Raw genomic sequence first — 144,179 nt, forward strand, 5'->3', positions numbered from 1 at the left:
GGATCAGATAAGCTGATGAAACAAATAAGATTTTCAGTAATTACTAATTATATGCCACCCCGAAGATCAGAGGCTTTATGACATTAATACTTGCTCTTGGGGAATATTAGCAGGAGTATGAGACAGGTTTGGCTGAGAGAGAATGGCTGTTCCAACGAATCATCCAATTGCCTATTTCAATCAGATGGCAATTGTAAGCATGATGTATGTAAAAACACAGGAAGGAGAATGACACATGGCTGCTGCTACCATTGGGTGGTAAGTCATTTTTCATACCTTCTTATATTATTCTTTTTATTTTTGTGCTTAACACAGACTATTTTTCAACGAAGACATACTCAAATAAAGAGTAGAATTTGTTGAAAACATCAATGTCAGGACATTTTTGATACACATACATATATCTATATATATATCTATATAAAATCATATATACAATATAAATATAATCATATATTTTAAAAATGTATTTTAGCTCTAAATATGAATACTTCATTTCTCCAGCCTGAGCATACATTGGACAATGGCGGTCATTTAACCAAATTTCCAGTTTTAAATGGACTCTTTAGCAGTTGCCATGATTCTTGAAGGACTTAACACAAGATAAAGATCTGTGGTGGTGGGGAAACTGCTGGGGAAAATGCAATCTGTAACTTAGCTGCACTGCAGGCAAGGAGAACTTAAATTGGCGGTGGGCGATCGTGTCTCAGCATTAAGTTGAAGGAGTGTGCAAAGTTGTTGGTGAGCTTGCAACTCTGTGTCTCCTCTGCTAGGGGGAGCAGAAAGGCAAGGAGTAGCAGAAGCAACAGCAGCAACTGGAGGGGTAAAGCAGCACAGCACACACGACGTAGGAAGGAACATGCACTTACTGGTCGACCCTGAAAGACAGAAGCCAAGGGCATTAATGGAAGCTAATACATGAATCTGAACTGAATCAGGCATTTCCTAGGCAATGGAAGCATAAAATGATAAGGGAGTTCTCTTCTTAGAGCAAGCTCAGCCTTGTGGCTGGTTTTCCTGAGCATGCTCTCCTTTGTAGGGTATTGAGAGAGGTGAAATAAATACCGTACCCATCTTTCAAAATGCGACAACACCCACAGTCCACTAAACATAATCATCGTTATTACTAGTATTACTATTTAAAGATTAAAATCTGAAATAATCCCAAATATGTTCTACGACAGAGGTGTCAAACTCAAGGTTTGACAGATGCGGCCTGTGGGGTATTTAGATCTGGCCCATGGGGCTGCCCTGGAAAAAGAGAAGGACTGGCCATCAGTGCCTATGACAGAAAAAAACGGCCCTCCCTGGTTCCAATTTTGGCCACGACAGGCTCTAAACCCATCTCTGCAAAATAGCACAAATTCTAAGATTGTTGCATATACTCCAAGTAAACATCTGAGTCCAATTCAAAGTGCTAGTTATCACCTTTAAAACTCACTGTGATGTAGTTCTGGGTTATATCAGGCACAGACTTACCAGAATTGAAGCTGCCACTCTGGCCTGAACATCAAGAGGAGGCCTGCAAACAATTCTTTACCCGTGCGAAGTGCATTGGGGGTTGGGCTAGGTGGCCAACCTTCTCCAACATATGTGCACTCCCTAGAACATGCTTTCTCAAGAGGTATGTTTGACCCGTCCCTCCTCACATTCCACAAGACTGTTACAACCATACTATTCCATTGGGTGTTCATCTCAAATTGTGAGCATTTCTTTTGGACACATCTGGCTGTTTCTATTTGGCTATTACTATTTCTATTTTGATTTCTCTGCTGCCCAGAATCTTAATTGATTGGGGTTGGCCTTATAAATACCGTAAAGAACAAAATAAACAAATACCATTTATTCTCTGACCTAATTTGATTAACTTCTATCTCTTCAGCAGATGCAGTTTCCTTTTAAAAACCCTGCACATGAGATGCCTTGTAAGTTTATAGAGCATTTGATTTTGAACCAACTTTCAACAATTGCTGAATAATCAAGCCATTTTTAAAAATTATGTTGGATAGTAACTTCTGTGTGAATACTCTAAGCAAACCTTCTGTAGTGGCCTACTCCATAGCCTTTTCTAAAGTAATGAACATAAAAGGCAAACATTTCTGGGGTGCCCAAAACCCCTTTCCAGCAATCAAAAACCTGGATCAACTCAGTATTAACTTGCCAGCCCTTCAGTCTCTAAGAAAACATTCTATATTATGAAATAACTTTTGCAGACAATTTTTCTGCCTTGAGGGAAAACACTGGATTTTTTAAAAAAATATTCATTTAGTGATTGCCAAGTGTTGGCTAGGTTTTCCAAAAGGTTTTCATGCCAAGCAGGAACTTAATTATATGGAAGTGTAAGTTTCACACTCTTTCCTTCTGGCAGAAACATTTCTTACTTATGTGCATTTCCTGCAATTGAGGCATCTACCATGTTGGCTTGTTCAACATTTAACACTTGATTGTCTTTCTCATCTTAATCACTGGAGGGCAGCAGAAAGTTCCCCCATTATAATGTTTTTAAATTATGATTATTCTTGTACAATTTTATATTTTTCAAGCTGCCAGGGAATGAAAAAGGAAGTAGAACAGATGGTGAAATATGAATTCAATTCAGTAGCCTTGGTTATTTCTGCTGCTTAGCAATGGCTCATTATAGTAAAGGTACGTGAAAAGAAATGTGGACCAAAATCAAACCTTGTCCTGTACCACAAAACATGGCTGGTATCTGATTTCACCTAGGAACAGCAGAGATGCAAAATATAAATCATCATAATGTCATGTAGTAACACCTTCAACACATTGAATGCAATGGTATCACAAAAGGTTACCTTGCAGGCTACATTTCCTGTTTTATTTATTTTATTTTTCATTTTATTTATTTGTGTCCCATCTTTATTATTTTTATAAAAAAAACTCAAGGCAGTGAGGATATCAACATTCCATGTTTTCCTGAAAATAAGACAGGGTCTTATTTTCTTTTGACTCCTGAAATAAGTGCTTGGCCTTATTTTAGGAGAGGTCTTATTATTTTTGAGGTGCAGGAGGTGGCGAGCGTGGTCACCTCATGGCTGCTGCTGTTTTGCAATATTTTGGGGGAGGGCTTATTTTTAGTGCATGCGCTCAAAAGTCCAATTGGGCTTATTATCCAAGGAGGTCTTATTTTCAGGGAAACAGGGTACCTTCCTTCTCCTATTTTCAACGCAACGCCTCTGTGAAGTCGGTTGGGCTGAGAGAGAGTAATTGGTCCAAAATTATTCAGTTTTGTCTTTCCTGGCTAAGTTGGGACTCGGGGTCTCTCGCTTTCCAGCCTGGCGCCTAATCACTTGATCAAACTTGCTCTGAGGAGCTAATCTCTGAGGAACTAAGATTGAATTTAATCTGCTCTGCCTCTCACTTGGTTGCTTTACCAACCCCTTTCCTGGATGGAGGGAAATTCTGCAGCTCGCTTGTCACAGAATAGAAGCAAGGGAACAGCAGGGGAAACAATGGCCATATTTGCACAATCGTATCTTAAATTGAATGAGGTTATATGAATCATTTTGGCTAGTGCATGCATCACTTTGGCAAACCCACCTGAGGAGGTTTCTATGATTTTCTATGACTTTCTCATTTTGCTTGGAAACTTTACTGAACTGTTTTGGAATAAATCAGGTCTTTCTACTTGTGCAACTCAAAGCACGCCACACTAATTCTATAAATGGATCGACAAGTTTCAGGAGTTGGCCTACCAATCTCTAGGGCCATACTATAAATAACATTTTCCAGATTCACTGCTTCTATGGGATGGCTATGCTCTAAGGCAAGGAATATTTCCAAAGCATATACTGTAGCAGCTTCTCATGACCTAGAGCCCTCCTTACGTGTTGAGAGCACATTTACATGGCTTTTGGGATTCTGGAAGCTGTGGTCCCAAGCATCTGACAGGGATTAGGATAAAGAACGTTTGACTCATAAGATGTTGAAGAAATAGAAATGAAAATATCCATTTTAATTTGGCAGTGCTGTTTAGACAATATAGGGAAAAGATTGCCACAAGGGGGGCAAATTCCAAGTTATAATGCCTTCTCTCAGGTAAAGTTCTCAGCAGAGAAATGAAATATTCCCATGCTTTAAAGGTTATGCTATTTTGGGTCCATTGCCCTTCCTGTGTTTCCTTTATTCTTGATGGAATTTCAGAGTGAGTTGAGTCTTAACTTCAAACAGAGCCTGGGAAACTTCAATAAACATGCAAAGCATCTGAATCAAAGTTGCCTTAATCTTGAGGAATAAGAGGCAGATGCTCATAGAATGACCTATCTCTTGAACACTGAATTCTTGATGTGCTGGTAATAATCTTTTGTATTTTCTTTGTAATACCAATCCTGAACCACACTGAGATTTTAAAAATGTAATGAACTTTATGTCCTTGACAACTGGACATGAATTTTCCTAGCCTTAAAAGTAAATAAATTAGGCAGTTAGCTTCTTAACTGATTTGCTCTTGGGACCCAAGAAGAAAACATCAAAGGGTTAAGCTGTCAATGGTAGAATTTTATCAAACAACCTTGATCTATCAGTTTTTTTGGAGTGGAGGTGGCTATACTAAATGTAAATGGAGGAGGAGGTGGTGGTGGTGATGGAAGCAAAAGGCAAAATCAGAAAACAAAGCATATGAATTAACAATCTGAGTTCGTATCATCACTATATTCACATTTATAGCTTTGCCAGACAAATTCGATCAGCAGATAGAGGGAAGTTATGGAAGATGAAATCCAGCAAATTGGGGAGTGGAACAGAAGAGAGCACTTCTGAAAATTAGTAATTCCTAATCAAAGGAATTTCTTCCTTTAGTAATACGACACTTGATTACTGGTTAAGTGGCAAAAGCTACCTATAGAAATTTCACCGCTGTCAGCTGTCCTCTCAGGCTGGCACATACCAGTAGTCCTCAACTTACGACCATAATTAGCCACAAAACTTTTGTGGCTAAGTGTGAAAGTTGTTAAGTGAGCTTTGATCCATTCTATGATCTTTCTTGCACAGTTATTAAATAGTCACTGCAGTTGTTAATCACTTCTGTTGTTAGTAACATGATTGTTAAGTGAATCTAGCTTCACCATTGACTTTGCTTGTTGGAAGGCTGCAAAAGATTACCATCATAAATATGTGTTGCCAATGTCTGAATTTTGAACATGTGACCATGGGGATGCTATAATGGTCGTAAGTGTGAAAAATGGTCATAAGTCGCTTTTTTCAGTGCTGTTGTAACTTCAGTCACTAAATGAACTGTTGTAAATCAAGGACTACCTGTAACAGCCAAGTTGTCAGTTCATGCTCTCCTTTTGAGTGGCTCTAAATACAGAAACTTCCTTTTTTTTAGCACGGTGATGAGGAAAGCTATACCTGGCCCCACTTTGAACATAGAGCCAAGGTGGCGCAGTGGTTAAATGCAGCACTGCAGGCTACTGCTAGATCAGCAGGTCAGCGGTTCAAATCTCACCGGCTCAGGGTTGACTCAGCCTTCCATCCTTCCGAGGTGGGTAAAATGAGGACCCAGATTGTTGGGGGCAATATGCTGACTCTCTGTAAACCGCTTAGAGAGGCCTGAAAGGCCTATGAAGCGGTATATAAGTCTACTGCTATTGCTGCTATTAAACTTAATTTAAAGATTCTGACTTTAGTGGATTTTACAGTGGTGTTTTATATTCTTTAAAACTTTGCCATATGTTTTGTACTTTGATTTATTGTTGTAATTTGCTTTGAGTCCTCAGATAAGCTCAAAGGTAAGCTTTACTTTTATTGTTTCCATTGCTTTGCTGTTATTTGTTTACATTTTTTATTATTTCGTTCTCCATTTTATTGTTGTAACCTGCCCAGGGTAGTTCCATGGTGAGATAGGCGGTAAATAAATTAATAATAAATATATTTAATAATCAGTAAACATAATTAACTGTGGTTATTTATTTTTATTTAGTTGAAAAAAAATATTGCTGCGGTGGCCCAGTGGTTAGAATGCAGTACAGCAGGCTAATTTTGTTGATTGCTGGCTGCCTGCAATTTGGCAGATCGAATCTCACCGGGCTCAAGGTTGACTCAGCCTTCCATCCTTCCAAGGTGGGTAAAACGAGGGCCCAGATTATTGAGGGCAATATGCTGACTCTGTAAACTGCTTAGAAAGGGCTGTAAGCACTGTAAAGCAGTATATAAGTCTAAGTGCTATTGCTATTGTTACTCGCTCACAGCAACTCAAGGTGGTTTACAAGAAATATTACAAGTTATCTTTCCACTGGAGATTAATGTGAGCACAAAAGAAACAAGTAAAATAAAAGGAATACCCTCCAATCACCAGGGAGCATATTATCATCAAAAAGGGCGAGTTAGTATTATTCAAGGTATTCCTCTATTAGTGCTTCCCATTACAAATTATCCTGAATCTCAGCAAGAAGGACAGCTCATCTTACTGAAGTTTCAAGGTGGTTAAAAATTGGGACTTTTCAGGGAAAGCTTTGACTTTGGGCCAGATCAGACATAAATAATGGAAACATTAGTTCAATTTATATCCCTCCCTTTTTTTCCAAACTGGGTGGAAAAATTAAAAAAACCAGACTGTCTATGTCTACAATCTTTTTTCATGATCAAACTACCCAGAATTAAATGTAGTATGAGTCTAATCTATGACTGATTTTTAATACACAGTTTGTGAGCCTTGATTAATTTTCAGTCTTATTCCAAAACATGCCAATTGTGAGATCTATATATCTCCATACATCTACCTATTTGCACAGAAAGGTGGAATGTAAACAGAAATGTTCTTTCTACTTGCATCTTGCCCTCAGGATGTAATTTTCTAACTCATCTCTGCTATCCTGAAGTTAGACCCACAGGAAAAAAAAAGTCTTTACAAATTTAGCATTCCTGCAATACTTTGCCTCCCACCCTCTCCCTTGGTTTTTGCCAGATCATCATCAGAGCCTGTTATCTTGTGTTAATAACTCAGCCAGTTACCATGGAAATGCCCAGGCTGTCACAACTTCAGCATTGTGATGCCTCTGCAGGATCTAGGAGTAGGAAGCACACATGCTTATTACAAATTGAGACTCAGTCAAAATGTTACTTTCTTAGTTTAGCGATGTGAGCAGAGAACTGCACTAGCTGAAGCCAAGACCTTCTTTTGAAGGCCTGTGAAGATAGCAAGTTTAAATGGAAAAAGGGGAATGACCAGAGGAATGATAGATGCAATACAGCTAGTCCTTAACTTATGACATTTCATTCAGTGACTGTTCAAAATTGTGATGGCACTGAACAAAGGAATTTACAATCCCTGCCCAAAGTTACAGCTGCTGTAGGCCCTTTGCAGCAATATGAACAAAATTTGGGTCCTTGGCAATATAGCAGTAGACTTATATACCGCTTCATAGGCCTTTCAGGCCTCTCTAAGCGGTTTACAGAGAGTCAGCATATTGCCCCCAACAATCTGGGTCCTCATTTTACCCACCTCGGAAGGATGGAAGGCTGAGTCAACCCTGAGCCAGTGAGATTTGAACCGCTGACCTGCTGATCTAGCAGTAGCCTGCAGTGCTGCTTTTAACCACTGCGCCACCTTGGCTCTTGCATGCATACTTTAATGACCAACAATGGGGCGGCTGCAGTGGTCCCCCCTAACATCCCCCTCATCCCATTCCACTGGGTCCCCCAGGCCTTGAGCCTGCTTCCGAGCCCACTGGGTCCCACACCATCTTCCCCAAAACCCTCATTATGGCCCAGTCACTTACCTTTTCCATAGATCTCTTTTTGGAAGTAGCCAACTCACTGTGTGGTCTTCCTAGACTGAGGCCACGTGGCACTGTCCCAAAAGTGGCACCATTTTGGGATTGGCTGCAATGAATTCTGGCTATTCCAAAATGGCACCTGCTTCTGGGAACAGCGCCAGGTTTCCTCCATCCTGTACAATCAATCTAGAGTTCACAAACTCCCTAAACAAGAACTGGGGTCATTAGGTGAGGCAATCACATGGATGCCTTGCTTAACAACTGTCGCAATTTGCATGCTGCATTACAGTTGTAAATTGAGGACTACCTGTATAACAAGGACTTTCAGGTTTACAACAAGCTGCTTGATACCAAGTCATTCCCTTAATCTGACTAGATTAGAGTTGTCTACATCAGCCTTTTCCACCTAGCATTCTTCAGAATCACTGGGAATGCCCACTCCCAGAATTTTCAGCCACCATCTTTTGGCTATTCTAGCTATGTATTCTAAAAGTCACAGATTAAACACTTCCAGAGGACAATGGCTGGGGAAGACTGGTCTTCATTAACCTTCCTTATTTCTTCTCTCTAGGTACATCAGACCACAATTCTTGTGGTTAAAGAACATATTTCAAAACTGGCATAAATCTCACTGAAATGTCAAGAAAATGAGCCTCTCAATTTATTGCTCTCAGATGGTTACTAAGTATGCAGTAAGATATAATACAAGAAGACATACTGTATAGCAAAGTGGTACCTATGCTGACTGATTCCCCTACAAAATTAATACAAAAGATAGTAAAATAATGTTAACGTTACAATTGTAGTTCTACAAGTAACTTCTGCTAACCTTCTGCTAACCTACACCCCTCAGAGAGGCTTCGCAATTTGGGAGTCCTCCTGGACCCACAGCTGACTTTAGATCACCATTTGTCCGCCTGGTGCACCAATTGCGACCCTACCTGGACCGGGAGGCACTTCAGATAGTCACTCACGCCCTCGTCAGTTCAAGACTGGATTACTGTAATGCGCTCTACATGGGGCTGCCCTTGAAAAGTGTTTGAAGACTTCAGCTAGTCCAGAATGCAGCCGCGCGAGCGATTGTGGGTGCACCTAGGTACACCCACATTACACCTATCCTCCGCGAGCTGCACTGGCTGCCCATTGGTCTCCGGACACGCTTCAAGGTGCTAGTTGTTACTTATAAAGCCCTGCATGGCATCGGACCTGGGTACCTGAGAGACCGCCTCCTGCCAATTACCTCCCAAAGACCGATTTGATCGCACAGGCTTGGCCTTCTCCAGGTCCCATCTGCCAGCCAATGTCGGCTGGCGATCCCCCGGGGGAGAGCTTTCTCTGTTGCTGCTCTGGCCCTCTGGAACGAGCTCCCCGTGGAGATCCGGACCCTCACTACCCTCCCGGCCTTCCGTAAAGCTACTAAGTCCTGGCTGTTCCGACAGGCTGGGGGCTGTTGAAGTATCCAGCCCCGCTTCAATTGTGAATGTTGTGTATTTTTAAATCGTTGTATCATCTTATTTATCCCCTTTCCCTGTTTTATTGTGAGCCGCCCGGAGTCCTTCGGGAGTGGGCGGCATACAAAACTAATAAAACAAACATAAAACAAACAAACTTTCTAAGCTACAATTCCTGCAATCCCAGCCAACATGGCTAATGATACAGGGTGAAGAGAATTTTATTCAGACATATTTGAGACATAATCATAGATTTCCTATCCTTGCTTAATTTCTTATTTTCAAGAAGAGGAAAAACAACGCACAGCTAAGTGACAGTGTTTTCAACGCAGCAGGTGCTGGGAACTGTTCTCAATGTATGACAATGCCTACTATATATTTCTTGCCATTTTGCGTATAAACTCCTGATTATTTTTTTTTAACATGGATGCCTGAACGCAATGCCTGTCAGATAAAAAGGGCTGTACTATTATTATTCCTGGGCAGCTGGACTAATTTCAGTAATAACATCTAAATAAGATTAAATTGCAGATCCTTCCTTTCAATTTACACTGTGAGATGACATCCTGTATCTCAGAGAAAGCCAGTCAAGCAATATGAATTTAATAAATCTTAATTATTTGCATAGCAAAGAACTTTAATAAAATTGTGCACTATGCAAAGAAAAGCAAATCACACTTCTGAACCCCAATAAACCCCAATCTTTCATTTTTTTTATTGATGCTAAGTACACTTGGGCAATATTTTGCACAACAGGGAAGTAGACATTTGTGTTCATTATTTTTATATTTGTTTTTACAATGCTCTGAGGTATGCAAGGAGCCAAAGAACTGTTGCTCATTGTCAAATTAGAGAAAAGCCACAGGATACAGGATCTTTAATTTCTCATTTTGATATTTTGATCTCTTGTTTATGATAAAATTGCATTAGTGCATATTTTTAACGTAAACCATGTATCCTGCTTCCAATTGCTGAACTGCCACAACCCACTGATTTACAAACTATCCAACTGAATTTTACATGGGTAGATTGTACAAACCCTTTCTTAAGATTTCAATCTATATACAATACAAATAATTTCAGTGGAAATTATTTTTAACTAAACATGAATAGGACTGCATTGCATGTGGCCACCTCTATTTTTAATTTAAAAAATGTTATTATAGGCAGCCAATTCTTCTATTGCTACTACAACTATTGCTTCTCAGCCAGAACCACACAGCCAAATAATATATATATTTTACAATAAATAATGAAAAATGGTCTTGGTATGTTCCTTGAACTTTTATTTTGGTACCCTTTTCATAAGATTTTTTTTTGTCTCAATATCTGGCAATCTTCCAACCAGAATTAAATAAAGCAAGTTTTTATCCACCTTAGGAATGTAAGGCCTGACATTATCTGTGGCTTGTTTAAAATGTTGAAATAAATAACTCCCTCTTGAGTCCCTGTATGTTGATTAAGAATGAAATCTGATGCCTCTTTACTTAGGAATAAGCCCTGCAGAATTCCAGGATTTACTTCTGAAAATGAGCAATAATATATACAAAACTGCAGATTTTGCAACCCGTGTTTTCCATTTCTCAGATGTCATCTCACTTTTGGGTCTCTTTCAATCCCAGGAAGATCCTTCACCCCCAAACAAATGAACAAAGTAACTGAAATATTAGGATTAAATAATTCACCTTAATATGAGTAAAATTAGTATCTATCTATCTATCTATCTATCTATCTATCTATCTATCTATCATCTATCTATCTATCTATCTATCTATCTATCTATCTATCTATCTATCTATCTATCTATCTATCTCCTGGTTCCTTTGTGTTCCTTTGAGGTTTTGCAGCAGATACTCAATGATATCTCAGTAGATGGCAAGTCAATATGTAAAAGGTTATTTCAAGGCAAGACATCCAAAATCCCTTGGCTTACATGTATCTGTTTATGATTCTAGACACAAATGTGAAAGAAATTATCCTAGACTTCAGCTTCCCCATTGGGAATGTTGCCAGCAATCCTGCAAAAACAATGATTTCTGGGAATGTATAATCTCTAATCATTTTATGTCTTACTAGATTTATTGCATTTCTTTCTTGTATTTTCTTCAGAACACTTAGAGATTCATATTCCATTCTTGGATTTGATTTCTTGTATTTTCCAAGTTGGACTCAAGAGGGAATCTAAAATCACTTTCTAGGCTTCTATGGCTGAAGGTGCATTAGAATCTTGGGCTCCTTAATCACAGTCTCACATCTTAACCACACATTGGAAAAGCCATTGGAAAGTAATTGGGGGTAGAGTGAAAAACTTTCTCTTTAGCATTTTAATGAATCTCTTGCATTTTCTTATATCCTGGAATAAAACAAGGCTGTTAACCACTCTCATAACTGCCTTGGTTGCTCCCATAAATTATTTGAAGCTAAGGAGAAGTTTCCTGAAAAAGGCTTTGAAATTTTATTATCCAGAATTATTCCAGGAAGCCCCTTGAACTCCAAATATCCAAAGCAAGTAGGCTAATAGACAGAAAGAGAAAAAAACTAACTTGTCTGAATTTAAAGGTCAATAAGAGATGTGATAAACAGAAGAGGAAGAATTCCACATGGATATTTTGGAATGCTTAACAATGTAGGTTTAGATGACCTGAAGCTACTTGGTTTTGCCATATAGAAAATTCATTATGTAATGCATATAATTGGATTTTGAGATATTTGACCAGAGCTTGTGACTGGATAGTTAAGATCAATGCTACTGTTCCTATGTGCACTCTTAGTGGTAGAAGTATAAAAGAACAACACACTGTGAAAGACAGGAATCCCTGTCTGAATCAACACAGATAGGCAGCATAGTGCAAAAGGGCACCAATGCGCCCTTGGATATCTTACTTCAGCACTGTTAGTTATTCACATCCACTTTAGCAACATTTCAGTTAATGTTTCCCATGTAATAGCTAAATTGTGAGAGACCCACGAAATGCTTTCAAATATGAATACCAGCCCCCAAATTTGACTGCTTCTGACTTAACTAATCAGAGATTGCAACAGCCTGAATAATTTTCTCAGTGTGATGTTTTCCAGATCTATTCAATTTCACAACTACGGCACCATCTTGGGGATGACTAGTTTGAAAAGTCCCATGGACTGGCTATCCCATCAGTCAATTCCCTACTTAACCCTGATAAGATTGTAAAATCTTCAAATGATTAGGTACTGTTAAATAGCATGATTTACCACAAAGCAACACATGGCCACAGAAGTATAGAGGATGAAACAGGACATAAATTTATTGAGATAATGAATCCAAGCCAACATGGAGATTATGAAGGTTAAAGTATTAGGATTACGTGGCTGGTCTACGGAGAACTAATAGCTATTGACTGCTTATCTGAAAATTCTTCAGACAAGCTGTCTGTTGAAGTCTAATTTAGTTCCTCTTCTATTCACAGCATAAACTTTGGGGAACAAAGAGATAAAGGCCTATTTGTCTAAGAAAAGCCAAACTTGAACTACAGTTTATATGTACTTAAACATCCAAAGGAACAAACACTTTCCATAGCTCTATGCAAACTATTATTCTGTCTTTATCAAGAATATCTTTCTTTTCCAACTCCGGAAACAGTGACCAAGAAATATACCTATTACCTGTAATTACCTAAACCAAAAGACATTGGCCATCTAACTGATGGTTTAAAGAAATAATTCAACAATTATATTCTCCATAACATAATAATTTTACTTCAATAATCTCTAAGATGTGCATATGTAATACAATAGTATGTATGTATGTATGTATGTATGTATGTATGTATGTATGTATGTATGTATGTATGTATGTATGTATAGGTGATATTCAGCAGGTTCTGACCAGTTCTGGATAACCGGTAGCAGAAAATATGAGTAGTTTGGAGAACCGGTAAATACCACTTCTGACTGGCCCAGCCCCCATCTATTCACTGCCTCTCGAGTCTGAGTTGATCGGGAGGAAATGGAGATTGTGCAGTAACTTTCCCCTGGAGTGGGGTGGGAATGGAGAGTTTACATTATCCTTCCCCTGGAGTGGGGTGGGAATGGAGATTTTGCAGTATCCTTCCCCTGGAGTGGGATGGGAATGGAGATTTTGCAGTATCCTTCCCCTGGAGTGGGGTGGGAATGGAGATTTTGCAGTATCCTTCCCCTGGGGTGGAGTGGGAATGGAGAGTTTACATTATCCTTCCCCTGGAGTGGGGTGGGAATGGAGAGTTTACATTATCCTTCCCCTGGAGTGGGGTGGGAATGGAGAGTTTACTTTATCCTTCCCCTGGAGTGGGGTGGGAATGGAGAGTTTACATTATCCTTCCCCTGGAGTGGGGTGGGAATGGAGATTTTGCAGTATCCTTCCCCTGGAGTGGAGTGGGAATGGAGATTTTGCAGTATCCTTCCCCTGGAGTGGGGTGGGAATGGAGATTTTGCAGTATCCTTCCCCTGGAGTGGAGTGGGAATGGAGAGTTTACATTATCCTTTCCCTGGAGTGGGGTAGGAATGGAGAGTTTACATTATCCTTCCCCTGGAGTGGGGTGGGAATGGAGATTTTGCAGTATCCTTCCCCTGGAGTGGAGTGGGAATGGAGATTTTGCAGTATCCTTCCCCTGGAGTGGGGTGGGAATGGAGATTTTGCAGTATCCTTCCCCTGGAGTGGGGTGGGAATGGAGAGTTTACATTATCCTTCCCCTGGAGTGGGGTGGGAATGGAGAGTTTACATTATCCTTCCCTGCCAGGCCCACCAAGCCACACCCACCAAGCCATGCCATGCCCACCAAGCCACGCCCACAGAATTTTTGAATCCCACCACTGGTATGTATGTACATACGGTATGTACACATACACATCCCTCCTACCTTTTTCTTGTGGACAAAACAGCCTTACCTTTCTGAATAGGTTTGGTTCTTTGAAATGGCTTGTCATCTGTTTAAAAAGATACAGTTTTAAAGCATTAATCAATGCTAGTACAATTTAAAGTTCAACACTTTATTCACAGGGTGGGATACTGTTTTAAAAACTGCCTTCATTTGGACGGCTTAGAAGAGCAGACAGTTTATCTAATGAGTTTTATAGTACCATACCATTTAAATTCTAAATGGTTTGATTTCTTAACAATTTAAATCAGGCATCCACTTAAGGCAGAAATGACTTAGGTATTACTGACCCCTACTGATATGATATTACTTTGCAGGAAGTAAGATGGATAAAAAATATAGACCCATAAAAAATTAAACACATTGACTTTTCCTGGTATTATGTTTAATTCAAACATGTGGGTATTGAGAAAAACAAAATACTCTGCACCTAGTAAAAAAAACTTTTGCTTTCTAAATATCAGAAAGCAAAGATTAGAACCAGAGCAGCCAAAAGAAAAAGTGGCTGAGACATCCAAATTTATAATTCCAAACAAGCTGAGTGGTGCTGGGTCTGAGGACACTCAACAAAAGTCCCATAGAATATATATTTGGCCTACCATTTTTCTCTCTTCCCGAATGATATGTATCAAATAACAAAGCATACTAATAAGCTATAATTTCTCTAGGACGAGGAGCCAATGGAATAAATGTATTAGACTAAGATAGAAATGTTATACAAATCATATTCAATCATGGAAAGAAGGCTGGGCCCCTTTAGGTGTTGGAAATTAATATCTTTCACTGTAAAATCCCCATTTCCACCCACTCCAGGGCAAGGATACTGTAAAATCTCCATTCCCTCCCCATCCCACTAACCCGCTTTCCAGCTCCGTTCTCCTGTGCAGGGCAACAGAAGAAGATTCAGCCAATCAGCTGGGAAGCCAATCAGCTGGGACTCGGGAGGCAGCAAATAGATGGAGGCGGAGCCAGCCAGAGGTGGTATTTGCCAGTTCTCTGAACTACTCATAATTTCTGCTACCGGTTCACTAGAACCAGTGAGAACTGGCTGAATACCACCTCTGCTTTCACAACTGCCCATGCTGGGTGGGACTGCTGAGTGCTAAAGTATTAACAACTTCTGGGATACATGTGTTTTCCAGCCTTCTCCTGGAAAGTATAGGTACCACCATCTTTAATGGCCACTATCTAATGTGTATTCATACACTAAACAATCAAAATAAGGGTAATTTTTTTTGGGGGGGGGAGAAACAGGGTAGATTTTTTTCATAAAGAAGCTATTTGCTGTTCCATGATTAGTTTAAAGCTGTCAAGGAATTTGCATAACCACTACGAGATGAATTGTTTTGTATTTTCTGTAATATTTAATCCTAGACAATTTCTGAGTGGACTGACCAGATTTATATTAAACATAATTGTATTGTTGGGCAAGAGGCCAGTGCGTAGAATAATTTTAAAATAAAATTTAGGAATGTACAGAATAATTTGAAGAAATTCATAGTCACACTGCTTCTAACTGTTCTCAGATCATAAAACCTACCAATGCATTATTGGAGTCCTTCAGTTTGGACTTGTAGAGCATCCATTGGTAACGCAATTCCTCTAGTTCATCCCAGTTCTTGCCAGCTGGTTGAAGATGGAGAAGTTCTTCAAAATGATATTGACCTTCAGGGACCCTTAGCTGAAGCTCCTGTAGGGAAAAGAGGTATCAATGTTGAAGGTTTGATAGAGGGAATGAATAGAGCTCTGCCAACTTTGAAAATGATATAGGAATTTATACTTATGGACAGTGTCAGACCTGGCACAAACTTAAACCTCTAATTAGAAAACAATCCTTGGCTCCATTTGCTGAGAAAGGTATATTTTATTAGAGATAAAGTGTATTGCAGTAATGCATAGCCAGAACTGAGCCAAAATCCCTACGTTATACTTTTCCCTTCTTAACTTTCATTTTCCACCCCAAGGTTACCAATTAAACTCTTGTGAGCTGTTTTCTTAATGGTCAGCTCAATTGTGCTCTGGTATGCCACTACTTCCTTCTTTCAGCTGAGTGACCTTGAAGCAGCTTCTTGAGATGGCACAGAATTTACTTTCGTTTTCCCAAGCATGCCCCCCATTCGTCACCCTTCTCCATAGTTCATGGCAGATTCTTACTGCATATCAGCGAAACATAAGCAAGGTCCAGCTGTAGTACATATTGGAGGGATTTCAGAAGTATTTTCAAGCAGAAATTTTTTTAACAGGATTATCAATTCCACAAATATGCTAAAGCATAAACATATAATACAATGTCATTCCTTAGCTTGGTACTTCATGTTTAGTATTTATCAGACTTTCAATTACCTTAAAATATAGATTTGAGGTACTCTTGGATCTGTATTGATCAGGGGATCAGTTCTAAGAATGAGGCTGGTCACAAGCTATGCCATTTTGGGGAAGGAAAAATTGGATCAGATTCATGGATCTATTTGGATTATAATAAAGTGCTTGCATATAGCCACAATTTGTTTTTCTCCCCAACAGTGCATTTCATAGCTATCAATCCAGCCATCAATAGATACATATAAACAACGTTTACTACTTTTCAAAGGACACAATAAAAGCTAAGAATAAAACAAAAAGACCAGAACACACCCTCACCATCAGCCAACACCCAGATAAACAAGGATTAATTCCAGACAAACAATCAAGCAGAAAATAATTCTAATCAAGCAACTACCAAGGAGAAAATCACATCCCCACCAACAGAAGCAGAACAAGCTACTGTATATAAACAGGGGGCAAGCCCAACACTCACTCACACTAATGATGATAACCAGTTGATAAAGAAACATCTGAAAACAAACAACCAAGCTCAGACAGCAACAAAGACTCCAGCAAATAGACCATTTCACATAATTCTTGGAATCATCATACTGGCCTCCAAATTGTTTCTAGGAAATTTGAACGTTGTTTTGATCTTTAAAGTCTTAAATCAGAGATGGGGAACTTATTCTTCTGATTGTCCCTACAGCAACTCTATCTGCACGACTGGAAGTTAAACCTCAGGAGCAACTAGAAAGTCATGGCTTCAAGATCTCCTCCCCCCACCCCACCCCACATTGGGTTTTGGAGATTTCACGAATGAGTGTTTCTAATGATGCTACTGAAATTTGTTTGCAGAAGAGCCCAAGTTCTGTTTTGGCATCTTTAAGGATAGATAGAAAAGACCCCATTTAGAACTCTGAAAATGTACTTCTAATAGTCAAAACTGAATTCAGAAACACATTTAGCAACATGGTACCAAAATGCAAGGTTAATGTGGAAATTCTGGGGTTGAACTAACCTTTAGTTTGGTGTATCTTGCTTCAACCTCTTCATTGCTTGATAGATCCAAGGCAAGAATTTTAGATAGTTTGTTGTTTTCTCTTTGCAACCATTGTTCAAAGTTCTTAATAAGTTGGAGCTCATTGGTATCTTCCCCCTCAGCCACTTCCCTCTGAATTATAGAAAATGAAGAAAAAGACATAATGCGGAGAAAAGAAGAAAATAAAACATCTCTTTCATCTATACACAAAGTTTCTGAAAGTAGATGGCTTTTTTAGTGTACAGAAGAGAAAAGGATTATTTCGCACTGATTGATAGATTGAACTAGGGAAGAAATGACAGATATACTGAAAAGAGTTTAAGTGTCATCCCAAGATATATACACACTTGCACTGGTAAATAACTATTATTAAATAATTTGCTATAGTTACTTTTGAGATTGCAAAGTTTAAATTGGAATAAGCAACCTGTGGCACACCAAATGTGATAATAATAGCAGGGCACTACCTTGAGGTGGTTGTGGGGCTACTTTGACTTGATTGTGGGGCTTTTGTGCTCTGAGGAAGATGAGAGCTATGTCAGAGGCTCAACTTATACTGGATAGGTGTCATCAGAGGAGCTGGATGAAGGCTGTCTCTCCATAAACAATATAGGTAAAAGTAAAGGTTACCCTTGCATCTATGTGCTAGTTGTTCCCGACTCTAGGGGGCGGTGCTCATCTCCGTTTCAAAGCTGAAGCACTGTTATGTGGCCAGCATGACTAAATGCCAAAGGCGCATGTAACACTGTTACCGTCCCACCAAAGGTGGTCCCTATTTTTCTACTTGCATTTTTACATGCTTTTGAACTGCTAGGTTGGAAGAAGCTGGGACAAGTAAAAGGAGCTCACTCCATTACGCGGCACTAGGGATTTGAACCACTGAACTGCTGACCTTCTGGTCGACAAGCTCAGCATCTGGCCACTGAGCCACTGCGTCCCTTCATAAACAATATGGTGAGAGGTAATTTACAAAAACCAGTGACGTGTGGTGAGGTTTATGGCTGGTGAGGCAGTCTTCTCCCCTGACATCCCACTGTCTAAAGCGCTTTCTTTCTTTTGCCCGCCTGAGCTGCCCGCCTCTGGGCAAAAGAAAGAAAGTGGCAGCCTGCCGCTGGCTTTCTTTTGCCCGCCTCTATGTCAGACATAGCGTCGGGCAAAAGAAAGCTAGCGGCGGGCTTTCGCTTTCTTTCTTTTGCCCAGAGGCGGGTAGCTCAGGCGGGCTGCTGCTCTGGGCAAAAGAAAGAAAGCGGCAGCCTGCCAGCAGAAGCGAGCAAAAGACCCACCTCTCCTGGCGGGCTGCCATGGACACAGAGAAAGAAAGCTGGTGGGCTGCCCTTCCTGCCTCTCCCCCCTCTCCCCCCTTCCCTCTCCCTTCAAATTGAGAATTTGTTTGAGTGAAGAAACAAACAAACACACACAAATTACTTACAATTACTTACAAATTACATTAATTTTGAATTCCTCCTTCTCCCTCTGACCCACATACCTTTTCCAGCTGTTTCACAGAGGATTTCAACTCTGCTCTTGCCTGCCATCATGAAAATGTAAAAATGTAAAAGGAAAAAGGCAAGAGCTGCTGAGGTCAGGCTGGGCTAGGTGCTGCCAGAGTCCCCAATGGATGAATCTGCTTAACTGTTTAAAAAAAGCCTCTACAAAAATGCCCTCTATAGGAGGAGGCAAGAGAACCACATGCTTCATCTACATAAGGAATTTTTCGGCTTTTAACCCTTGCTTAACTCTGCTCGAGTGATCATAAAGTCAGACTAAATGAGGCATGTGGTTCTCCCACCTCCTCCTGTAGAGGGCACTTTTTAGAGGCTTTTTAAACAGTTAAGCACTAAGCAGAGTCATCCACTGTGACTCTGGCAGCAACTACCTCAGCCTTTTTCCTTTTACATTTTTCTTTTCATGATGACAGTGATGAGGTCCTGCCTCCCCTGACTGCACGTCACTGACAAAAACCCATATGGGATCAGTTGTCACCTGGGTCAACAAGAACCATGTTAGGTGTTGGAAGTTCCTGCAGGTCTGACAAATGAGTTATAGGACTCAGGATTGTTGGCTGAGCAACCAAACCCAGCAGTTACAAACTGCTGGAAGAAAAGCTTGTCTGTACTACATTTAGAATCCTCCCCTCTTTGATTGCTATGTTGCTACCATATTTTTCGGAGTATAACATGCACCTTTTTCCCTCAAAAAAGACTGAAAATCTGGGTGCATCTTATACACTGAATACAGCATTTTTTGCCCCCTGAAGCCCCGCCCCCTTCACCAAAATGGCCGTGCATAGCTTGTAGGAAGCTTTTAGAGAGCTCCTGGGGGCCGGAGAGGACAGAAATGAGAAAAAAGCGACCCATTTTTTGCTCAATTTTACCCCCCCCCCCCTGCTCCTAGGAGCACTCTATAAGCTTCCTAAAGGCTACCCATGCCCTTTTTTTGACAAAAATTGGGGCCGTTTTTGCAAAAAAGGGGCGGTTTTTTTGCTTGTTTTTTGCCCCCCTCCAGGAGCACTCTGCAAGCCCCCTAAAAGCTATTCTTGCCTTTTTGGTGGGGGAAACGGGCCCTTTTTTGCGAAAAATGGATGGTTTTGGGGAGGTTTGCAGAGGTTTGTTTGCCTCTTCAAAACCTTGGTACATTTTATACTCCGGTGCGTCTTATACTCTGAAAAATATGGTAATTTTAGTCTCTTCTAATCCTGAATAGAAACAAAGATTGAAAACAAAGAAATATTAATGTGTCCAATGAGAAGAGGCTATCTGAAAAGAAAGCACCAGTTTTGGAGCCAGTATTGATAAAACAGCTTATATTTTTGATAAGTAAAGTCCCAAAGGATGACCTTCCCAGAATATCTTGACAAAGAAGGCACAGGATTCATCCAATCCTGTTTTACTTGGGAACTTGGCAAAATGTATTTCATCTGACCTTTGGAAATACTACCAGTTAAAAAACTGCTGCAGTTTTGTAACTTTTCTGTGATGGTTAGAAATAATTGTGTTAGTAGCACAAACATAAAAAGCCACATGCTTTTTACTATAGAATGTGTTGTCGAAATGTGGACAAAGGAAAGAAATTGTTCTATTCAAACAAGACATTAACCAATCCAACTAGGATACACTAATGTCATAAATAGTTCTCATTACCAATATGGGAAGGTCATTCCAATTAAACCTTTATACAGTAAAAGTACAGGTAGTTCTCAGCTTACGACCACAATTGAGCCCAAAATTTCTGTTGCTAAGCAAGACATTTGTAAAATGAATTTTGCCCCATTTTATGACTTTTCTTGTCACAATTGTTAAGTGAATCACTGCAGTTGTTAAGTTAGTAAAACAGTTGTTAAGTGAAACTGGTTTCCCTATTGAGTTTGCTTATCAGAAGGAGGCAAAAGGTGATCACATGACCCTGGGATACTGCAACCATCATAAATATGAGTCAGTTGCCAAGCATCTGAATTTTGATTAGGTGATCATGGGGATGCTGCAGTGGTCGTAAGTGTGAAAAACAGCCACAAGTCACTTTTTTCAGGGCTGTTGTAACTTTGAACAGTCCCTAAACAAACTTTTGTAAGTGGAGGACTACCAGTATTTCATTTAGCTTATATGGTTTCCTTACTTGTAAGTGCTCAGATACATCCACTTTTTCCACGGGCATGTTGTCTAAACAGGTTATCTTCTTATTCACATCAACTGCTGTCCTATTTGGATTAAAAGAAACTAAAATTAGCAGTATAGCAACCCAAGAGGGGAGGAGTCTTAGTGTAGTACAGACAACATTTATAAATATGCTTACTTTGTATTTTAATTCACATATATCACTAAACCAGGATTTTTAACTATGGTTTACTGAACAATTCAGAGAGATCTCATATAACATTAAGGTATAAAAGAAGGGATTGTTTAAGTCATAAGTGTCCAACCTTTTGGCTTGCCTGGGCCACATTGAGTGAAGAGGAATTGTTTTGGGCCACATATGAAATATATAATTTAGTTAATATATATAAATAACAAACTATTTTTAGTATGCTTTATTATCTTGTGGGGCTTCAGTACAAGCTGTCCAGAAACTCATGCGACCCATGGGCTGTGGATTGGACACATCTGATTTAGGCTAAGCCCACAAAGAAATAAACTATTAACAAAAGGTTATGATTAGATTGTTTTTCAACTACATGAGCACATAAATCAAAAGTAGATTTCACAACGTAAGTTATAGCATAATATATTTAGATGTATCTGCCTTTGAGATAAGTCACTCATGGCTTGATTATTACAATACATTCCACATAGGAATGCCCTCAAAAATCACCTGAAGTTTCAGCTGATTCAGAAAGCAGCAGTGCAGGCAATGATGGGCATGCTTTGGTATGTTCATATAACACTCTGCTCTGTGAGTTGCACTATTTCTGGCCTGCTTCCAGATGCTGGTTATTACTTATACTAGGGCACAGAATGGAGACATGCTAAGAGACGACCCCCTAGTCTAGTGGGATCTGAATGGGGATAAGGCACCTCCCTTAGCCTGTCAGATCATTCTACAGCTTTCTGTACCATCAATCATGGTATCCTTCTGGAGCACCATCAAGGGTTGGGGGACACTTTTTTTTACAGTGGTTCTGCTCCTTTCTCAGTGGGCATTTCTAGTCAATGGCAATGAAAGAGGAGAAATTGACTGGGTGGCTCTTCCCTTGTAGGGAGCCACAGGGATCTCTCCACACTATTGTTCAGTATCTACAAGAGTTCACTTGGTTGAATTTACCAGTTCAAGTGATGACATTCATGTCTACCCTGACTGTACTGCCTTGTGGTCTGAAGATTTTGAAGTTCTGGATGGGACAGAACAAGCTTAATACCGAATCCTAGCAAGACAGAGTTTGTTCATCAGGGTGCTCAGATGGCTCCACTCTTGATGGGAAAGTACTGAAGGAGCAGGCCCATGACTTTGGGTAACCTTCTCAGTAATATTAGATCAGCAGTGGGTGCTTTCCTTAGCTTCACCTGGTATGCTGGTTATGACCATACCAAAGGGAAAATCTGACTGCAGTGACTCCTATCCTCATCCCCAGTTAAGACAAATGCAATAGCTCTTTACACCCTTATTTAATTGCCATTTGGAATTTTCACTTAGTCACAACTGCAGTGGCCTGTGCATTATCTGATATTCATTGGACAAAGCATATTATACCCAGGCATGGGCTTGCCCTAACTCCCTATAGATGTCCAAGTGCAATTTAACATGCTGGTGTTCTAACTTATACAGTTGTTTATGGCTTGGAACCAAGTTATTTTCAGGATGGCATTGCCCCCACTAAAACTGGCTGGTGTAGGGTTTTTACAGTGAATCATCTGGATGGTCCTTAGAACTGAGGTTACACGTGAAAGTAGAAACTGCAGCAATCTGCAGAAAATATTTGCCTGTCAGCTATTCTTTGCTTGCAGTGTTCCCAGGGATGTTCGAGGACACGGGATGATACAAAGTATAACCTGCAACATTTTATTCACTTATTTGATAACACTTGATTTACTTAGCTATTACAACGTGAACATTCTCACAAACACCAATGATGTAAGGACTAACCAATTATTGTGCCTTGGAGACTTGTTAGCCAATAGTGATATAATACATAAAGCTCAAAGAAGCTGAAAACACTATAAGAATGATGTTTCATGATTAATAATTTTTCTGTTGATTCTCATGTTAATTCTGGATGCTCAATAAACTTTGGTTGATTCAGCTATCCGTGAGTGGACAATCCTTTCATCTTCAGCCTTGGGAACCCTAAAAGCTACATTTTGGCGCCCGAATAGGGACCCATACTTCGTCCAGAGAAGGACAGACGCGTCGTCAGTATAAGGGCTTCTCAACCTATCAAGTTTTCTGTAAGTATGGGATCTTCGCTTTCTCAAGAGCAAAGGAAGCATGTTAATGAGTTGGGGTATCTTCTTAAGAAGTCTGAGTTATGTGTGTCACAAAAGACTCTTTTTTGGCTGGTCCGTGAAATTGCTTTAAGTTGTCCTTTCTATCCTGTACAAGGCTCTCTGAAGTTGTCAGATTGGGAAAAAGTTGGCAAGGTTTTGCATTCTGAGCCTAGGAAAGATATAGATGTTTTGCATGCTTGGCATTTGTGTCGGCATGCTGTAGAAATGTTTGGTCAGAAAGAAGATTCTGTTTCTTTCTTATCATCCCCTCCCTCTCAACATTCTACTATTGTGATTTTTCCTCCATTGTCTGAAAAAGAAATTTCGTCTTTTGATCTTAAATCTAAGTCTGAAATAACACCTTCTTCTGCTTCTTCTGACATTGTGATAAAGCCTCCTCCACCTCCTCCTCCTATTCCCCCTCCTCTTTCTCTTCCTCCTATTCCTCATCCTTCTGCTAATATTCTTCCAAGGTCTGCTTTTCAGAAAATGGTAGAAAATTGTAAATTGGATGTTAATATTTCGGGAGAAGAGTTAGCTGAATTGTTGTCTGTGTGTCCGGTTCAATATCAACCAGGGCCACAACCAGGTCAGCCGATTGCTGAATTGGAAGGTTTGCCATTTCAGATTTTAAGGGAGTTAAAAAAGGCTATTTCTGATTATGGTATTACTGGAAATTTTATTAGAGGTCTTTTGGAAGGAATTAAGAATGGCTATACCATGATTCCGCAGGATTGGAAACAATTGTTTAGAATGATTTTGACTTCTATGCAGTATGTTGTTTGGGAAAGTGAGTATTTGCATCATTCTCAGGCAGCTGCTATACGTAGTGGTGGAGTCTACACAGCAGAACAGTTGTTTGGATCAGGTCAGTTTGCAGATATTCCTAATCAGGTTTTACTTCCTCCTGCAACTTTGGCGGTAGTTTCTGAATGTGCATTCAGGGCTTTTCTCAAGGTTCCTCAAGCTGGAAAACCTAAAGTTAGCTTTTCTAACATACGCCAGGGAGTGAAGGAACCTTATGCTGATTTTGTGGAGAGACTTTCAAAAGCTTTGCATCAACAGTTGGATAACCAGGAAGCAGCTGCAGAGTTGCTTCGTCAGTTGGCTATTGAAAATGCTAATGTGGACTGTAAACGTGCTTTGCAGCCTTTAAAAGCTACAAATCAATATACATTAGCAGACATGTTACGTGTTTGTCAGGATGTAGGTTCTCAATCATACAAAATGAATTTGTTGGCTGCAGCGATTCAAAAAGGGAGAAAGCCTCCAGGAAACTGTTTTAAATGTGGAAAATTAGGTCATTTTCAGAAAGATTGTCGTTCAACGCCAACTGGTGGTGAGCGTCCTGTGAAGAAGTGTCCTATTTGCAAGAAGGGTTTTCATTGGGCAAATCAGTGTAGATTTCGTTTGGGTTCGGGAAATGGCCAGGTGGGTGTGGCACCCACCCAGAAAACAAAGAGTGCCTTTCCCGTTGTGAGTCTCCCTCCCCCCTCTCTTGTTCCTCCTCCCTCTCTGGGGCCTCCTCGGTCACAGCAGGTAGTGCTGGGATCGATTTAATTACTCAAGCTGATTTGGATTTTAAATTTCCTTTAGAAGTGAAATTGGTTGCTTCTCAATACTCTGGTCCTCTTTCTTCTGGTTTGGTTGGCATAATCTTACCACGTTCTTCTGCTCATAAATTGGGATGTTTTGTGGTTCCAGGAGTTATTGATTCTGATTACACTGGAGTGATTCTTATGCAAATTTGGGTTAACATTCCATAATTTCTTCCTAAAGGATCTTCTGTAGTACAACTTCTTTTGCTTCCCTATAAGGTACCTAACCCAGGTACTGGAAATCGTGGTGATTCTGGATTTGGTTCAACTCTTACTTCTATAGGACTCCTGCAGTCTATTAATTCTCATAGGCCACTTCTTACTTTGTATCTTAATGAGCAACCATTTCAAGGTTTGTTGGACACAGGAGCCAACGTTACTGTCATCTCCCTTTTACAGTGGCCTGTCCAATGGCCTAAACGTGATGCTAATTCCTTGTGGGGCATTGGTGGGTCTACAAATGCTTGGCAAAGCATTCATTCCATAGTTATCACAACCTCTGCTGGTAAGTCTGTATCCTTACATCCTTACATTTTAGATATTCATACTAATATTTGGGGTAGGGACCTTCTTTCTCTTCTTAATGCTCATTTGATTTTGGATGATGGTGCTTCCTCTTAAATGGCTTTGTTCTACACCTGTTTGGATTGAGCAATGGCCTCTATCTTCTGAAAAATTGATTGCTTTGCATTCCTTGGTACAGGAGCAATTGGCTGCTGGCCATATTGAACCTTCTACTAGTCCATGGAACACTCCTGTCTTTGTTATTAAAAAGAAAAGTGGAAAATGGAGATTTTTATCTGATCTTAGAAAAATAAATGAATGTATTCAACCAATGGGGCCTTTACAATGTGGTCTTCCTAATCCTAATTTAATCCCACAATTTTATAAACTATTAGTTGTGGATTTGAAGGATTGTTTTTTCGCTATTCCTTTGCAGTCACAGGATAAAGAAAAAATTGCTTTCACTGTGCCTGTTTTAAATAATAGTCAACCTACACAAAGATTTCATTGGTGTGTCTTACCACAAGGTATGCTCAATTCTCCTACAATTTGTCAATATTTTGTGGATCAAGCTTTACAACCTTTTCGTGATCAATTTCCTTCTTATCTTGTTTATCAGTATATGGATGATATTTAAATTGCAGGTGAAGATCTTGATGAAGAACAAGTGCTACAAACATTGACTACCATTGTAGCAAGCAGAGGGCTTTTTATAGCTCCTGAAAAAATACAACGTTCTGAACCATATTCATACTTAGGTTTTAAAGTTTTACAATCTTCTTCCATTCCTATCTTACCTGAACTTAAGGTGCAATCTTCATACACTTTGGTTCAGTGGCAAAAACTTTTAGGTACAATCAATTGGGCTTGTCCATATTTTAAAATTTCTACAGGAGAAATGTTACCTCTTTTCTCTCTATTAAAAGGTTCCAAAAAACCTGGAGATTTGGTTTCACTTACTGTTTTGCAAAAGAAATGTCTCCAAGACATTCTAAATAAACTTAAATTGGGATACGTTGATAGAATTGTTTCTATAGCTAAGAAATTATGGTTAGCAATTCTTCCTACCTCACCTTTACCTACTGGATGTCTTTATTCTATTTTGGATGAAAAAGTGATTCATATTCATGAATGGTTGAATTTGTCTGCTTCTCCTCCTAGAAACATTTTTCCTTATCAACAGGCTTTAGAAGAATTGATTATGAAAGCACGATGAAGATCTTTGCAATTAATAGGTCATGACCTGGATGGAATAGCTTTCACTCGTACTAAACTTGAACATGAACATTTGATGACCATTTCTGATTGATATCAAATTGCATTTTCACATTACCTTGGTGATATTCAATATTCTTTACCTAAAGTTCCTAGAATAGTTATTACATATACATTGAATCTTTCATTTTCTTCTATTTTTACTCGTTCTCCTCTTCCTGAAGCATTAACAATTTTCACAGATGGATCACCCACTCGTGGAGTTGTGGTTTGGACGGATGGTCAACAATGGTTTTCTAAATTCACTTCTGTTCAGACATCTGCCCAACATTCTGAGTTGGCAGCTGTTATTTTGGCTCTGAGATTATTTTTTGATCAACCTATTAACTTGATTGTTGTTACCAAATATGTTTTTCTTGCAATGCAATCTCTTCCTTATGCTTATTGTGCTGTTTCTCTTGATATTAATCTTTTGTCTTTATTTTTATCTTTAAAACATGTTTTGGAAGCACGTGTCTTTCCTTTATATGTTGAGCACATTAGGAGCCATTCTCCTTTTCAAAATCCTTTGACGGAAGGAAATAGACGAGCTGATGAGACTCTCAAAGAAGTTACAACTCTTTTTTCAGATCCTGTTGCTAGTCATTCATATTTTCATCAAAATGCTAAATCTTTGGCTAAACAATTTTCTGTTCCTATGTCTCAGGCTCGTGACATTGTTTGAGGATGTACTTCTTGTCAACAATTTGCTGTTCCTTTTCCTATGGGAGTAAATCCTCGAGGAACAAAGGCTAATCAAATTTGGCAAATGGATGTCACACAATTTGCCACCTTTAAACCATACACTTATTTACATGCATCCATTGATACATATTCTCATTTTTTATGGGTCACTGCTGCTAGACATGAGCGCACTTTTGATGCAATGTCTCATTGTCTTTCTGCTTTTTCCATAATGGGACGACCAATTCAATTAAAAACTGATAATGGTCCTGCGTATACTAACAAGGACTTTAATTCTTTTTGTCAACAATGGAACATTCAATTGATACATGGAATTCCTTACAATTCTCAAGGGCAAGCTATAATTGAGCGAGCTCATTGTACATTCAAAGCTACATTAACTAAATTAGTAAAATCTGAATCTGGTCCATTCAATTTGAGAAAAATTCAAAATTTGATCTCTATTGCTCTTTATGCATGGAATTACTTAATTTTTCTAGATTCCTTTTCAGACATTCAAGTCAAGTTTCATTTTCAGACGTCCCCAGGTTATAAGTTGGTTGTGGTTATAAATTGGACGTGGTTATGCTGCAGTTGAAGATTTGCAAACAAAGCAAGCTGTGTGGATTCCAGGCCGGTGTGTTCGTCCTTATCATGGAAAAACAAATGAAACATCCAAGGATGCAACGTCCTCCAATATTGCCTTGGAATCACCTTGAAGATCAACATCAATTGAAAAAATTCTTTTTTCTCATGTGTTGTTTTCTCTTTTTCTTTTTCTTTCCAGTTTCTACTAACTCGGAAACAACTCTTGCTCTTCCGCTTAGTCCTAATCTTTGGATTCGTCACGCTCAATATATGTTTTTGATTTATGGTCGTAATATAACTTTATATTATGAACCTCCTATGGCTCTTTTATAAAAGCAATAAAAGTTGCTTTTATTCCTAATCTAATTAATTCTTCTGTTTTCATTGTTTTGCAACTTCAACATATTTCTTATTCTTGGCTATTTTCTACTCCTCCAAATGAATTAAATTTAGTTACATGGAAGTATATTCACATTAACCAATTTACTAGAGGCTTATGTTTTTGTTGTTATGCTCGTCATAATTGACTTAATCAATGGTCTGATTACCCAAAAGCTAAACGTATTTTAGATAAAGTAGGGAATTATAGCTATTGTACTCAGAAATATTGGTTATGGGGTACTATTAAAACATCACAAGGTCATAACACCATACCTGAAATGTAACCTGAAAATTTTCCTATTTTTCAAACTGTCTCTTCTAATACTGGAACAGGTGGATCAATCTGTGCTGGATAGCAATTAAAAGATCCTGCAATGTGGTTTTTCTTTGACAAATATGCAACTAACGTACACCCTCAGAACTATCAATGTGCTGCCATTGGATATTTGTCGTTACCTGTCCAAGTGGGTGTTTATGGAAGTTTACCAACTAGAAAAAGACGTGCAGCCTTGGGATCAAAATGTTCTGATGAAGTTATTATTGATACTCAATTTTCTTCATTGCCTACTTTTGGACGTGCATTAGTTGGAGCAATAACTGGAACTATTTCTTTGGGATCATACCCAGGAATATTAGCTCAAGAAAATAGACATTCTATTTTAGGTTTCACATGCCGATTGGAGAAATCTATTAATGCTACTGCTGCAATTATTAGAGATTTGCAAAATGAAATTGAAGAACTTAATCAAGATTTAATTCAACAACGCTTTGCTATAGACTATTTGCTAGCTCGTCAAGGTGGATTTTGCAGCTTAGTTGGTCAACGTGCTTGCGCTGTGCATTTTCATTCACTTAATAGAACTATTGAAGATGAATTAGCTAATTTACAAGCTTCTATAAAAAATAATGTACATGATGAATTTTCTCCTTATGCTTGGTTAACTAAATGGTTACCTGATATTTCTTGGTTAAAACAACTGTTTTTCTATGGTGTGAACATAATCGTATTACTTATGCTTTGCTGTTGCTGTATGCAATGTGTTCCTTCATTTTTTGCCATGTTTTGCAAGTCTCCTGCACCTACTTTGAATGTGATTCAAATGCATGCTCTTGAAAAATCTATTTTTTTTGTCATTAAAAACAAAAAGCGAGGAAATGTAGGGTTTTTACAGTGAATCATCTGGATGGTCCTTAGAACTGAGGTTACACGTGTAAGTAGAAACTGCAGCAATCTGCAGAAAATATTTGCCTGTCAGCTATTCTTTGCTTGCAGTGTTCCCAGGGATGTTCGAGGACACGGGATGATACAAAGTATAACCTGCAACATTTTATTCACTTATTTGATAACACTTGATTTACTTAGCTATTACAACGTGAACGTTCTCACAAACACCAATGATGTAAGTACTAACCAATTATTGTGCCTTGGAGACTTGTTAGCCAATAATGATATAATACATAAAGCTCAAAGAAGCTGAAAACACTATAAGAATGATGTTTCATGATTAATAATTTTGCTGTTGATTCTCATGTTAATTCTGGATGCTCAATAAACTTTGGTTGATTCAGCTATCTGTGAGTGGACATTCCTTTCATCTTCAGCCTCGGGAACCCTAAATGCTACAGGCTGGGAAAAGCAACTGATGGTTCCCCATTTTGGGAGGCGGGGGAGAATGAAGCACAAAGGGTCTGTTTACTGGTAACAATGCCACCCACCTGGAATGTGCTCCCTCATCTTATTAGATTAGCCCGGACTTTAGCTCTCTTCCCTAAACAGTTGCAAAAAAAACAAAGCTCTTTGGGAATATTTAGGGCTTGGTGCCTCTTCATTTATACTGTTTGGATGTTTTGAATTTATTTTATTTTTGATGGATGTGTTTTCTGTTCCTGGATTTTATTAATTCTGATGTTTTAATGTTTGTACCCTGATCATGGTCCAGTGGGAGTGCAGGAGGATAGAAATGTAATAAATAAACTGTTCTAAACTGCAGTCAATATTTAGTACAGCCTACAATCTGGAAAACAGCTGCACACCCCTTTTAAATATTAAGCAAGAAGAAAATGGCAATACAGTCATTGCATATTCCTCATCCTTTTGTTTTCTCTTTTCACCAGCCAGCTACAGGTCTAGCCTCAAAAAAAGTCCTGACGCGGAACTACAAGAACCTTTTACCTTGACATTAGGTTTTCAAGAAACTTGAATGAGTCTTTCAACTTTTTCATTTCAGCCTGGATATTCACAGCTCCCTCTGGAGAAGTGTCTTTTATAACCAAATGCCCATGGGCTTCAATGAGATGTAACTGGATCTCTCTACCTGGAAACTCAGTTTGCAATCTCTAAAGGGCACAAGATACAAATACATCAATGTACTGATAGAAGAGAAGATTTGCAGCTCATAGATGAACTGTGGGGTCCTTGGTGCTCCCTGGTAGTTTTCAGATGCAGATGTTTCATTACCAAACTAGGCAATGATCAGTGCACTGATGATGTTACCTAACTTGGTAATGATATGCCTGCAAGAAAACCACCAAGCTCAGAGAGCACTGAGGACTCCATATCAATGTACATGATACATGATACATGTACATGAATGTTTAGGATCATTATTCTATTTGCATATTTAGCTCTGATTCAATTTAAATTTTGTTAACATTTATAAGATTTATTTCATTAATATAAATGTAAGACAAAGTGCATATCCAGAACAGGATCTTTATCATTTACTATGAAAAGCTGCAAAATATTAATGGAATCCTATATCCTGATAACATTATTATAAATGAATACCTAAAAACTCAATGTCTAAGAACAGCAGAAGTACCATTCTGAATCAGACCAAAGTCCCCTTTAAACCAGCAATAGGGAATGGACAATTTTAAGACCACAGGTGGCTTTTGGCCTAAGTTCCAAAAATCTTGGAAACAATCACTTCAAGCTTCTAGTAAGAGTAATCTGTTTGTACCTTGGCAGACTGCTAGAATATACAATTGTGACAGAACATTGTAGCCTTCATAGATAAATATTTTAATAATTTGTTTCCCTTGGTGATATCAGATGTTATGTCAAAAAGTCAACCAGCAAGAAATGGAAAGTAATGTGCTTCAAATAATAATATGGCTTCTGAGCAATGATATTTAGAAGCGTATTGTCTCTAAATCTGGAGATGCTATTTTTACACTGTTGTATGAACTACGTACAGTATTAATTCAAGTTCCATAATGAAGACCAGGGATGGGTTCCGGCAGTCACTACTGCCAGTTTGCTTGTGGCCGCACCACACATGCACTTGATGAGCGCACATGCACAATGCAATAAGAATTGTTCTGCGCATGTGCAGAAGCAAAAAACAAGATGGCGGCACCTCCGGCACCTTCCAAAGAGAGGGAGGGGGCATGGCAGGTCTGGGTTGCTGCCTGTTCCAGTGATCAAGCCTGCCAAATCACTACCGGTTCGACTGAACCATCCGAACTGGTAGGAACCCACCACTGTTGCAGACATATATAAATTTCTTTTGTTTTCAGTGTTCATATGGCATTTAAAAACAGTGTAATTCAAAATAAATAGTACTTTCGAAAAACAGTAACATGGCACCTTGCATATATTTTGCTGATTCCTAGACTGTAGTTGAAATGTAAACCTCAGCTGAATCCTCATATCTTTACCCATTAGAAAGCTTGCTAATAACCTCACAAGAAAAGAAAGGTTCTTTACCTCCAAGTCCAATATTGCATTGTGAGTTGTAGCATCACAGTAATATTCCAGTTTCTGTTTGGTCACGGTAAGCCACTGTTGGAGATCTGATAATTTGTCATTAAAAGCCCAGTGTTTCTGAATATGTTGCTTGCTTTGTGCAATCATGATCTGCAAGGAACCACAGGAAGACCCCGTCATTATTAATAAGGGAACTCATTAGATTTCTTTCTTTGGATCAAAAAAAATATGTAGAACCTTTCCTCTCAATACACATTATCATCTCCAAAATGAGCATACCAAGATGAAGACAAGATCTTACCAGTGCCTTACAGCATCTTCTGATTGAGAAACACTGTTCTAGAATCATTCAACCAGAGTTGTGTTGATATTAATGAGGACTGTTTTTTTTATTATCTCAACAACTCTAAAGGATGCTCTAAGTCGTCAAAAGCAAAAGACAGGTAGCCCTTTCTTACTGACCACTCATTCAGTGATAGTTGTGATAGCACTGAAAAAAGACTTGTAGTATGTTTGGTGGTTGAAGCTGTAGCCATTGCAGCATCCCTGCAGTCATGTGAGTATTATTTGGGCCCTTGGTAATCAGTGTGCATTTACAATGGTTGCAGTGTCCCTGGGTCACCTGGTCATTGGGCTAAATTTCAATCACCTGGTTATTACTTATTACCCTCACAGCTGGCTTCTGATCAGCAATGGGAATGAGGAAGCCAGCAGGAAGTTGCAAGTCGTAGCCATGTGATATCACATTTAACAACTGTGGGTGATTTGCTAATGATCACAGCTGGAATTACTGTCATAAGTCAAGCTCTGATGTGTAATTTTTCACTTTATGTCCGCATCACTTAGCAAGAGTGCTAGTTTCATTTGCGGGCAATAAGTGAAGGCAATCTCTAATTGAAGGCTACAACGTTTCCTTCTGAGCAAATTCTATTGAACCTAATACAACTTCCATTCCCAAAGAAGGCATGCATAAGACAGTACTGCACATTTTATGAGTTCCAGATTCATACTCTATCTTCATTTTATAAATTGTTCTTATTAAGAAAAAGAATTTCACTAAATTAAAAAAAACCTGAAGTAGTTTGTTAAAGTGAATGAATATTTACCATAATTTTACCTTCACTAGCAAAAAAATCTAGAGCTGCAGATCTGAATTTGGCCACAGAGTGGGGCTCCACAGATAAAAATGCCTTATGCATCTCTTTCTAATATACATAGTAATGTAAAGGAAATGCAGCTAAGGAAATACTGCATTTCTAATGATATATTAATACTTAATTTTTATTGTGCTTCTACATTCGTTTTAATTACTCAGAACCAAATAACTCCACATGTCATCTTTGCTTTATAAGTGGATGTAGATTCCTTTACACTTTTATCAATAGGCAGCTTGCCTTGTAAAAGCAGCTTGATTTGCTCATCATTTGCAAATGAAACTCTTAGATCACATAGCAACAACTTCAATCATTAAACTTCCATCACTAAATAGCTTCTTGGAAGTGGACTGATGATGTTGATAAAATTACTTATGTAATTAATTTTAATTAAAATTACTTATGTAATTTTATTCAAGGTTTGCTCTATCATTATCTAGAGCAGCTATTTCACACAGCAAATGTTACATAAGATGTAACACACATAAATTTACTACATAGGCTCCCATTTCTTCCCAATACTGCATTACCTTCTGATTAAAATGGAAAATGCCAATACAAGATTCATCACTAACTGCTTAGAGGGGGCTGTAAAGACTGTGGAGCAATATACAAGTCAAAGTGCTATTGCTATTATAAGAATTAGTATAAATCCAGCTGCCCAGATTCACTTTATTGTGATATGGGTAGCATAAAATTTAATAACTAAAATCAATAAAATCAATGTTATTCCCCCCCAATTATTTACCTGAACAACCTGATCCCCTGAATAATGAGGTCCTGGACTTTGCCCCATTATTATTCATCTCTATTTGGAGAATGTCTGACAAATCATTAAAAGAAGACCAGGAGGAAACATCTCCATAACGGTAACATCTACATAATGATAGGTGGGTCCGTAGAAATGGACCATTTTACTTACTTGTGTTTTACCAAATAACAGAACTGTCATTATTATCATGAAAATTGGGGTGTTACCCCCCATTTTCTTCTGCTTGTTTGGAATCCTAAGAGGAGTAGAAACCCTGTCATAAGGGTATGTTATGAGCCACAAGAAAAGATGCAGGTTGTATGGGCTGATGAACACATTTTTCTGCTTGGCTCTCATCTAAGAAGCATGAGAAGCAGTTGCTGCACCAGTGCAACAATTGCTGCACTGGATGAGAAACGACACATCTTCAAGGAAAGACAAAGAAAGTCCAGTTGCCTTTTGAAAGAGTGACTGAGAATCTCCATAGACATGCACAAGGGCAAAATCATTGAGTTTAGGAAAAAAATTAGGGGAAAAAAACCCCTCCTTTCAAGTTGAGTTCAGTTCTTGGTGGCTTCTTGGACCCATTTATGTAGACATCTTAACAACAGTAAGTGATTTATCATTCTCTTCTTTGGGATTTCCCTGAATGGCTCCCATTTAAGTACTAACAAGGCCTGACTCTGCTTAGCTTCTGAGCCCAGAAAAGATTAGCTGAGTGCTGCCATCTTTTGAGAATCCTTCACCAAAATGAGTTACCTCCAATGATCTCTTAAGTATTTGATAGTCAGAAGAACACTGTTTTGTTTTATGGATCTGTGCTGGGTCTGACTGAATAAGTTTCTCTATTTCTTCCATTTGGATTGCACATTCATCCAGGTTTCCTTGAATGCTCTGTAGAATAAAATTGCATTTTGAATAAGTTGCCATGCAGGATGCTGTTCAAGGAATCATTGCATACTTGAAAACATCTTAAAAGAACAGAAGAACCTGTTTGAAAAGGCAAACTGTTCTATTTCAAAAGGATAGAATCAGAGTATAATCTACAAGTAAAAGTTAGTCCTAATCCTGCTAACCTATATCCCACACTGGAGCAGCAGAAAAATGAATAAACTACCACCTAGACTCAAAGCATATACTTTGCAGCATAACCCACTGGAATAAATTTGCAATGGTGGGGGTGTTCCATCTTAACTATATCATGCTTTTCCTGACTTGGTTTGTGTGTTTTGTGCTGTTTGGTTTGATTAAACACACTTATTTTAAGATTCCATATTTTCACCTGTCAAGAGAGGATCAAAAACATGAACTGTAATGTCCAGATAGTTGGCAACACAGGTGAAGACTAGCAAATGAAACTTATTTTGGAGGAGATGTTTATTCCTTTAATGTTTTTCATGCCACGATTGCCAATTACACTGTTTCTCTCTTCCTTAAACTTCACAACAAACGCATACTTATAAGGTAGATTAAAAGAATGGCTGATTGCTTCAAGAATATCCAAGTAAGCTTTATCACTGGGAATTTAGGGATGTACACCTATTTTGTTCCAAAATAGAAAAAGTGCTGTGGCAGAGAAATGGACATGCTTCCTGTACCAGATGATGCCTCCTTACAGGAAACACACCTTTTCCTGCCTCACACGGCAGCCATACAATTTCAAGAATTTCATACGTGTTCTTGAAACTGAATGGCTGTCGTGAGAGCCAAGAAAAGACATTAAGGAGCTACAAGTTTTACTGCATTAAGTCTATTGCTCCAAAAAAACCGACAGCTTGGGGGGCTTTTGTTAGTGTGAAACACATCACATTCATAGGTGGCTGTGACTACTGATAACACATTTTGGAAAGGAATCCTTTTGGATGGTTTTTGATGCCACTTACCTCTAGCCTTTGCAACCGGGCCTCTTTACCCACAAGATCTGGCAGCAGTTCTTTTTCTGCATTTAGCTTGACTCTGAGAGCAGACAGCTGCGTTTGCAGAAGCTGGAAGGATGCATCAAAGTCTTTGTGTTGTGATACCAAAGCCTAGCCAGAGAAAAAAAGCTGATTTCATGCCAGTCCTGAGAGCATGAATGCTTTCTGCCAACTCAGAACACAGACCTGTGAGTACATCATAATGAAAATAACAATCTGACTGAAGTAAAAACTGAATGATGTATTAATCATTGTAGTTGGTGGTGTATTTCTCACTGCACTATTAAATCACAATTATACTTTCTATGAATTATAGTTTCTACAAATTATACTTTCTACAAATTATATTTTCTACAAATTATACTTTCTAAGAATTATACTTTCTTCTAAGAAGCTGACTTCTTAGAAGCAGCTTACCTGTAACTTGCTTTTCCTCTGGAGTAGCCCTTTGTGCAGGTTTTCTAATTCCTTTGTAGCATCACTAACGTCCTCCAAGAGTAACTTTGCTCTCTCCTGTTCGAAAATATTGCCCAGGAAATCTTTTTTCATCTGGACTTTCAAGAGTTGTTCCTTAAGATGGGAGCTTTCAACCAGAAAAATCTACAAAAGAGAATAATTGATTGCTATGCATTTCTGTCAATCATTTTTATTTTTCTATTTTGAAAATATTTTCCCCAAACAGGAATAATTTGAATAATATTTTTAAAAAAAACCAACTACAACTCAGAAATACTATTAAATAAGTTTATCAGTATGTAATTCATAACAACATATAAATGTATCAGCATGATTTATCTTTACCTACAAATATTAGAATTTAATATGAATAAGCAATGATATCCCCTGTGACACTAGATGGAAACTTAAATTTGGACTATGAAGAAGTAAGTCAGAAAGATCGTTGATGCTTTTCAACATTGCTTTGGGAGGATACTACGGACATTCAAGGAAACAAATAAATGGCTAACTGGATCAACCCAGAATTTTCACTTGAACACAAATGACCAGACTCAATATTATTCCCCTTTGAATGTATTATGCAAAGACTATTTCTCTGGAAAAGCCTCTCATGCTGGGGAAAGTTACAAAAGTTACAACGTTTACAGTCTCCGTTACAATGACAGAGGGTGTCTCATTTGAAGATCTGAAGAAGAGGTTAAGAAAAGATCATTGTGGAAAAAAATATGTTTAGAAAGTAATGTCTATATTAACCACATTGATTAGAGACAATGAATTAGACAAGTTTATAAGAGATTGCAAGTCTTTTGTGGACTTTCAGAATATTAAGTACAATAACAGACTGTTAATAAAGAGATTTGAAGACAACTTTTGTTTCTGGGGTTATCTATTAAGTTTCTCTTTTAAATGAAGAGATAGTGGGTCTAATTGATAGATGGACAACAGATCAGTGACATCTTTTTATGTAACATAGTATTTTTAGTAAGAAACTATAGATGGGGAAATAGTTGCAGATCTGTTATGCAAGGGGGGAGGGAAATGTATCAGATATTTGAGATATACGGTATGTTCCAGCTTTCAATCAGGATGGATTATTTTATGTTAATGGTATATTTGTTATTTGTTCTACACACATTTTACTATTATTTTTTGCTTGGTTGGTTCATATGCAGATGACATGTTTTTTTTCCCCTGTATTTTAATTTTGGAGATGAATAAAAAATTATTTAAAAAAATAAAAGTAGAAAAAAGAAGAAAAAAACAAAAGTAAAGTCTATGGGGTCACTAAGGGCTGGCACCAGTGGTGCAATTCAGCTGGTTCTATCCGGTTCAGGCGAACCGGTAGTGGTGGCAGCAGAGGCTCTGCCCACCTGTCCGGCTGTCATCACATCCTGTTTTTGATGCTCTGCGCATGCGCAGAGGTGGCACATGCAAGCAAAGCACATGCATGCTCATGCTCACATTTATGAATTGGTAGCAAAGGTAAATAGATTTCACCCCAGGCTAGTACCAATTAAATGTCAATCCATCTCAACATAAGTTAAAGAAAGATACCAGCATATAAAATGGCACAAATTTATACAGATGGCAATGGGGAAAGTTCCTAAAGCTCCTAAAAAATGGAAAAAGGAAAATGTAACTGGATAGAGCATTTTACAACTATAGTTCTGCTATTAGAGAAGCCTTGTCTTTTTTAGTTGAACCAGAGACCACAGCCTTGGACTCAGAATTCAGAGTTTAATATTTGAGAGAATGGTCTTAGCTATGTAAGGCTTCAAATAATCTCCTACAACTGTTTTCCAACCATATTCTAAGGAAATCCTAGTTTCCTGGTGAGCTTGTTGGGATCTGCAGAGTTCCAGGAGATTCCAGGACATTGACATTTCAATTTAGGAAGACATAAAAAAGAAATTCCAAAGTGGGCAGGAGAATAAAGTAGAGGAATTGACTTGCTCCAACTGTTAACAGGCGAGGGTTAACTTTTTAAGCATTTAGCAGCAAAGAGGGATTTAGGGTGAATGCATGTTGACCTTTTCTCACTATGCACTATTATAATATGTTCTGATCCAGGCTACAGATACACTATGATGTTTTTGCAGAGTACACACACACACACACACACACACACACACACACACACGCTTTGTGTCTGTTTGTATAATTTCTACATATACTGTATCTCTATCCATATATTTATACTGACACTGACATACACTCATATTTCCAACATGCCATCATTCAGTCTCTAGTAAAACTAATAAATAAACAATATAACAGAGACAAAGTTTACCAATAGGGGTTGTTTTGATTTCTAGAACCTTGCATTACTACTATGCCTTTATCTTTTTCTTCAATTGTTTATTCCAATGTACAATGCTAAATTGTTAAACTTGCCGAAGATTATTATGATGAAGGTTAATTTAGCTCGATATTCAAATATTTACTGATATTTACTTACGGATCACTATTTGACCAGGATGAGGAAAAATGATGCACATGAATGTTCACAATTTACAAGTTTTCCTAACATTGTGATGGTTGCTGTACAGGCTAAAAATCTTTCCAATAGTAATACAGAATGGTCTGAAATTCTTACAAGATTACTGTGTTCTTTTATGGGTTGGTTTCTGAAGACATTGATTTTAAGATTCCAAATGTTATAAAGTCATCACCTCAATCTGACGCAGGAATGCATCTGACAATGCAGGATCAGAAACCTGGACTGTGGTGTCCAGGAGTCGCTGAGCTGATGGTTTCCACAGCTGATACTCCCTCAGGGGGTTTTGGAAGCGCTGCCTCAATTCTGTCTCAATCTCCATGCTCAATTTAAACATTTTCCCCTTCAGACTGCAAAAGTAAATTAACAAAATTATGAAGTTTTATTAATGAATTATGAAGGATTTCATTTCTTCCTTTGCAGAAAGGTGAAGTGAACACCAAGTTGGACTGAAAGGGACGAAAAGTCGGCCCATTTAATCTGTTTTCTTAAACACAAAGCAGCTGTGTTTCTGCTTCCCATATTCTCCTGGCTTCTTCTTTCCACAGCTGCCTTTGCCAATCAGATAAGCCACAAAACCGTTTTTAGATGCCCAGATGCATGTTATTTGCACCTGCTGCAGGGAATTACAAGAAGCTAGCTGTGCAGCTTGGATTCCCCAATAGCCTCTTAAGGATCAACTTTAAGATCCACACAGCCACCATCTATTACAGGCCTAGAGCAGAAAGACAAGAGACACTAAAGGGGGAAATTAACTACCAAAAGGAGGATTTCCCCCTTAACACTGAAGAACATAGTGCTTATGGTGATATTTATTCATATGACTTTGTCTTACAGAGATGTCCTAAGGTATTTACAATTCAAGACATACATCACTGAAATCTAGTTTTAAATTAAGCCACATAGTTATAATATTAAAATTATCTAATTTATTTACAAATAACAATTAACAAGAAATATGCACACTAAGTATTGAGGGAGCCCAATTTAGCAATATTCTCCATTCTAGGATCCCTCATTAGCTAGGCTGGCAGAGTGCATCATCTTGTCTGTATTTGAACTAACTTATTTAGTAGGATACTGAAATAATATTGAATCTTATCCTCACTAATGAGATGCGTTTACACCAGGGGAAGTCAACCTTTTTATACCTATCGCCCACTTTTGTCTCTCTTTTAGTAGTAAAATTTTCTAACCGCCCATTGTTCCACAGTAATGGTGATTTATAAAGTAGGGAAGTAACTTTACTTTATAAAATTTATAAAGCAGAGTTACAGCAAACCCCTACCGCCCACAATGAAAGCTGGAACGCCCACTAGTGGGAGGTAGGGACCAGGTTGACTATCACTAGTTTACACAATAAGGCATGTGATCAAGGTTAAAACTTAGCAGCTGGAGCAAGAAGTGCAGACACAAGGTTAAGTGTGTTTATTGTGTTTCTATATATTATATTGTCTGCATGTACAAAATATTGGACTTAAAGTATGAGGCTGGGATGATAGTTCTTTTTCTTTCCCCATTCTACTCTTTAAAAAAGTAGAAAGGTCACTTTGATTTGTCAGAGTCAACAGGTGTGTTTTGTGGCTCCTTCTGCTAATTTTAGCACTAACAAACTGAAAATGTTCTCTTTAGAATGAACTAGCCGTACCTGAATCTACATGGTGCAAAATACCTAGAAAATGTAGTTATGTATACGGTTCAACTCCAAAAAGCACAGTTTTGGCTACTGTTTAAAAAAATTATTTAGTTATTTTGTATTAAGAAGTTATTGACGGTTTGCCTCTGACCTGTTAACAGTGTTTTGTGTGAACTCTGAGGGCATGTTGAATTCTGTTTGTGTATTAGTTGAAAAAAATACTGGTTTTCTGTTTAAATGTGAACAAAATTAAGGTGTCTGCAGGTGTCTGGCTCCTTCTATCCACTGACTGAACAAGAAAAACTTGCTTTTACTTGCAGAAAATTCCAACTGCTTGTGTCTCTGGCTCACAACCTGAGGCACAGCTTATTTCTAATTTCATTCTCCAGCTTGAAGGGACCTGGCAGGCAGTAATGGCCAATACACAGGTTTTTAGAAAACAAACATGAAGCTTTCCTTAGGAAACATATTTTGTTTTCAGTTAAACAAAACAAAAGAAAAGGGATTATCCCACTCGGCATGCCATAATGCTCTTGTGATAGTAGTTATCCTGTAAGGACAGTTTATGTTTAACGTAATTTTGGAAAGGCACAAGTCCTTTGATCACTACCTTCACTGTTGTTTCTTCTGTCTCTTCATAATCATTAGTGAGATTATCATTTCGTAAAAAGGAAACAATGCCTCTTTGGAAGATGATACCAACTATCTGTCATCTCTACTGTGGCAAATGTTCAAACTTTCCATTCTTACTTTTCTTCATTGGCAAGAATCCCAGACTTGCTTCCTTAACTTGGAATTAATGTTTCTCCTGCAGTAACTAATTTCATTAACAGAAAGCCTTTTTAGCTTGCCAAAACAGTCCATGCTTGTCACAAGAAAGCCAGTTTTTAGATACAAACATTTGTCTGTGCCTTAACCAGCTGTTGACAACCCTTTTTCCAGACCTGAAAAAAAGATTATGCAGATAATTTCCTGACTGCACTTAGCATGGAAGCAAAAATGTTTTAGTAAAGCTAGAAGTGGGAGGGGGGAATATGTCTATCCAAAAAAATATGCATGGGAAAAAAATCAGCAAATAACACATGGAGAAAAAGTTTTCTTATCATTAGTGTTGCTACCTGCATAATATTTGGCTAACACTTCTAATAATATTAACACATATACACAAGTACAAGACAACACACAATAAGGTAATGACTTATACAGTATGAGCCAGTGATTCAATTATTTTGCTCCCTTTTCAAAGAATCCTCCCATGTCCAAACTTCCAAAAAGCAGGAGGGAAAGTGGGATACAGAGTTAACAAGAATGATTTTTCCTTCCCTTTTCCTTTCCTCTCTCTTCATTGTCCCTTGTATCATCCATAACAAGACAGCAGTCCAAAAAGCAGATATAATATTTCTTACATTTCTCAGAAGATCATTCAAGATGACTCAGTATTCTCAATATTAACTAGTTTTCTAGTTTTCTGACCACTTTTCTAGTTGGGCAGAGTTTCATTTTGGAAACTGGCAGTTGTACAACTATAGCTTTTCCTAATCAAAAGTTACTGGTAAGGAAAAGTTACAAAGTCAACCCATGATTAAGATCTCAAAGCTGAAATAAATCAACATTCTATAACAAGCCATGGATGGGACCCACCATCATTTCAGGAAAAAGTCATAATGCTACAATACAGCTTCCGATGCAGGTAGAAGTGAAAAAAAAATAGTCTGAAATTCTGCTGAGTTACTGTCAGTCAGTAGAAGATAGAGAATTAGATGACCAAAGAATTGATTCCATAAAAGGCATTTTTGTATGTTCACAGATCATCCTGAATCACCAATGTCATTGTCTGCCAAGAAAAGTCAGAAAGCACATCCTAGGAATGTGGATAGCAAATGTCTCTGACATGAGAGCATAAACCACATTATATGCCTCTTTGCAAAAAGTTGGAATATTTTCAGTCTTTAGGATTGTTTTTAAAAAGCTGCAAAGTAATGATAAAGGAACAGATTTAATTTTTAGGAGGATGTGAAAAAGATATTTATTTGAACAGCCAGATGAGAGGGTATTTTGAAAGCAGATGCAGGTTTCCTTATATTATTATATCTGCCCAAATTCCCTTCCTGACAGGATTACTATGCAGTGATTACACTGAAAAATATCCCATTATTTTCCAATCATACATATACGTTGGTGCCTACATTCTACCCATTACATGGGTGTTATTGAATTGAATTGAATTTGAATTTATTATATTTCTATGCCACCCTATTCCCAGAAGGGACTCAGGGCGGCTCACAACCAAGTCAAGGGGGGGGGGAGGGGATACAAATAGGGAAAAAAGGGACATGGACAAAACAATACCACAATTTAAAAACAATCAACAGCCACACCATTCGAGCAGGGACAAGAACTCATCAGCCCCAGGCCTGTTGGAACAGCCAGGTTTTAAGGGCTTTGTGGAAAGCCTGGAGGGTGGTGAGGGTCCGAATCCCCATGGGGAGCTCGTTCCAAAGGGCCGGAGCAGCCACAGAGAAGGCCCTCCTCCGGGTGGTTGCCAGTCGGCATTGGCCAGTGGATGGAATTTGGAGGAGGCCTAATCTGTGGGATCTAATCGGTCTGTTGGGGGTAATTGGCAGCAGGCGGTTTCTCAAGTACCCAGGTCCAATACCATGAAGGGCTTTATAAATGACGACTAACGCCTTGAAGCGTATCCGAAGACCAATAGGCAGCCAGTGCAGCTCGCGGAGGATAGGTGTAACGTGGGTGTACCGAGGTGCACCCACAATCGCTCGCGCGGCTGCATTCTGGACAAACTGAAGTCTCCGAATGCTCTTCAAGGGCTGCCCCATGTAGAGCACGTTGCAGTATTATTTCATAATGTTCCATCTAGAAATTGAGAGCCAGTTTAAAATGATCAACTTATCACCAGGGCTGGGAGATGTTTGACAGGCCTCTACAAATCTCTCTTTCTTGTGATGGGGGTGGGGGAGGGAATCCAATCTGGATGGCAACCAACTACATTTGAGCCAGTGTTCTTCAATGTAATGTCCATATTGGGACTGAAGAATCCAGGTTTAATCCCAAGTGAACTTGAGCCAGTTATTATCTTTCAGCCTGTCTCCACAGCATTATTATGAGACTAACTATTGCAAGAATTAAAAGGCACCTAGAACTTTGAGAAGGGGGGAAAAAAGGCAAATCTCATTTCAAATACACCTTAAGACCAGTGGAAGTCAAGAGATGTAATTTGCCACTGCCTTCTTTCAGATTTTTATTTCTTAATTTTGAAACAATATATTGTCTATATCAGTCCTTTCATTGAAATGTATTTTTGGAACTACCTGATCCCCTGCTGTCATTTATTCTGAATTATGCCACTTCCTTCAGCAAAATACCTTTGATATTCTTGTATGGCATGGATCACACTGTCAGAGAGAGGCTGCAAGTCTTGTGAAAATTTGAACAACTCCTTCAGTTGAATCTTCAGTTTCTCAGCCTTTGGTTCTTCTGCTGTAAGGTTTGCCTTCGTTGCCTTAAAAACAAAATTATTGTCAAAAAATATTGACATACATAGCTGTGTTTGTTTTTTAAAATCTGCAATTAAATTCAAACTCCAAACATATAAATAAAAACATAGTCACAATATAGCATAAATATATGTCTCATAATAAAAGCAAACTTACAGTGGCAACTTCTCCCATCCTAATGCTTCATAAAAATCATAGATTAAAAACACCTCGAAACCTCAACTGAAGAAAACTCATCAGCTTGTGATGAAAGTTTAAGAGGAAACAAACAATGGCGTCTTTCATTATTTCATAAAGTAAAGATAAGGTTTCCCACACATGCATGCTAGTCATTCCAGTCTCTAGGGGGCGGTGCTCATCTCCGTTTCTAAGCTAAAGAGCCAGCGCTGTCCAAAGACGTCTCCATGGTCATGTGGCCGGTATGACTAAATGCTGATGATACACAGAACGCTGTTACCTTCCCACCAAAGGTGGTTCCTATTTTTTCTACTTGCATTTTTACATGCTTTCAAACTGCTAGGCTGGCAGAAGCTGGGACAAGTAACGGGAGCTCACTCCATTACGCAATACTAGGGATTCAAATCACCGAACTGCCGACCTTCTGATTGACAAGCTCAGCGTCTTAGCCACTGAGCCACTGGATCCCTTCATTTCATAAATTAGCTACAGGTAAAAGTGACTTACATATTTCCACCAACATTTATACAAAATTTGCAAAACAAGAAAAAAGACCTAGGATTGCCTCATGTTAATATCAGTTTCTTAGTAGGAATAGAACAAAGGATGCCTGTTCCAATGAAATGGAACATCCTGGAGAAGGGCACAATTCAATGGGACCCATTAAAATGTTGCCCTGAAGATGTCTCAACCATTTATTTTAATGTAATTGCATCTGCATAGACGAGCAAGCTTTAATTTCACTGTCATTTCATTATGTGCCTTTGTTCCTAGTTGTTTACTATTCAATAAATACTCACCATGTATCCTCTCCATAGAGAAATTAAATCCTCATCACTTCTCACAATATCATCCTTTTCAAAGTGGTTTCCTAGTCTTTTTAGCCTTTTACGGAATTCTTGAACATCAGTTTCAAGCACTCTGGCCTGGGTGTGGTAGGTGTTTTCGGACTGAAGGCTCTTCAGCAGTTTCTCCTCTTCCTCCACACTCACTAGCTTTATATTCTCCAGGAGTTTTTTCAGTTCCTCAAGCTCAGCCTTCATCTTTTCTGCCCCCAGGGGAGAGGTGTTTTGCATTACATCTATAGACTGTGCTTCTAAATGTTTCCATTTCTTTTCTCCACTCCTTACATCTTTTGTAATATCCTGCAGGAGAAAAAGAGTTGCGAAGTAAGTTATTTCCAATCTGACATGTAGAAAATACGAGTACTGAGACAGCATTGCTGTCTATGGACACAAAAAAAGGCCAGCGTGCCTTGTGCCTGGTTACCCAAATTTTTTTGAATGGCCATCATGCTGGGAATGTCATAACTATGAATCCACCAGACCCAGGCTGGATCAGGCAACAGTGGTTCTTGGATTTATGTCATATCTCTGTTGGGGAACAATGTGTGCATCTTCTGCCCTTACCAGCGTGCCTGACCACTTCTGATATTATTACACATTGTATGATACTAATATCTTCTGAAATGGAGCACTTCTAAATGCTTGGTCCATTCATCAAAACAAGATATATAACTTAAATAAAAATATCTAGAGGTCACATAAAATCCCTGACTACTAGCAATTCATAAGAATTTTATATCTTATGGTAACAGAGTTTTAGTCCCTGAAGGCAGGGAAAAACTTCCAAATTCTAATAAACTGGATCTCATGGCTGTAGTAAATCCAGACAATTTAAAAGCACAAATGAAAAATCAATTCAAATTTGATTTTATATTTCATGTTACAGATTTATTATTCTTTAATATGGGCGTAAAGGTACTTTTAGATGCATTTCCAGTAATAATCAACGTGGATATTACCATTCTTTGAATTTTGCTGGAGCAGAAAGAAGTTCCAGGAGCTTTAAACCTCTGCTCGGTAAACTGTGCAAAACACAGCACAATCCTTTAAAAATAAAAATAACTCTGGAGGAATCTACATTCGATGGGGGTGGGGGAACTGGTATTTTTTGACCGATGCCCTGTTAATACAAGTAGTGCAGGGAGCAGGATTGGGTAAGTCATAGATCCCTGCTTGTGGGGAAATGATGGGCATGTTTCAAGGAAATTAAATAAGTCAAGATGTTGGTTACAACTGCATAAATTAAGTCATCTTGATATTTTTTTTAAAGGTTCCTTCACAGAGCCTCCTGGCAGCTTAAAAAAACAGAACTCCAACATCTTAGCAAAACAACACCTTCACAGAAATAACTTCAGCAATCAAATACCTGTAATGCTTTGATTTTATTTTCTGCTGGCAGTTTTGATTCTTGATTGAGACAGCAGTTTAATCTTTCTGTTAGCTGAGTCAGCCATAGCCGAAACTGGTCAACATTGGTCTTATATAGCTTGTGCTCTGTTGTTATCTTTTCAAGTAACATCACTCTTCTCTGAAACAAGAGAAATATCCCAAAGGGAAAGACTGTTGTTTTTTTAAAAAATAAACTCAATGCCAGGATTGGAAGCCATCGTGGGATAGGGCCTCAAGCCTGACACAGATTCAAACATAGTTACTATGGGAAACTGGGAGCGGGGATGGTGTGAAGCTTGGGAGATGTGTAGCCATAATAACATTCCTTCTCAGAAAGTCAAGGTCGCCTTATCCCTGCACCTGGATGGAGGTGGACGGGAGGAATCTTCATCCACAGCAGTAACTGATTGGACCATTTTACGGGTTTGTGGATGTTGGGGTAAGGTCTTGAACTTTCAACTGGGTGGGGAAAACCTGGAAGCTTTCAGATTTGGGTTTTCCCAGATGTGCCAACATGGCTCTTCTAATAGATTGGTGTTTTGAGGAACATCTTGCCTCGAGCTATTATTTCATAGAGGATGCTATTTGGAACCCTGACAACTTCTCATTAATGACAGCATTTCAAGTACTGAATTGAAAATAAAAACACTTGCAGGAAATAACAGAAAACATTTAAGAAAAAAATACACAGTTCAATATGCATTATCTCTGCAGGTTTTTCAATGTAATGTTCCACTAGGGGGCCCTTGTGAGTTATTCAAAAATTTAAATTCCTAATTCCCCGCCCCCCCCTCTTTTCTGGGACAATATAAAGGGAACTATACAGCCAGTTCCCTCAGGGCAAATATGCAAACATGCAAACCAGTATTAGTGTAGCTCCAGGGTTAGCTAACACTCCTCATCAATTGGATAATTTTCTGCTAAAGGCAAGAGAGAAGGTTTCTGGATGAGACCAAGGACCCACCTATCAAACATCCAGCAGCCAGTTTTCTACAGTGGCAACTTATTAACAAGCCAGTAAGGCAATTTATTTATTTATTTATTTATTTATTTATTTATTTATTTATTTATTTATTTATTTATCTATCTATCTATCTATCTATCTATCTATCTATCTATCTATTTATTTATTTATTTATTTATTTATTTATTTATTTATTTATTTATTTATTTATTTATTTATTTATTTATTTGTCTTGTATGCCGCCCACTCCCGGAGGACTCCGGGCGGCTCACAAAAGACAAGGGAAAGAGGGAAAACGAGACAAAGACAACATATTAAAAACAAAACCAACATTCACAATTTCCATGGATGTAAATGCTTCTCAGCCCCCCCCCCCCCCCCGCCGCCCAGCCTGCTGGAACAGCCAGGACTTGGTGGCTTTGCGGAAGGCCGGGAGGGTAGTAAGGGTCCGGATCTCAACAGGGAGCTCGTTCCAGAGGGCCGGAGCTGCAACAGAGAAGGCTCTCCCCCGGGGAGTCGCCAGCCGACATAACTCTCCTCCAATGTTTTCCATTTATACTGCCTTGGAATATAGAAGTTTCATTCAGACCTCAATATTAGCAAGACTACAAGCAGAGGTAGATTGAATTTTGTCTGAGTTACTCTCTTTATAATAGCATTGCAATCGGAAGACAACTGCAGATAGGGGTGTTCTTGGTGAGTGTAAAAAAAAGTCAAGGTGGTAGCCATGAGTAAAGCAAGCATTTTGACCTTTTTTTTGACACCCTCTTGTGAATGCCCTAATTGCTTGTGACTGCAATTGGAATAAAAGAGGAATAAAATTTGTTCTGCCATGTATTAGATTAAAAATGCTCTTTCCAAAATCTGCCATTAAGTTCTGTGGAGAGAGCCTTCCACAGGTAGGAATGGCTCTCCCCTTCTGACCTCAAACTCATTTGGGCGGAGGTGGGGGGGGGGACATTTTCATTGCAACTGACAGGAGAAAAAAAAATAGTTGAGAACTTTTCCATCTCACAATAAGGGTCCTAATCCCGGAGAAGGGATTTCACAGAATCCTCTGGAGTTTGGGATGGCTCATAAATTCAAAACAAACAAACAAACAAACAAACAAACAAACAAACAAACAGAAAGGGCTGTTTAGAATTTTGCACTGCTAACATGAGAAGGGAGCAATGCAGGATCCCTGCAAGTGACAGACTATTAGCAGAGTTGAAAAACAAAAAGGGGATAGATTTGCCAAAGGAAGAAGGGTATATGATTACTTACAATACTATGAAGGTTTTCTTTATGCTAAAACATATTTTAGAGTTGTGATGGCAAACCTAGGGTGCTTGTGCCACAGGTGGCATGTGGAGCCATTTCTGAGGGCACGTGAGGCATTGCCCTATCAGCTCCACCACACATGCGTGCTGGCCAGCTGATTTCAGCCTTCATATTTGGTCATTTTTCATCCTCCATAGGCTTCCCTGAAGCCTCCGGAGGGGGAAAAATAGGCCATTTCCAGCTTCTGAGGGGAGCAGGAGAGCCATATTTGTCCTCCCCAGGCTCCTAGAAAGCCTCTGGATCCTGGAAAGGGCAAAAATGGGGTTGTGCCCGCATGTGCGGAGGGGGGGGAGATCCCGCACATATGTAGGAGATTGCACCCATGCATGCGGGGGGAACACACATAGAATTATCTTATTTTTCAGAATATAAGACGCACCAGAGTATAAGACGCACCCAGGCTTTGAAGAGGCAATTTTTTTAAAAAAAGTAGGTAGGTAGATAAAGGGATAGAGAGGGAGAGAAAGAGAGAGAAATAGAGTAGATAGGTAGGTAGATAAAGGGAGAGAGAGAGAGAGAGAGAGAGAGAGAGAGAGAGAGAGAGAGAGAGAGAGAGAGAGAGAGAGATATATACAGTAGATAGGTAGGGAGAGAGAGAGAAAGTATGTAGGTTGATAAGTAGAGGGATATATAGAGAGAAATAGAAATACAGTAGATAGGTGGGGGGGAGAGAGTAGGTAGGTAAGTATATAGGTAGATAGAGGGAGATAGGGAGAGGGAGAGGGAGGGGTAGAAGGAGAGAGAGAGAGAGAGAGAAATACAGTAGGTAAGTAAGGAAAGAGAGAGAGAGAGAGTAGGTAGGTAGGTAGATGTTTCCAGGAGTATTTATCCATGTGCTGGAGAAGGAAATAGCTGACAACCTGTAGCACCTAAAACTTTGTTTCTGCTGGGACAGCACTTGATCAATGTAATTCTCATCAACCGCTCTAACTAAACAGGGGAAAGGGGGAAAAAAGTTTTGGCACTCTGCAAACCTCCCCAAAATGTCCCGTTTTTCGTGAAAATGCCCCCCCTTTAAAGGCATGAATAGCCTTCAGGGGGCTTGAAGAGTGCTGGGGGGGGTCAAAAACAAGCAAAAAAGGGCCCGTTTTTCATGAAAATGGGCCTTTTTTGTCAAAACAATTGCATGCATATCCTTATGGAGGCTTATAGAGTGCTGCTGGGGGCTGGGGGGGCATACAACAGCCCATTTTTTGCTCATTTCTGCCTTCTTTAGCCCCCAGGAACTGTCTGAAAGCCTCCATAAGGCTATGCACGGCCATTCTGGTGAAGGGGTGGGCTTCAGAAGGCAAAAAATGGTATATTCAGTGTATAAGACACACACAGATTTTCAGCCTTTTTTTAGTCTTATACTCCAAAAAATACAGTATGTGTGTGGACACACGCACGCAGGAACCCACCTCCCGGTGTTCCCCCTGCTTTTGGCACATGATGGCAAAAAGATTGGCCATCACTGTTTTAGGGTATCCCTAAATTGTAATTCGGTGTAAATCTGTTTCCTTTCTGAGGGATGAGGCTCCAGTGAATTGGTACAAATAGATAGGAAGGGTTTCTTTGGTTAAAAAAAAAACGTATGAATTTTAACAGGAAAAAAAACCTGCTTATGATTTTTATTTGTTTCAAACATTTTCCTCCTGACCCCCCTTTCTTTCTGGTGTATCTCTTTGTTTATAAGGATAATTTACTTACCTTTCTAAAATCAGAATAAAAATAAAGTACAAAAATAAAATGTTACCAAGGTTAATTTAAAGCCAAGAAACTACATTTTGTAGTCAATTATCATGATTGAAAACGGAGTGTTTTGGAAATACAATGAATCACTAGTCAGAAGAATAGAGTCTGTGATATTTTTCACAGGAGCCATCTCAAAGAGTGCTCTACAGAAAAGGTTATTATGAACCACAAATTTGAACTGATGTATCACAAAGAATGATTTAAGCTTTGCGCATCAGGAACACCACTTTCTTTGGAACACAATGTACAATAAAAGCCTTGGAAAACCGAAGGGTGAAGTTCTGAAACTGTTCTTCAAGTGTAACCAATGCAACAATTAGGCAAAAAATAAATTGGTTAGCAAATGGATATTTTCTTTTCAGTCACGGTTGCCTCTTCTTAACTGCATACATTTAAAAACATGCAGGTCGTAATGGTCCTTCTTGTTTTTTGCTTTCATATTTGGGCCAGAGTTGTAGCGGTAACGTTTGTTATATCCATTACATAAAATATGAAAGTCATTTCATATAAATGTATTTATGACGCAAAGATTTAGAGGATTATGTGATTGGGAGGAAGGTTTAACATTAAACCCAAGACAGATGTGGTATCCTAATTTGATTTGGAAGCTTTAGAAGTTATTTGGAAGGATGAGCAAGAGGCTGAGCAGTATATAAATTATTCCTTTGTCTAGGTTCACTCTGAAGTGTGAAAATAAACAGATGAGGGAAACCAATAATGAGATTCAAAATAGTATGACATCATGTATCCAGATACTGCAGAATGTTTAGACTGTTCCTGATTTTCTACTCAACATGTCTATCCATTCATTAAGTGGTCAATAAAAAAGGGGGGGTTTTCCACCCTACTAATAAAGAGTGTTTTTACTTTTATACCTCCATTCTTCTCAGTTTTGTCAACTATAGTATGAAATACTTCTAAAGTAGTAGACAACTTTTGCCCTAAGCCTTTCCTTTGGATCTGGTTCCAAATACTATTGAAATTCCAACTAACGGTAGAATGAGAGGCCATCTCTAGTAATTATTTATAATGAGAGGAGGAACAAAGATATTGTGTGTGTGTATGTGTGTGTGTGTGTATATATATATATATATATATATATATATATATATATATATATATATACATACATATATATGTATATATATATATACATATATATGTATATATATATATACATATATATGTATATATATATATATATATATATATGTATATATATATATATATATATATGTATGTATATATATATATATATATATATATATATATATATATATATATATATATATATATGTATATATATATATATATGTGTGTATATATATATATATATATATATATATATATATATATATATATATATATATATATATATATATATATATATATATATATATATATATATATATATAAGTTGTACAATTGACAAAACTGGGAAGAATGGAGGTAGAACAGTAAAAAATACTCTTTATTAGTAGGATGGAAGAATGCATGTTACTCCTAGCTGGTATTCAATTGAAGTATTAAAACTGCTCAGCTTAAGAGGGGAAAGGCCATATTTACAAGAGGCCTAAAATACTTCATAAGCACGAGAAAATAACACATAGAAAAGAGACCACATTTATCCTGATCAAATTTGCCTGCCTGAGCCCTCAACCCACTGATGATTTATGTGGCTCAGTTTAATGTGTAAATATGAAAGAGCCAAGGTGGTGCAGTGGTTAGAGTGCAGTACTGCAGCTGACTGCTAGCTGCAGTTCAGCAGTTCAAATGTCACCAAGGTTGACTCAGCCTACTATCCTTTCGAAGTGGGTAAAATGAGGAGCCAGATTGTTGGGGGCAATATGCTGACTCTGTAAACCACTTAGAGAAGGCTGTAAAAGCACTATGAAGTGGTATATAAGTCTAAGTGCTATTGCTATAATCTTTAAAGTCTATAAAGTATGTGTGAACTTGGGCACTGAGGTTTACTCAACCATCAGGACCAAGGAGAAGCATGGTAAATCATACAATCTCTGCCAACATCTGCAACTCCCGATCAAAACAAAAGGGAATTTGCTGATCTGTCAGCTAGGGGGCAAATTAAATATAGGGGAAAGGAGCAGAGGACACCTACTGCAACATCTACTTTGCTCTTCTATTTGGCCTTCACTCTGAATTTTTCTCACCTCTGCTTCATTCTTGATTTCTTCATATTCTTCCTTCATCTTTTCTCTGGCATCTTCATCGACACTTGTATCTCCAATCCGGTTATAGAGAGATATGGCTTCCTCTAGTAGCCGATCCAGCAAAGATGACCGATTCTGAACATCTTTCAGTAGGATCTGAGCATGGCTAAACTGCCACTGCTTCTCCTTTAAGCCAAGCTGCAACTCTATGTCAGGTTCCAAGGTCACCTTCATGTTGTGAAGCCAGGTGTAAAATTCATCCTGGGCCTTCAAGTATTCACTCCAATGCAACCACACCCACTCAATGCGGCTGTTGAAACAGAAAAGACAGCTAAGTACATTAATTCTGCCTTATCCAACATTAAAGAGAATCATCTCTGGATAGTATGACCAGTAGCAGGTAATAGTTGTATCCAGAGGGCACTAAACTAGTTATTGTTAGTTGTGAAGTGTCCAACTCATCACAGCCCCATGGACAACATTCCTCCAGGTCTTCCTGTCCTCTACCATCCTCTGGAGTCCATTTAAGCTCAACTAAACTAGATAGTCTACAATTATAAATAGTACTTGCCAATAAATTCCAACATCAAAATATGGCATTTGTTTAAGAATAGCGTAGCGTAGGGTAGGGTAGGGTAGGGTAGAGTAGAGTAGAGTAGAATAGAATAGAATGGAATGGAATAGAATAGCATTTTTTATTGGCCAAATGTGATTGGACCCACAAGGAATTTGTCTTTGGTGCATAGGCTCTCAGTGTACATAAGGAGAATAAAATACATTCATCAGGAATAAAAAGATACAACATTTAGTGATAGTCAAGGTTAATAATAAGCTATCAAATCGTACTAGTAAACAAATAAAACAATATAAATTGAAAGATACAAGCAGCATCGTTATATAAATGAGAAGAGATACATACTAGGAAGGAAGAGAAGAATAATAGTAATACAGTCTTAAATTATTTGACAGTGTTGTGGCAATTAATTGTTAAGTAGAGCGTTGGCATTCAGGAAAAACCTAAAAGGTTGTGGGCCATTTTCTGTCTGGCTTAAGAGGTTTCTGCTCAGAAAACTCTTAAAAGCCATTGGTGGGCGACCTAATGGGAGGCACTTGGGAATCTTACCTGTGACAATGAGTAATGTATATGGCTGTTTCTTCCCACATGGCTTTAACATCTTTTAGCCTGGATAATATTTCATGCTTTTGCTCTTCACTGATACACTGAAGCAGAGCATCAGCCTTCATTAGGACCAGGTCCATTTTCAACCGGCCTTCAGGTTCCAATACACAAATTTTCTATTAGGAAGAATCATACATGGAAATTAAAATTAAATTAAAACATGAATATATTCTTTAACGAGGTTTTTTTTTTTAGAAACATACTTAAAAAGAAAAAAACTAGATCCATACTCTTTTAACACTGGAAAATTATGGACTATAGACTATCGGTAGCTTCATTCAGAGTAAACAGAAGGAAATGCATTGAGTGAGTGAATGGAAAGGAAGAAAACGGATAAAGGAGGCCTTCTCATAATAGGGTTAATTCAATCTTCCCATCCTGTGCTTTAAAATAATTCCTGCACAGGGGAATTTTAACTGACATAATTTAATATAAATTGTGTGTGTCTGTATTATATGATTATATGTCATCATTTTCCAGTAAATAAAGCCGGGTTAGGATTATACTATTAGGGGCACATTTTAACTGAATGTCACATCAATTGATTTAATTAAGTTAATGAACTACAAATTAATCTTCTAGCAAGGTGGACATTTAACAGAATTAGACCTCCACATTTATTGTGCAATTTTGTGCATTTTGCTCTGAGAAATACTGGACAGGAGACAAAGAGCTAATAGGATAGATGCATGTATGCATGTCAAAAGTGTGTGTGTGTGTATGTATGTGTGTGTATTAGATGATACTGCTGAGATTATTTTAAAATTGTGACTTTTTTCTTTCCTCTCCATCTCCCCGCCCCTTTTGGGGGAACTGCTTTTGTGATCTTGAAAGCAGATACAATCTTATTTTCAGCATTTCTGTAATACCAAGCCTCTACTCCTAACAATCATTATTCTAAAGCTATTCAGCAGATTTCCATTGGATTTTGGTGGTTGACAGGTGAACACTGTGTTTGCCTTTAGATGTTTTATCTGCTAAAGATCTTTTTCTCTTTAATGATTATTTTGTTGACACTGGGAATTCCCTTGCAAGGGTTGATTGACTATGTAGTAAGATTAGGAGATGTATGCTGGATAGCTTCAGGGTTCCAAGCAACACCCCCAACGAAAGAAGACTCCGAGGCTTGAGTTTCCTCAAAGTTCCACTTTATTAGAGATGTCATATTGGCACATCTGGGAAAACTTGAATCTGAAAAGTTTCCAGGTTTTCCCCACCCAAAAGAAAGTTCAAGTTCCTGCCCAGCACCCACATGTCCTTCACATGGTCCAATCAGGCACCATCCAAAACTGGAGATGCCTCCCAGTCACCTCATCGCAGCTGCAGGGCAAGGTGGCCTTGACTTTCTGAGAAAGAATGTTATTTTGACTATATATCACCCACACTCTGTATAATCCCCCCTTCCATTTTCCCACAGTAGAAAATGTGGCAAGCCTGAAGTTCCAAAGGTAAAAGATAGATAGTGTTGCTGTAAACTAATTTTAGTAGAGTTTTCTTTTTCTTATCTCCTGCCTTAGGTTTTTGACTTTTACTTTCGTACTCTTTTCCCATACCCTTTTCTGTACTTTTCTGTCGCTAATTGCAAGGTACAATAGCACAATGGATATGCATGCATGAGGTTTCCCCGAGTTTATGCCCACTTTCCTCTTGTGTATGGATGAATGCTACATTAGTCCCAGGATAATCCACCACTTGGAGAATGAATTGTATAGTATATAGGAGACATTTGCCAAAATCCTATTTATCTCCAATATGTCTTATTCTTATTTATATATTATGGGCTATTTGAAAGGGGGATTATATAACCAAAGAAACACTATACTCAACTATTTGGATGCAAACAAAAATGAATAACAGTGGATTAAATTAAGGTCCATTAATAAAAATAATATCTCACCCAGCCTTTAGGCACAACAGTTTTACTCACTTTTCTGCAATGGCTCTGGAGTGTATGGCACCGGAGACATCCAGAGGGGTAATTCAAAAGGATGGTGGACACAACCATGTGATCAAAACATGTCCATTTTTAAACATATCACACACACAACACAGGACTTGATTGCATGGTCATCCCTGCCATCTTGTTTCCTACACAACCTCCCGTGGAGCACAGCTCCTTAGCTGAAAGGTGAGGTGGAACATGTGGCTCTTCACTTATTAATAGATTATAATTCCTAGTAGTTCAAATAGATATGATTACAGATGACAAACACTAGAAAAGTGTAGTTAGCAAGATTTGGAGAAATACTACTGACTTACTTAGTGGCCATTAATAAATGCAATAAATTTTAAAACTTTTCTTCTTTCAATTATATCTCTGAAAAGAGTGCTGAATATAGTTCTACTCTCATAATTCCTCATCTAGATGACCAGAGGGAACAATTTTAGGAAAGGTGATTATTTGAGGGATTTAAAATAGCCTGACTCCCCAACTCCACATAATAAGCATCACTGAGCCAAGGTGGCGCAGTGGTTAAATGTAGCACTGCAGGCTACTGCTAGATCAGCAGGTCAGCGGTTCAAATCTCACCGGCTCAGGGTTGACTCAGCCTTCCATCCTTCCGAGGTGGGTAAAATGAGGACCCAGATTGTTGGGGGCAATATGCTGACTCTCTGTAAACCGCTTAGAGAGGCCTGAAAGGCCTATGAAGCGGTATATAAGTCTACTGCTATTGCTATTGCTATTTATGATTGCCTAAAGTATATCAAATTATAATTGATTGCTCTGTAGATATATCATGTTTCTGCATTCTGATTCACAAATCCTGATGCATGTGGGAAAAAATCCACACCCGTTAATGTCTACAGGGCAGTATAACTTGTGAGCTTAATTTTTGTCCAACATTGCAGTGAAGGAAGAGGCTTTGGAAATAGTTGTTATGTCAAGAAATCATGTTACAAATGCACAATTATATAATGACAATGTGTGGTTCGGTGGCTTAGAGGTGGAATTCTCACCTCATAATCAGGAGGCTGAGAGTTCGATCCTAGGTAGAGGCAGATATTTCTCTCTCTGGGCACAATGAGAATATATCTGCTGAACAAAGCACTGCATTGGTGACAGGAAGGGCATCCAGCCAGGAAGACCTGGCAGCCGATCTCTGGACTTTGGAAGCTGGAGAGCCATGCTGGGAGGGTGGCAGCGGTGGCAGCGATGCCCTGGCCCTACAGGCAGAGCTGGGCCAGGGCATGGTAAGACTGGGAGGCAAGCGAGCTGGAGGCAGAACAGGCGTTTATGTAACCCCCCTCTCCAGCTGGGCAGAGCACTGTTCACTGACTTTGGAGTATCCCAAATGTACCAAGCCACGGGAGCTGGCGGGTGGGCAGAGCACCATGTGGCTTGGGGCCTTTGGGATACCCCTAGGTCAGTGAATGGTGCTCTGTCCGGCTGGAAAGAGGGGTTGCCAGGTGGCTCCTCGTGAGCATGGTCACCTCATGGCTGATGTGTTGCACTGTTGCAACAGTGCAACATAGCCATTCGCCCCTGAGGCTGTGCCCCACTCTTTGGGAGCCTGCTTGCAAGAAAGCAGCCGTCCAGCAACCCCCCTCTCCAGCTGGGCACAGCGCTACTCACCAACCTAGCGGAAGGCAGCAAGCAATGCAAGCGCCTTTGCCTTCCCCCGGGCTCCCATGGCTTGGCGCCTTCGGGATACTGCCAGGTTGATGAGTGGTGCTCTGCCTGGCTGGAGGGGAGGGTTGTCCAAGGGTCTTATTTTCAGGGGTGGGCTTATATTTTTGCCCACCTGAAAAATACGGCATGGCCTTATTTTCAGGACATGTCATATTTTGGGGGAAACACGTTACGTAAGCAATAACATTTGCACAAAGTTATAAGTATAGGCATGACTTTATTTGCCCCTCTCTTGTATCTCCCCTGTCAATATTCATGATAATATTGTTAGTCAAGAAGTTTCCTCACTACCTCTAAGACTAAAGGTAAGGAGAACAATTATGGGGAGAGACTAGTTTGAATATATTTTATTTATTCATCATATTTATATACCTGCTTATCTCACAAGCAACTCTATAAAATATCCAGCTTAATTTGTTTTTAATAGGAAACAGTAAAAAAGGGTAACATTAACCAGAATAATTTAATTATAGCAATAGATAAAAATTAGTATTACATGTTTAATAATTTTAAGTTAATCACAGGAAAGTATAGAGCCTGATCCAAGGTGGCACAGTGGTTAAATGCAGCACTGCAGGCTACTGCTAGATCAGCAGGTCAGCGGTTCAAATCTCACCGGCTCAGGGTTGACTCAGCCTTCCATCCTTCCGAGGTGGGTAAAATGAGGACCCAGATTGTTGGGGGCAATATGCTGACTCTCTGTAAACCGCTTAGAGAGGCCTGAAAGGCCTATGAAGCGGTATATAAGTCTACTGCTATTGCTATTGCTATCCTCATGTCCTTATAGTCCTGTATTCTGGCCCCCCTCTGTCCGGTAATGAACGCAGACACAGGCTTAGCTGTTTGCCACTCTTTATTCACAGCAATTATAATCCTGTTGAAAGCCCAAACACGACTCACTGGCAAGATGTTGGCAGCAACCCAGACTCCAACAGACACGGGAACACAAGGGAGACCAGACAAGGAGTTCTCCAGATTACTACGAATGGTTGTGTCCTGCAAAAGTACTCCTCCCCAAGTCTCTTCTTATATACTCTTTTGGGAGGGGCCAAGCCACAACCACCTGGGCTTGATTATCTCTTATGAGTCTGTCTCCGTAACTGCTGCCTCCATTTGTCCGCCCTCCGTTGCCTGGCATCAAGGACAAACTCCCTTTGATCTTCCCCACTGCTCCATGCCTCAGGCGCCTCCTGGTGGTCAACCAGCCTCTCTGGTCCCTGCTCTGAGTCTGAACCCTGCCCAAGGTCCTCCACATCTTCCATAGCAGGCTCATAGGGTTCTTTGCTATCGGAGTCCATCGGCAGCTCCAATGGCTCCTGCTGGGCCACAACAGTCCTGGGCTGTACTAGAAGTTCTCACGGCAGGGGCTTTGTGAATGCTATAATGGCAATTTATCTGACTAAGAGATTCATGCCTGTCAATGAATTATGATAGCTAAATGGAATTTCCATAGACATAAATAGCATAAGATTGTTGTTGACTAAAGTTCATTTAGTGACCATTCAAAATTACAATGGCACGGAAAAAAATGACTTATGATTATGTTTCACACTTACAACTATTGTAGAATCCCAATGGTCGCGTGATCAAAATCTGGGTGCTTGGCAACTGACTCATATTTGTGATGGTTGCAGTGTCCCAGGATCATGGGATCACTTTTTGCGACCTTCTGACAAGCAAATTCAATGGGGAAGCCAGCTTCCCTTCACAAGTATGGCAAGAAAGGTTGTAAAATGGGCAACATTCATTTAACAAATGTCTCACTTAACAACAAAAAGTTGGGGCTCAGTTGTGGTTGTAAGTCAAGGACTACCTGTACTTTTGAATAGAAGAAACTAAAGAAAAAATTGCATGGGAAGGACATTGGTTTGTTTTCACACGTGCATCACACTTAGCGTCATTGTTTTGGTATCTCCATTGTGCATCTGAGCCAGGAGGGCAACTGAAGCAAGATATCAGAATACGCCTTTATATAATAATCACAACTATAAAAATATTGTTTCTGCGAACATGGATCTTTTACCTCTGTGTCCCTGAGTCTGGCCTCCAAGGCAGAGCGAGGCCCTTTAGTATTGTCATTGATCCTCAGCCTCTCCTGGATGGTCTTCATCCAATCTTCTGCTTTCTCCACACTGCTGTCAAATTCATTCTGCAACTGCTGGATCATTGCATTAGAAGAGGCTGGGCAGAGAGAAATGAACATAAAAGCATTTGAAACAGGAGTAGAGGTAGGGTGCAATGTTTTTTTAATTCAGAGCACGTTTGGTATGTTAGGTGGAGATATTAAAGCCAGGGACAAAGTACAAAGGACAAAGTGTGAATAATTTAAGTATAATAGTATTGATCAATAAACAAGTCCCACTAAACTCCGTTAAATTGATAGAGATTTCAAACTTTAGATCTGATTTTCAAAATGGGGTGATGACAGTGGTGGGTTCTGGATTCTGTTCCAACCAGGATGGTTGGAATGGCCCCAGCATCACCCACATGCACGTGCCCAGTGCGCGCATGTGTTGTAGCTGGAAACAATGCTTCCGCAAGCCTCCGCAACGCTCCAGCTGCTTTTAAAGTGTCAGCAGCTTTAAAACATGGTAAGGAGCGTGGGTGGGCCCTCCGGAGCACCGTACTGGAATGGTATCCAATGCTCTGGGCTGGCTCCGGTACGCCCATAGTGCCTGCAACCCACCACTGGATCACAATCAAATACATGACCAAATATATCTTCTAAATACCAACCAATCATTACAACAAATCAATTATGAGCTTCTTTGTAAGTTCTAGTAGGGGAATGCAACTATCTTATCAAGGGTGGGCTGGTTTGGAGAACTTCTAAATCCCACTCCTGGCTGGCCCCGCCCCTGCCCTGCCCCCTGCCTCTCTCCTCTCAGGAGTCTCCACATGGCCCATTTTGGATGCGAAGTAAGTGCAGCACCTGCACGGAGGCTCATAGAGAGGGGAAATGGGCCTCCCAGAAGTTTTGGAGGTTGGAAAATGGGCTGGTTTCCGGCCTCTGGAGGGTCTCTGGAGCCTGGGGAAACAGTTTTTGCCCTCCCAGAGACTGGAGGAAAGCCTCCAGAGCCTGGCGGAGGCAAAAATGCCCCACTTCCTGCCGTGGTGCAGGAGGCTGACTAGGCCATGCCCACCATGACCACGCCCACCCAGCAACTGGGCAGAGAACCCATTGCTGAAATTTTTGAAGCCCACCCCTGTATCTTATACCTTGACCCAAGATCAGTGCATTCCTATCTGAGACAGTCATCCTCTTCCACCAAGAACGCAGCTTCGGGAAGGACACACAAGGAATGGTAAGGGAGGAAGGAGATGCCCCATGTAGGCAGCCAGATCAACTGAGTCAACCCTGGTGATCAATGGGGTGACAGATGCCACAGCCAAATCTCCTTCCCATCCTAATCAGCATTGATTTGTGAAATTAGCATGTCAGAAAGCAAGCTTTCTCACCCTGCTAATATATAATTTCTATATATTATAGGTACCATCATCAGCACAACCACCATTTTCGCCACCATATTAAAAAGAATCTAATTATATTAGCTCATGCCTACAATTTGAAGAACTGAACCTGTGCTTCAAACTTCTATTCACAGATTGAATGCATATACCCTTTGTCAGTTACCTAACTCACTAGTTCTTAAAAAAAAAGATTTTCTATTAAATACATTTCTTAGTGCTTAATAAACATCGTGTTGTCTGGGTATTTAATTTGCTTAACAATACAGATTACTTTCTTAATCTCCACACCTTTTTTTCAACCATTGGTAGAATCAATGTTAATCTATCCATTTCTGCACAATCTAATATTTTCTTGACTATTTCTTCCTCTCGCGCTATATCTTCATTTTTCCAGTATTGTGCAAAAATAATCCCTGCTGTTGATAAGACATGTAATATTAAATACATATTTTTCTTATCACGTTTTTCTGATATCATGCCTAATAAAAACAATTCAGGTTTGAAATCTATGTTTCCTTATTACCATGAGGAACCTATGGTGAACCTATGGCACGCATGCCACAGGTGGCACGTAGAGCCCTCTCTGTGAGCATGTGAGCCGTTGCCCCAGCTCAGCTCCACTGTGCATGCCCGTGCACCTCCTGATTTTTGGGTCTCTGCTGTGCTTGGGCAGGGTGCATGCGGGAGATGCGTGTGCATGTGTGGGGGGTTGCACATGGCGGGGTCACACGTGCATGTGTGTGCGGAGGGGCACATGCAGGGGGGTTATGTCTGAATGCACAGAGCGGCGGGGGATGCAGGGGGGCATGCACATGCACAGGTGGGGCAGGGCACACAGGGGAGGGGTCTCACACACAGATTGCATTATGGGGGTGTGCATGCACAGACACACTTTCAGCACTCGGCAACAAAAAGCTTAGCCATCACTGACCTATACCTATGTGACTAATTTTAAAATGGCTCCACTGTATGAATGGATTTACCTGAATGGCATGCATGTTTATGTGATACTAATACACTTTAGAAAAACTAAGGAGGATCCTTTCTGAGCTGTTTGCCATGTCCACGTTCCTTTTGCAGACTAAGCTGCCTCTTATCTGACTCTTCCCCTGCCTACAGTCTCTCAAGGTTATTCCCACTGTACAATTGCAGATACTGTACAATTACAGTATCTAATAATACTTCCTTGGTTCTATTGGTTCTTGTTCAAGAGATGCAGTTCTTCCCTAGTTCCTGTCAGGCCTGGAAGCCATCTTTTGCATTGGGCTTCAGGCCAGCCACATTTAATGCTGCGGGAAATTGGGAAGGGGGAATTATATAGAGTGGGGTAGATATAATCAAAATAACATTCTTTTCTCAGAGACTCCGGGACATCTTGCCCTGCGCCTGGAGTGGCGTGACAGGGAGGCATCTCCAGTTGGGATAGTGCCTGATTGGACCATGTGAGGGACATATGGGTGCTGGGCAGGGACTTGAACTTTCATTTGGGTGAGGAAAACCTAGCAGCTTTCAGATTTGGATTTTCCCAGATGTGCCAATATGACATCTCTAATAAATGGAACTTTGAAGAACCTCAAGCCTGAGAATTTTCTTTAATTGGGGGTGTTGCTTGGAACCCTGACCATAATAGATTAGGTTTTTCTGCTAGTATAAAGTCCTTCTATCTATGGCAGGTAAGAAATCTCAGATTCTCACCTGCCACTTACATAAAAATCATCGTTACATTATTCTGGGACTCCCATAAACCTCAGTGGGTGAAGAGCAAGAGGAAAGAAGAATCAGTGATAATTGCGCACATTGTTTTGGGAGATTACACATGATTCATGCCAAGATAAAATGTGCTTGTGTCATTTCAATCAAGGTTATCATAACTAACTTACACCTGAAGTTTGAAAGTCATTATTTTGTTTTTATTGCCACTCCTCATTCTTGTTTAACAAGCTTACAGCACAAATGTCCTCAGGCATGTAATAAATTGGAAAATGAAGCCTCCTTTGCAGAAGGCAGAGTTCAGTTAGGGACTGGGTGTGTTTCTTCACAATGATGAAAAAAGTTAATTTAGTATGCATGGAAGAATACTCTTCAACCCCCCCCCCCCAAAAGCAGCATGGATGGAAGCTGTCAGTTCATGTAGACTTTGAAATGCTTCAAACTTCATTGTGAAAACATGCTTCAAAGTACAGAAGAGTCTGAATGCATCATCATTTTTCTCAAGACTCTTTCTGGCAGGTGCTTTGGAATCACAGGGAACGATGCAACTACTTTAAAGAGTTGTAAATTAAGGACATTTTTGGAGTTAAATAAAAAATGAAAACTATTGTAAACTCTTGGACGAAAATGGTAGAATATGTTGTGCATATTTAAAGTACTGTGTTCAACCTCCCCCTCCCCACCCTCAATTTGCTTCCATCATTGTAAACTGGCTAGCGGTGATGGGCTTCGTCTGGAGAGAGGGAAAACGCTGCACCATTGAAAGAAGTAGGGCTTCTCTTATTAAAACGTTTCTAACTGTCTAGGTCAGGGATGGTGAACCTTTTAGACACTGAGGACCCAAACTGCATGGGCGCGCATGCCCAAACTGAAAGGTGTGCAATGCCACAGGCATGGTCATGCACAAATGTGTGCATAAGAGGTGGGTTCCGGCAGGCACTACTGCTGCTTCGCTCGTGGGGGCACTGTGCACGCATGCACAATGCAATAAAAAATGTTCTGCGCATGCACAGAAGCAAAAAACAAGGTGGTGGCATCTACAGTGCTGCCCGGAGAGCCAGTTTAGGGGTGTGGCAGGTTCCAGAGACCCAGGCCACTAAACCACTACCGGTTTGGCCAAACTGGTCCAAACCGGTAGGAACCCACCACTGGCGTGCATGTGCAGATGTGTACATGCCCAGACATGCATGTGTGCATGCACGGACACCCAAAGACTAGTTGGCTGGCGGGAGGCAGCGCATACCAACAACGGCAGCACAGCAAGAGGTAAGATCTTTTTCTTTGGTGAGCTTCAGTTTCGTCGTTTGCAAGGAAACCAAGTTCATGAAAGAAACACCACGGAGATCTGACCTGGGGCTACACATGCCAGCAGAGAAGGCTCTGCATGCCACCTCTGACACGTGTGCCATAAGTTCGCCATCATGGGTGTAGGTCTTTATCTTGTGATACTATTTTAAAATGTAATACAATATTCAATTTTGAAGGTTGTGGGGAACAGGGATGGAAACAGTGGAAATAGTTGAAAATTCAGAATGCTGCAAGCTATAATTATCCTGGTTACAATTTCTTGTAAATTCTTCATTCATATTGCTCTCATCAGTGTTTTGGTTCAAATTATTTTCAAATAAAATCGCAAGTGATTTTTTATGTATTTCTGATTTTAAAAATCAGGTTGCATAATAGTATATTGTTTGGTTACTTAAAAGTTACAAAGTAGATTCTCTAGATAAACTCTAAAGGTCCATCTAGACACATTTATCGTAATAACTGGATTAGAACAGGGCTCAGGTAGAGAGTTAGATAAAGATGCGGAATTAAATCTCACTGAGAAAATGTTGCTAATGTTGTTGAAGTTTTCCATTTATAGCCACATTTTAAGATATGCTACTGGCAGCAGTACAGTTGTGAACAGTGTAGTTTTAGCATATATATTTTTTTAGCATTTTATTTGACATTTATAGGCCGCCCTTTTCCCTGAGGGGACTCAGGGCGGCTTACAATTTGTAGGAAGGGAGTGCAAGACAAAACACAAAAAGAAAATGTGGAGTATAATAAAATAAAACAATAAAACACAACATTCATTCAGCATTCGGGTGGGGAGAGAGTAAAGTCCTATCCCCAGGCCTGACGGGATAGCCAGATCTTGAGGGCTGTGCGGAAGGTCTGGACGGTGGTGAGGGTACGAATCTCCACAGGGAGATCGTTCCAAAGCGTCGGAGCTGCTACTGAGAAGGCTCTCCTCCGCGTAGTCGCCAGTTGGCACTGACTGGCGGATGGAATTCGGAGGAAGCCTACTCTATGCGATCTGATGGGACGAAGGGAGGTAATCGGCAGAAGGCGGTCTCTCAAATAGTCAGATCCACTACCATGGAGGGCTTTATGAATGGTAAGTAGCACCTTGAAGCGCACCCGGAGATCAACAGGTAGCCAGCGCAGCTCACGGAGGATCGGTGTTATGTGGGCGAACCGTGGTGCGCCCACGATCACTCGCGCGGCCGCATTCTGGACTAGCTGAAGTCGCCGGATGCTCTTCAAGGGCAGCTCCATGTAGAGCACATTGCAGTATTCCAGCCTAGAGATCACAAGGGCTCGAGTGACTGTTGTGAGGGCCTCCCGATTCAGGTAGGGCCGCAACTGGCGTACCAGGCGAACCTGGGCAAATGCCCCCCTGGTCACAGCTGACAAATGATGGTCAAAAGTCAGCTGTGGGTCCAGGAGGACTCCCAAGTTGTGGACCCTATCTGAGGGGTGTAAATTTTGACCCCCCAGCCTGAGTGATGGAACGCTGGCCAAATTGTTGGGAGGGAAGTAATAGTTTATTGTGAAGAATGAATATTTCTGAAGCATGCAAAAACGTATCCAATTTCCTCAAATACCAGGATTTTCCCCAAGTTTTTTAATTAAAGGATATAATCCAAGGAAGAATAATCCAAACTATTATTAATTTTGGAGAGATATATTACAATTTGCTTTAAAATTACCCATTTATCCCTACAAGAAAACTTATTCTATGGCTATGTTCATTCTTCACTCATTTCCTGCAGCCTATCCCATGATTTAATTTTCCTAAATGTAGATAGTGTTGTTTAGGTACTTATTTTACAAATCTTAAATTACCATAAACCTCATTTAGATTAAAAGTAAAAAATTCTAGAGTAAAGCTCAACTGTGTTTAGACATGGATATTAATCATCAGCCCTCTAAAATGGATGTTTGCCATGACAAATGAAATTCACATGCAAAAGTATCGTATTAAAGTTGGAAGCACCAAGAATTGACTCAAAGAAAACAATCCTTGCTATTTTGTTGTGGGACAAAGTTCACTAATTAAGATTCTCTGACCAGAATTGTTCTGAACTTTATTTTGCAATAGTTCCAAAGCTACATACTTCTAGACTATCCGGCCATTCCATGCCTTTTCATGGCAATTTGGGCCCCAAGTGAGTTAGGCTGTAAAATAGTACTGACAAAAACAAATACCAGTAGTGCAAAAACTTGCCTGACCAAGTAGATAAGGCAGCTACTGACAACTTCATCTCTGTGTGGCTTCTTCAGAAACAAAATCAACACCCTTCATATTGCAGATATATTTAGAGCTAAGGCATATTATGGGATATTTGGGAACAAAGTAAAATAGGCTATTTCCTTATGACTCACTTTTGCCTGCACTTCTATTTTCCATAAAGTCCTCTTACTATGTCTGTGCATATGTACAGAATGTGCTGGGTTGCAAACATATGTTTTCAATTCCAGAAGCAGTTCCTTTGCCATCTAGTGGGTACGTTCAGTTCTGCTTAGAGAGCAACTCCCCATTCTGTCCTTCGGCAGTCTGATTATATTAACCCAGGCCATGGTAAGACCAAACCTGGAGTACCACATCTAGTTTTGGTCGCCACAATGCAAAAAAGGTGTTGAGACTCTGGAAAGAGTACAGAGAAGAGCAACAAAGTTGATTAGGGCTAAAATATATAAACGGTTGCAGGAACTGGGTATGTCTAGTTTATTGAAAAGAAGGACCAGGGGTGACATGATAGCAGTGTTCCAATATCTCACAGGTTGCTACAAGGAAGAGGGAGTCAAGCTATTCTCCAAAGCGCCTGAGAGCAGGACAAGAAGCAATGGGTGGAAACTAATCAAGGAGAGAAGCAACCTAGGCATTTCCTGACAGTTAGAACAATTACTAAGTGGAGCAACTTGCCTCTAGAAGTTGTGAATGCTGCAATACTAGAAATTTTTAACAAGATATCGGGGCAACCATTTGTCTGAAATGGTATAGGGCCATGATGGCGAACCTATGGCATGTGTGCCAGGGGTGGCATGCAGAGCCCTCTCTGTGAGCCAGCTGTTCTTCGGGTTCCAGCGCACACATGTGCACCAGCCAGCTGGTCTTCACACATGCTGGAATGCTGGAAACTGAAGTCCAGCTGGCCGGTACACATGCATGTCCAGAAACACAAAGACCAGCTGGCCAGCACACACATGCGCATTATGGTCTTCGTGTTTCTGGCACTCTGGCATGTGCGTGTTCCAGTTTGGTTCACCATCCCTGGTATAGGGTTTCCTGCCTGAGTAGGGGGTTGGCTAGAACACCTCCAAGGTCCCTTCCAACTCTCTTATTCTATATTCCATTGTTGATTCACGATTCTAAGTCTTTTGCCACGGCACTCATAGGTAGCTTACAGTTGGAAGCCAATAGCCAGCACTAACAGAAGAATCACCCATTTAAAAGCAACTGAACAGAAACCCAGAAATCTCTGTTGCAAATATAAGCATTTATGTCATTCTGAAAGTTCCCTTTAGATGGAGTCTCACACATCTTTTTAAACTTTAAGACGTTTGCCCAGAATCTCAAAACTTTGGGCTTTGTTCCTGGCTTAGCCTGGCTAAACCAGCGGCAGACTTGCCCAAGCGAAGCAGAAGCAAAACTTAGCTCCTTGCATTGCCTGGGCAAGCCTATGACAGACACTGGCAGTTCCATCAAGTCTGACAAACCTTGTCATATTGGTATTAAAATAGGATAAATAAAAGTGACATGTTTACATTTTGCCTTGCCTAAATGCCATTGAAATCAGAGTTGTATTCATGGGTGAATGTTCATTCTTCATTTTAGCAAGTCATGCTAAGTTTCAGAAGTCCAACTTAAGCCACATGGAAAATATATAAAGACCTTCTCTACTTGTTGTAGAGCAAGTGGCATTTATTGGAAGCCTACTGCTTCTGAGCCTGGAAACAGGTGGATCCTATCCTTGAGAGGAGTCCTCAGAGCAGAGCTAAATGCTGATTCAGCTGTTATTGGATGGAAAAGCACATGGAGTTGTGAGTAGGGTGTGTGTGACATAAAGGAAACAGCAGCCTGCAGCCTTATATTGCCCCCCAATACAAGACCTTGTACTGATATCAAACCAGGTGGATGATGATGATACAGTAACCACTCTTCCTCCAAGAGGAAATTAATAATTTGGAAAATCTGATGCAGATAGTCCACATAAGGTAGAAATGGGGATATTGGCATGTGACTGCAAAAATCTGGATGACTGTTAGATCAAAGAAAGTAGGCACAGAAAATTTAAACGTTGCTATTGTCACCTGGATTTTTGTAAAACAGATTTTGTAGCCCTAATGTAAGTAAAAGCTGACCCAACTCTCACTCAGATGTGTCACTGACTATAAGGGTGATTTTCACATCTGTCCAATTATGCTAATCTTCAGTAGTAAGTCAGAGAAGAGATCCTAAGAAGTTTAGTTGTCCTGCTATGGTTGTGTTCTCCCCACACATTTCTGCAATTTATTTAAAGAACCAATAGATATATTTGCATAATATTCTTAGCTGGTTTTCTAATCACACTGATATTGTTTTTGTTATAGTGACCCATTTGATTAATATTTGATTGAACATATTGTACAAATAGGTAATTCAGGTAATTAAAATAGCCAAGTTAAATGTGATGAATTTTATCCAATTCCTTTTTATGGATATTAATTGTAGGACACATTATTTTCTTCTTCTTTTCTTCTCCTTTTTAATATAGTCCACTGGTTCATAACCCTAAGCCTAACCAAGAACTATAATTCCTTCTAGCACTGATGATGTTACCATGTTGGGTAATAAAATGTCTGCAAGAAATTAACCAAGGACCCTACTGTATAAAAACTAAATGGTCACTTCTTAAGCTTTACAGCAGATAACAAAGAATCTTATAACAAAGAAAAACAAAGAAAAACTTGCAGATCACATTATAATATCCCCATGGAGATTCGGACCCTCACCACCCTTTTGGCTTTCCGCAAAGCTGTCAAGACCTGGCTATTCCGGCAGGCCTGGGGCTGATGAGTTCCCAGCCCCACTTGAATTGCTGTGACTGTTGTGTTGTTTTTAATCTGTTTTGTGTATTTTGTTTCTGTCTTTTTTGTTTTTTGTATTTCCCCCCTTCCCCACTTGTTTGTTAGCCGCCCTCAGTCCCTCGGGAATAGGGTGGCATACAAGTATAATAAACATCCAACATCCAACATATAAATATCTGCTTTCATTAACTTGTCACCATTTCTTCCATGCTGACTTTATTTGGCTCCATTCATCCAGAGGTCACGAATCCTTTATTAAAATTCCATGGAACAGTTTACTTCAATGTTATGGGGACTACCGGTATATTTCTAAAATATTACTAATTGTCTTTTTGAACTTTATTCATTAATTCAGTAGGTAGAATGAATGATAGTACAGAAGATGTAGCTTTAAATTAATTTAATCAGTAAATTACCATATACTAAGCTTTAGCTGATTAATGGGGATAATTGAATCAGTGCATAAAATATATATCTTGCTTTGTCTGACTTTGCTTGCATCAGTAATTTTTATGCTGTTAAAAACTGAGGATACTAAAACAGAAAAACAATAAAATAGCTTTAGTCAGTTTTGATCAGTTATTATACACGCATGCAAGACACAAAGATGAAATTAAATCTACACATATGTTCAAGGTTTTCCAAATAAATATCCTCAAATACTTCCAAAATTGCAGGTCTTATAAAAATAGCAGGTTTAACTTCTCCCCAAGATCTATAAAAAAGTGTTCCTTGCAGTTACTTTGATCTAATTTTTTAAAAAAATCCTGACAAACCTGTTCACTGCTTGTCAATTCTCCCAGGCAAACTAGACTAAAAACTCAGCCAGATGAGCTATTTTTACTTCATTGTAAGGCAACATTAACAAAATCTTGAAAAGCTGAAGGCACAAATCTCCTGCTACCACTTTTAATTGCTCAATCAATTAGGATGCCGCCTATCTAAATTTCTTCATCTGGCAGCCAACTCCCCCTTCTCTTGTCTGATCGTTTCCTAGGCAGCATCTCTTCCCCTTGTTCCTCAAGGTCACTTCCACATACCACTATATTACTTTAGCAGACTTCAAGGTCCATTTAGACATTTATGCATTTCAGATCATGAGGAGGGGGAGGGGCTGCCCTCCCTAAGATTCTTCCCCATGGGTTAGAAAGCAAGTTTTCTTAGCTAGGGTTCCCTACTCTAGAGAAGACACTGGCCTTGAAGATGTGCTTGGCTCTTTTGCTCCTCACCTACAGGAAGCCTATGAAGTTTTGCAGATCCTTGTAAGAGAACAAATGTATCAAAATGCTCAATAATTTCAGAAAGATGGGCAGGCACCAACACCTATTAAAAATGGGTGTGATTTTGATCACATGACTGCCATATTTCCTTTTCGGAACTAACTCTCTGTATGCCCCAGCAACAATATACAGATCTAGAAAAAGTTTCTAGCACCAAACTCATTTTGCTCCCAAAAATATCCACTTTGTTTTTCTTATCACATTCCATACCACATGGAATATAATGACTTGCAGATCCATTTTATCCAAATATACATGTGTGAGGACATCTGCAGTTGACTGCTAAATCTCCATGGAGAAGGTAGAGTTACTTTTCATTGCTGCAACTGTTGATAATTACTGGTTTGAATTGCTCACAAATATATGCTTTCCTAAATTAATTTTTTAAAAAACTACCAGATATGCATATTTTTAAGCTTAAAACTTTTTAAAAATAAACTTCCATGAAATATAAAGAGAGAAGACAAAATGTTATCACTGAACTCTTGTGGTAGGCTAGGATGCTGAATGAAAGAGGTTCTCATACAGATGTATATCCTATTACTTCTTAATTCCAAACCACTCCATATTCTTTGCCTTGTTACTTAACTGTATGTCCTGTTTTGCGACATATTGTACAATATTGCAGGATCTTGTACAACTTGCTCCTTTATCTACAGCAGCATCCTCAAGGTTCATTAGTAAAGAACTATTTTAAGGTTTTGGGTTGCGTGAAGTCCTAACAAGCCCTCACGCCCAGGTGATCCAAGCACAAACAACTTGCTTTAATTCCGTTTCAAGAGAACTCAAACACAAAGAACCCTCCATTTACAGAAAGAAAATTTCAAATGCCAGATGCTCAAATATATACATCTACCAATAGGGCTTAGGAAATATGGGAGTGCCCTTATTTCACCCTGTTTTGGAAAGAACAAACTCCTTAATCCCAATTTATCTGTAATTCATCAAAGCTGTGTCATTTATTTGGGAGGGAAAAACAGGATCAAAGTTTGCATGGACTGTAGAAAACACCATCTTCTCTATGAAAAGCAATTTAAACATTAAGTTCTGCAAAATGTGGGCGAAGCTAAGGGATCAAAGACCGCATTTGCTATCGTTATAAAACATCAGTATAAACATCATTAAGGTAGTGCAAAATTCACTAACGGAAAAAAACACTTTCTCTTTCTATAAAATAAGCCAGAAAATTAAAGGTAGTTTTATGTCCATCATAAAATAGGGCTAGACTATTGATGAGAGAATAGCTCATTTCCTTATGAGTCACTACCTTCCTTTTTATGCAGGCTGATGGCTTCCTTGGAAAATGCAGTTTAATTTTTTGGTCTCAATATGGGTTTCAACAAATAATGAAGAGACTAAATTTATCCTTAAAGCTCCTTTCTCAAAGCACAGCCTGCTGTTTGGATGAAACTCAAGTTCTTAATAGTGTTATACCTACAATTTTTTTTAAAAAAATGTATCTAAATTAAATTAAATTATGTAGGCTGATCTGTCAGACTTCTCCAATCTACAGCCTTCCAGAAGTCCTAAGATTGGAATTCTTGTCAGTTCCATTCAACGTAAGATGATAGTAATTTTATTCCAACATTTCTGGAAGGTATTGGATAGTCAAAGACCTACTTAGAAAGAGAAGAATTGCCTTGTCCTGTGTTGAAGAGTGGAGTTGAATTCTTGTCCCAGAATCTCTTTGGAATATTTCTAATGTGGCTAATTTTTGACAAGTAGTAAAGAATGTATTTACCATGTTGAAAATCTCCCGTATTTCTTTGTTGTTGTTTTTTTGGTCTTACTAACAGAAAAATATTAAATATTTATTTAAAGAATTAGAACATATGTACTTTTATATATACTTCATGTGTAAAGTGAATTTTTTAAAAAAATGATAGGCCAGTGTGTTATGTCCTCGGACTTATGACCAGAGTTTGTTTAGGACTGCGGAAGTCTTTTCTATTGATTGCCGCGCACCTGTCAGCCAGCAGAGAAAAGCCACTATCTGATTGGATGGCCGTCTGACAGCTACGGTATAAATAGCTGTCAGACGGGGTCCTGAGGTAATCTGTTGTATGTTATCGTTGATTTGCTTAGTTAATAAACAGTTAATTGTTCAGCCATCACATCGTCTTATTTGACTCCGGTTCAAGATTTACCACAGTGGAGTCCTTGGTGCAAGTTTGGTTGTTTTCTTGCAGACATTTCATTACCTGGCTAGGGAACATCTTTAGTGTTAGAAGAAAATGGGATTTGTTAACTATTTATATGCAATAGCTTGTCCTTTCCGTAGAGGTGTTTTTTGGTCCTGGAGGGTTCCCTGATTAGGCTGTTGTTTAACAGCCTAATAATAGGCCATTTTTTATTCCTTAACTTCCGCTGTTGTTGATAGAATTTAGTCTTCTAATAAATACATCCTGTTTTCCAAGTACAGTACTAAACATTGATTTTTTGGGTCTCTAATATCTAACCTTTTTTCATACTTTCTACAACTTTAATAATCCTGCAGAGATTAGGATTCTAAAGAATCTCTAACAGCTCATGACTTTTTAATATGTTGATTCATCATCACTAAAAATATATATTGCTCTTTTTTATATATTAATCCCAGTACTGTTTACTGAAGTACAATATACTCACCCTGCTTTGGGTGGAGCCACCTATAAAAATATTTACAACCATTAATAAGTAACTCAATGTCGTTCCGACCTAACTACTACAAATGCCCTACTAGAGAAAGATCAACTCATTCGCTCATTCTTCATTCATTCATTCAGTTTGTAGGCTACCCATCACAAATACATGATTCAGAGCAGCAAAAGCCTTAGGGAGATTGCTACCTCTTAGACATCTTTGAGGCAGTTTAGAAATAGGATAGAAAAATAAATAATAAGCAAACAAACAAATGTAATATTCTTGATTTATGTTCCTATCACCAGCAATTAACCTGAAGACTTATTTCCTGTATTAAAAACTTGTTGACTAATCAGCACGATGACCGCCAAATTGTCCGTGTTGCACTGATCTGTATTTAATTTAGGGGAAAAAAAATCTATTTTTGTCCTATAAATGTTTGCATCAGTCTCACTTGGGAATGAGCAAGAAACTCATCCAGGACAAATGAGATCTTTAAAGATAGAAATGAAGGATGTGTTTCATTGCATTTCTTTCATTTCTCCTTGACTGAAAACAATTTTATTTTCTAGATCTTGGGGGGGGGGGAGAAGAAGATGCAGCTGCTTTAAGAACCTGATTTATCAATCTGACTCTTAAACTAAAAGTAACATTATTTTAGCTGTTTTAATATAGAGGAAGGAGGGTGTTGTGTTTGCACAAGATCTAAAATACTTCCTTCAAACCACTGCAATCCTACTTCATAATACTGCCAATGTTCAGAAACATAATATGGCTCTGGAATCCAACACACTACTTAGTTTTGAATTTAACGAAATTTGGGTGTGGCTCTAGCAAGAAAGTGAGCAAAGCCAAAATCAAATCTGATTTGGTTCAATAAGAATTAAATTACTTAATTCTTAATTCTATGTATATGATGCTTTGTCTTTTTTAATAATTGTTCCATTTTGTAATGCTGCGGATTACCCTGGAGCCTATCTGAAGGAATTCTTGGCCATAACCAAAGTTTTTTCAGGAGAAAATGTAGTTTTGGTCCCCCAGTTTATACATATCCCCTTTCTTTAATAAATTCATGTTACCAAGAAATTCATGAAAAATGAAGGCATCTGTTCTGATAATTAAAATGTTGTTTGTTTTCACATGGCATAAAAGCAAAGAATGAACAAGGGAGGTTTGGCACATATGGTTTGATGTTTGCCAGTGACAAACAGTTTGTTCCACCCACTTTTATTCCTTTAGGCAATCAAATATAATTTTGTTCCCAGCCTTTCTGACAGCAAATAACGAATGTTTGCTCCTTGCATACAGAGAATACCAACAACAGTCAGTGAAATCACATGGGCAGGATTCCCTGAAAAACGGTGCCAACAACACATGTCAACAATGTGAAAAGCATTTTGTGCCCAGCTTTAATTATACCCAAAAGAGAAACTCTTTTGCAGGTTAACTCTCTGAACCAAAATTAAGACCAGTCCAGAGTCCTGATGGATTAATAATGCACTACACATAAAGAGAAAGACAGAAAGTTACACTAATGTGGTTTTATGCATATTCTTTCCTCTTGGAGATATGTATTAATCACTTAATAAAAGAAGACAAACCAGCAAAGTGTATGTTTTAGTCAACTTCTAAATTCTGCTGTAAATTCCACTGTACTTGCACTTTTCCTTAACATGGATTATAATACTGCATTTCCAAGTACCAAAAATGCTTTATGTACCCCATTGCAATAATATTTGCAACAGTCAGGTCAACAGGGAATAGAGATGATGGTAAAACCAATGTAAAATAGCACAGAACTAAATTTAAGAAGTTTAACATTATTAAAATTGGGCATTAAATAATTTCATCTAGTGCAAAGTAATATTAGGCTGCAATCTTATGCAGCCTAATGGAAATAAGTGCTGCATAGTATAATGGGAGTTGCTTTCTAAAAAAATGATCCATAATAGTTAATATTTTTTTTATAAAGCTGTCATCTTGAAACTCTTTTATCACCTTGATTACTGGAACACAGAACAGGTTTATCTTCTTAAACTGCAACTCAAATGACAGAACAGTGCCGGCCCAGTGTTTCTGATTTCTGATGAATTGCAGAAAGTTATTGTTGCTTTTTCAGGGTTTTTGTTTTGGCTTCTGAAAGGATTAGTATATCATATTACTTTTTCCCCCCTTTCCTTCTATTCAATTGTGTCAGATTCTCAGAAAAACTGCTTGAACAAGTCCTTGCAGTTTTCTTGGCAAGATTTCAGAAATGGTTTGCCATTGCATCCTTCCTAGGGCTGAGAGAAAAAAGGACTTGCCTAAGTTGGCATTGTGCCTTAACACAGTGTTTCTCAACCTTGGTGACTTTAAGTCGTGTGGACTTCAACTCCCAGAATCCCCCAGCCAGCATAGCATAGCATAGCATAGCATAGCGAGAGAGAGAGAGCGAGAGAGAGAGAGCGAGAGAGAGAGAGAGAGAGAGAGAGAGAGAGAGAGAGAGAGAGAGAGAGAAGAGAGAGAGAGAGAGAGAGAGAGAGAGAGATGGAACCTGGGCTGTCCATCAGCCCTCAGATGGAGTGTCAACAGCCCCCAGGTCTGGAGGTGGCTGATGAGGAAGTGGAGGAACAGCTGGGTCCAATGCCTGATGCGCAGATGGCAGAGGAAAGGAGAGCAGTGGAAATCTGTGGGCTGATCCTTGGGAAGGAAGAACCACCGCTTCTAGAGACACCCTACCATAACTCTGGGGATAAAAGGCAGGGGGCAGAGATGAATAGATGTGGCAGACAACTATTCATCTTCCAGCTGGATAGATTTATTAATCTGCAGTGAGAGAGAAACTTTTTGCCAAGGCTGCTGGCACTCCTAATAATCTTTGAATTCACTTTAGAGGGTTTGTTGTGTTTGGGGAACTGGGTCAGAACATTGGGGCTTGGCCATTAGAAAGCTATAGCTGCCTCAGGTCAGGAAATGATGGGTGCCCTTTGAGGCACCCATGTCACACTTCTACTCTGAGAACTGCCCTGGTTGTCAATTGGCTTTTGGGTGGAATTCAAGGTGTCGGTTGTCACCTTTAAAGCCCTTCATGTTCAGAACATAGTTATAAAATTATCTTTTCCATGTAGTATCCGTCTGTCTGATAAAATATAACAGGGTAAGCTCATTAAATGTCTCCCCAATTAGAGACTGTCACATTTGGGGACCACATAAGACACCTTTCCAGTGTTTGCCCTTCTGGCAGAAAAATAGGATTGGTGTCTTCCCTTTTGGTTTTTAGGAAGCTGGTGAAAAGCTGGTTCTTCCATCAAGCAAGGAAGACTGGTTGATTGCAATCGTCTTTTGGAACTGGTTTGGAGAATGGGTTGCCTTGTATTATTATAAACGCTTTAGTTGTTTCTCCTTTAGGCTTTGCAAATAAGCACATACATAAGTAAAATTCATATCTACCCCACAGTATTTTTCATCTGTAAAAAGTATAATTCTTAGTACAATTGATCTAGAGCCAATCTTGATAGTGACCTGACTGAAGGCTAGCCTTAAAAAGAACAGAAACCTCTGTCCTATGTATTTATATATTACCTATCTTTTCTTTATGGTGCATAAAGATGTATGGGGTTAAATGAAAAACCAACTGGTCCCAAAATACCTAGTAAATCTCCATAATCAAGGGAGTTTTGAACTTGGTTTTTTTTTAGTTTACCAATCTACTACACTACACATTAGTACTACAAACCATGCAGGAGGCAACAGCCAAATACAAATATGTACACCTATCATGTGTGCACCTATCATGTTGCTAATTTTAATTGATTTTAAATTTCCAGTCAGTGAACTACCATAAGTGTGCAAGTATATATGACCCTCCAATAGCAAATAATATATGTAACTCAGGGTTGAATTGTGGAATCCATGGTGCTCTCTGAACCTTGTTTGCTTGCAGATGTTTTATATCTAACTAGGTAATATCACCAGTGCATTAAATTAAATGTCTACAAACAAACAAACAAACTCAGAAAGCACCAAGGTCTCCATACATGACTCTCTCCCAAAGAGTTAGAGACAGCAGCCTTAGATAATGCCTTTCTCCAACTTATGGACTGCAAATGTGTTCAATTACGCTCATAATTGTTACAGTCAGTGGTTCTACCAGTGAAGGATGTTTGGGAGATATAAACACACTTAAAGGATGTCAGGTTTACAACTTACAGCATCTGTTCCAGCACATGCCAAGGACTGAACATGCCAAGTTCAGCCCAGAAGATGCCAAGGACTGAACATGCCAAGTTCAGCCCAGAAGATGCCAAGGACTGAACATGCCAAGTTCAGCCCAGAAGATGCCAAGGACTTTCCTTGATGACAATCTCAATACATTCCAAGTGAATTGGGAGGAAAAAAATGTTGCCAAACATTTTTTTTTAGTGTATATTGAGTGATCTATTCTGCATCTTTGGTCACAAGAAGAATTGTTGCAAAGTCCACTTCTAATAAATCTGATTTTAATTAAGACTGAATCATACTATGCTGTAGCTATTACCAGGAAAAATAAAATAAAATTGTTAAGAAAAAAGCAAGCAAAGTTATAGTAAGATTATAATTCCTGATGCTCCCGAAATTCCCTGCCTAAATGAGAGGGGGGGGAATCATTTTATAGGCTGGAATAGATATGTTTCAACATTTCAGGAGAAGCACATAAGTAAACCTTCTTAGAGGATTGACCAGAAATGTCTTTTTCCCAAAATGCCAGCCCAACTCTTAGCTATACACTCAGTGTAAAAGATACAGTATCAACTAGGCCTCTTTCAATTGATTCAGCAAAGTTACAATATAAATAGCACAAGTCCTCAGTTGCACAACCCACCTTCTGTCTTGCACTAGCCCTCCTCCTATCCCGCAGAAGGTATTTTCCCTTATTAGAGGCACACCCACTTTAAAAAAAAGCCAAGTTCTTCTTCTTTTCTTATTTTTAGGCACACCCATTTTGTGAAGCCAACCCTGGCCGGCAACTACACATCTGGTTCTCTCCATCTTCCTCCACGTGCCTTTTCACCAAGCACCGGCCAACTCGCCTGCCAATTATGCAGTCTAACTCTGCGACAACACAGCGATCCGTCAAAACAGGCACCTAAATGAATTTTAATTATTCTACTACAACAATTATCTTGAAGGGAGGGGGGAAGTTCTTAATAGTCGACGAGGCGGGTTCTTCCTCTCCCAAAGCACTGAGCCAGTTCAAACTCCCTGGTATTTATTTCAGAGAAAAACCAACAGCCTACCGACATCACCGCACGCGAGGCGTTTTGGAGGATAAGAGTAATTATGGCAGGAAATGCGAGGGAAACGAAAGCCGCAAGGACAACTACGCTACAACGAGGGCAGCGTGTATGCATAAAATAACTTTTTGCATAAAAATAACTTTTCCAGAATAACCAAGCAGGAATACGAGGCATCGCTGGAACGGGACAGTTTGAAAAGTAAAAGGTTGGAAAGGGGGGAAGTTGGCCCCGCAACCCACTCCGGAGTCCCTTACAATTTTAGTCCGGCGCCACGCGCGCCGGACCCGACTCGTGCTTCCACGGCTGATATTCCTCTCCCCGCAGGGGACTCCGACTCTGCGAGAGGACGCAAAGTTTGCTTTCTCTCCGCCAACGAAAGCAGCCCATCACTCACCGCAGCTGGGGAGAGATTAGCAGGTTCGCATCAGGACAATTAACCAGTGGAAGAGTTCTGCCTTGGAAATCGTTGGTGCTCCATCACTGGAGGCTTTTAAGAACAGAGTGGACAGCTACTTGTCTGAAATGGTATAGGGTCTCCTACTTGAGCAGTGGGCTGGACTAGAAGACCTCCAAAGTCCCTTCCAGCTCTATTCAGATTATGATTCAAAAGTGACAGACAAGCCGGCGAGTCGGGACTGAGGCAAGCGCCCTGCCCCGCCGGCCCCCTCCCACATCATCCTCGACCTCCCCCCTCCCCGCCCCACTCCTCTGCCGGCTGGAGTTCCGCTCACCTCCCCAAGCAGCGCCTCCACCGAGCCCCTTCGCCAAGACCGCCCTGCAGCTGGAGGGCTCCAGGACCCGGAGCTGCGGCGCGTTTGAATCAATGGCGCTGGCAGCGGCTCCTCCCTCTCGGCCTTCCCCGTCTCTTGCCCTCTTCCTGCTGCTGCTGCTGCTGCTGCTGGCAAAGCGCCGCTTGACTCATCTTTTCGCCGCAGAGCGCTGCGCAGAAATGATCTCGGGGATTGGGGGGGGGGGTGGAAAGGGCGGGCCAGGACCCGAGGGGGAGGATCGCGGCCGTCGCTTTGCGCGCCCTGGGCTGAGATCCGCTAGTTGCGATTCTAGGAGGTGGAAGGGTGTGTTTTCTCCGCTCGCTCGCTCGCCCCCCACCCCCCGGGCGGGCGAGAGACAGCGCGCTTGCCAAAAGCGTGCCGCTTATGTAACCGAATGGGGGAACCGTTTAGCGACCGAACGGAGCCTTTCCGAGGGCGCGGCGGTGCAAATGAGTCCCAGCCTCCTTTCCCCCAATTAAAAGAATTGTTTACTGTCATCTGAGCGGGTCTCGGACGCCTTCCAGCATTTCCTGGCGGCCGCGGTCTCTCCGTCCCTGCCGTGGCCGCGACGTCGTTTCCTACTCCCGTTGCGGGCCGTCGCTCTCTCTGGGCCAGCTCAAGTTTCCCGGAGCAAAGGGAAGGAGGTGCGGGCTTGCCGGCTTTGGGGGTGGCGTTCGCGCGTTTGGGCACTTGGCCTGGCTACGCCGGGGAAAAGGTTTGTAGGGGAGAAGGACTCTCGCCGCTCCCATCTCCCCCGCGCCGTTGGAAAAGCTATTTCGGTCAGTGGTCAGAATGCGTCCGTGCCCGCGATGACCGCATAAAGAACCCTATATGATGGAAAGGGAGGCGGCCACTCGGAATGGTGGCGGAAAGCATGGCGCTCAAGACCCAGTTGGACTCTCCAAACGCCTGGGGGGGGGGGGAGATCAGTTTGGTGCTGTTGCCATATAAAAGGGAAATTCTTTGCAAGAAACGTGAGAGACATTCAAAAATGGCCATACTTTCAGCAATTCACTTAAAGGCTACTTAGTATCGTGTAGTGTTCGCAGTAGTAACTACTACTACACTACTACCGGTAGTAAATAATTAGTAATAATTAAGACACCAAGATAGAAACCAGAAGACTAGTCTGGTGAAAGCCAAATAGGTGACCTTGGGCCAGTCCTTCTCTCTCTCTCAGCATTGGAAAAAGGCCCAGGATCCAAACTCTTGCCAAGAAAATTTGCATGGAATTGTCCAGTCACCAGGAGTCGAAGCTGACTGGAAGCCAACTCTCCCTCCCAAAATGGTGCTATGAAATATTTATTCATGTATTCATTTCACATTGAAATAATAAAAGCAAAAAGCCGTATCTAAGGAAAAGTGAGCAAACTTTTAACTTTCTGAGAAAGTCAAAAACGTTTACAAATACAGCTTCATCAACAGAAATTAAACTTTATAGTAAACTACAGTATAAGTAGCACTATGTGACTCAGCTAATTGGTGCTATTAAAATTCCAGATTTATTTATATTTATGGAAAGAATAGTAGAAGTTTGGAACCACCTTCCAGCAGAGATAGTTGGTCAATCATCAGTAACTGAGTTTCAACATGCTTGGAATAAACACATGTCCATCATCCAATAAAAAATAATAAAAACACAAACATAATAATTAAAAATGTATACATTAAAAAAAACAAAAAAGAAATCAACAAAGGGCAGATTCAATGGACCTAGATCTTTTGTTGCCATAACATCTGTGTTTATCTATAGTATTAACTGATATAATATTTTCAGAGATTCATATCTCTTTGAATGATATCTCTGTCACATGGACATTGTCATCTGCTGAAAGAAAATAGATTCTCTGCGCTCTGCTTTTAGCAAAAACATTTCTTTGGCATTGGTTGAAGGTTAAACATGGGGCCCCAACTACTCAATGCTTTGCAATATTGATACCATTAACAGAGAAATGAAATTAATATAGTTTAGCTATGGAATTTACAATGAGATATGACCACCATTTACGAGCATGAATTTATGTGTCCTGTCATTTCTTTTTTTTCTGAGTTTTAATTTTGTTTTCTTCTTTTATAATTTTGTGTATACTTTCTTTTTTATTGTCTGTCAAGTAATAAAATCATTTTTTTGAAAAAAGTTCACGTTTATTGTGCAGGACTCAGTAGTGAGCAATAAATGTTCTTTGCAGTTCTGGATAACTTCGCTTATGTGCTAAGCTATTTAAGAGTGTCTTCACAATCCTCAACAACCTTAAGTTCAGTTTGTTCCTAAGGCAGCACATAACAATTAAAAGGGAAGAAAATTAGGGTAAATTTATAGAATAGACTGCAATCCCATTTATGTCTGCAAAGTATAAAAGAATGGTGGTCTGAATTTAAAAGTGTTTTAGAGCATATGGGGTGTTTTGTCTAGCTGGCATCTGCTGACAGCCACTTAAAACAGCTGCATTTGTGCCTCGGATTGCACAACCGCCCTCTACAGCTGCAATTCAATTCCTGAAAAGGATATGTTTGGTTTAAGAGTTGCTAACAGTTGCAGATGCAGCAAAGTATCTTTTTCTGAAGGTATTTTGGATTCCCATCTCTGAATCAAAATACTGTCTGGCTGACATGCACAGGTATACATACTATAGCAGGGGTCTCCAACCTTGGCAACTTTAATACTTGTGGACTTCAATTCTCAGAGTTTCTCAGCCAGCTTTGCTGAAGACTCGAAGTCCACAAGTCTTAAAAGTTGCCAAGGTTAAAGACCCCTGTACTATAGGACTGTACCTTGGTTCTTTCATGCAGCAAACACTATATTGTCAAATCAATGATTCAAATTAAATTGTCAATATTTTCCTGATCCATACTTCTTTGTCTCATGGTGGGGCGAACAAGAAGGAAGGATATTTGTGAAGAGGTTTCCTTGTTGTCTTTTTCATCTAGCTTCAGTCCGATTGAAGGTGTGATTAAAGAAGCAATGAATTTAATTTATATTTGTAGCCCACACTGTTCTGGAATCTTAGGAAAACTAGCAGCTAAAGTTATATATTCAAAGCATTCTATGCAATTAAATTAGTACAGTTAGTTATTAATGCTAAACCACTGTGTGACTGTAGATGAAAAACCTAAGTTATGGCATGCATCCTAGCCCACAATAAAGTTTTCAAACAATGCTTCGGTAGGCTTCTCAACACAGGGCTACCCTGTGCTTTTGTTATGTTTAGGCTCTTTATGTCACTGAAAAATGGATTTGGTATTCAGAATTTTGCCTCATTCATGATTGAAAGAAAATGTACACAGTCTATGAAGCCTTCCATCCTTCCAAGGTGGGTAAAATGAGGGGGTTCCACCACAAAAGCGCGTAGGACTTGGTTTTCTCATATTAAAATAATGAAATCATTGCTAAAACTAAAGTAATTGCAGAAATTGATTATTTTCAGTTTTTCATTTTATTTACTTTTGATAACTAAAATACTTTCATTCTTTTTTGTAACTGTCTGTTTATTTTAGTCAGTAGCCAGATCAATCTTGTCATTGTAATAATGTAAAGTATCATCTCTAAGCAAGACTTTTCAAGAGTGCAGGAAAAGAGTTATATTTACTGCCATCCCTATCGCAACACATTTTGTTCTTCTGTGCCAGCAGTTTAGCAATTTGCTATTATAGAAAAGCATAGCACATAATGCAAATCTAAACATGGGGCTTTATAAATCAAAGTTTATGGACTAGTATTTTGAAGGAAACCAGCCTACGTAATATATCAACTTAGTCCCTCTTTAATGTAGATTTATGAGAGAACTTGATTTAAGGAAAGAGCAAATGCACTCTACAGTATCTGTCTTCAAACATATTCTTAGTGTCTAGAAGAAAATAAATTAGCTGATTAACACTAAGTGAAGAGGAATGCACAGAAGCAGTGGTGAGTTGCAGGCGGTAGGCCCTGATACGGGAGTACCGGTGCCTGCTGGGAGCACCTGGTATAGTTCCAGTATGGTGCTCCAGAGGGCCCATCCACCTGCCCGAGCGCCTTACCTGTATTTGAGCTCTTTGGCGCTTCCATGCACCAAGCAGCTGGAACATCGCAGAGGCATCGTGGAAGTAAGGATGCATGCCTGTGCTGTGCATGTGTGCACACGTGCTGCATATATGCATATGGAAGACACCGGGCCCCATTGTACCGTACCGGTTGCAACGGGATTCGGAACCCACCACTGCACAGAAGGTACCATACAGCTGACTGCAAAAGTTTAAGGATCCCTGATCAAGCTGTATGTTTCAATTAATTCCAAAATGAATGGGGGTTGCAACAACCTCAATGTGATATGAAGTGAAACATAATTGTTCTGCAAATTTAATTGCATATTCATTGCTTTTGTGATGTTGCTTCTTAGAATTAGGCATGGACTGAGATGACAGACACAGTAGTTTAGATGTCCTCTCAAGGTTATGGTGAGGCTTCCAAGTTTCCTGCCATAAGAACAGGCAGCCTTTCAAAAACATCTCTATTTAAGATTCTTATTTCTAAACAGAAAAAAGGAGTGTTTTGTGCCCAGAAATGCATGAGTTAATCTGTGCTACTAACTAGCCCTCTAAAATTAAGCTTTGGAGGTATAGTGGTTAGAATGCAGTACTGCAGACTAATTCTGCTGACTGCCAACCAGCAGTTCGGCAGTTCGATTCTCACTTGCTCGAGGTTGACCCGGCTTTCCATCCTTCCGAAGTCAGTAAAATGAGGACCCAGATTGTTGGGGGCAATACACTGACTCGGTAAATCACTTAGAGGGCTGTGAAGTGGTATATAAGTGTTACTGCTATTGCTACATACTGTAGATACATATCCATCCCTAGCATGCTAATCTCTTTTGGAATAAGCAACATTATGGCAGCGTGAAAAGGGATAGGAAGTAGCAAGCATATAAAAGACTGGTAAAAGGAAGTCCAATTGGAACCAGTTTGCATCACACCATTCACATCAGGGGTGGGTTTCAGGCGGTTTGCGGTGGTCCCCGTGAACCGGTTGGTCGGCGAACCCGGAAGTAAGTAACTTCCGGGAACGCCGAAGGATCCACCCGCCCGCCCGCGTTTCTTACCCGGTTTTGACGAGTTCTGCGCTTCCACGCATGCGCAGAACGCATACAGCACCTGCGCGATCCTCCAGGAGCAGCTGGAGCATCGCACAGGTGCTAGTACGCATGCGAGCACTGCACGCGTGTACGAGGACGCTGCCGGCCCCATTCCAACCGAACCGGTTGGAACGGGGCAACAAACCCACCCCTGATTCACACATACCTCTCCATGCTTTTCTATCCTTGCAAATCATCTTTGCTTATAGAATAGAATAGAATAGAATAGAATAGAATAGAATAGAATAGAATTCTTCATTGGCCAAGTGTGATTGAACACACCAGGACTTTGTCTTTGGTGCATATGCTCTCAGTTTATATAAAAAGACAAGATACATTCATCAAGAATCATAAGGTACAACACATAATCATAGTCATAGGGTACAAATAAACAATCAAATCATATTAGGAAACAATCAATATAAATCATAAGGATACAAACAACAAAGTTACAGTCATACAGTCATTATACCAGATCCAGAAGGGAATTCAGACACTGCCCTCTCTACTTTAAGCTTCAGAGTCATATGAACTCCATCCAAACATGCATTTTTTGCTTTTCTTCTTCCTGTGCCACCTTTCACTCTTCCTTCATATATTTGTTGCATGAGCCAATTTTCATTCAATCCTATCTGTTATGAACAGACTGCTGAAAATGCTTCTTTCATACAGACCCCTCCTATTTCTATTCAGTTCTATTCCATACCTGCTCAATCTTGTCCATATGTATTATTACTTTTATGTTTTTCCTGACATACACACATTTCGCTTCCATATTAAAAAGCAGGGTTGTAGTGTTTGTATCTTTGTACAACGGAACACACACGATCCAATGTTTATGTTTTTCGTTGTACAGTAATCTTAATTTGTTTTTTCATCAAAATGCCTGATGACCAACAGTAGATGGTGCTGCTAAGCTGAAAAATGAATGCCTGGCTATTGCCCTGGAGAAGCTGTGTTGTTGCGTGCATTTGAATAGGGAACAGTGTGTTTTCCTCCGAACTATTTTTAGCACTATACTAGCCAAAGCAATGCCAAATCTATGCAGAGGCCAATTGCTCTATCGTCTACAAAAACAAGTTTCAATGGCAACACAGAAAAGGAAAACACATCTCGATGAAGAAAAACTCCATAGGCATTTTCTCCAAAATAAAACTTAAGTCTTAGGGGTTCAGGGATGCAGTGGCTCAGTGGCTAAGACACTCGTCGATCAGAAAGGTCAGCAATTCGGTGGTTCGAATCCCTAGCGCCGCATAATGGAGTGAGCTCTCGTTACTTGTCCCAGCTTCTGCCAACCTAGCAGTTCAAGAGCATATAAAAATGCAAGTAGAAAAATAGGAACCACCTTTGGTGGGAAGGTAACAGTGTTCTGTGTGCCTTAAGGGTTTAGTCATGCCAACCACATGACCATGGAGACGTCTTCGGACAGTGCTGGTTCTTCGGCTTTGAAACCGAGATGAGCACCACCCCCTAAAGTCAGGAATGGCTAGCACATATGTGCGAGGGGAACCTTTATCTTCTAAAAACTTATGTCTGCCTTGCAAAACTGTTAAGAAAATCCACTGTGTTCTCCTTCCTATGCCCCATCACCAGAAAACTAACACTGTTGAAACCGCAGCTCAAGAAACATCACCTCTTTGCATCTTTTATTCAGTAGAAACCACAAGGGTAGAGATACAAGCCAGGAATTTTGTTTTTCTTCTTTCCCTTATTAGAAAACTGATATTTTTAGATTTCCCCTTCACTTGTCTTCCTATTAGAAGGATAAAGTGGCATCTTTCATCTTCTTTACCCTACCATGAGGAGAGAAATCGCTGAGAGGCAGCTTTGTGTTAGAGCTGATAACTTCCTTAGTAAGCTTTATTTGTCCTTTTGGACTTTAAAGGTCTGTCTTTAGATATGGTTAGCAGGCTGGTGTCCATTTTCTGCTCAGCTAAAGGCTGATCTAAGTGAATGACCTAGAGGATTCCAGCTAGGCATATTTCCCTACAGTAATATGATTAGGACTACTGTATCTGGTCTGAAAAATCTGGAGACCATTAAATAGCCCACAGAATCATAGAACTGACAAGAACCTTGGAGGTCTTCAAGTCCACCTCCCAGCCCAAGACAGGAGCCCTTATATTATTCTGGACAACTGGTTGTCCAATCTTTTCTTGAAAACTTGCAGTGATGGACCACTCGCAACTCTGGGAGACAAGCTATTCCATTGATTAATCATTTTCACACCATACTTCCTCCTTATTTCTAGGTTGAACCAATGGTGAAATTCAATTTTTTTATTACCAGTTCTGTGCACGTGGCTTGGTGGGCATGGCAGGGGAAAAATACTGCAAAATCTCCATTCCCTCCCCACTCTGGGGCCAGCCAGAGGTGGTATTTGACGGTTCTCTGAACTACTCAAAATTTCCGCTACCGGTTCTCCAGAACCTGTCAGAACCTGTCTGAACCTGCTGAATTTCACCCCTGGGTTGAACCTTCCTCTGAATAGCTTCCACCATTGCTTCTTGTCTTGTCCTCAGGTGCTATGGAGAATAAATTGACACCCTCTTCCCTGTGACAGACCTTCAAGTATTGGAAGGCTGCTATCATGTCTCCCCTGAGCATTCCCTTCATTAGACTAAACATACCTACTTCTCTTAGCTGTTCATTGTATGGTTTAGCCTCCAAACCCCTTATCATCATTGTTGCTCTGCTCTGCACTCTTTCTAGGGTCTCAGCATCTTTGGTGACCTTAATAGGATGCAATATTCCAAATGTGAGCTTACTAGTGCAGTTCAAAGCAATACTATCACTTCCTCTGATCTTGATGCTATAGCCTGTTGATGCAGCCTAGAACTGTATTGTCTTTTTTTTAAAGCTGCTGCCTGTTGCTGATCCATTCTTCAGTGGTGATCCATCAGGACGAATACATTTCCCTCACAGTCACTCTGGTTGAGCCAGGTATCTGCTAGCATCTCCTAGCCTCAATTATTGCCAGAGGTTATATGATGAAAAGTAAAGTATACATGCTTACCTAGAACTCTACTGGACCCCAATTAGGTCTTCATATTCATTTATTAAACTATATATTGCCTCAGTCTGATCTGTAGATATAAAAGAAATATGTATGTATAAAAAAGGTCTTTCTTTCTTTCTTTCTTTCTTTCTTTCTTTCTTTCTTTCTTTCTTTCTTTCTTTCTATCTATCTCTAGATATAAAAAATATAATATGTATGTATGAAAAAGGTCTGTCGGTCTGTCTGTCTGTCTGTCTTTCTGTCTTTCCTTCTCTTTCTTTCTTTCTATCTTTCTTTCTTTCTTTCTTTCTTTCTTTCTTTCTTTCTTTCTTTCTTTCTTTCTCATATGGCATACAAGGTCAGGGAGTTCCTGTTCCTCTGCTGATAGCATCCGGGCAGATTCAGTGCCGGTTCTAGTTCCCCATGCAGAAAGTAATCAGCACTTTCCCACCACTAAATGGTGATACCTATCTATCTACGCACACAGGTTTTGAATTGCTAGGTGAGCAGGAGCTAGGGACAAGAGACAGGAGCTCACCCTGTTCCATGGCACTGGACTCAAACCACCGGAGTGCTGGCAATTGCACAGCACACCCAGCATTATTAAGCCTCTGTGCCATGGCATTCCCCAAAAAGTCCCAATCCTCTGAAAATAAATGGATATAAGTGGCGGGATTCAAATTTTTTTACTGCTGGTTCTGTGGGGGTGGCTTGGTGGGTGTGGCAGTGGAAGGATACTGTAAAATCTCCATTCCCTCCCAATCAGCTGGGACTCGGGAGGCAGAGAATAGATGAAGGCTGGGCCAGTCAAAGTTGGTATTTACCGGTTCTCCAAACTACTCAAAATTTCCGTTACTTGTTCTCCAGAACTGGTCAAAACCTGCTGAATACCACCTCTGCACACCACCCTCTCTATGAAAACCTTTGAAATGCTGGTAGATAAGATGGGAAAACAGATTACTCATAAGCAGCACAAAGCTGCCGTAGTAAGCTTTATTGTTGTTTTCAAATGCACCAGAGCTGAGCCAGAAATAATGAGATTAGTTTTAAACTGGCACAAAATTGCTGTATAGAAGTTAAAGGGTTTTCTCAAGCAGAGCTAGTAAATGTGTGTGCAGGTAGCCCTCCCTTTAGGACCACAACTGAGCCCAAAATTTCCTTTACTAAGCAAGACAGTTGTTAAGCAAGTTTTGTCCCGTTTTATGACTTTTCTTGTCACAGTTGTTAAGTGAATCACTGCAGTTGTTAAGTTAGTAACATGATTGTTAAGTGAATCTGGGCTTCCCCATTGACTTTGCTTGTCAGAGGGTTGCAAAAGATAGTCACATGATTCCAAGACAACATAAATACATGCCAGTAACTCAGCATCCAAATTTTTATCACATGACCATGGGGGTGCTGCAAATGTTTTAAGTGTGGAAGACGGTCATAAGTCGCTTTTTTTAGTGCCATTGTAACTTCAAACAATCACTGAATGTTTGTTAGTTGAGAATTACCTGTATTTGTCAATTAGATATGGTACATTTAATTTAAAACAAAATCTGTTCAGATTTATTTAAATAGTTTGTATTAAAATAGAAAGTGTTGGGGGAAACGAATATGTTTATAGTCAGGGGTGGATTCCAGCAGACACTACTGGCGGTTCACTTGTGGGCGGCTGTGCACACGCACGCTTGATGTGTGCTGTATGCACATGCGCAGTGCAATAAAAAGTGTTCTGCACATGCGCAAAAGTGAAAGACAAGATGGCGGCATCTATGGCGCCGCCTGGAGAACCAGTTCGGGGGTGTGGCAAGCATGGGTCACTGCCGGTTCCGAGTGACCCAGGCTGCCAGACCACTACCAGTTTGGCCAAACCGGTCCGAACCAGTAGGAACCCACCACTGTTTATAGTTGAACATTTTATCAATAAGAATAATTTATTTCCATAAATAAATTTATCTGTATTTATAAATCAATTTATCTGTAAGTACATGGGCTAGATATGGAGAATCGTAGCCAAGGCAGACAATGAGACCTCACTCAGAATAAAGAAGAGTATAGATATGTGTTCTGACCTCCCTCCATACAGTACAGTGAGTCACGCCGACACAAGATTACTGCTAGACAATTTATTCACAGTAAATTAACACACTGACAAGACTTTGGCAGCAACCCAGACTTCCCAGATAAGAAATACACACCAGAGCTTCGCCAGCTTTAGTATAATAGTTGAATCCTGCAAACAGCCTCTTCCCAAAGTCTCTCTTTATATACTCTCTTGGGATGAGCCTAATCACAACCACCTGGGTCCAAGTATCTCCTTTGTCTCCTTAATTGTTGCCGGCGCTTATCTGCCCATCTCTGCTGGGCATTCGGGATCAATTCCCTCTGCCCCTCATCACTGCTCAAGGGCCTGATGTCTTCATCACTGCTCCAGGGCCTGACGTCAGAGACACACTCCCTTTGGCTTTCACCGCTGCTCCATGCCTCAGGCGCCTCCTGGTGGCCAACCAGCCTCTCTGGTCCCTGCTCGGAGTCTGAACCTTGTCCAGGGTCCTCCACATCTTCCAGAGCCGACTCATAGAATCCCTCGTTATTGGAGTCTGTTTGCAGCTCCAACGGCTCCTGCTGGGCCATAACAGATACATATCCCTTTCCTAATACTTGAATCCATACATTATTTTTAAAGCAAGAGGTCAAGATCAGTGGCCCCCAACCTTTTGGGCACCATGGACCGGTTCTGTGGAGAGAGTTTTTGCTGCGGACCAGAGGAGGCGTGATGCTGACTATGTCCTGCAGATAGGACTAAGTTTATTTGTGTGGACCCATTTCTAGCATTCTGTGGACCGGTGTCTGTTGAGATGATTGAAATAGGACCCCACATTTTCAGCTAATTATCATCAGGATTTAAAGCTATGATTATTTTTTGTACAGCCACATTCAGTTCGAACACTGTGGCCAGACACACAGCGATTCTCACCAGTAAGAACAGGGAGCAGTAAAGGGAAAAAGCCATGAAAGCTAATACTGGTAATCGCCTGCATTAGTCTCACTTAGTAAAGGGAGATATTAAAGCAGGAGGTCTGTTTCATATTATGGGTGCTTAACTTGCTTAACCATCGTTCATTCAGTGGTCATTCATAGTTATGATGAAACTGAAAGAATGATACTTATGAATCTTCAAAGTTATGACAGCCTTGCCACCCTACTGCCCTTCACTTCATTGCCTCTGCTGCCCTTCGCAAGATATTCAACGTTTTGGTCCGTATTTTGTAGTGTGACTGAATCACCATCATTGTCAACACCAAGGGCCTGAACATTATGATATAAACTAGGAATGTCCTGGCTTAATTGTCTAGATCAGGGGCAGGGAATTATGGCCCTTTTATGACTTGTGGACTTCAACTCTCAGAATCCTTTAGCCAGCCATACCGTAATCCCCAACTCTGGTGTAGATGTTGCTGAACTAAGGTCCCAGTTTTTCTCACTATTAGTTGGAGTATAAAGATTGGCTTATATTCCAATCTTTCCCATTAAAAATATCTAAGGTAAATTTGGTCATTTATAATTGGTCCTCCCAAATGAACTGCATTTGCAATTTTATTTATGCTCTTTTTTCTGGATTGTATTTGTCCCATCAGTATATTGTACCAAAATTTGGACTTCTCCAAACCATTCTATATTCATTAATGCCCTTTCGTAAAGCATCCTAAAGTCAAATCCCAGGAGTTTACTTCCTAGGTACTTAGATTATCATCCCTGCGGTTATATAGCTGTATGGTAATTGGTTTCTCAGAATTGATTTATTTGCCTTATTAGAAGAGTAGAGCTCAAAGTTCCACTCTACTTACATTTAGATTGGCTCGTGAGATTATATAGCCCTTGTTCCTGCTATATATTAAGATTCTCCTGTCAGTATTCCTTTGGTAGACTATGGAATGAATATGGGTTCAAATTTAATACATTTTTATCTACCAGTACTTACTCCACTTGTTTATGCATTGAAGTTTGGCTGAAAATCTCTTTGGGTCAATGCATCTGAAAAGAAAGTTAATTTATACCTTTACATCACACTGATACACCAACATTCTTATAAAACAATATGGTGTTACCTAACCCTAACCTAAATTCCAACAAAAAAAAGTTGTGACTTTGAAATATTTGCAACTGTTTGCAGAACTTGTCTATCACTGGCTATTTGGCCTTTTTTGGATTTTGGAATGTTGGAATCTTTCTATGAAAATACTGTATACACTTCAGATAACAATGAATCACAAATCACAAAAATATCCTGCTTCTGAGCTCTGGCAGTCAAATCTGTATTACAATCTAATGATTAGGGAAAGTTTGGCGTGTGATGTAGTTATGTCTTTGGCACTTCTTTAGAGTTGTAGAACCAGAAGGGGCTCATCAAATAGCAGCCGGTAGATTAGATCTCCTGAGATCTCTTCTGCAAGCCAGAAAATGCAACCAAAATTATGGATTCAGCATGCAGTGGATACCTTTGTCACAAAAAAGAGAGGAACAGCTAAGAAAGATACATGAAACCATCAACATCTTCAAAGGAATAAAATTTACAAGGAAAAAAAAATAACATACTATTCTTCCTTCTTCCTCATCAACAGAACAAGTGGTTCAACTTAAAAACACAATATTGTAAAAACTATCTACACTAGTGCTCCACTACCAAAGTAGTAATTCAACTGCAAACACAATTCAGCAACCCAGAAAACCAGAAAAAGAAAACAGACAATCTATGCAACATTTTCCAACATAATGAATACTCAAACAACTTTAGCAAAAAATGCCTGACCATCAAATTACTACAACACAACCAATACAAGTTTTGGAAAAGATAACATTGTCATATGTCAAAAACAATTCAGAAACAACCAAGACTATTATGCTTACATAGCATCCCTGTAGCACACAAACCAACAAATGTTCTCCAAAGATCTTATGTAAGCCAAAAGCCTCAGTCCCCCCAGAACAGTGTTTCTCAACATTGGCAACTTTAAGTCTTGTGGACTTCAACAGCTGGCTGGGGAATTCTGGGAGTTGAAGTCCACAAGACTTAAAGTTGCCAATGTTGAGAAACACTGCCCTAGAAGAAGAAGAAAACAGAAGTCATTTAAAAACATACAGTGTAAGGGCTGTAACAGCCACTATGTGGGAAAGGCAGAAGACTAGCAGAGGGTACCCATGAACACCAAATGACAGTTAGGAGACACAATGCAAAGCTCCTTCATTTCACAATACATGAATAGACTTAACCATAGTTTCAAGTGGAAAACTGTGAGCATCTTAGAACAAACTAAATCCAAAAATGCTAGGGAACTCCTGGAACCTTGACCCTGAGACAAATCAGCCATCAACAGGTACATAGAGATTACACACATTTGCACACCATTCAGAAGAGACAATAAAAAAGCTAACAAGAAAATAAAATGATTAGAACAACAAAACTCCTCACCAGTAATTACACGGAGATAAGCAGGGATTGAACACCAGGAGTAGCACCAGAGAAACAAATCGTAAACAATACCCTAATCAAGGAACTACCAACTCAAAGAAACAAGCAAGCAGTAAACAGCTGCCCAATCAAGGAGCCACCAAGGACAAAACAACACCCCCCACCAACATTGATTGGGCAAGCCAAAGTATATGAACAGAGAGCAAACCACACTCCCCACTAGCACTGAAGATGTTGATAATGAATTCTCTGCAGGAAAACAACTAAGCTCAGAGAACATTGGAAACTCCACAAGCCAAAAAATAAATAAATGGATTTTTCTTACAAAAGAGAACATGGCAAAGATATCAAAACAGTAACTTGTCTATTATGATACAAAAATGATTTGATCCTAAAACTAGATGGTTTCAATGAGTTACCAGTCTCCTGCATGCAAATAGGCAAGAATAAGTATTTAAGGATCATAAAGGTTCGACACTGGATGTCGTTTCAAAGCAAATGCATATTGAAAGTAATTCTGAATTTCAACTGATACCACTATGTGATAAGGAGCAAAGGTATCCCTTGAAGGTATCCTTCCAAGTATGAAGATATTACCATTATATTCTTTGAAATATACAAGAACTACCTTGCTATGAAGGGAGTAGCAAACATTTAACCATTCTTTTGCACCATTATAAACATTTGTTCTATTACTTAGCAATTCCTAACATTGATTAATATACAAGTAAACTATTTATAATCATATCAATAGTATATATCATTGTATATGAGTTTGGCTGCATCTTCAAATACATATGATTCACACTAAAGTTTTTTTTATTAATAGAAAACTCTTTTACTTTATTGTCACATCTTTTCTCATTGTTGGGCTTTCCATTAATACTTGAATTAGGTTTCTCATTCTCAAAGCGATAATCTCACTTTTTTCATAAGCTTCCTTCTTTTCCTTCCTCATTTTTATCTCAATCTGATTGGTATTCTCCCCTTGTGCAGCATCACACTTGCTGCTAAAGAGGTTAGTGTTTTTGTGCATCTTTGAGGTGTCTTTCAGGCTTTAAAAATTACTCTTGCCTCGATAACTCAAACTGGGTCACCAGCAATGCAGACATTTATTCAGTTATATATAAAAGTAGGAAGCACAGAGGAACGGCTAACACCTCTGTTGTGGAAGCACATCCTTTACTTTGCATCATGTTTTGGAGGAAAGACAGAAAGAAAAATGAATAAAGAGTTCACTATAACTTCTGAGGATTTTACATATAAATATAATAACAAAAAATCAACCACTTCCCTATTTAAATTTTGTTTGTGCCTTTAATTTTTTAAGGATAGTTCTCAGTTTTACTATTAAGATTATTTCTATTAACTATTAAGATCTACTGAGTCACTAAATTCTGTCATAGATATGTGTAGGTAAAAATATAAATGCAAGATTGGGAATATGGATAGGAAAGAGCTGATTGGGTTGAATGATTGCAAAAATTCTGTGAAAATCTATTGCAAAATTGATCCAATATGGCTATTAGTGGATTGTAGGTAACTCATAAATTTTTTTATCCTCCAAGTTAGGAAGAGGAGACAAGAGAATTAATACATGGCACTTCCAAGTCTGAACTGATTGAGAAAAGAGAGAGAAATCTGCATATTTATGTAAAGAAACTCAAATAATGTACAATAATATAAAACTCTCATTAAAGGAAATTCAATCTAAATAAATGCCCCGGAACTTCTTGCCATCTGAGCAACTTCTGTACAGGAAAGCTATAACAAAAACTCCAAAATAGACATATCACAGTGGAAGGAAGGGAGGGAGGGAGGGAGGGAGGGAAGGAGGAAGGAAAGAAGAAAGGAAGGAAGGAAGGAAGGAAGGGTGCAATTAAAAAAATCAGAAAAATATCTTGCCTGTGTGTATGTATGTATGTATGTATGTATGTATGTATGTATGTATATGTGTGTGTATATATATATATATAATATATATATATATATAAAAAGCCAAGTACCACCCACTCATAATGAAATCCTCAGAACCATAAAGCCTACAAACTTTAAATTTGGCACATATATTCCTCTTGGCTTCTAGGTGCTCACTAAGAAAGGAGTTTTTGAAATGACCATCAGATCATTAGTATTTCTTATACAATAATTAACACACTCTGATGCTAAGGAGTTAGACATTCTACTCCCCCTCCCCACCTGAAAAGAACTCTGTTCCAACTGCCAGTTGCCTCACATTCTGTTATCTCAGTTCAAACTGGCAAATGTTCCACTCCTTCACTCAGGAGTGGCCTGTGGCTCCTTACACTACTAAATGTCAGCATCTCACAAAAATGTCTACGCCTTCCAACTATAGAACTGCTTCCAGACTGAAAGTGATGGGAGCGATATTTCCTTATATGTTTCAATCACTGACCATCACTGAGCCAATGGATTGTGAACTGAATTTCTCCTGCATAGCCCAATCACATAGTTTCGTCACAAAGCACAAGTATCCAGCTAGTGTATAATATGGCTCCACCCACTTTTTGATTCACCCCCTCACAAATATTATGCATAGCCTTTTGTCATTGACAATTTGCCCATTTAATGTGGGCCTAAAGAGAATATAGGGTATACAGCCTTTGTGGGAATAATGTACCTTACCTCCCTTTGCTTTTCATACCATAGCAATGTCTTACCTTAATAAAGAATTCTTGGTATTGACCTTGAAGAAAGATGAAAAGACTTTTCTCTTTGATGTTGAATAAACTTTGTGACAGTGGGAAGCGAATAGTGAGGAAAGAGGGGGATGAGTTATGAAAAGTTATTTGGACTAATGAGGATACCAAGGTTGTTTTATGTTAAAGAAAAGAAGTTAGCTACAAGAAGGACGAGATCAAAGCCTTCATGTTCTCTGTACAGACATCAAACAATTGGATACCTGCCCTATGAAAACAAGGAAAACCAGCCTAAAAGTAAGTAAAATTCTAGCTCTATCTTCTTCAATGAGCTTTTTCTAATTTAGGGATGTAATCTCAACTGTTGGAATTGGAGTTCCTTTGCTGAAATGGAACAACTCACCATGGTCAACTCATTGCAGCTAACTTGCTGCAGAACAACTCACCATGGTCAACTCATTGCAGCTAACTTGCTGCAGAACAACTCACCGTGGTCAACTTGCCACAGCCAACCCCCTGTGGGACACCATGCTGCAGGACAATTATACAAAAATTATATTAATTTTGACATAACTGTGGCCAATAATAATAAAATAAAGACAGACAATCCAGAAATACAAGAGTTAATACTTTCACTAAAAATGTGGTCACCAATAATAAAAGTAACTGACTGAAATGATTAATAAAGGGTTGAATTGCCCCATGGTGAGTTGTCCCATGCCAAGTTGGCCATGGCAAATTGACCTCTAGCAAGTTGGTCATATTGAATTGGCTGCGGTGAATTGTCCTAGAATTTTTCTATACTGAGAGAGAATTTTGAGAGTTAATAGGCTGGACAGGGAGGTGTCTTCAGTCCTGGCAGGATTTCCTTAAAGTGATTTAGAGTTAAGCCACCATTTACATAAGACAGGAACAATATAAATAGTAAAAGCAGATTTATGCAACCTCCTTACATTGGTTTGTTCCAACATTCTGTTGGGTTGAAAATAATAATCCCTCCAAAACCTTGCAAGATATTGACATTTATGAGCTCTTGTATAATATCTCATAAAATCTTGTCTGATCGTGCTGAAAATCTTGCGAGATATTATGTAAACACACTGAAGCCTGGCTGATTTGGTTGGCCTTTCACGAACTCTTGCAGAGTTTTTATGAGATAGCAGATATTTGGACTTGTGCTCCTAGCCTATCAAATGGGGCTGATAGAAATATACTATGTATTAGCCATGCCCTGTTGCTGTCCACATAGAGCAAATTAAACAAAAGAAGAAATGGAAAGAAATCTAATTCAGAAATGAAGAGTCTTCTTTAAGGAAAAATCGGTATTGTCACTTAGACAATTGAACTTTATTTTTCAAGATCAGTTCACCAATACAAGAATGTTTTTGTCCTTTTCAGAGCCAATTGTTTGCTAATACAGGTTTAGAGCAACTTAAGATGCTTTTTTAAACAGCTACCAGTCTTACCCCCCGCAGTTGCTTTGTGCCATTGGGTAAAGTTCCTGTGCTGAAATTCACCATTTCATGTTTCCTGATTCCTCTATGGCAGCAAAATTGATGCAAAAGATGCCAAAAGGGATTTGTCTATTTGGGGTTTCTTTAGATTTATTTTTAAATTTTATTCAAAAATACATAAAATAACCTTTGTCCATGTTGTGAAGGTATTGTCAATGAGGCAGTTTGAGATTTACAGATGTAATCATAGCCAGAAGAGAAAAAAAAATCATTTTCCTAGTAGTCTGATTCTGAACTTTTATCATTATAGTATGGGTCCTGCTGAAATGACTCTGCTATTATGATTGGATTGGGTCTCACCAGTTTTGACTTCTGAAAAAAGTTATGTTAAAGTGGGGGAAAGAGGAGCGTTTCTGACTGATACAGGGGCCCAAGCTAATCTCAGAAGATTCCACAAACTGCAATTCAGTATATGTGGTGATTCATATATATATATATATATATATATATATATATATATATATATATATGTATGTATGTATGTATGTATGTATGTATGTATGTATGTATGTATGTATGTATGTATGCATGCATGCATGCATATATGTATATGTATATGTATATGTATATGTATATGTATATGTATATGTATATGTATATGTATATGTATATGTATATGTATATGTATATGTATATGTATATGTATATGTATATGTATATGTATATGTATATGTATATGTATATGTATATGTATATGTATATGTATATGTATATGTATGTATGTATACATACATACATACGTGTGTGTGTCTGTGTGTACACACACGTACATACATGGCCGTCTCTCTCTCTCTCTCTGTCTCTCTCTCTCTCTGTCTCTCTCTCTCTGTCTCTCTCTCTCTCTGTCTCTCTCTCTCTGTCTCTGTATGTTCCAGCGTAACTCTGGAACACCTCAAGCAATTTCAACCAAATTTGGTACACAGATGACTTGGTCCCTGGATGCAACAATTAATTTCCCCCAATTACCTTTAATTAACGCTGGGGTTTCAGCAGCATCTTGTTCTCTTTCTCAGGTTATGAATGCTATCATAGCAATGCATTTTCTCAGTCTGGCTACTTTTAAGATTTGTACTGGACTTCTATATGTGGATGCAATGGAAGCTACAAATGAAGCTTTTCTTGTCTACTGCACTTCCATGAAATTGCCGTGACTGAATGCATCAGGGTATACATAATCAGCTTCAAGGTAAATCTTACATCATGGATGCTTGGTCATATTTCTTCTCAGTTCATCACTTGGAGCATTGGAGAAACATAGAAAGAGCCTGCAGATGCAGAACTGGCTCTCTCCATCTAACACGAGTCCATACCCAAAGACTGAGTCTTTGATCACCTTGAACAGCTGTGCTCACAGGAAATCTAATAGGAAATTATTTGATATTTCCATATGGTTTTTCATTATCTTCAAGACAAGCATGACTAATATATATATATATTTATCAAATGCACTTTGGTACATCTGACACAGAAATCTTCTTCACTGACTGATTCAAGCAAGTCCCCACTACTGCTGTTTCTTCATCCAGGTTCCAGTAAATTAGTTTAAGATATTCACAGAAATGAAGTAAACTATGTTTAGTGAAATTATTTCTGTGTTTGCCAACTTCTGAGTAGAATATGCTTTAAGCTATTGTAACATGGGAGCTGGCTACTCAAAGATGCCTCTTCTACACATTAGTGCCTCAGACAAAAGAGTGTTTACCATATTTTTCCAACCACCTGAATTTAGGTGGCTGGTGAGCAGAAAATAGTCCTTTTTATTCATAGTATCCAATTTCTGGATTGCCGTTTCTAGGGCACCTTACCTGGTATTAACTGCATAGCATTTTTGGACCAGGTGAAGATACATTCAAGAAATTACATGCATCAACAGATAGGGCACCACTTGTTCCGTTAAATGGATATGATTGGAAATCTTACAGAACAATGATCTAAAAATCCCAATAAATCCAGATTGAAATGAAAATATTACAAACTCCAAAATCTACAAATAGAATTTTATACTGAACTATCAAATATCCAACATCCTCAGCTTCTTAAACAATACATAAGCATTTTGATCAACAAAATCACTTTTATTTAAATCTGATTGCTGCAAGTGAAGAGAGCTTAGGAAACCAGTAATGAATTTTATGTGAAAAGACTGTAAAATCAATTAAATTCTATCTCTACCTGCCTACATTCTCTCTAACTCTTGCAAAAGTTATTACATTGGGTAAAAGATAGATAATGGCACTTTCAGGGGCAAATAGCCATTCTGGAAATACAAATTTTGCGTAGAAAGAAGAATCAATCTTCCATTCTTTGATCCAGTTGCTTTTAAAAAGCAAAACAAAATTGTGTCACCTAATTAAATATCGGCTCTTATGAACAAACCCATCTCTTTCACTATTGTACTTGAAGAGGATAAAACAGAATGCCCTTATTAATCTATCCATGTATTTATTATAATTTTATATAACACCTTGAAATATTACTAACAGATAAAAATATTGTTAATATTCCTAAAAGGCGTAGCTTGGAAAAAATTGATAAAAAGGAAACTGATAGAGAAAATGAAGTGGCTTTAGCTGTGTTTGGATGAAACTTATATTTAGAACAGAAATATCAGCTTTTTAGTTGCCTTGATTAAGGCCCTGTTCCTATCTTTCATATCTAAAAAGTGTTCATTAGAAAAGTCACCGTTCCAGATATGCTCCAACTGTGACAACCTAAAACTTGACTTTCTTCCAACTTATTTAATTAGCTGAGCCAGAAAAATATGGACTTTCCCTGTCAATAGGCACCTTTGCTAATGAGACCAGTGTTTGCAGGTCATCACATTCTTAGTCTCATTGGGCATTATTACTGTGTAAACTGCATGTCCTCTCCCGATCATATTAATGGGAGTGCACTCAGACCAAATGTGAGATCAGTGCTGCTCCCACGCTCCCATTGCTTATTATCATACCATGTTGATAATGTCTTTGATGTCTGCAAAGATTAGCTTTCATTAACTTTCAAGGTCTTGGTAACACTATTATTCCCATTTGGTGGAGAGTTCAACTTGCATATAATATCCCTGCAAGGACAGGAAATATTTTTATTTGCTTTCTAAAAATGTCACTTCACGAATACCGGCTGTTTTAAAAAGTATTATGGTAGCAAATAATAGTCGAACCATATTTCTGGCATAAGAAATCCACCTTTCTACAAGAACATGCACACTTAATAAAAATTTCCTGTTCCACTTGTTATTGTTAATTGCTATTCGGTTGTTCTTTTTTTAAAAAAAAAAATGGTTTATTACATTTTATTATTTAATAATAAATAATAATAAAAATGAAAAAAATAGGGAGGCACATGAAGAGGGTAGAGATAACTTCTAACTTTCTTCGATGCAATTACACATATAAAATACATTTACCTTTTGAACTGAAATTTAATAATACACAGTAATTCTATAATCATAGACAATTCTAATAATCAAATCCCAAAATTAGTACAGCACTTCTTTTGGTCTCAAGTAAACATCGAGAAGTGGTTCACATCCTAGATAAACATTCTTCATAATCATTGAAATTCTACTCTTAATGACAATTGTAATTTATCCCACTTTGACAAATCCTTTTTAATATCATTCTAGGTCTTAACACAGTCATTTGGGAACATCATATAGTTCATATTGGCCAATGTAGCCCCCAGATATTTAACCTTCTTCTCAATTTTGAAAGTAGACATTTTTATCAAAGCCTCTTCATCTTCTATAGGCATATTCCAATCAACATCTTTGTCTTTTCTTTAAGAATTTTAAAACTGGCTAATGCATCAAAATTCTTCAGTTTCTTCATTAAATATTGAGTGCCATTATTTGGCTCTTGAAAATTCAAAGCTAGATCATCATCAAAAGCCCTCAATTTATAAGACTCTGTTTTGTTTTTTAAATTCTGAAATAAAAAGCAAACGGGACCAAGGATATCCTTATCTTGTTGCCTTCTATATTTCACATGACTTAGTTAAATCAGGGTTGTTCTGAATACAATTGGAGGCAAAAGCCATCCAGAGTTTTTTAGAGACTTACCAGTATTTGTTTTTCAATGATTTTACACTGATCAAAGAACGTCCTCTAGGAAAAGCTTGCAGAATGATACACAGTGAAGAAATCCACAAAGGAGCAGGCACAATCTAATGAGGGCATTTAAAAAAGCCAGTAGCTGAGAATAAACCACATATAAGCATCAAACATTTCACAGTCTTTAATCCCTAAACATGCAAACAAATGAAAAAGAAAAGAAAAGCAGCTTATCTCCTACAGTATGTGTGTTGTGGCCCGCGAGCGGAGCTGGCAGCAGATTCAGATAGTGAGGAGCTTTGGAAGGAGTAAGGGCCAGTCCTGGAGTCCGGAGAAGGCTCTGATGAGGGCTCTGTGTCGGAAGCAGAGAGGGGGCCAGAGCTCTATGCCAGTTATCAGCTGCCTTCAGAGTCAGACATCAGTGAGACAGAGGAACAGCTGTAGCCTGTTCCCAGTGTGCGCATGCACAGAGTTCCTTGAGAGTAAGGCCACAGGTCATGGATGGGTTCCGACTGCTGCTACTGCCAGTTTGCTCAGGGATGCGCTTCATGTGCATGCTCTGCATGTGGGCTTGCTTGATGAACACTACACGCAAATGCACAGTACTAAAAAATGCTTCTGCACATGTGCAGAAGCCAAAAACAAGATGGTACTGCTTATGGCGCCGCCGAGATAACCAGTTCGGGGATGTGGCAGGCCATGTTACTACCTATTTGGTTGAATCGGTCCAAACAAATAGGAACCCACCTCTGCTACGGGTGACAATGAATGGCCCTTCCCAGAGGAAATAAAAGAGGAGTGAAAGGGGAGTGGAGTTTGCAGGAGACAATTAGTTCGCTTAATTGGTTCGTGACTTTCCGAGACTCCTTGCCAAGTTTTGCAGATATCGGCCTGGTAACTCTCCAAGTCAGATAAGGTCTGTGACTGTAAATACTCCCTTGAAAGACTTTGCTGGATGTGAATGAGCAGAATTCATAGTAAATTAATAAAAAGGTTTTTTGTCGGGACAAGGGGCTTGTTTCATGCTCTTGGAAACCTAGGTCAGAACAATGTGTCCCACTCTTCTCCCAAAAGAGGTTACATGTTTCTTATTTAAATTGAATGAGTTCAGATCATCAGGCCCATGTGGCTTGCATCTCAGACAACTGTAGGGATTATAGTGAATGAACCCTTATACATTGTGCAAAGGATGCTTCCCTATGAACACCTTACAAAGCATTCCCACTAACCTAAAGTTGGCTGAAAAGTATGTTGATTGAATTCATGCTGCCTCTGTGGCTAAGCTTTACTGCCATTCACAGGGCAGGCAAGAGGTGCTCTTCTTACAGATTTAATATATGACTCAGAACAAGTTAGTTTTCCAGAAGTTTGGTATTTCCATGACAAAAAGGTTGGTTAAGCTGAATGTCCAATCTCTTTCGCAGTCCAAAAGAGAAAAATAGTCCTAGCTCAAGAATGTGGTGGCCAAGAGGATCTGGACAGATCCCTAATCCTGACTGCATCATTATCAACTTTGTTATCAAAGCACTGTAGAGTCTTCATATGACAAGAATTGTGGGAAAGAGAGAAAATATGGCTTTAACAATGGAACAACTAAGTATAACTTCAGGCTCTCTCCACAATGGGATGTGGATGACATGAGACAAGATGTGTCTTTTAAAAATGATTATCACAGCATCTTTACACCATGGTAAGTGGGATATGAAGTTGAGCTTTTGCAGAATATTGAAAAATGGGCGAATTGCTGGTTCACTGAAAAAAAATGAAGGGTGTTTGTTCTTATCTTTAGAAAGAGGCCCCAGGGAATTAAGGACCACTCGGTTTGACATTTTTGCCTGGGAATATTTCAGAGCAGATCATGTATAAATCAGTTGGTAAATGCACTGAAAGCAATTCAGTAATACCAGATATTACTGGTATTAAAATAATACTGCGTATTAAAATACGCAGGTACTGTGAGCTACTTCTTATATAAGAGGGAAAACTCAAATCAGGTTATTCTTATAGGGACTGTACAACTAACTAGAAGAATTAAGGTGAATTCACTGACTAATGGAGCTGATAAACAGGGACAGTTTTTTACACTATTATAGAACTGACAAGAAGGATTAAGACTGGATTTGTTGATAAGGTGTTCTGTATTTCTTTCTTAATATAGCTGAACTCTAGTGTTGGGTGACCAGAGCCCTGCCTATTCCTAACAATTGGGAGATCTTAGAACAAAGTTGGTAGAAATACAAATTGTCCCAAAGCCCTAACATTGCAAAAATGTTGCTTGTTTGAAATAAGTTGGGATAAAAAGGGCACCTCAGTCCCTAAATGAACCATGTGCGGTGTACCAAATTATATGTGTGGAAGGGCCTACAATTCAATATAATCCTAACTTTGTCTATAGGTAGAACTGTTTGCCCTCCCTCTCAAAAAACCCATCTGCTGTTAGAGTTATCAGTTACCACATCAGAAAACATAATGAATCATAAGAGATATATCTGCACAAACAACATACTAATGGCTATTAAATGTAGCATACTTTTGACTTTCAGCTTCTGGTGATAGATATCAATATAATGATAGATAGATAGATAGATAGATAGATAGATAGATAGATAGATAGATAGATAGATAGATAGATAGATAGAAATAGATAGAGGTAGATAGATAGAAAGAGAGAGATAGATAGATAAATAGAAATAGATAGATAGAAATAGAGAGATAGAGATAGAGATAGATAGATAGATAGATAGATAGATAGATAGATAGATAGATAGATTAATAGATAGAGATAGATAGATAGAAATGGAGAGATAGAGATAGATAGATAGATAGATAGATAGATAGATAGATAGAAAGATAGAAATAGAGAGATAGATAGATAGATAGAAATAGAGAGATAGAGATAGATAGATAGATAGATAGATAGATAGGTAGGTAGGTAGGTAGGTAGGTAGGTAGGTAGGTAGGTAGGTAGGTAGGTAGGTAGGTAGGTAGAGAGAGAGAGAGACAGACAGACAGACAGACAGACAGACAGACAGACAGACAGACAGACAGATAGATAGGAGGGTGGGAGGGAGGGAGGGAGAGAGGGAGGTACAGTTATATTTCATTATAACTGTATAATGAAAGACACAATATGTATATATCTTGACCTCACTAATTTCTAAGACAGTTTCACTGCTTTTGTTTCTCTTGTGAAAGAACTGAGGACTGACTGCCTTCCATATTAAATAGGAATGGTAAGAAAATGCATAAAAACACAGAACTATTTGCAATAGCGATGGGCTTGCTTTGAGGTAGCAATTCAGGGCCTGAAAAAAAGATAGTTGTGAGCGCAGCTCTGTGGCTGACAATTGCAGCTGATGACAGGCAACTTTCTAGCCATGCCTTTGAAATACAAGCAGTCCTTGACTTACAAAAGTTCATTTATTGACCATTCAAAGTTACAATTGCATTGAAAAAAGTGACTTATAATCATTTTTCCCACTTATGACCATTGCAGCATCCCTGTGGTCCTGTGATTTACATTTGGATGCTTGACGACTGACTCAGGTGTATAACGGTTTTAGTAACCCAGGGTTATGTGAGCCTCTTTTGTGACCTTCTGACAAGCAAAGTCAGTGGGGAAACCAGATTCACTTAACAACCGTGTTATTAATTTAACAGCTGCAGTGATTCATTCAACAAATGTGACAAGGAAGGTTGTGAAATGGGGCAAAACTTACTTAAAATATTTCTCACTTAGCAAGATAAATTTTGGGCTCAATTGTGGTTATAAGTCGGACTAGAAGACCTCCAAGTTCCCTTCCAACTCTGCTATTGTATTGTATTGTATTGTATTAAATGCAGATTCATATCTATGAAAAAGTCAAGGACTACCTATATGGGCAGGCCTAGTGTGGTAGATCAAAAGAAGAAAAATCCACATTTTTCTTTCTTCTTCCTTCCAGGAAGATGGGAAAAAGGAAAGGTGAAGGAGACATTAATGTATCCAGAAGACAGACTTGATGGGAAGAGAGAAGACAAGGAGACAGGTCACTTTGTTTTCTTCAGGAAATTCTAGATATCTTATGGGAAGCTGGGATGTTAATGCTGTGATTCTTCTTCATATATAAAACTATATCATATAGTCCTTGGGGAGGAGTGCGATCCTACTGGTTTAACAATTGGTTCACTGAGTGCGCATGCACAGTCCAGAGAAGACTTACCTTCTGGATTACTGCTGGCGAGGGAAACAGCTGAGGAGCAGCGATCCACTCTGCCATGCGACTCAGCTGAGTAGAGCCTAGGGGCGGGTGGGCAGGCCAACTTGCTCTTCGGAGCGAACCGGTTGGCTCCCAGCTAATCTTTGGAGTCCGAACTGGTAGAATCCCACCCCTGCCTTCGGGGCTGTGACTCTTAAGCTGGGAAAACGGCTCCAACAGATCTCAGGAAAAATATCAGAGCTTTCTAGCCCAGAATAATACAGTGCTAAAAACAGCTACTGCACAGAACCTTCAAACACCTAAGCCTCTGGTAGAGGATCTGAGACTAAGGAAGACACATAGGGGTGAGAAGGGAAGTTTTTTTATTTGTCACGGAATGCAGAATACTATAAATTTTCAATGACCTCTTTGAGAAAGAATCACACACTCTTGACACTTCTGTATTTTTAGGTCATGCTTTAATAAAATTCTCATATCATGTCCTTTTGTGGCTATCTCCATCACAGCAATAAAAGCATTATTCCGTTCCTCCAGCTTTCTCTATTTTCTTTTCTTACGGGACAATTGCATCCCACATTAGTAAGCAAAGCATGGCACAGATTCACATCACGTTGTGTTTCTGAATCTGCATTACATCAAATGACTACCTGATATAAGATTGTCGCTGCTTGGTAGAATATCTAAGTCTTTGAGAATGTAACCCAGCAGGCTGCTTCCTGATTATCTAGGGTAAAACTTGGTGCGAACAATTTAAAAGTTTGTTTCTTTGTTTAGTTTAATAGTTCTAAGCCCCTGGTTGATTTTATGAAAACATTAACCCTGACACTTTGATGGATTCTTTCCCTTCCCTTCATTTAGCATCTCATTTAAAGTTTACTTCTGTTGTCTTCTGTTTAATGATTCCCTCTGACTGATTAAACAACCAACGTCCTTCCAAGAATGACAGTTTGGAGTATTCAGTGGCAGATCCCAAAGTGGGGATTAATGTCTAAAAGGAAGGAAGGCTGCTAGCGTGTGACACCTGAGCAGCTTGACATCAGCATTCTCCAGTAGTAATGGGGATGGAATATATTGTAGTTAGGTAAACAACTCCTCTTAGGAAGACAAGTTGTTACTCTTAATGCCACCTCAGTTCATGCTCAGGGCTTATTTAGTTAATGCTGACAGTCTGCTAGGACTTGTGGGCTTAAGCTTTGTCAAATACTGCAGCTCTGGCTGTCCTTGCAAGGAACACAACCCAACACCCACTGAGACAGAAGCATTACCCACTAAGGAGCTCTTTTGCCAATGTATTCATCAGCAGAGATGGAGAGAATAAGTTCCTCTCCCTTTGCTAAAGATAGTAACTTTTCTTTCTCTTTAGAGAAGTCAGTGATACAGAGAAGTGTATATGAATTGGGTTTAACTAAGTCTGATCAGGATCAGTGCACAACAAAAGTTGTATCCCAGAACTGAAATCGAGATCCCAAGGCCCCAAATCATCTCCCAGAGAATAATCATCAATAGAGGAGTAAATTGATATGGAAAAAAATCAGGATCTATCCTTATTGAAAATTGCATATTCTTCATATTTGAAAATAAAGCATTGTCTAGTTAAGGGTGTCCATTGCTTTGGATGTTCACTTTATTTTTTTAAATATATCAGCTGTTTTTGTTCTGAAAGTTTTTCTTTTTAGTTTTTCTCAAACATATCAGAAACATAAAAGCAAATGAAAACTAAATGGTAGTTGTAGAGAGAGAGAGAAATGTTAGTTGGATGCTCCACAACTTAAATGCTATTCATGACCATTTCAAAGCTTAGCCCTATGGTCAACTGTATTTCTCAAGAACATTTTTAGATTGTACCTATATAACATTGGAGCCACAGCAGCTGTGAATCTGCAGGTGTATCTATGTGATGACCATGGGCATGGCATGAAAACAACACAGCCAAAGAACAGGTCTAATGCCCCTTTATTGCTCCAACTTGCCCCCAAACATCCTGATGTTTACTCCAAGTCCTGGAGCAAAGCTCTCACATGCACTTTCAGCAGCCTCTGGCTGCGACTAGTCCAGTAAGCCAAACAGTAGCAGTTAGCGAAACAGTAACCAGGGTCAGCAGCCCAGTAAGCAAGGTTAGCAAAACAGTAAGCAGGGCCACCAGTCCAGTAAACCAGGTTAGCCAAACAGTCACCAGAGCAAGAAGTTCAGTGAGGCAGGCAAACCCCACAAGACAGAGCACAGTAATCTCCAGGTGTTGACAAATGCAAATCCAGGTGATGACAAATGAGGCTCCACAGATTCAATGCTTGTTCCCCACAAATACTCCTCCCACCGGCACCTCCTTACATCTCAGTTCCTAGGTGTGCCTTGTGAAGGGGACGGGGCACTCTCCTCCCTCGTAGCTGGCTCAGTCTTTGCATTGGTCTCGCCTTCTCTCTTCTCTCCATGCTTTAGGATCAGGAGGAGGTGGTCCTTGCTCTTCCTCTGAGCTCTGTCTCTCCTGCTCCTCCCTTTCAGCAAGCCATTCTGACCCTGAAAAACCTTGCCTGGATTGACTCTGTCCTTCCCCAGTTTCCTCCAAGGCTAACAGAGCCACCCTCTCAGTCTCTGTCGGCTCTTGTTCCAGCTCACCTTCCTCTGCAGATTCAGACTCTGACAGAGGCATAACAATCTATAATATTTTGCTGCCTGAGTCATACAAGCAAAGTGTGAATCATTTAAAGCTGGTTAAATTCTTTTTTTTTTTTTACATCTGAAGCAGAAAATGCAGGATTTTAAATGAGCTTCCGTGCAGTTAGTATTTAGTAATAGTTAAATAATTAATAGTCTGCTTCTGTTTTATAATTCCAAGGAACTGCTCAGATCAGCTGCTTCCTTCTGCCTAATGGTCTGAAGAGGTGTGAGAATCCTTTCCTGCATGATATTTTTCCAAGCTGCTCATACAGAAGGAATTTTTATGACAGGAAAAACATTACCTAGGAACAATTCTCTAATGCAAATTGTTCAAAAACCATAGCATAAATAGGACAACTTTAAAACACAGACATTAAAGATTGGCCTTGTCTTAAATGTAGCAAGCTCTCAAAAATAGAAATATACACTTCAGTATGTCATTCCCTTCCAAGAAAATGTGGTAGCTTTGTGATTTACTGATGATTCTGTTGCAGTCGGTGGTACTAGTATTTGAAATGCTGAATAGTATACCTTTAAAATAATGCAAGGAATTAGGACATTGATTTAGTATAATTCAAACTTAATTAAAATTAATAAAATTAACACTCATGGATGCTACTTGCGTACTTAATAATTTCATAACAAAAATGCCAATTTGATGGCAATGTACAATATGATATGAAGACAGGGATGCTACTAAGTGAATGAAATGAAACAACTTTAGAGCCAACTAAAATACAATCTCAGTCTAAAGTGCCAAAGTTACTCCAATGAAGTTATTTTGTTGGTTATTTTGTTAGCACATGAAACTCATCTTAATTTTGTAGATCTGGATCCAAAAACTGTGGGATTAGTTCTATATGTCCAAAGCAACTTGGGATCTATTCTCATCTTTGCTGTTGCATTTCTGCATTCATTAGTGAGGAGTTTTAAAACAATTTGAGATAATGACACAGAAGAAAAGTTTGCTTATTTTGTAATAGTAATAGCTAAGGATCAGTAAAGGTTAATTATTCTTCAACTAACTATATTTCTTACTTCCATTTTAAATTAAGAATTTGAGATAGTAAAACATAGTATATGAGTATATGGTTTTGTTATTTATTTGTTTGTTTGTTTACCACCCATCTTGTAGCAAATGATTCTTGGCAGTCTCCAGCATTAAAACATTAAAATCCTAGCACATAAATATCTTTAAAAGATTACAAATAGAAATAAATTATTTCAATTATACAGTAAGCAAGGTTTCATTTCCAAAGCAGTGTTTGTTCATGAGTAATTAGAGCATCCTTCCAAAACTAATTTGATCCCCTGGCTGGTTGTTTCAAAAATGAAAGTACATATTGAAAATAAACTGCATATTAAGAGATTGTCTTTTATAATTAACATTTTCATGAAATTTAGTTTGTTAAACAACATTTCTGTGAAAGTAATTTCTTCATAATTTCCCAATAAATTTATCTATCAAAAAGAAAATACCCCATAAAGGTTTTGTATACAATTATATGGATTGTGTGTATACGTTTACTTCTCTTCTGTCATGTTCTCATCATACACTAAATATTGTATTATTCCTACATAATTTGAGAGTTAACATTGGCCATTATTTGATAACCAATGGGAGATAATTTTCTAAATTCTAGTAACTGTTTAATGGTAATTGTTTAATAATTTTTTAAGGATTGCCATTATGCATTAGTTACTCTTGACCGACTAGGGTACTTAACCCCATTTTTAAAATCTAGAACAGGGGTGTCAAATTCACATCATCACAGTATCATCACGTGATGTATCACAACTTTTTTCCCCTTTGCTAAACTGGGCGTGTTGCCACAAATCTGACAGCCCTGGTCTAGAAGTATGAAGTTGGTCCCATTTACTGAGTGCTTCAATAGCTAGTGTGGGTTTTATGGAGTTGCCATGGCTTGGACCTTACTTAAATTACAGCCACTTGCATGAATTATAGCCACTTGCATGAATAAATGAATGAATGAATATCTTAATGGTGTTATTATTGGAAAGGACTAGGTATAAATAATAATCAGTTTTTAGATGAATTGTTTGCTTAGATGGCAGCTCCTAACCTATTTTAGTTGAGCTCAAAAAGTTAAGCAGGGCTGGATTTTGTTATTTTTTTGGTTTTAGAGATCACCAATAAAACAGATCAAGCAATTACAAAAACCAAATTTAAAAATCCAACCTAGAAGATGATAATAGCATCTTGGATTAATGAAAAGAAAATGGTGGTTTCCATGAAGTTCATAAAAAGTTAAGATTAATTTGAGGAAGGAAATGTTACTCTTAGATGAATTAGTATGCAATAAATAGTGAAAAAAATCCATTGGTCCCCCTATTGTTGGGAAAATGTGTGTATATGGGAGGAGAGAAGGCGAGGGAGGGAGAGAGAGACATACAGAGAAAGAATATTACTAAAAACCATATTCAGGAACTAGTAAGTTTGTTTTTTTAAAAAGATGTAGTCATTGTTTTGCATAGAGCAATGATTCAGTTTAATATCCAGTGGGAAGGAATCTTTTTCTTATATTAATTCACAGATAGCAAGACAGTGTTGGGTTCCGGATCAGTACATTTGGAATGGGCCCGGCGGTGTCCACATGGATGCGTGCAGCGCATGAGCATGCGTCTTAATGCCTCCACGAGCCTCTGCAATGCTCCAGCTGTTCTGCGGAGTGTCACGCAGGCACTGTATGCACCATGCGCATTTGCGGAAGCACGTAAGCCTTAAAAGACAGGCAAGGAGCTGGGGTGGGTGGGTGGGAATGGTATCCAGTGCTCTGGGCAGGCTCCGGTACGCCAGTACTGGAGGGGGGTACCGCCTGCAACCCACCACTGTGGCAAAATAGAACATTGTTCTGTTGTAACTGCTAGATAATCACTTTGTGTTTTTCTTTGATAACCTCCATTTGCAGGAGGTTACTGGACTTGGAAGCTTCGCCTGATTTTCATAACTTTCAACAGATATATAAATAAATACAAAGGAAGGCAAAAACATTCTACACACTTTGTACTAAAATTGAAGCAGTCACCAATGTCAGGAATTTCATTCTCTCAGGAGTTTCCAATAATGTTTTACTGACCACCTGCTGTAATTTGCATTTCTGACTTGTTAGTGGAAGCTGCCAATTAAGATACTGTCATTTTTTTTACTATTTTTTTTGGTATTTTTTCTTAGTTAAAATAATTAGTATAAGGTAAATATGTATTTTGTTCTTGTTAGTTGCTGTGTCGGATCCATCGTGACCCCGTGCATAATGTTCCTCCAGGTCTTCCTGTCCTCTACCATCGTCTGGAGTCCATTTAAGCTCACACCTACTGCTTCGGTGACTCCATCCAGCTACCTCATTCTCTGCTTTCTCTTCTTCTTTTGCCCTTAATCGTTCCCAGTATTAGGCTTTTCTCCAGTGAGTCCTTCCTTCTCATTAGATGGCCAAAGTATTTGAGTTTCATCTTCAGGATCTGGCCTTCTAAAGAGCAGTCAGGGTTGATCTCCTCTAGGACTGACTGGTTTGATTGCCTTGCAGTCCAAGGGACTCGTAGGAGTCTTCTCTAGCACCATAGTTCAAAAGTCTCAATTCTTTGGTGCTCAGCTTTTCTTATGGTCAAACCTTCACAGCTACACATTGCAACTGGAACCTAGTAAAAAATGAGGGAAATTAAAGAATTCTATTACTATAAAACTTTTCCCCTCAAAGGTTTCCCTTGTTTCTTTCTCTGTTTCATGGGCCTCCTGAGTGATGTAATCCCAGAGAACTGAGGAAGCATGATTATATAGACCTAGTAATTAAGCAATTGGTTTACCTTTAAAAAGCTAAACAAGATCAGATCAGATTAACACTTGTATAAGCGAGCTCCAGAAAAGCCCAAAGATGTAGGCTGGAATGGAAGTTGAAAATCCTCTCAGAAAGAGTCATAATCCATTTCCATATGATTACTAAAAAATATATATTAATGATGTATCCATTAGTTTCCATGAATTAAACATGCTTGGAGAAAGTTTTTCTTCTTCTTACTAATTAACTGGGGAGAATTGCTTAACATTCTTGAGAAAAATTATTCAATTGAATAATTCACTTGAATTCATAAGAATGGAAGCCAATGGGAACTGCCTGCAAATCTGAAAGATACATTCATCTGTCCTCATTTAGGCAGCTCTTGGGATCAGAAGACTTTTCTTCAGATTTCCTGATAACATTTATGCTCTGCAATTACATTATGTCACTGTTTCATTTTGGTCCTGGATAAAGATGAATTATTTTATTCATTCAATTTGTATGTTGCTGCAGTCACAATAATCCCAGCGGTTCAGAAGACAGAGAAATACAATAACATAAAATAACATAGAAAAGGGCAATGAAATCCAGCACAGTAGATGGCATCAGGCTTCTAAAATCATTTAGAAAAGGTTACTCTTCTGCTTTTTCTGGAAGGTCAACAATTTGCGGACAAATGAATCTCCAATGGCAAGCCATTCCAGAGGGCTAACTCCACCATCAAAAAGCAGCATTTCTGGGCAGCTGCCCCCCTGACCTCCTGAAAATGGGAGGCAACTTCCTCTAAATGCTGATAGGATTAATATGGAATACCTGACTTTAATAAAGAGATGTAATACTCCAGGTAACCAGGTGCCAAGCCATAAAGGACTTCGTAGGCTAAGACCAGCACTTTAAATTGCCCCCTAAACTATTAGGCAATGCAATGCAATGTAAAATATGACCAATGATCCACACCTGTGAACACCTGGACTACATATGTGGCTGACAACAATCTGTCCTGGTTCCTATATTTGGGTAATGTGGCCTGGATTTGTTCCCTTGATGAGGCAGGGATTTTTTCTGGGGAATAGTCTTCCTGAGCACCTTTATTTAATCCTCGTCTCCTTGCAGTGGGCCATTGCATTGAGGGGAGACATTAGTTTCACCTTGTCTTCTGAGGCCAGCCATAGTTGCCTATCCTGGTTGCTAGGCAATTGATTCAGCTGATGAACCTCTTCACGTTCTGAGTCTGAACTAGCCATGGTACACCAGCCAAACTTGGTAAAAACTCTGTGGCCATGACCTCTTTCTCCTTATCAAACAATTGCCACAGGACCAGGAAATGCTTGGGGAACAGTCTTACCCAGTTATCTAGGAATAGTTAATCCTCTTGGACTTGATAAAGTCCTTAAGTGCTATCAGTGCAGCTCTCTGCCAATTAAACACCTGTCCCTTCTGATTGGTATAAGCCTCCAAATGGTGATCACCAGGTGCATTTAGGCAATAATAAATTCATCAGAGAAGGGATCTGTAGGACCTTTTAAGGAGGTGCTGGTCCACCTCCTTCTTCAAAAACTATACCTAGATATCCCCTACTGTAGTGATGGCTAAACTTTTTGTCAAGGTGTGCCAAAATGGGGGGAGTGAGGGGGATCACGCACATGCGTGCCCACACCCATAATGCAATGCCCTCCCCCCATGAATGTGGGCATACACATACACCCTGTGCATGCGCACAGGCCTCACTGAAGCCTCTGGACTTCTGGGGGGTGCATTGGGCAGTTTTTTGCTAGTTGCCAGTTGCCTTATATTAACACACTCAGATGCTAAGGAGTTAGGCATTCTACTTCCACTCCCCACCTGAAAAGAACTCTGTTCCAACTGCCAGTTACCTCACATTATGTTACCTCAGTTCAAACTGGCAGGCATTTCACTCCTTCACTCAGGAGCAGTCTGGGGCTCCTTACAGTACTAAACATTGGTACCTCACCAAAATTTCTATGCCTTCTCCCTATGGAACTGTTTCTGGACTGAAGGTGGTGGGACCAATATTTCTTTATGGTTTCAATCATCGACCACCACTGAGCCAACAGATTGTGAACCGAATTTCTCCTGCATAACCCAATCACATAATCTCGTCACGAAGCACAGGTATCCAGCTAGTAGTTTATATTTGAGAACATGAAATTAAACATGAAATAGGAACCCCGCCCAGAGTTACCCTGTGGTAAGATGAGCCGCCGGTAAATTTTATAAACAAATAAATAAACTCCATGTTTTACTGGAGGAAAAGATTTAACTGCTTATTTGAATCTGCTTTTAGGCCTCATGCTGGGACAGAAACATTTCGGTTACATTATCTGGTTATCCATGCTGAGAAATGAATACGAATCTTTTGGTTCTCTGCAACTTTTTATAGCTTTCACCATGGTGACCTTTTGGATGGACTAACCAGAATATGTCAGTGGAAAAGATTGACTCTGAAAAGCTCTGAACTCTTCTATCTTGCAGCTCAGTTTAGAATAGAGGTGATGTGCTCTTATTCCTTTAATATGACAGGCACAGACAACTATTAAATATATGACAGCGCTATATGAAAGGTTTTAATTAATTGATTCAAAGAACAAGTGTGGCCCTGACCTATAAAAAGTTATTGGAATTTACTTGGCTAACTAACTAACTTTAGAAGTTAGCATATTCTTAAATCTCATGAAATTGACCTCATATCCCAATATTCTAATAAATAATGTGAAAAATGACAGGTAAAGTCTTTCCAAGGACGTTGATAGCATTTCCTCAGTTTGCTATTAATACCTATTTCTATACCTTTTCATTCTACTGGAGATGGTTGAAATTCTGACTTCTGTTGGGAGACAGTGATGAGTCGGATGAAGAAGAAGCAAACTTAATTTATTCTAGATGTCAGATAAGAACTTTTGGAAAGCCAAAGGGGTTTTGGAAAGCCAAATATAAATTACACAGTTGCTAGGTAAAGTTGGTGAAGGTTTCAAATAAAGCACATTATCACAGCACCAGGCAGGATCTGAGCAATTATTCTTTCAAATTAAGTTTCTGGGTTCAGAAAGCAGAAAGTTACACAGAGTTAAGTCAAATTTATAGAAGTAATAGATTCCGGAGCTTATTATGTGTCTCACAGTATCACTGAGCATGCCTCATTGGCAAGCCTAATGGGTGCTTTGGGAAGAGTGTCAACCTATCTAGACTTCTACATCAAAGAATAGCATAGGTTTTCAGCCAGCCAGAACATTCAAGGGGCCTGTCAGAGGAGGCAGCTTTGCTTAGCTTGCTAGCTCTTTCCTGAGTTGACATGAGACAAGATATTACCATATAAATGAGATAAGGTCTTAGGTAATTGCTGACTCAAATAGAGGAAAAAACTGAACTGGATTGCCTGTGTCCAGAACTATTAAATGAACAATTCGATCTTCTATCTCTCCCATCCCCCCTCCATAAATCTGCATAATTCCTTCTGCTTCTACTGCTATTTCTGCATTTTCTTCTACATTGTAATGAAAAATATGAATGCAAAATAGTAACAATGATGAAACTGTAGTATGGTAGATAAATAGGAAGATAAAACCCCAAGCTCGTGCTGCCAAAACCTACAGGCAAAATGGTTAACATTGGCAGCGTGGCTTTAACAGATAGAGGTATTGATTTGGGAGATTTTAAGCATGAAAAGGGGAATGGCTTGTTTCGGGGAGGCCTCCCATTCCTTCCATTAAAGCCTCTCCCCCTCACACAATCCTCAAAATAAAAAGGATGAGAAGGAGAAAGACGGACAGAAGTGCCAAAAATTTAGCCACATTCCTTCTAGGGATATGACAGCTTCATCAAATGGCACCTTCAGGTGTAACAAATGTCAGCAGACTGAGTTGTGCCCTGGCATAACTATTTCCCATCTCTGCTTAAAATACTTTTCAGTTCACTTGCAATTGAAAATTTGAATATGGCTAATGAAATTTTCAAGGGCTCAATGGCTAAGACACTGAGCTTGTCAATCAGAAGGTTGGCAGTTCAGTGCTTCAAATACCTAGTGCCGCGTAATGGAGTGAGCTCCTGTTACTTGTCCCAGCATCTGCCAACCTAGCGGTTTGAAAGCATGTAAAAAATGCAAGTAGAAAAATAGGGACCACTTTAGTGGGAAGGTAATAGTGTTCCGTGCGCCTTCAGCGTTTAGTCATGCCAGCCACATGACCACGGAAATGTTTTCGGACAGCACTGGCTCTTTGGCTTTGAAACGGAGGTGAACACTGCCCCCTAAGGCCAGAAATGACTAGGACATATGTGCGAGCGGAACCTTTACCTAATGAAATTTTCATATAACTTTTGACTTTCTTTTCTAATTTGTTCTTCTTCTGTCTAGGACCAAATAACAAGTAAAAAATGTATAAAATGAGAGGTCAACAACAGGATGCCTAAAATCTGAAGATGAGATCACCTTGTATCTCTATCTGATGATGGTACAAAGCCCCTTAGTCTTTATAATTTCTGGTCAAATTACTTTAGGACAGAGGAGTGAGTAAATTTAGAAAACACAGCTCTTTAAAAATAATATATTTAAAATATAGTTCCAATGAAGCAGGTGAGGAACTGAAAATATATTTTGAGGAGGATGGGGCTTAGAAAAATACTACCTGTTAAATGTATTCTAAAACTAGAACATCCTGAAACATGGTGTGGGTAGTTATCATCCAGCCCTCTCCTAGAAAAATGAAATATCCTAGGAAATATTGAAAAGGCAGAATATTTCTCTGGATATGAAAAGAAAGAAACATGTTTTAAAAGACAGAATAGTTGCCTGTAGCTTCCTGCCCATCCCCACTGTTAATGGGCCATTAAGAAGGCCAAGCTAGTCCCTTTTACATAATAAAGACTTCTCCACTGCAGCCCCAGGGGGGATGGGAGTAAAGGCATGATAATATTGGTCCTTTACTCAACTGACCACATGGCATCTGAGAACTCAACTAAACCTGGATTCAAAACACAGCCCAGAGAGTTGCCCCTGCATGGCCCTATGGGAGTCTGACAACCAATCAGAATACATTTCTTACACAGGAACAGGAAACAGAGAGGTGGGACTGAACAGGTTATAAAAAGCCTACCAAGCCCCTCCCTCGGCCCTTCTCTTCTTCTCCGCCAACATTGAAGCATTGATCATCTTTTCTGTTCAGGGCTAAAGCCATGTGGCCCTGTCCAACAATAAACCATCTTTCCAAGCGGCCTCCATGTCTCCAGTGTCTTTTTCCTCACTTGGAGCTGAACCCAGAAGGACATTTCTTTCATCAATGGTACTGTACTTTATCTTCAGTAAAAGAAAATGAATGGAATTATAGATATAGATACACACACAGAGACACACGTGTCTCAACATGTCTCAAGTCCCTTTATGAGGTGAGACAGCTTGAGGTTCATTGCTTTATAAACACTCAGTAAAATGGGTCACTGTAATGGAACATGTGAATAACTTTGAGGAATGTGGGGAAGTGATGCTGCATATGAAACAATCAGACAAGAGAGGCATGTGCTGCCAGTGACTTATGGGTTAGAGAAAGAAAGGAAGGACTAATCCTAAAGAATCAAACAATTAAATATGGTGGTGGGAAGTTTGTACTTTCAGATTTGCAAGGTTCTGTTAATATAGCTTTGCAATAATGTAGAATTAGTTCATCCAGTTGTGTTTTATTTCTGGTTCAGCTTAGAGGGCTCACAGTTACTCTTTATTCAAAATACATCAGGTTACTGCAATGCAATCTATGTCAAGTGGAGAACACAGCACCTTAAAAAACCTAACACATATACTATGGCATCTACAGTGCACTATAACCTATTTTCTCAAACTGTTGTCATCCAAAGTGACATGTTCAGAAAATAACCATTCATGACTAACAAATTGATTTGCCCATCTGAACCAGAGTTCCTTCAGGTATTTCTCAGAATTATTTAAGATTGTTGGTCAGATCAACATGCTTTTGGAAAGTTCTTTCTCAACCTGGTGTACATAATTCAAGCTGTTCACAATGACAAGTCCTTTTTGACCTCTTCAGTTATAATGCTGCTATTGCTTTTGACACTCTGGATGGTGTTATATTTTCCATGGCTGAGACTTCGGTGCGGGATGATGCTTGCTAATACCTCAGCATTCGCTATACAAATCTACTCTAGTAAATCTTCCAAGTATATAATTTTCTAGTACTGGTGATGATATTGTATTTTCTTCATTAATTAAGTTACCCATTGTAATTTTAAGTAATGAATAGATACCCAAGGACTAGTGAATGGGGTTAGTACGCATGGTTGCATCCAGAAGAGAAAACAGAAGTATATATTAACAATTAACATAGAAACATTATTGTTCTAGAGTTGGGTGGCTTGCTTTGCTCACATCCATTAGGAAGCTGGTCAGAAATTAAACCTCACAAAACCTCACTGAAGGTCATGGCTACCACTTACTGAATTTATTGCAATCTGAAAAGTAATCCATGACATGGCACTGAAAAAAAATGTTGGGATTATTCAGGAACAGAACTGGTAAAACAAATGTGTTGTTTAAAGGTTCCAGAAGATAGAATCAACATTACTTCTTGGTAATTAGATCTCTTGTGCAAGACAGGAAACAATAAAACCATTTTGACACCTTTACATCAGTATTAAATTAGAAACAGTGCACAAAAGCAGATTCATCAACAGATTGTGCGAGCTGCTGATCTCAACCATGTGCTTGGTATACAAATCCAAATGAAATCATTCCTAACCAAGTGCTGTCTAGGATGATTACATTGGAGTGAAAGTTTGATGCAAACTGAAAGGAGTTTGCCAAGAGTGGTAAGGGAGTTAAAACCTGATTGTCAAAGAACTGATTTGGTAATCAAGAATTCAGAAAAGCAGGTAGGGGAATAGGAATCTCTGAAGAAAACAAATTGAGGGGAAGTTTAAGGGAATGATAAGGTATATGCTTAAATAAAATAAAATAAAATAAAACGAGGGACCCTCACACAGGGAAAGTTTGGCCCTAGAAATAGAACAGCAAAAATCATAACTCAAAATTATTAGGAAATATATATGATACAACAGGAGTTGTAGAATCAGATGCAAGAGGGAGGTGCTATGGGGTAAGAGGAAGGGAAGCAGAAGAAATTTGGTATGATGTCATACCAAGAAACATGTAAAAAAATGGGGGGGGTGTAAAAAAATATCAGCATCATGAGAGATAAGAAATATATAGTAAAGTTGGGTTTTTAAAAAACTACTAAACAACCAGCGCAGGGACACGGTAGCTCACTGGCTAAGATGCTGAACTTGTCAATCAGAAAGTTGGCAGTTAAGCAGGTCAAATTCCTAGCACCGCATAATGGAGTGATCTCCCATTACTTGTCCTAGCTTCTGCCAACCTAGCAGTTCGAAAGCATGTAAAAATGCAAGTAGAAAAATAGAAACCACCCTTGGTGGGAAGGTAACAGCATTCCGTGCGCCTTTGGCATTTAGTCATCCTGGCCACATGACCATGGGGAAGTCTCTGGATAGCACTGGCTCTTCAGCTTTGAAATGGAGATGAGCACTGCTCCCTAGAGTCTGGAATGACTAGCACATATGTGTGAGGAGAACCTTTACCTAAACAACCAGCAAGAAAAAATAAGCAAGACATCAAAGGAAGGAAGCATGGAGTTTTTACCCCCTGCAATTGTCTACCCTTCTGAGGTTTTGTCCTTTAGCTAACAGGGGAAAAGGCAGCAAGGGATGTATCTACAAAGGAATACCAAGTATGGCAATGCTTGGGCAATGGAGGAGAGAGAAACTGGTGAGGGGATTTATAGGAGGAGGACCAAGGTTTGTACCAGCAAGGAAAGAAACATATTCAGAGGGATGGGTGGAAGACAGTGAATTCAGGAGCAAGTGGAGAAGAGAGAGAACATCATTGTCTTGCTTTGGGCATTTGCCAACTGAGGGAAAAGAATTCACTTGTTTAAATAAGCACTGTACCTTTAAAATATACTGGAAGAGAGAATGGAAGAATTGCTAACTCTCAGCAAGGTTCTTTGTAAGGCAAAGGATTCATCCCAAATTCAATACTTTAATATTTAAAGGCATTCTTGCAGGCATGTAACATTTGTATAAGGCTACTGTTTCTTTATTGCAAGTAATGAAGCTCTTTTTCTCTATGTACAAGTCAAAGCTTGATAGAGTTTATTAGATGTTTTTTTTTTGGGTGGGGGAGTGTAATTTCCCCTCTTGCTGGTTACAAACTTGGCACAAGATTATTATTATTTTAAGTAAAATTGCAAATAAACTAGAGAAGAGCCTTAGAGGGGCCAACATCTTAAACCCTGGACACCTTCTGTGTTAAAACAAGAGTTACACCTCTACTAGAACATATTCCAGAATGGTGCTCAGAACTGGGCTCAAGGAAAGGTTACACCGAGGCGGAGTGACATGGAATTATTCCTTCCCATTATGCAAAACCCATATTGCCTAATTTCCCTTTTCAATTAGCTTTTAAAGCTAATGTATACATGCCTACACTCAGTTATCACATAGTCTACAATTAACTAGCTGCCTAAGAACTGTGTCAAGGAGTAATGTGCCAAATACTTTGCTGAGCTCAAAATATATTATGTTTACTAAATTCCCACAATCTTCAAAATAGTATATAAAAGGAGAAACTACAGACCAATGTCTTAAAAACACAAGTACGTTACCCAGTAAAAATGAAATAAGGTTCATATGCAGGACTTGTACTTGACAGATTTTGGCAATATTACAACTTTTTCAAGATGTTTGATGTTCTGCAATAGAATTTTCCCATGTATAGATGTGAAACTGAGTGCTCTATAGCACCCAGGTATTCATTTTTCTCTTTTTGAAAAATCGAAGTAATCTTCATTCTCTTTCAGTCATTTGCCACTTCATCCTGTCTCCAGGAGTTTTCAAAAATTATATTTAAAAGATCAGCCTAACCCCTTTGAAATGCCTTCAGTAACCTAGGGAATGTAAACCATCTGGTCCTGGAGATTTGGACTCATTCAAAATAAAAAGGTATTGACCAGCATGTTTTAATCATCCTCAGGCTTCCATTCTTCCTCATCATTCTGTCCTTATCTGATGGAACATCTGCCCCCATTGCTGGAGAAAACTGCAACAAATGAAGAGTTGCCAAATGAAGACATCTTAGCCGCCTTCATCAATCCTTTCTGATTGAGGTTGAACTTTAATTCTCCTTGTCAGAAATTTAATCAAGTAACATCACATTGAACAGCAGCCAAAATCATCCAAAAAACAAGGTTCTTGCTAAAATTGAAGCTGTATAGATTGGGAAGAGCACTAGACCTGGACCAGGGAAATGAAGCGTCTAACCAACTAGGAAATCCTTTAGTAGTCTTGCCTACCTACGTACCTTGCAAAGCACTCTTGAGAATAACAAATAAAACATGTGTTTGGGAGGAAGTAAACAATAAAATGAAATGAACAAAAATGCTCACAAATGATAATAAGATGTGAAATAATGAAATTGTCTCTGACGAACAAAATGGAGCCAAAAACGCAGGGGCTTCACGGAAGTATGAATTGTTCAGGGATAGCTGGGATAGCTGAAGCTACCCATGCATAACGGTTGAAGTTAAGAACATTTGAAGGCAAAAGAAAAAAAAAGTTAAACAGTGGCTGTGTGAAAGAATAATCAACAGTCTGATTAATTTTTCAGAAGTTCCTATTTTAAAATGTTGTTATTACAATGCTTCAGGCATTAAATTTGCCAAGCAGACTATTATAGGAAATGTGTGCAGTTTAAATACTCTGCAATCATTGAGAATTCATAGAAACCTAAAAGAAGTTATATATTATGCATTGTAACCAGGGGGGAAGAAAAACCCCATAAAAACACAAATGAAGGAAGGAGAAATAAATTATATAATTTTCTCATTTTAACTCTCCCTGCCACATCTCCAGCATTTCATAGATGAAAAGAAAATTTCTCTTGTGTCTTTTGGACATTTCTTTATTTTTATAGCACTTATCGTATATTTGCTTCACAAAATGCTGTCCCAGACAGGTTTCCAGATGTCAAAGGGTTAGTAAACATATCGTTCCATTTTCTTTTTAATTACAGAAGCATTATATTTATTATTAGAATGGCAATTTTCAATGCATTCACTGAGGTTCTTTATTTGGATGGGTGGTTATGAGATACGTGTGGGTGAATCATGAAAACATGTGAATGATTGCTATGTGTGGCATACAGAAGACTGTTTGTTCCGAAACATTTAGCTATGTTTAATGTAAACCAGTGATGTTAATCCTAAGTTTAAGAATTGATGCACAAAAACTTGTAACCAGACAACATGCTTGATGAAATGGAGGAAAGTTGTTCTTTTTTTCCTCTCTTGCTTTGTTTTTGTATGTGTTGTTTTGTTTAAAAAGAATAAAAATATATTTAAAAAAGAAGAAGAAGATTGTTTGTTCCGAGAATGGATCTCATTCCTTTGGGCTTTCTACTGAGCAGCAAAATCCTTGAGCTTATCTTTGAAGTGAGGGGTGCGGTGGGAATTTCTGTGCTAATATCTGGGTTTCCATTTTTAAACATTTTATTCGCGGGGTGTTTTAGTATTCCTTTTGAATTTTTCTAGTGGTATTTTCAATTCACTTTATTGTTGGAGGTAGTGTAGGGTGCTACTGTATTTTTCATTATGTATTTTTCTAACAGGGGTCCTTGGTGCTCTCTGAGCTTACTTGTTTTCATGCAGATGTTTCTAACTAGGTAATATTATCAGTGCTAGCAAGATCAGAGAGCCCCAAGGAGCCTTCATTTCAACCCTGAGCAACACATATTCTCTTTTATTTGTCTATCAATCTGAAGTACCCTGGTTGCCCATCCTTCCCCATCTGAAAATGCCCAGTGAGAAAACATTTTTTTCACAGTATTTAGGACTTAAGCATCAGAACTTAGAATATTCACCACTAATAGAGGTGGATATAAGTGAAAAAAGAGGAAACTCTCAAGAAATGATGCAGGAACAATTAGAAAGCCCTTGCAAACTATAACTTTACAAAATAATACTTTGTATTTTTTGGGAAATGGCAGAACAGAATTCCCAACATGTGGTCTTGTAGGAGCTGCACAATTTCACAATTCTCAGTTACCATGTCAAAACAGATATTAATTACCAGGTTGGGTATGCTTGAGTCAAAATTTTCTGAGTTCTTTTGTGACGGTTGTAAAGCTTAAAACCCCATCATCAGTGCATCATCATCATCATCATCATTGCAGAAAATATGACTTCAGCAAGAGTGGACAACACCTGGAAAGCCCTACCTGACTCTGTTGTTACATCCTCACCCCATTCCTAAAGGGTCTGTAAGTCGGCGTGCATAAGCGCACTAGCATGCCTATCGTCCCTGTCCTACTGTCCCCATTTATTCGTACCCATTTGTGTTCATGTACATGTTTATACTTATACCTGTTATCTACATGTTTGACAAACAAAATAAAATAAAAATAAATGTATAAGTGGAGTCTTTATTTCTATTGGAACCAATCGATTGAAACCACATCATCCCTTGCCCTTCAGACAAAAGTTCCATTGTGTTTATATATAGAAGCGCTGGCTTGGCAGAATCCTTCTATGGTGATCCGACCATGAGGATCAGCTGTTTGAGTATTTTTATTTCTTGACAAGGAGTCTTTAAAGTTGTTAGTATGGCTGGATGAAAATGATATTGATCCCACATTTGGACAGCCACCCAGGCTGCAAATGGATCATTGCCAGAGGATCTTACACAGCTTGCTGGTTAAATAATGTATCTGCAAAATGCTGCAGAAATCTGAGGTTCAGAGATAGTTGTTTTGGAGATAACCCCTAGTGTTTCTAATGCATTTTGTGGCATCTGCAATACACATCTCCTGAAGTGTGAGATAATCTAACATGGCACACTGAGTTATAAATAGAATGATGAACTCTTGTAAAACCCTGCCTGAAAGGCAAGAGTTCTATCTCTTTCTCTCCCCCACCCAATGTTTCCTCGAACTTTTGGTGGAGATGCCTTTATGACTGATAAACTCCTCAAGTCTGGTTTTGGGGTCCTTGGGAACCCACCCCAACTGTCCAATTTCATGTTCACATTTGATAAAATGATAAAGGATACCAGAGAAGAGAAATCTTTCTCCTTCCTCAAAATGACGCTATAGGGCACTGCATAGGGGTGAAATCCTTCCGGTTTAGCCTTATTTGATTGTCTCTGGTTCTGCGAACCGGTAGTAAAAAAAAGTTTTCAAGGATCGCACGGCTCAGCTGTGATAATGGAAAGCTCTTTTTTTTGCTTTTTAAAACATTTCTTCCCCTGCTGGTTTAGGCGAATAGGCAGGGAATACATGCTTTAAAAAGTGAAAAAAGTTGGCCATGCCCACCCAGTCACATGACCCCTCACCAAGCCACACCCACAGAACTGGTGGGCAAAAAAATAGATTTCACCACTGGCACTGCACACCAGAACCAACTAGACACAAGGACAGTTTTTTTCCCCAAACTCCACCACTCTGCTAAACAACTAATCCCCACAACACTGTCAAATTAACTACTAAGACTGCATTACTATTATTCTTCTCTTCCTTCCTACTACCTAGCTCTTCCCTCTTATGACTACAACCATGTTGCTTGTATCTTTAAATTTTATATTGTTTTATTTGTTTTCTAGTATAATTTAATTGCTTATTAGTAACCTATGGCTATCACTAAGTGTTGTATCTTATGATTCTTGATGAACGTATTCTATTTTATTTTTCTTTATGTACACTAACAGCATATGCACTAAAGACAAATTTCTTGTGTGTCCAATCATGCTTGGCCAATAAAGAATTCTATTCTATTCTATTCTATTCTATTCTATTCTATTCTATTCTATTCTAACCTGGTGTTACATAGTGGAGTCGATTGTCAGTGACTTAAGAAGACCAACAATTCATCTAAGGCAAGTTAAATAATGTCATCCCTGCCAGGATGATGTACAGACATGTAAGCATATAACATTTAAAAATAGATTCTCTATATTAGATCAATTAACTCTACATAATAGAACGTTTAAGGACAGGCTTCAATAGTTAGATGAAGCTCCTCAACTCAGCGATTGCAAGAAAAAGAGGTAAACAAGCTTTATGTTCTCTGCATAAGCACTGGGATTGCACAAGAAATAAAAGAGAGGGATTCTCAATAGTACATAAAGAACAATGAATTAGGATGATCAGGGGGACATATAGCTCAGAGGTAAATTAAATACTTTATAAGATGAAAATACAGGGCTGAATATTTGAACTAGTTTTTGGGGAAAAACAAGACCAATAATGAGAAAGACTGTGTCTTTGAGATTTTGGATAGTGGCTGTCAGGCTGAAGAGGAAACACTAACCAGAAACTAAATATTCAGATTGATGTGATGATGACGATGATAAAATAATATACATTTATAATTCCCAAGGAAGGTGCTTTAAAAAGCTTACTAGGTTTCCACTGTGTGTAAGTGAGTTGTACAAGTTACCCTATCATTTGAAGAGACTAGCTCAATGCCCTGAAGTAGGATTATCTGAAATGAAATTCATGGAGCTTTAATATATGGCTTTCATTATGTCTTTGTATAAAGTATTACTAATTACCGGCCAAGAGAAGGATCAAAATGCCTTCTACGAACAGAAGATTTTTAGAATACAGTCTGGGAAGTACATCTAGAATGGGCCAATATATTTGAATGGTTAGTTCTATCCCCAATTGTTATGTGTGATTTAAGTGACAGGCTTTGATTTATTCAAGGTTCTATTTTGAATGACATTATGTGTAACAAACAGTATTCCTGAGGATATTTATTTATGAATACACATGCAATGTTTAGGTCACCTACAAATTGCATCTGTGCACTGCCAGCTCCAAACCCTGAAAGAATAGTCAGTTCTTTAATAGGAAAAAGAATAGTTTTAAAAAGTCAGCGTGGATATTCTTTCTTTAGAAAGAACATAGAAAAGTGCCTGATATTGTGTAAGATTATCGTCCCATGTAGCTCAATACCATGTTACAGAGAGACCAACTTCAGATTTGAATGATCTACTTCATTTTTGGTAGTAAAATAATAATATCCTTCAACTAGAGCCAGGTACCATGAGCCTAGAATCCAAGAATGCTGAACCTCAGCATGATACACCAAATTCAACATACCGTAGACATGAAGTGTACCTAACATAACTTCTGATAGCATGTTTGCATGTATGTATTTATATTTCATATTTCTTAAATGCCCATTTTCCACTGAGATTGTATTGTAACTTGCTAATTTCTGGCCATTCTTCAAAGATGCCATTTCATGTTTCTTTTATAACATGTTGCGTCATTTTTTAAAGTTGCAGCATTAACTGACTTCAAAAACAGGCTTTTGTAGTAGTAGCAGTTGTTGTTCTGGTTAGAACCTTTAGTCCCTTCTCGTGTTCAGTTTCTAAAATCATAAAGTAGCTTATCTTTGTGTTGGCTTACAACAGCCAGGAGAGCCAGAATAAATCTGTTTCCCATGAGAAGTTACATAATTGTTACAGATAATTCAAAAATCTTATAGTAGAAGTCAATGTTCATAATAGAATGTGGGGGAACGTGTGGAGGAACTTGAGGAAAGAGGAGAAGAGATGCTGCTTAGGAAACAATTAGACAAGAGGAGTAGGAGGTTGAAGTCAGTTAACAGCCAGAGAAAGAAATTAAGGAAGGACCCACCCTAATGGAGCAAGCAGTTGAGTTTGTACTTTCAGATTTGCAAGATTCTATTAATGTAGCCTCACAATAGCTTACATTTAGGCCATCTTCCTATCTGGTTTACCCAGGAAGTTCAGCATTAATCTTGCAAGTCACCAGTTCCTTGGTTTTTGCCATTGTTATTGGCTCTGCTTTCCCAAAGGTGTGTTCAATTCATCATATATCCCACAGAAGTCCCACAAAACTGACTTCTGAGGCTCATCTGAGGTCACTGCTGAATAGAATTGTCTTCCCATAGACCAGGGGTGGGCAATTAATTTCCCCAAGGGACTACATGAGACTAGGATTGCTGTGGAGGACTGAACCAATAGGCTGAATTTAATTTGACTGCTGGCACCTACCTTTTGAGGGAGGAAGAAGTGCAGAGCCTAGCCTCACCTCACCTCATCCCTTAGACCAGAGGTGTCAAACTCGCAGTGTCAGATTGCCATCACATGATGAATCACGATGTTTTTCCCCTTCACGGAGCTGGGGTGGTCATGGCCTGGATGTGTGACGCATCCACCCCATGGGCCGCCAGTTTGACACTGCTTAGATAAATGACTGTAAAGCCTATGCTTGAGCACATTCAATTAAGCCACTGGAGGAAACTGATTCAAGTGATAGACTACTCTTACTTAAACATTAAATTAGAAACAGTTTTCCTGGCTCTTAAATTTGTTGCTCCATGTCCTGCAGTCTGGAATAGAAAATAGACCCTAACCTTTTTCTGTTGTCAATGTTTGGGATTTACAAAGTACAATCATATCTATTCTAAGTCACCTTTTCTCAAGGGTAAGCATGTCCTTACATATCTAGCTACCAGCAAATCTAAATATAAAGCCCAGAAATCTACACCCTACCTGAGTTGGGTTATATATAAATGCAGAATAAAGTTCAGTCATTGCTTCTTGTAATCTGGATATTGTGCTTCTACTGATGCAACCTAACATTGCATTTCCTTTTTTTTTTGTAGCCTCATCATACTGCTGACTCATATTTCATTTGGAACCAAATGCAATTCCGCAACATTTTTCACAAATACTGTAATATAACCAAATACCCTATATTAGTTTTTTTGTTTTCTGAGTGAAAACCTCTGCATTTTTTTGTATTAAATGTCATTCTATTACTTTCAGTTCATGCCTTTATGCCATCAAAATCATTTTAAATTATATTTTGGTCTTCAAGAGTATTAATCATCCTACCGAATTTTATTTCACCTCTACATTCGATAAACCTTCATTCCTCATTTTCATTCAATTCATAGATGAAAATAATGACCAAACCTTAGGCCACCAGTTTCAATACCACTCTTCAATATTAGAAGAATTGTTGATGTTTGTCTTTGGGTATTATTCTGAGCTAGGTGAGTCATGCTATAAGTTTGTATTATTTGTATTGTTTGTATTATTATAATTGTAATTAGCTTTCTAAGGGACACAGTGGCTAAGATGCTGAGCTTGTCAATCAGAAGATTGGCAGTTTGAATCCCTAGCGCCATATAATGGAGTGAGCTCCCATTACTTGTCCCAGCTTCTGCCAACCTAGCAACTCGAAAGCATGTAAAAATGCAAGTAGAAAAATAGGAACCACCTTTGGTGGGAAGGTAACAGCGTTCTGTGAGCCTTTGGCATTTAGTCATGTTGGCCACATGACCATGGAGACATCTTTGGACAGTGCTGACTCTTCGGCCTTAAAATGGAGATGAGCACCACCCCCTAGAGTCGGGAATGACTAGCATATATGTGAGAGGGGAACCTTTACCTTTACTTAGCTTTCTAATCTGCACTGTATGGGCTACTTTCTCAAAAGCTTTACTCATCAAAGTAAATTATGTCTACAATACTTAAAAGGCATGGAAAGTTATCAGAAGAAAGAAAGAAAGAAAGGAAGGAAGGAAGAAAGACAGAGAGACAGAGAGACAGACAGACACACATGCATACATTTATTTTAGGGACCTCCATGCTGACTTCTATTAAGTATTAAACTGTTTTCAAGGTTATTTTAAATGATATTTTTATAATATAATCAATGAGCTTCCCAGGTATAGATGTCAGACTGATTGATTTATAATTTCTGGATCTTCCTTTTTTTTTTCTTTTCTGAGGATGGATACATTTACTCTCTTCCACTCACATGGCACTTTGCAGATTCTCTAGGAGTCATCTAAGAAAATGCATAAAGGTTTAGTCAGACTATCAATTAGTTACCGCAATATCCTACATGCAGTTCATCTGTTCTTGAAAACCGAAATTTCTTTAGAGAAAATAGTATTCCCTGATTTTATTTGTTCAGCCTCATCCTTCATCCTGATATTCATAATTTCCTGATGGAACTTGTGTTGCTATTGTTATTAGACTGAACTAAGAAGGGAGTTGAGTAGCTCTACCTTTTCTGTTACCTGTTATTATTTTTACCAAGCAGCTGGTACATCAGTTCTTTTCCTTTCCTTTCCTTTTGAACTTAACTAAAACAGTCCTTTTTGTCATTGCTCTCACTTCATTCCAAATGTTTGCTTTCCTGACACAATCTATGGTGTTATTAAAAAATAGTGACAGTTAAATTGCAACTCCTCCTCACCATTTAGTTCAGGGTTTATTCAACAAAAGGTTCATAAGGTTGATTGCAGGGAACAGTTTCATTATATGTTAAAACTAGTATCCTTATGCACTAGGAGGGATCTGGCTAGCTTTTCTATTTGGGAGAAAAAAACCTTCAGTTTGAAGAATGCCAGGTGTTTTCCACAACCTTTTCCATGACCCTCACTTCAATAGTTCTGGGGAATACAAATGATACTAAAAAGGGCCCAAGAGTGAATTTTGCAAAGTAAGATTGTGCAGACATCAGCCCTCATCTCTTCCATTTGAACATTGATTGCTGGATCTTGGTAAACATTGACAGATGTAGCAAAAAGGGTATCTGCACAAGGTAATGTAGTTAGGAGCATGAATTCTTCCTGGGCCATTCCATTGTTAGTCAGAGCATGAGACATATGTTTTTCAGTGACTAATTTCTCTTCCTTGGAACCTCTGTTGTTGATCAAAAGGAGTCTGGAAAATCTTTTCAGAATCATCAATTTTGACCAACATTTTTGTTCAGCCCAGGATAAAAGTTATTAACTACCACAATTACCTGGCTGAACCTTCCTTCCTTCCTTCCTTCCTTCCTTCCTTCCTTCCTTCCTTCCTTCCTTCCTTCCTTCCTTCCTATAACCCATTGTTCTCAAAAGGAATGCTACATCTAATACATTCCTGTCTTGCTTTAGCAGGGGCCTCCAAGTGTTTCTTTATTGTGGAAAAAGACTATTTCACTTCCAGTCTTGCAGCTGAACACTCTGAACAGAAGGTAACACCTGAAAACCTTCCTTTTTGCCACTGTTTGAGTTCCTGCTTCATCTTTCCTTTATCAAACCAAATTGCTGCTTCCTAAACTTCTTGTTTTTCTTTCATTGAATAGAATAATGCACTAAATCAGTGTTTCCAAAACTTTTGACATATATGTACCCCCTTCTATAATTTTCGTAACGTTGAGTACCCATCATAAAAAACATATGCTTTAATAAAAATCAAAATATATTTATTTATTCTTTTTTTGGTACATACGCAAAATAAACGAAGGTTATATTATAAAGAACATTTATTTGATTCAATGAGAAGAACGAAATTGTGTCACGCCTCACAAGACTGTCTAACCGTTAGATAACACTGCAGTTCTCCGGCGTTTAAACAGCTCCGCAGCTCAACGTCAACTGTTAATGTTCCCGCAGTTTAAAAATGGCCAAACCTGAGCTGCGCGAAGGATGCGCATAAGTTCCCGCCATAATGAGTTGCGATACGATGTACGATGGCCCCAGTTCCCATGTAAAAACTGCGATACGCGCCTATTTCTTTCCTTGTTCTGTGGGCGCAGCTAAGCACAGTGCAGTGGATATTCCCACGTGATCCCCACCAAACTCCGGTGCAACGCGTACCCCCACCAAACTCTTCCCGTACCCCTGGGGGTACGGGTACCACACTTTGGGAAACACTGCACTAAATTATCATGATATGTTGTACAAGTTAAGATCATCCCTTTGCAGAACTTGAGACTGTTCTTCAGCACCAAAGTTGTTAAAATGTTTCTCCAACCCCATAAATCATCAGGGCTATTATATTAGAGCTGCAGAACTATGGATACTTAGTATTTTCTATATCTTTTTGCTGTACCTCATAACGATAGATTAAACTTTTTTATCTGTTACACATACCTAAATATCTTTAACATGTAGTGACCAGAAATGGGCACAGAACCAGGTCTGAGCAATCTATATATTACAAAAATAAAAAAATTTAAAAAAATCCTATGTTTGTAACTTGCATTTGGGTGAAATAATGCATTATCCTTCAAATCAATGAACTTCAAATGGGCTAACTTACAGAAGGCACTCAGAATTCATTGGTAAAGTTATGACTATTTCAGTGTTGCCATGCTGTCTTGCTACTCAGTCACATGACTGTCATTTCCAGCATTCCCCAGCAACTTTCTACAAGGAAAGATAATGGGGAAATTGGCAGGAATTTGGAAGTCATTCCCACACCCACTTCGTTTTTTTGCCCTGCCCATATCAGTAGATGTTTTGTAAAAGGGTGAGTTCTTATTTTCTACATCCTGAGCTGCTAAAATTGACACTTGGTTAAATGGAAAATGTATAGCTGAAATGTTAGAAAGATCCTAAATTTCCACTTATGGTAAGCTAAATGAACTTATACTAGCCTACTCAAAGCAGTATATTTCTGCTAGAAATTCCAATTTTTTCTTTTCTTCAGGAAGCATATGACTCAAAGTAGATTTAATGTGGGAAGGAGGGAAGGAGGGAAAATTGCAGTTTTTCCGTGTGGAAATGATTTTTCTTCACCACAGATCCCTTTTAAATACCCTTTTATACAAATAGACAAGAATAAAAGATTTGGAAGGGATCTTGGAGGTCTTCTAGTCCAACCCCCTGCTTAGGCAGGAAACCCTACATCACTTCAGACAAATGGTTATCCAACATCTTCTTAAAAACTTCCAGTGTTGGGGTATTCACAACTTCTGGAGGCAAATTGTTCCACTGATTAATTGTTCTAACTATCAGGAAATTTCTCCTTAGTTCTAAGTTACTTCTCTCCTTGATTAGTTTCCACCCATTGCTTCTTGTCCTGCCCTCAGGTGCTTTGCAAAATAGCTTGACTCCCTCTTAGAATTTTAGAATTTAGAATTTTATTAGAATTTGTAGGCCGCCCTTTTCCCTGAGGGGACTCAGGGCGGCTCACACAAAAACTGGGAAGGGGGGGAATACAGACAGTAGGACAAACATGTAATAAAATAGCAAGCAACATACATTCATCATTCGGGAGGGGCAACTATCCTATCCCCAGGCCTGACGGGCGAGCCAGTTCTTTAAGGCTATGCGGAAGGCCTGGACGGTGGAGAGGGTACGGATCTCCACGGGGAGCTCGTTCCAAAGGGTCGGGGCTACTGCTGAGAAGGCCCTCCTCCTTGTAGTTGCCAGCCGACACTGGCTGGCCGATGGAATACGGAGGAGGCCTAATCTATGGGATCTTATCGGTCGCAGGGATGTAATTGGCAGAAGGCGGTCTCTCAAGTATCCAGATCCACTGCCATGTAGGGCTTTATGGGTGATTAATAGCACCTTGAAGCGCATCCGGAGATCAACAGGTAGCCAGCGCAGCTCGCGGAGGATAGGTGTAATGCGGGTGAATCGGGGTGCACCCGCAATCACTCGCGCGGCTGCATTCTGCACTAGCTGAAGTCGCCGGATGCTCTTCAAGGGCAGCCCCATGTAGAGCACATTGCAGTATTCCAGCCTAGAGGTCACAAGGGCCCGAGTGACTGTTGTGAGAGCCTCCCGATTCAGGTAGGGTCGCAACTGGCGCACCAGGCGAACCTGGGCGAACGCCCCCCTGGTCACAGCCGTTAAGTGGTGGTCAAATGACAGCTGTGGATCCAGGAGGACTCCTAAGTTGCGAACCCTCTCTGAGGGGTATAAAATTTGACCCCCCAGCCTGAGTGGTGGAATAGTAGCCAAATCTTTGGGAGGGAAACACAACAGCCACTCGGTCTTTTCTGGGTTGAGCACAAGCTTGTTAACCCTCATCCAGTCCATAACGGCCTCAAGGCCCCGGCACATCACGTCCACCGCTTCATTGAGTTGGCACGGGGCGGACAGATACAATTGAGTATCGTCCGCATATTGATGGTATCTAATCCCGTGCCTGCGGATGATCTCTCCCAGCGGTTTCATGTAGATGTTGAATAGTAGGGGGGATAAGACCGAGCCCTGAGGCACCCCATAATTTAGGGGCCTAGGGTACGATCTCTGCCCCCCCACTAACACCGACTGTGACCTGTCCGAGAGGTAGGAGGAGAACCACCGTAGCACGGTGCCTCCCACTCCCACCTCCCGCAGTCGTCGCAGAAGGATACCATGGTCGATGGTATCGAAAGCCGCTGAGAGGTCAAGGAGGACCAGGATGGAGGAATGTCCTTCATCTCTGGCTCTCCAGAGATCATCCATCAATGCGACCAAAGCGGTTTCTGTGCTGTAACCGGGCCTGAAGCCTGACTGGAAGGGGTCTAGGTAGTTTGCTTCCTCCAAGGACCGTTGGAGCTGGAAGGCCACCACCTTCTCAACAACCTTCCCCAGAAATGGAAGGTTGGAGACTGGACGATAGCTATTAAGAACAGCTGGATCCAAAGATGGTTTCTTCAGGAGGGGTCTCACCACCGCCGCTTTCAATGTGGCGGGGAAGTTCCCCTCCCGAAGGGAGGCGGTTACAACCGCCTGGATCCAGCCTCGTGTCACCTCACTGCAGTTAGTAACCAGCCATGAGGGACACGGATCCAGGACGCAGGTGGAGGTACTTACAGCTCTCATGGCCTTGTCCACATCCCCGGGGGTAACGTCCTGAAACTCAACCCAGAGCTGTTCTACTTGGTCCCCTTGCGCCTCGGCTGGAACTGCAGGGGTGGAGTCCAAGTCCGACCGAAACCGAGCAATTTTGTCCGCTAAGAATTGGGCATATTCTTCAGCTCTGCCCTGCAAGGGTTCCCCCGCCTCCCTTTTGTTCAGTAGGGAGCGGGTTATCCTAAACAGGGCGGCTGGACGGGACTCAGCGGATGCTACCAGGGTGGCTATGTGCGATCTTTTTGCTGCCCTAAGTGCCCTGGTGTATTCCCTGGTGCAGGCGGTTACCATTGCCCGGTTCGATTCGGACTTATCGGACCTCCAACGGTGCTCTAGGCATCTCCTCCGGCGCTTCATCTCCCGGAGTTCCTCGGTAAACCAAGGGGGTCTCCGGGATCCGCCGCCTCGGAGGAGCCGCAGTGGCGCAATCCGGTCGAGGGCCTCCGACGCTGCCGAGTGCCACGCAGCAGCCAGAGTCTCCACCGGACTGTGGGCGAAAGTGTCAGGAATAACCCCAAGCTCTGTCTGGAACCTTAACGGCTCCATAAGACGCCTGGGGCGGAACCACCTGGTCGGTTCCTCCTCCCTACAGTGGGGGTTTGGCCTCCGGAAGTCGAGCCTCAGTAGGCAATGGTCTGACCACGACAGGGGTATGATGTCACTCCCCCTCAGACCAAGATCACAAATCCACTGCTCCGAGAGAAATACGAGGTCAAGCATGTGTCCCGCCGAATGGGTTGGGCCCCGAATTACTTGGGTCAAGCCCATGGCTGTCATGGAAGCCATGAACTCCTGCGCCCCATCAGAGTTTTCACCGAGCGACGGCAAATTAAAGTCCCCCAGGACCATCAACCTAGGGAACTCAATTGCCAGCTCGGCTACCGACTCGAGGAGCGAGGGGAGGGCTGCTGCAACGCTGTTGGGAGGCAGGTACGTTAGCAGCAGACCCACTTGACCCTTGAGGTCCAACTTTAACAGCAAAGACTCACACCCGACAATCTCCGGAGCAGGGACCCTACGAGGAACTAACGACTCTCGGATAACAGCGGCCACACCCCCACCCCTTCCCTGGGCTCTCGGCTGATGCAGCACCTGAAATCCTTCTGGGCACAGCTCTACAAGGGGGACTCCTCCCTCTGGGCCCAGCCAGGTTTCAGTAATACATGCCAGGTCTGCCCTCTCGTCTAAAATTAAGTCCCGGACGAGAGGAGCTTTATGTACAACAGACCTGGCATTTAGCGACAACAGCCTGAGACCAGGGTCCTGACTACTTGCGCCATCTGGTCTTGGAGTGGGACTCCTAGGGCCGGAAGGAGTGGCAGCCCCTGAGATATTGGAACACTGCTACCATGTCTTCCCTAGTCCTTTTTTTTCATTAAACTAGACATACCCAATTCCTGCAACTGTTCTTCATATGTTTTAACCTCTAGTCCCCTAATTTTGTGGCCATGGATCACAGACCTAGCCCAAGATTTAAATCATAATATTTCTTTAAGCTTTCTCAGAACCACTGTGAGGACATTGCAACCTACCCACACCAGGTCCGTGGACCACGGGTTGAGAATAGTATCATCTTCCCAAGATCCATAACTGCAATAATTATTTATTCTTTGTTATATGTAATGTTTGGATGGTGTGCTGTTAATTACATCTCAACCAACTTTGTGGGTAAGTGTCTTCTAAAACTCTAAAGCAACAAAGAAGAATTACCAGATTTTATACTCGTATCATGTATTTTGCAAGTATTTTTAATTTTGGCGCCTTATAGATTGGTGCCTGAAACAGCTCTGGCAGCTCCGGTTGGGGAAATGTAAAAGGATGCTTCTATTTTTACCTTTAGCAACCATAAGAAGCAGCTTTCAGTCTTCTTAACATAAATTATAAATACATTTGTATTTTATTCTCTCTTTTAGGAGATGATTGGTTTTCAAAAGAAAAAATACCCAAGAAGGTTGCTTTTTGACAAGCACCTTGGGAACAACCATGACCTGGATGATTGAGAAGCTCCATAGTGTCTCCCTTTAAAGTTACAAGATCATTTCCTTCTTTCTATAATCTGCTTTTTTGTAATCCTCAAACCCAGGAAACTCATTGTTTTCTCTTTTTTCAGAAAAAAAATCCATAAAGGATTTCTATTCACTAATAAATGTAGTTATTGACCTTTCTATAATCAAACAAGTCAGTTTGCCATCTCTTCTAATTCTTTGCCTTCACCAACCATTCCTCCATTGTGAATATTTCAGTGGCAATCATTTTTCATATAAATGGATAGAGTGCAAGGACAGATAGACTGGAGAAGTTACTGGTGGATCTCAGGTTTTCCATCCATTCAAGGAACATCACATTTACACATTCTGCGCCCCAGATTTGTCTGGAGTTTGAAGGGGGAAGTGGATAATTGGTTCCTTGCATGCTTATTATTTTAAAATACTAAAGATCAAATCAAGATTGTGATTTTCCTAAGCAATTTGTCAAGCCACGACACTTTTATTCATTAACAGGACCAGACTGAAGAAAACCTATTGTAGGATATGTGCAGCTTGTGCTGACCTTTCCCTTTAACTTTGCCAAGTGCACAGAAGAACAAATTCATGTTGGAATTCCTTTATCAGAAAAAGTGGTTTCAAGGGATTAATTTGCAAGGCAACCTCAAGCTTTTGTGAAAGCTGTTTTCCCATCTCTGCTGCAATCAGCAAAACACTTTCTGTTTAGTTCAGCTCTTCTTTTCCTATCTCCCTTACTGAATCCTGCAAATCAACATCTCCCCACCTATCGCTTTATTTCCATATTCTTCACACACCTGTTACAGATACTCTGGGAGATTTCCAGAATTGTAAACAGCTGTTAGCCCAGTCTTGTCATTCTTCCTTAAGAGCTAAATTACCAAAAGAGTATAGTGAAGAGAAAGTGTTTATAAAAAATGAGGCCTATGTTCACATATCTAAAAGAAGTTCCATTGAAAATAAGGACGCTGTCAAGCCTGAATCCAAGCAGGCTGTGGGGTTGTTTCTATCATGGGTTATTCTCACATGAATTCAGGTTGACACAGTTTGGAGCTGAAGTGGGAGAGCAGAAGTGGATGGAGTCTTCAGCGAAAACAACATAGTATGGTTTGTCACCAGTTACAAATCCATCTGGTGGTAATGCTGTCTATCTCACATTTTTCTAGCTTACCAAACAGTAAGTTGTGGTCTACCTACTTTATGGTCTACCTACTCCCTACTCTTGCAACTGTTCCAGAGGTGGGTTCCTACCAGTTTGCACCTATTCAGTAGAACCGGTTCATCAAATCTACCGAACCGGTTAGAAGAGGTTCCACCAGTGGACCCGGAAAGCAGGCCACACCTACAGAAGAGGTTCCAAAAATTTTTGAAACCCACCACTGGTCCTTGGATATGATTATTCTACACTATCATGCTCATATTTATAAAACTCAGTGCCTCTGTGAAAGGTAAGAATGACTACTGCATTTGTGGTACAATCAGAACATTGCGTGTGTTAAAGTTGTTTTAACGCAAACCAAAGATGCCTTTTAAAAAACAAGTTTACATCATATTCTTATGCATGCCAGTGCTGTGTGTGAGGTAATTTAAGGTGGTTCTGACAAGTGTCGTCGGCATCTTCATATCCGGTCACATGGGTGGCAAGCCACACCCACAAAAGAGGCCACACCCACAGAGTAGGTTCAAACAATTTGTGAAACCCACCACTGAACTGTTCTCATATGTTTTAGCATTCCATCCTCTAATCATCTCTTCTCTGCACTCTTTTTAGAGTCTCAACATCTTTTTTTAAATCATGGTGACCAAAACTGTATGCAATATTCCAAGTGGAGTCTTATCAAGGCTTATTAAGTGGTATTAACACTTCATGTGATCTTGATTCTAGCCCTCTTTTAATGCAGCCTAGAACTGCGTTGGCTCTTTTGGCAGCTGGAACACACTGCTGGCTCATATTTAAGTGATTGTTCACTAGGACTCCAAGATCCCTCCCACAGTTACTATTATTGAACAAGGTACCACACATTTGGGTTTGGCCCTTTTTTTGCCTAAATGTAAAACCTTGCTTTTTTCTCTTCATTGAATTTCACTTTGTTAGATAGGGTCTTGTGTTCAATGCTGTCAAGATAGTAATAACAATAGCACTTAGACTTATATACTGTTTCACAGCCCTTTCTAAGCAGTTTACAGAGTCAGCATATTGCCCCCAACAATCTGGGTCCTCATCTTGAGCCTATCTTCTGGAGTATTAGATATTCCTGCCAGCATGGTGTCATTTGCAAATGTGATGAGTTTCCTCTTTGTTAACAGATTAACAGAGTTGGAAGGGGCCTTGCAGGTCATTTAGTCCACCCCCTGTCTAAGCAGGAGACTCTACATCTGCCTCTACCTAGGATTGAACTCACAACCTCCTGATTATGAGGTGAGAGCTCCACCTCTAAGCCACAGCTGTTCTCACCCCCCCCCCCCACATAGCAGCAGCTACTTCTTATCTACCTGCTGGCCTTGGACTTGCAACTTCCTGTCAGTTTCCTCATTACTTTCTCTGCAAGTTTCCCACAAATAAAGTAAATGAGGAAGCTAGCAGGAATGGAAGGAAGGGGAAGGAAGGAATGAAGGAAGGAAGGAAGGAAGGAAGGAAGGTTTCTGATCTCCCTGCTAGTTTTCTACAAGGAAACTCAATGGGAAAGTCAGCAGGATTTTGCAATTTACTCCCACTTCACTGTTCTCCCCCCTCCTATGGTCATTTCTCTGTTTAGATAAGAAAATTTAAATGTTTAAGCATTTTAGGGAATTGGGAAGTGATTTTGTATTCAGTTGATTTAAGGCCAGGCCTGTCTGAAAATAATACTGTTACATTTTAACTACAATAACTTCCATAGTTATTTGTATAACCTAATTCTTAAATAAATAAATGAATAAATAAAGTGTAGCAAATTGTGTCATGCAGATTTTCTTTACAGTAACAATGGGCTTACAAGGGCTGGTTTTTGCTGTAGAAGAACAAAGGGATGAACTGATATGGTATGTCTGAATTTCTTTTGTTTTAGGGGGATTTGAAACTACTCCTTGAAGATTTCATGCATGTCTGACTGCATTAAGTCTTTCTGCAGTACAGAGATACATTTTATCATCTCCAAAGCCACTGAAGAGGCTACTAACTTGTTTCAACAGAAGTAACAACCAAATGTGAATTTGTAATATGGGGATTTTCTATCCCTATACTTTAAATAAATATAGTTGAATTGTTAGATGCTTTCCCCTTCCACTGTAGATGAAAAATGAAGGTGGTGTCAGGATTGTATAAACTAGGGATAAGAAAATCTCTTCCCTCAAAGTCTATTTTCCCCAGGGATGATGTTATTAAGGCCATTTTAGGCAGTTGGTGAGCCAGGATCAAAAACAGGCAGGACTAAAACCTAGATATCATTTCTTTGTTTAAGCCTTTCTTTTTCTCACTCTTAGATCTTTTCTCACTCTTTGTCCATCTCATCTCCTCCTCATCACCAACCTGCTGGAGTGAGGACAAATATCTTTTGCTAGGGATGCTGACAGATAATTTGCAGTGAGGTTACTGCAACAACGCCCAGCCTCAGAATCTTCTGGTCAATCTTCTGGTTTCAGGCCTAGACAGGAGTTGTTTACTCATTGAAATGATGATTGAAATATGAAACGATGAATCATTGGAAGGAAAGAATTTTGAAAGTGCAACCAGTTGTTTTAGAGTGGCTACAGAATAATACATTAGAAATGAAACTGTTGGACTAGTGATTAAAATAAAGGGGTTAGAACATAAGATGCAAAACTGTGCATATGGGCTACTGCAGATAAGAACTTGCTGGTATTGGTTGCCTTGTGACTAGCTATGGTAGTCCTTCTGACCTAAATAATGGGTCACATGGTAAGTCATATGGTGTGCTTGGTTCCTGTTATTTTGATCGCACCTCTCAGAATAAATCCCAGATAAGTAACTGAGGTACCACTGTATTTAGTTTTCCCTTTGACTGTACAACTACAATTACACAACTAGCAACCAAAATATGTATACCTATAATTAAGTTTGTAACTATATTCTACTCAACATTTCTTAATATTTGTACATTTTAAGTGCAACTAGCCCTCAAGTATATAGTTCAGGGAACTAATTTTATCCAAATCATATAGAGACTCACTCTTCTACACAAATGAATGTTGTTTTATAAATGTTTCAAGCAAACATCAACAGACAACTGCAGAATCTGTTTGTTGCTACCATCTGCTTAAGCACCATTTAAGCACTTAAGAGCATTAGAAGATGGCGGCAATGAAGAAAACGTAGTTACATCGCAGGGAGTTAAAGAAGAGAAAAGTTGCTATTAAACTAAGATAAATGATAGGAAGACAGGTGGAGAAGGAAAGATAAATCATGGAATAAATCATAGAGGAAGAAAAAAAGGTGAAGGAAGGAAAAGGAGAGGAAAGATTGGAGAAATAGGAGGAAAACACCACCAAGGGCAGCATCCCACAGTGAACTTGGCCTGCTGAGAGAAGCCCAGCTACACCTGAAAGGCTTACCCAAGAGTATTTCCTATAAAAATAACTCCATGGTAGCTTCTGTTTTTCTACCCAAAGGAAACCACTTATATAAACCTTATAATGTATTTCTGTCTCTCTTACATTCTTTCTGAATCAATTTCTTTTTGCTTTTAAGTTTCCAAAATCTGTTTTGCTTCATCCTCTCTAAAACTGTTCCTTCCTACACACTAAATTTAGTTGCTTTTCCAATGAGACTATTAGAGTTTTGAGGAGTACTTTGGTTCCATGGTGTTTTGACTGAATAACACCATCAAAGTAGATCCACAAATTGCCTCTTCGTGGCAGCTAATTAAATAATGTGGTTCAAAGTAATTCATAGTCTTTGGCTGGATGCTGAAGTGTTCTGTGTGTGCATGTGACCATTTCTGACAGCAAGAATTTATCCTGAAGAAGGGTTAGTTCTCTTGCAACTAAGAGAAGGGAGATTTAGTTACAAGAAATTCATTATATGGGTAGGCAAAATCCACCATCTGGTACGATTAAAGAGTCAAAGAATCTGTAAAACACACAAAGAAGAAAAGGCATGAAGGAAGTGGTGTAAGACTAACACCACATATTATTGAACAGAGCAGGCAGAGATATAGACAAAGCAGGGAGAAAGACTAAATTGTTCTTTGTTTACACCCTACTTCCCATGAAGTGCTGAAAAGTCAGCTGCTTTGAATATGGATCACTTGTAGCATTTTGCGACTCAGTGGCCTTTCTTTGCTTCTGAGATTGTTGTAGACCACCGGTGTCAAACTTGCCACATCATGTTGCTGTCACATGATGTTTTGCAATGTTTTTGTGGAGCTGGGGTGGATGTGGCTTGTTCGTGATGCATCCAGCCCATGGGCTGCCTATTGTAGACAATGTACAACATTGCAACTTCACCATACCTTGAAAACCCTGACAGAGGAATGTGACAAGAGCCAGGGTGGCACAGTGGTTAGAATGCAGTATTGTAGGCTATCTCTACTGATCACCAGCTGCCAGCAGTTTGAATTTCACCAGGTTAACTCAACCTTCCTTCCTTCCAAGGTCAGTAAAATGAGGACCCAGATTGTTGGGGAAAATATGCTGACTGTAAACCACTTAGAGAGGGCTGTAAAGCACTGTAAAGCTGTATATAGGTCTAAGTGCTATTGCTATTGTTGATGTTTATATGAATAATTGGCCAATGAGTCTGATCATCTCATTCAATACTGGACCTTTCAAAACACTTTTGGTTGACAAGTCTAATATTATGTTGGGCTTCATTTGTTTTTTCAACTCTTGGCTTCTATAATGTGATCAGTCATAAGCTTTAATTTTGTTTTCCCTTGTGCTAAATATGTGCTGTATTTCTGTGCTATTTTTGACAATACAGGTCAAATCTTTGTATGTGGGTTTTAGGCTGATCAATCCAATAACACTCTTAAGTCAAATGCTGAACTTCTGAATGATTATGGCATGTTCAATTTTCTCAACAATAAGTAAATGGCATTGCAGAAAAACAAGTAGACAAGTAAGTAGTAGAGTAGTAATAGTAGTAGTAGTAGTAGTAGTAGTAGTAGTAGTAGTAGTAGTAGTTATATACACAAAAGTGTGAAATCACTGCAAGTTCTTTAGCTGGTGTTGCTCATCAAGTTGCATCAAGATTCAAGAACCTTACTATCATAATTATGATTCATTGATTGACAGTCAGATGTTTAGACTGGATTTGGCATTTTCATTCACCTATTATTCCCAAGGACCCAGGATAGACAAATGTTGTTTGATGGTATTGTCTCAAGATGTAAGCAGTTTCAAGTAAAGCTGCCTTTTGCAATCGATGGATGGTGATTTTGTCAATGCTGGTAGTGTCAGGGATTAAGATTGCCCCCAAGATGTTTTGGGAGTGCTCCCAAGGTGCTTATCATTATTGGTACTATTTTTGCTTTCTTTTGCCACAATTGTTTCTTTTGCCACTCCTATTTTCATGGTTTTGTATGTTGTGATGTTTTCCAGTCAGCTTCACAATTGATAGGGCTTTCTGTTAGGACAGGTAGGGGGAAAAGGACACCGCGCTAGGAGGAGACTCTATGGTGGGGAAAGCGGATTTCCGGTCGGCTCCACAATTGAACGGGGGGCTTCCGGTTAGGACCTTTGTGGCTCTTTGAGTGTTTAAAGTTGCCGACTACTGTTTTAGGGTATTTGCACTTCCAGTGCCCTGATTGTGCTAGAATTGGCACTTCCGGACTGGATCTGCATAGCAGTGGTGGATTTCAAAAATTGTTCGAACCTACTCTGTGGGTGTGGCCTCCTTTGTGGGAGTGGCTTGCTGCCCATGTGACTGGACACTTGTCAAAACCACCTTAAATTACCTTACACACAGCACTGGCATGCATAAGAATATGATGTAAACTTGTTTTTTAAAAGGCATCTTTGGTTTGCGTTAAAACAACTTCAACACACGCAATGTTCTGATTGCACCACAAACACAGTAGTCATCCTTACCTTTCACAGAGGCACTGAGTTTTATAAATATGAGCATGATAGTGTAGAATAATCATATCCAAGGACCAGTGGTGGGTTTCAAAAAATTTTGGAACCTCTTCTATAGGTGTGGCCTGCTTTCTGGGTCTACTGGTGGAACCGGTTAGAAGATAACCGGTTTGGTAGATTTGACGAACCGGTTCTACCGAAAGGTGTGAACTGGTAGGAACCCACCTCTGCTGCAGAGCCTTCTCCATGTCTGCAGATGAATTACACAACAGTGTCTTCCTTAAACCTGAAGGACCACCATACACCGTTTCCCATTCCTGCTGCTTCTGCCTTAAAAGAGGTACAGAACAAGTATTGCAAATGTTATTTGTATGGAAACCCTTCAATGCATCCAAATGAAACATGGCAGGTTTAATCTTGTTTACTATCCCTGTTATTTTATCCCCATCTTCCCAAAGTGAAACATTTTAATGCTTCCCCATAGATGCTTGCTTTCCCCCTGCCCCCTCTCTCTTAAATCAGATTTCACATTGCTCAAGCCCAAACTGCCTTTCTTGAAACCAGCAGGTCTACCCTGTGTGATGTGTCACCCTCACTTTGTCTCTGCTTTTTTAAAAAAAACACTTTCTGGCACCTTTATTTGTTTTTTAATTTCCCCAGAGTTTGTCTAAGGCAGGAAGTAGGAAGAAGAAAAGGGAACCTCTGAATCTTCATCTTAAAAAAAACACAGACATGTTGGTGCTATGGTCTTTGTGTTATGGAGGTGCATATTTACACCTAGCAGTCCAGTCCTGATGGTGCTGCTGCTACCTTGATATATTGGCCAGCTATAAGTCAATATAGCCCCACAAGTTTTTGTCTTTTATTATCACCTTTCACTTGGAATTCAGCACATGCTATCAGTGTGTGGATTCTTGATGTTCCGTGTAATTACAACAGGGGTCCCAGTGGAATCACCCAAACACAGGCTGACCTTTTTAAAAATGCACCAGCTGTAAACACAGACACAGAGGAAAGGACCTAAGCAAATGATCCTCCACAGACCTCAGAGATGCTGCTGGCGTTCATCAATGTTGCATGTTGTTTGGTATACTAATATGTGTGGGTGGAGAAAAGGAAATAAGGAGTATTTGTGGCTCTCTCACAGCCTCCAAATATTCTGAAAATTTGTCATCATCAGTGGTGGGTTCCTACCAGTTCAGACCAGTTCGGTCGAACCTGTAGTGGTTTGGCGACTGGGTCACTGGAACCGGTAGCGACCCAGGCCTGCCACGCCCTCGAACTGCTGTAGGTGCCACCATCTTACTTTTTGATTTTGCGCATGCACAGAACAATTTTCATTGCACTGCGCATGTGCGCATGTCAAGCACATGCGCGGCACACACACGAATGAATCGGCAGTAGTGCCTGCTGGAACCAAGCCCTGGTCATCATCATATATCCGCCAAGGCCCATGGCATGGTTCTCAGCAGCATTCTTTTTTCGTTGTCATTTTATTAAACTTTACATTTAAAAAGATAAAAAATACAATACAAAGAAAAATAAAAGAATAAAAAAGTGTAAAAAATATAGAAAGAAAATGATATATATTTTTAAAAATCCATATATCCACACACACACACACACTTTCTGCTTCATCCTAATAAGTATAAACAATTTTAATAGCTTATCACTTTTGATTAAAATACAACAAATGATATCTTCTTCCGATTTCTCATCTCTTCCCTACAAATGATTCCATAAAACCTTATTGTTCAGTCCTAATCAGTAAACATCCATTAAGGATTACCAGAAATAACATATCTATTTTAACCTTAATCATATAAACCAATTTTTTGGTGGTTTCTTGATCTTTAATCCCTTCAACTTGATTTCTTTTTGGTTTTTTTAGTACTTTCTTACCCAATTCTTTAAAATATTAACAAGCAATTCTTTTTGTAAATCCAATATAAAAAAGTTGTCCAATCCACTCTTTGGTTTGTTATTTGTATATCCCTCTTAATTATTAAGATATCTGTCGCTTCATTCATTCTTCATTCATTCATACAAACAAACATACACAAACACACAACACATTATAGCATCATTTTCTTGTACACTGTCCCCAATAGCAATTTTTGGGTCAATTGCTCACATATATCCCAAAGTAGTTTGCTCCATTCATATTAGTAAATCAAATT

The 144,179-nt window shown here is 39.4% G+C and overlaps 1 protein-coding gene across 3 annotated transcripts; it reads right to left on the reverse strand.

The window, feature by feature from the left end:
- Window positions 1-514: 514 nt before the first annotated feature.
- On the reverse strand, window positions 515-79,717 carry SYNE3 (spectrin repeat containing nuclear envelope family member 3). Of its 3 annotated transcripts, none has more exons than XM_087726059.1 (18): window positions 79,340-79,717; window positions 59,421-59,578; window positions 53,710-53,882; window positions 52,587-52,896; window positions 46,372-46,533; window positions 44,961-45,305; window positions 43,852-43,988; window positions 39,008-39,182; window positions 36,294-36,476; window positions 35,844-35,987; window positions 34,720-34,854; window positions 32,056-32,205; window positions 30,517-30,680; window positions 21,032-21,113; window positions 17,399-17,551; window positions 15,614-15,763; window positions 14,084-14,122; window positions 515-878 (listed from the first exon to the last, which is right to left on the reverse strand). In XM_087726059.1, exons 2-18 carry the CDS (start codon window positions 59,562-59,564, stop codon window positions 681-683), a joined length of 2,844 nt encoding a protein of 947 aa, XP_087582185.1. In that variant the 5' UTR covers window positions 59,565-59,578; window positions 79,340-79,717; the 3' UTR covers window positions 515-680. The 3 variants fall into 3 exon arrangements, with proteins under 3 accessions (XP_087582185.1, XP_087582178.1, XP_087582191.1); XM_087726052.1 differs by lacking the exon at window positions 79,340-79,717 and adding an exon at window positions 78,809-78,917; XM_087726065.1 differs by lacking the exons at window positions 515-878; window positions 79,340-79,717 and adding exons at window positions 12,441-12,633; window positions 78,809-78,917.
- Between the last annotated feature and the right edge of the window lie 64,462 nt (window positions 79,718-144,179).

The sequence above is a fragment of the Thamnophis sirtalis genome, unplaced genomic scaffold (assembly GCF_051295495.1).
Source record: "Thamnophis sirtalis isolate CommonGarterSnake01/CBP01778 unplaced genomic scaffold, rThaSir2_p1.2 scaffold_1, whole genome shotgun sequence".
NCBI lineage: Eukaryota > Metazoa > Chordata > Lepidosauria > Squamata > Natricidae > Thamnophis > Thamnophis sirtalis.

What these genes read in the sequence shown, in the direction of transcription:
- SYNE3 (XM_087726059.1), bottom strand. Translation starts at nt 59,564, where the DNA reads ATGATCCAGCAGTTGCAGAATGAATTTGACAGCAGTGTGGAGAAAGCA. An exon ending in ATGCAATATTGGACTTGGAG is followed by an intron (nt 30,681 to 32,055) that starts GTAAAGAACCTT and finishes TGTGCCCTTTAG; the next exon opens with AGATTGCAAACTGAGTTTCC. An exon ending in AACCAAACCTATTCAGAAAG is followed by an intron (nt 879 to 14,083) that starts GTAAGGCTGTTT and finishes TCTGTCTTTCAG; the next exon opens with GGTCGACCAGTAAGTGCATG.